This window comes from Lottia gigantea (genome assembly GCF_000327385.1).
Source record: "Lottia gigantea unplaced genomic scaffold LOTGIsca_16, whole genome shotgun sequence".
Classification (NCBI taxonomy): domain Eukaryota; kingdom Metazoa; phylum Mollusca; class Gastropoda; family Lottiidae; genus Lottia; species Lottia gigantea.
Genome location: NW_008707965.1, coordinates 1,480,361 through 1,624,539, shown reverse-complemented (window position 1 = coordinate 1,624,539; position 144,179 = coordinate 1,480,361). Strand labels below are relative to the sequence as shown.

The window sequence follows — 144,179 nt, the reverse complement described above, 5'->3', positions numbered from 1 at the left end:
ATGAATGAACAACTTCATGTGAAATTTAATATTTTCTGATGTTATTTCTGAAAGTTTAGGGTACTGGTACACAGTGACCTCGAACTTTTTACAGTTGAAAATCTATTGACCTCTAGAGGTCAAGTATGGGCAGCTGTGTACTGGCTCCCCAAAACTGATATCATATCCATCTCTGGGAAATTTTTGAAAATTTTCAAATTAAGTAAAATATGTCTTTTATCAGTATTCATTTTTTTTGTTTTCCCCTTTTTTTTCTTGTTTATAAAGTCTCAAAAATATTTTTTTTGGCTTTTTGTTTTGTTTCTTTCTGCCCGACCGATATCATCAGACCAAATATGGCATTAATTAGATTAATAATGATTTAGAGCAGTTTGCTCATAGAATATTATAACCAATCAGATCACAGGAAGATAGACAATCAGAATGTAGTAAAACCCGTCTAGCCAATCAAAATATCAGACATCTTGTCTGGATAACCAATCAGAACAGAGCAAAGCCTGTTAGGTTCGACATTGTGGCCAGTCAGAATGGGCAAAACTACACCCTGAACGGTTGACCATGGACGTGTTAGCCAATCAAAATGTAGTGTACCTTATCTGGTTTCTTATTCCTGCGATGTTATTGGTCGATATTTATCAGTAAGACAATCTGGAAGTAGAGACTACTGAATCCACCAGCCTGATTACGTTATTTTATGTCTCATTGTGTGGTAACACATGAATTTATTGTGTATTTTCAATCCAATTTAAAAATAAATGTATTACAATCCTGAAAATTTGTATCATTGTGTATTATAAAAGCCGGCCTCAAACTGCCTAAAATATATTCGTGAGAAGACGGACTCTCTCTCCCTTCTCTATAAGCTGGCACCAAATTGCAATCGACTTGATATACAAAGCAATTTCTGTGGACCTGAATGATTTCTTGACCAGGTATGACGTGAATCACAAATGATTCAAGACCCACTCCATGTTCTGTGCCAACAATCATGCAAAATTCTTTACCTCGTCTTCCCAATCAGCATCGAACTAATTCCAAAGGGTTTGCGATTTGTTTCGTCAGTCACACTCATTCAAGGTGATTTTGAATGCATTGAATGTCTGTCTACCCAACACATGCTTTTTAATTCGGGACTGTGATATGGAAAAGTAATATGTGTCATTTTCCTTCTTTTGGTCCGCTCCCCATGTCATTCTCCGTGCAGCACACTAATGAGACGACTTTAGACATCAATAACCACCAGATGGCAGATGGTTGTTTTTTGAATATGTCAGTCCATAACCAGTACTCCCTGAAACCTATAGAACATAGACTGTCAAAATAATGGATCGAACAACTCTCTGGATGGTCCAAGGGATCACTTTAGGAGACCTATGCCAGGGATATCCTGCTAGGACTTAAAGGACTTTTACAATTTTGTTTTGACGGGGTCTTGACCACCTATAGAGAAGTATTGCTCAATCATGTCTCTCTCTTGACTGTATTCTGGTCTGGTACCGGAACAATGCAGAATATCTCGAAATGTCTCGATGGATTCATTAATGGTTGAGCCTTGTATTGATATCAAAGGTTTTGCCAACTTTGTGTTTGGTAGTGTATGGTGAAAATTCCCAAAAACTAGAGGCCCCAAAATATCAATACAAATCCGTACAAGCAAGACAATTCCGTTAATCAAAATCTCGTCCAAAGCATGGCAAAATCAAGAGTAAAAATATTAAAGTAATGGACTGCCCCAAAGAGAAGTATCATCTAGTGTTTCGAAAAGTGTAAGCATGGTCTACATCGACTGATTTTAGAAACTCCAATAAAATGAATTTGACCTCATGAGTCTGGCTCTAACCGTGACGATATCATATTCGTATATCAAGTTCGAGGAACGAATTGGGTCAGGTTTTTTGAAACTGAGAAAAATATACCTATATATATAATTGCCTAGAACCTTACTCTTTTGATATTGTTCAGAATCAGATTATGGTAAACAAACCAAGTTATTACAGTTTATTCGCTTCGTTTAGTTCTTAAAATTTAGCCTTATTATGTTTTCAAAAATTGCTTATTTAGTAAAGTTATAGGCCCTATCATAAAGATAGTTGGGCAATAACTAAAACTTTTCTTCGACGTAAGTAGTTATTTAAAGTTGGATTTTCCCCGAAAAAAGTAACTTGCTTAAAGGAAGATTTCATGTTGGAGCCTAGTCCAGTGGCGTATCTTTAAAGCATTAGGTGGAGAGGGGGACACATAATCAGGGGGCAATAACACCAGGTATTTAAAAACTCGATGGTTTGGGGGAGGGGGGGAGGGGGCGCAAATACCGGGCCATGCTCCCATTCATCCCCTGTAGAAACTTCACTGGCCTAATCTTGAAATCATTTGTACGGCAAACTGATTAAAGTGTAGATCTTAATGTTTCGTTTCGTATGGTTTTTTTCTGCAGGTGACCTTTAACTCATGATTCTTAGAAACGCACTGGCTCAAATAGATGGCTGAGGGCCTGGAACTTAAACGGGTTTGCCCGTGGGAGCCCCTCCAATGAGAAAAACTTTTTAAATATGTTCTCTCCTGCATTCTGAGAGTCAATTTAATGCCTTGTAATGGAAGATTTGAAGATATTCAGTCTCTACTACCTTTTTTTTTTAAATTTGTATTTATTTTCCGGGGTGGAACATGTGGTTCAACCAGTTCGTATGGTATATAGTTAGGCCACTGTCGAATCACCACTACATTCATGATCCTCACCAGCGATTTCGTAAGAATTGATATTTTATATTATTAATACAAATTCATGCCAAATAATGCCAAGAGGTTTGGTCTAGGGCAATCGGTCAGAAACAACCGCCGAGAACCTAGAATTTGTGATCCAGAAATATGGTTGTTGCATTCTTTCCGTTATAATAGGCCTATATAATTTTGCTTATCCACGTTTTTTTTATATGCTGACGTTCCCACATTTAAATTTACGTATCATTCAATTAACATGAATGTACATTGAAATTTACTATTGAATTTTTTTAAACAAAACACTAAAGTTTTTACATAATTTGTATAGAAAATCAGATGTTATCGGTGGAATATGTTAATTTATATTTATCAGTTTTAAGATTCTGTATTAAATGAATTATTATTATTATTCACATTTGTATAGATATGGCTTTTGTGCATTAATATCGCTATTATATATGTGCAGACTGTCGGCGCCTGGGCAAATCAGTTTAAATTGTTCGAGCAATCAATGATTTGGGGCATGAAGTGATGGTTTTCATCAAGTGGAAAAACTCTATTATAGGCTTTGTGTAGAGAAAATGATATTGTTTTGTCGATGTGTGAATTGTAAACGATAGGCTGCTGAGACGATGAATAACTAAATGAATAACGTTCGAGGTATATTTGACACAAACGTTGCTTTATTGTAAAAATCGTCTTTATTTCGGTTTCTAATTTGTCAAAAAATGTAGAAATTCCGGTAGTAAAAATTAATAGACCGACGAAATCAAGGCATAGAAAAAATGAAATGATTATTATATTAATGCATGCATGACTAAATTAGCGACAACCAAATAAATTAGATTTTAAAACGAATAAATATTTGACATAAGAACTTATAAAAGCTTAGAAAGGATTAAATGAATATTTAAAAAAACTGGAATTATGTTTTTTTCCGGCACGACGATTTGGAAATTATTGGATTCTATTCCAAGGTCAAGGGGTTCAAAAAATTCATTAATTTTGAAATTATTTCACACGAATCTATCTTTTTAGAATATGTGGATTGAAACAGTAGGGATGCAGCTATAATTTGTCACATGGCTACAATAGAGCAATTTAATGTGAGTAGGAAATACTCATTATAGGTTACGAGTTATTGCCGATGTTCTGCTAACATCCCCTCATTCGTTACTATAGTAGGCTAGCCTACTAGATATCTCAAACGATACAAAAAGATAATCCTAAGACGGAATTTTGTTTTTAATTCCTATTATATATGATTAATATCAAATGAAATGAAATGAATGGAGTTTTACGTCCTACTTCTCTGCACCATACGGGCTGATGAAGACGGACAATGCCATGTATGGTGCAATGAGGGAAATTGTACTAGGACAGTGGCATTAGCCTGCTCTGTTTCGATTCCCAACTGTCGAGGGGCTTTTAACGGTCACAGCTTGTAGCACACGGGGCCTCGTTTTTTTTTCCTCAAAAATCTATCTCTAGCAATCTATACTAGCATTCTTTGGGATACGCATAATATAGACAACAGAAGGAAGTAAACTCCATATCATTTCAATAATTTAATACATTGTAAGGTAGAAATGTATAAGAAGTATTAATGAAAGAATAATAAACAGATTCTGATGGAAGCCAGATTGCCCTGACAGACAGAATACACCTTCGTTTCGTTCTGCATCTTCTACTTCTTAATTCTTCATAAATTAATAATAAAGTTTCCTGACAAACTCGACAATTACCTTCTACATGACTACAATTACAATCATTACATAAACGAACTGAACCCTAGCAACAGCGACATCTGGTGAGAGGAAGTGCGGACATTTTTCATTTTTATTGTCATTTAGAAACTAAACGTTACGGCATCTGGTTTCCGCTCTGCTTCAAATGAAGTCTTCGAGTAAAATTTTTACCCGGAAATTCTCTAATTCTATTCTGTTTCTCTAAGATATCTCCACGAGAGGTCACTGGAGGTCAACTCAAGAAACAACGTGGTGATTCGAACCCGGATGCCTTGGTTGAAATTATTTGATTGTAGCGACGTAAGCGAATGAAGATGATTGATGTTTCCAAGATATGTTTCTGGTTTTAAACAATGATCGTTATTAATTATTATGGAAGAATACATTAGGCCCATCTTTAAAAAGGCATAAACATATTGTAACGCCTATCTTGGGACTAGCCTATACTTTAAAATGTACTTTAAGAACGTCACATGATAAGAAAGGCGCGGAAAAGGATTTAAAACAGGAGGCCATTTACGACGAAGGGAGGCAACTTGTGTATGATATTGTAAAAGATGCTCAGCGGATGAAAATGTGAACTCTAAGTACTAAAAGTATGGTGTTGGTGTTCTTGTTACGTTCAGTGTGTAACTTTAGTCAGAAAACGTTAAAATGAAAAATTTGTCACTGAACGTAAGTGTTCAAGGGAGATAACTAATAACGAAACTTATTTTGCAAGCATAGGCTATAGGCAGGTGCTTTACTTAGACTTTACTCAATGGCCCATGTGTTAAGGACTCAACATGGGTCTTTTGAAAGGCCGTGGCGTTTGTATGCCACCCTCCACCCCTCCCCAAAATAATATTGACCCCCCACTCCCCACCTTGATAATTCCCTATTCGGCCCCTCCATCTATTGATTTATGGAAACGCCACTGTTGTAAAAATCCACATAATTATGCAGTTTTCGCTTTAAGAAACGAATTAGCGCCTCAATATGCTACGTGGTAAAAGATGAAATAATGGAATGTTCAAAATCAACGACATTTTACACACATATTAGTATCTGCTTGTTTGATGGACACGGTAGGCTTACTTAGCTATAACCAAAGATGGTTAAACTAATCTGCACTTTTCTCTTCCAACTTTTATGTTTGTCTCTTTAAAAGCAATTGATCAATTTCTAAATGAAATATTGCGGTGTATTTTACTAATGTTTATTGAAGTTTAATTCACTGAAGGAGTTAATATGGTGGATTGAAAGTAGAAATAAATCAGTCAAAGAATCCCACAGCGTGACATCGATATTTTTATTATTAAATGGCATTGCGGGAATAGGATGGATATTTCACTTCCTTGCCTCACCAAATATAATTTGTTTCGACTCGTTAACGCGCCTATTTATGATCACATGATGTGTAATCCGGTTAACCAGTCTCATAAATAACGTCATGACTCGATCATATTAGTCACATTTTAAAATGAACAACTATTACATTCCGCCCATTGCAATTTGAACAACTCATAAATAAAGTTTTTTTCTCTCTAAAACCATCCCTTTCTATGGTTTAATTTCTTTTATGTTCATTGCAAACATTTCTATTTCGATGGAGCCTCGTTTTAACCGCAGCAATTTGTCATTTCATGACGTGTTGAATTTAACCGCCTGATTTAATCATGTGACAGTACGTCATAAAAATAAATCGACCAATGGAATCAGAGAATGATATTTCAAATCGGAAATCTTAACGGTAAAACGTTAAAGCTTGGCATTTGATGACTTCAATCAATTCACTAAGTAAATGCGAGTTTTTGTAAAATTCTGTGTGCATTTACAAATTAGAGATGTGGCACTTTAATGCGGTTTGATTTATTTGAAAGATGGAAAGTAAAATCGAATTTTCGTTTCGTAAAATCTGTAGAGCATGAATCTGAGGGAAAAAATTAAATAAATATTTAAAGTGAGCCTTGAGAGTCATAAATCCCTTATCCTAATAATTGAAGATGAACAGAATATTTTCGAAGTTCTAATCCAATGTCGTTATTGTAAGATGGCGGTAATAAAATCACGGCTTAGAAATGAAATATTGTCAGCATGGAAAATAAACCAAATTAAATTCTTTTTTCCAATAAAGGATGATAATATGACGATAGCGAAGTCGACTGGATGACAACTATTGCAGTGCACAGAAGCAAAGTGATTTGTTCTGTGGATGAATACACACTCCTTTGCAGCTTCTGATAGTAGGCTAGAGCTGGTAGACTAACGAATTCAAAAAAGCTATAGGCAAAAAGAAAAAAACAAAATTTGAGAATTATCTTGTAACATTCGAGCTGTAGAAAATGCTCGCCAAGTTGTACATCGTAAGAGGACGCCCACATAGTTGTACGAAGAGTACATGAATTGAAAGGTATAAAGGAAAGCTAGTAGTACATCCTCCAGAAAACCACCCACATTCGGTGCAACTGGCCTTCTTGTGTACGAAGCTTCTAAGATTGTACTGGCCTAGCTTCTAGGCACCAACTTCGGTACATAGTAAATGTTCACGATTCAAATGATATACTTAATAGCAGATTTTTTTTTAGTAAGATATATCTGCCTTATTCTTTTCTCCAACGAAAATGAATGTTAAAATGCTTAATAAATCTGAAGAAGGCCAACTCTACCGAATCCAGTTTATAAGCCTATTCATTTATTCCTGGCACCTCCAGACTGTGTCAATTCTGAGTTGGAATCATTACCAGAATGCCAGGAATTTTCTTTGAAGATTATTTCTATCATTTGCTAGCACTCGCCAGTCACAGTGGGGCGCTCCTGTTTTTAAGGAGATCTTCGTTTATTACAAACATTACATAATTTCATTTCGTATTTTCTTAGAATCCTACATTTTATGAGATAATTTTTCCCGTCGTTTCCTTTGGCTTTAGTAAACGGCTACTCAGCAGGAGAAGTACACATCAAAAGAATCTGCTACATTTCATTACTGTGTTTATTTTGAAACCGTCAAATCTGTGTGATGCATGCACCATGCGTTCCTACCGTTTTCAATGTGTAGTAGGTGTTTAAGAAATCTACATTCTTAATCCCAGTACAGTTTTCTGTAATTTTCGATGCGTTTGATTCATCTCACATATGTTCAGTAACTAGAAATTACAGTAATTATTTGTAATCTACAAGTTTTCAGAAATAAAAAACACAAGGATCCCTGTCAGTTTATAGGTCGCTTTGTTCTTAGTCTATATCTTTGGTATCAATTATATTTGTAAACGTAATACCATAGTCTAGTGAAAAACATATATTTTTGCTCATACGGGTTCCGTAAAAACATAAACACAACTTGTCCAATTATTGATTTTAAGGGTATAAAATCGTATCGTAATTTAGAGGGTTTTATTAATCCTTCAATTTAATGTGCAAAACATAAAAAACCAGACGTCGAAACGTTGTTTTCGCTGTCATTGAGAAACAGGAATTGCCCCAATCTTCAGTTTATAATGTATCCGAAACGTTATACCATAATAATGATATAAGGAAAACACAAAAGCATGACTAGAAACATTGTGTTGGTTTTGGTCAATGGCGATTGTTTAAACTTATAGTTGTTGATGGTTCTAGGGATAATTGTAATTTTCAGATATATAAGCACTTTAAAAGGATGCCAAAATGGACGCACAATGTTATCGGGTGTTCCCGAGGGTAAATCATCTTGTAGCGCTTGTTGAATCACTGACAAGGGGACAGGGTTGGACTAAACGGACCAGCTACCATGCAAAGATTCAGATCAAATTTTTATGTTGCTCCTACTCTACATCTCCACCTAAAATAGATACGCAAGATGACAATATAGCGGATATGCCAATTTCGTTATTACAGCGAATGTATTATTAACATGGCGGACGATTGTGTTAGAGACTCTTACAATGTCAGTCAGTCGGTCTGTGATAATCGCCACCAGCAATTTCCATTATGACCACTAAACCTTTCATACAATATTCCCTTTTCCTTTTATTACAATTGCCTACTGCAGACAATGGTTAATTCTTCATTTCAGGAGAAAAATATCATTTCATATTGTCTTCACGAGTCTTTGATAAGTTCCTGCAGGCAGTAAATAAAAGCTTGGGAACGACTGGATGAATATACATGTATTTCCCGAATTTTTGGTTGTCGATTTAGTACATAAAAAAGGTTTTATGTACATCTTATGGTGCTCAGGTGTATCTCAGGAGCTCTTAGTATAATTCTTCTATTTATACCCCAGTGATAGTACAACGTCTGTCGTTTCCTTAAAGGCAGCAGTGTTTTTATTCACTATGTTGAAGAGCGCGGGGGGAACGTGCACTCTGGATCGTTAGTTTGTAAGTAACGAAGGAATGAAATGAAATGAAATGAATAGAGTTTTACGTCCTACTTTTCTGCACCACGTGGTCTAATGAAGACGGGCAACGCCATGCAGGGTACAAAGAGGGAAATTTTGCCAGAACAGTGTAATTAGCCTGCTCTTCTTCGATTTCCAACTGTCGATGGATCTTTAACGTGCACAGCCTGTAGCACTCGGGAATAAGGTAACGAAGGAGACAATGGAAATGGGATGAATGAATTAGTATGACCATGTACTACTCAAACATCTACAATGTCGGCAACATATTCTTGACGAGGTATGTCTGTCTCTTTCGGAAGTTACCATCAAGATTCCAGAAAATCTAATAGAGACCATGTAGCTCCGAGGTACTTTTAACAAGTTTTGGTAATCTGGCCAACATGTTATGAGTTAAAATTATTTGTTTTAAACTTCATTGAGGCGAAGAATGATTTTTACCATATTATTTAATAAGAAATAGAAAAGAGAGTTTCCAATTATCTCCCTTGTGCCAACAGCTAAATACAACTCACAACATTACTTTCGTTTTATAATGAGAAAATTTATTTGACCAGAAAATATTAAAATTGTTTTTCGAGTTATGATTTTTATTGTCAGAGCCTAGGGTGAGAATTGTCAAAACGGATTGGCCTCCAGTTTTATTCGTCTCAATAGTCAATAAAAACCAACTAGTCAATTTTAATATTTTCTGGTTTTGCTGAAATAAAAAACAATTTTGATATCGTTTGGTCATATTTAAATCAGTGATTAGCATGTCCCTTCATCTATTAATGAAGCAGCGTTGTATAGTATAGGATTTGAAGAGAATACATCTTACACTGTATTAAAATAAAAATATAAACCAACTGGTAAATTTAAATAATTTCTGGTTTGGCTGAAATAGAAAGCACTTTTTATATCTTTTGGTCATATTTGAATCAGCTGTTATAAGCAGCGGTGGGCTGATAATGATCAGTTAGATGTAAATGATCATCGTACGGTTGCTAAAGAAACATACGTTTACTGGAAAGGAGTATCTTTGTTCTGAAGGATTTCAAGGGCACACACATGTATTGAAATATATGTATTACTATTAATACTCTCGAAACTAAAAACAAGTATTTCGTGTGTCTCATGTTTTTTTATGAATCATTTTTTCATTGAAATCTCCAGACTATCGCTCTTTAATTGTGGTCTTGTAGGCTAAGGACAACCCTTGTTAGCTGTATACCACGCTAATTTTTTGTACAATATATTGCTTCTTTTTGTTATATGTTACATGTCCAACTTCAATAGGGACGCAGGCTGAAAAAGGGTCAGTTGTCCGAAGATAGCGTGAAACTCCCAGTAATAACAACATGTTTTTAAGGTTTTGTTTTTTTTTTTTCTATGATAAAATGTAAAGATTTTATTCAATAACAAACTGGTTATTTCTTTCAACAGTAGAATTTCTTCTCTTTTTAAATATTATAATTTATAATATAATCAATTTATATCTTTTTATAATTAACACAATATTTGAAATAATTCTTTTATAAACAAAATATCTTTAGATATAATAATTATAAATTCTTAACTAATATTCTAGCTCTATCTTTTGATAATTTTCCGCTTTATATAACGATATTCAGACAAGGTTTAATAAATAAACTAAGTACTAATAATCCGAACTGCAAAACGAAACCCGAAATCCAAACAGTAATTGACTTAACATTGGTATCAGCTAATGAACTTTTCACATTAGGAGTATATCAATAATAAGAGAATAAGTATTTTATTATGAAAAGTGATATCAGGTGTCTAGAAGAGTAAGCATACCCTACCTAGTGCCACAACCGTCGGTTATTTTGTGATGTTATGATTCAAAGTAAAATACCGCTAAAAATATAAATTTAAAATGTCATAGATCACTCGAAATGAGAAGTAGATGAACTGGTGGTGGTCTTCTCTCGGTGCATATTGCAAATCATTGAGGTCTTCATTACTAGTCTGTAACTAGGATTGAATTATTTTGTTATTGAATAGCTTCTCTATAAGTTATTAAAGTAGATGTTTTGTGTTTGTTTAAAGGACGGTAGTCTTCAAACCCAAGCTTGATCCTGTCCGACAATCAGGGTAAGGGTAGTGAGAGGTAGGTTTTATCAAAAAAGAGGATTTGACTCATTCAAATTTAGAAAATTTTCAAATTCAGTCAATAAACTAGCTTAATGCGACGAAAGAAAACTGTTGTCTGCTCAGAAATTGGGTCACATGAGAGAAAATTATCCCCCTTTAAGTGTATCTAAGATGTTGATTAATTGAAGTGTAATGTATCGTAAATGTAATATAAAATAACAAAAAGTCTTTAAGTTGGTCAAATGAAGTTTTAATTCTCGCTTCAACTCCTTCCTGTACTTAATGGTAGGTGCTGGTAAAGATGGATTGTCTACAAACTGCAGATACAATTAAAAGAGAATAGAAATACAGTTGCCTTTTTACACAATTTTTTACTTAAAACATAATTTTGAGTGGTGAGTAAACTAATATTCTCTTTTTCAAAATCTTGGTCGATTGGTCGTAATGGTGGAATGTTTCTAAAACTGTAGATGTAAGGCAATAGAAGTACATGTCCCGTTTTCACAGGGTTTTTTTTCAAAACAAAATTCAGATTTTAAGAAACACATCTATTTTTTGGTTAGTCATTTAATTTTCGTATTCTCTGAGCATTGCAATCGCAGAAAATGAAAAATTGCTTTTATATAATACAAAAATCTTAGACTTGGCATTTGGTATTATGCATGGAAAAATTCCTGGCAAATGTTGACCAAAATAGAATCTACTTTAGGAGATTGTCAACACGAACTTTAGAAAGTCCGTTCAAGAACAAAGTCGGCAAGAACATTAGAAAATTTGTTCAAGAACAAAGTCTGAATGACCTTTGGAAAGTTCGTTCAAGAACAAAGGCTACAAGAACATTGGAAAAATTTGTTCAAGGAAAGTATGGATGTACTATGGAAAATGTGTTCAAGAAAAAAGTCTGGAAGAACATTGGAAAGTGCGTTCAATGAAAAGTCTACAGACTTTCGAAAGTATGTAAGAGAAGTCCTATTTGTATATGTAGACGTGGAAGTGAGATATAATATAACTACCTGCAGATTTTGATAAAAGGGCGACATCCAACTTGAAAGATGTATTACACAATTTAAAAGTAAATAAAACTGGATTCGCTCCTAAGAAATTATTTTCTTTGTGTGGCTGATTTCGTTGAGAATAAATCATACGCCTCATTACATTTTCCATCAAAGTTTCGTCAGGCTGAATGGAAAGGTTTTTCTCAAATAATCGAAAGCTCAAACCATCATCGTTCGCTTCATATCAAAAGAAAAAATGAAGTTGAAATGAAGTTTAATTTCGACGATCTCTTTTGTGAAATTTTGTTATCGACGAAAGAACTCGTCTCCCGGAGGAGATTGAAAATCTTTCCGATTTGAATTATTGGACTTGATATTTTGTAATAAATGAAAACAAGTAAATTTCTCGTATATTTCCAATCGAGTTGCTGATTTTCTCAGTGAGTGCTCATGCCTATTAGATCAGAACTCCCAGCGGAGTGATACACCATGCTCTAACGAATCTAGTTCCAACAATTCCCTGTCACTAACTCTTGTAAATCCGCGATATGACAGTAGTTTGTAACCAAAACACAAATTATAGCCAGAAAACTGTCATCTTGCAGTCGTAGATAATCGCTCGAGTCAAACCTACTGGAGATTTATCACGAAAACTAAATATGCTTTCACTGGGATTTATAATAATGGCGAATTACCGATCTCATTAATTCTCGCTAATACTCGTTATTCCTCGAGATTTAGTTAAAGTTGTAATAGAGTTGAGTTGAGTTAATGTAGCGGGTTAATGAATTCTATTGAAAGGAAAAATAAAGTCCTATTATTTCATATTCCTATTATCTTTATGAGGGCGAACTGATTTATCATGAGAGAAGGGAAACTCGAGATAAAGGTTCCATGATGTACGATTGACTTTTAAAAACCAGAGGTTGTTTGTCAGAAACTTTAAGAATATTGTAAATGCTCCCAACACTGATTGGCTGATGTTATGTCGAGTGGTGGTATTCAGTATTGACCAATGTCTATGAACTATTCAAAAAGGAGATTAGGAAATTACAAGATGTCTGACAATAAGCCCATAGGTAGACCTGCATCCAGTTCCTGTGAAACAATTTGGTCAATAAACTTTAAAATCTATTTTTGTAACAAACCTATCCGACCTATTTCTGGGATTGGGATTTCTTCTAACTGGCAATGATAAAATTTGTCGTTGGAACATAACATTCAAATGGAGGATATAAGCATAAAAAAAACTCAGACTATCAAAAATCCAGACTATCAAAAGCCTAGTCCGAAACACCTGCTTCTATTCCAGCCTCTGATGGATATTTTGACAGTTGTCAGCTGCAGTAGAGTCAGAAAAAAAGACCCAGTTAAATGGGGATTTTACACACCTCCAAAGATGCGTTTTCTCTAACATGATATTGAATTACCTTTAAGATGATTGTAAATTAGTGTTGAGCATCACCGTAACTTTCGTTCTGTTAGTATCACGGGACTCTTTGACCTTTGAACTTTTGGTTGCGTTTAAATGACCGATGCTAAATCAGTTTCGCCAATAAAAACTTTGACGGAACCGGAGACTTGTCATAAATGGTGTAAGGAGAAAATGATGGTATGACTGAACTACAAAAATATTCATCTTTCCAAATATACCTGGGTTTTGCAGATTCGATGTTCCTAAATAGGTTTAAAACCCCCGCAGCTGCGGCGAAGCGGAATGTCCCCAATTAACAGGGCTTATTAATTCTGTCTCTGCACCAGCTGGCATCTGTCCAAATTGCTATATGAAAAACCCAGACTATCAAAAACTCTGACTATCAAACTATGAAAAACCCAGACTATCAAAAACTCTGACTATCAAACTATGAAAAACCCAGACTATCAAACTATGAAAAACCCAGAATATCAAAAACTCTGACTATCAAACTATGAAAAACCCAGACTATCAAATTATGAAAACCCAGACTATCAAACTCTGAAAAACCCAGACTATCAAACTATCACAAACCCATACTATCAATCTATCAAAACCCATACTATCAAACTATCAAAAACCGAGACTATCAATCTATCAAAAACCGAGACTATCAATCTATCAAAAACCGAGACTATCAAACTATCAAAAACCGAGACTATCAATAACCCAATAGAAAATATAACTGCATGAGGAGTGTCAGAATTAGTACAAATAGGTATAACACCCATAATAATATGTCCTTACAAGGAAACATGGTGTTTGAAATGGAGATTATTGGAATACAACCACATACATTGGTACCTCATTTAAATGTTAATTCACATGATACCTTTAAAAAGTACACACGAACTCAGAACCACAGAATTTTTAATAGATATATAATTATGGGTCATTACCAGTAATATTACCAGTAATTGTATTTAGAAGTTGTTTTTCTCTACATAAAGACAATCATTATGTGTCTAATTGATTCAAATGTAATCAAGGGGAGATAATAAAACCTTGTCTGCTTCTGTAGAGTTTATGAAAGCACGTGTTTAGACTAATAACTCCAATAAAGACACCAGATTTGATATGTGATTCGAATTATCACACTAACAGACAACATTTGGTTGGTCTGATTCATTCCTTGTCGCTATAAAGATGCACCGTATGACTCCCTGTGATAAATGTGCGATATTACATTGTCAGTGTCGTTTCTAGGAAACATCAAGTGAAGGAGCCAAGACGAGGCCACAAAATTTTCTAATGGACACAGAGCATTCTTCCACTATGTAAAATGATTAAAGAAAATTCAGGGGGGGAGGAGGCATGCCGGACCCGCATCATTTCTTGTGAGAGGGGGGAGAGGCATATATTTAGACAAGTAATTAGGATGCTTCAAAAAAGAGTCAAAAGTGGATTTTGTGGCATGACCATTTTTCATTACATTAAAGTTTGATTTTTGAGAAGTTGGGAAAGGGGAGGGGCAAATTTGACCATCCATCCTCCAGCCGTATTCCATTCCAAATGAAAGATACATGACAAATATAGCGGAGAAAGTGTGATATTGAATATTACAGATTACCATTGCTACTAAACATCGCTTAATTAGAGCAATAACTCTTAATATTACTGTACTGCCATTCTGGTTAATGACCACTCAGTGCTAATTACGGGGTAATTTGTCGAGAGAGGCGACGGCCGCTAACTTAATGCTCGCTGGGGAAGCTGGCAGATCGATAAAGATCACTGGATAAAAAATCACAGACGTCGGCGATTAACTATTAAATACGTTTCCTGGTGTTTTAATGCCACTGTTTAAACTTTGAGTGCTAGTACACTCTTTCGTTACTCTTGATTCCACCCTACGATTGAGTATCTTAGTACTGAACTAAAAACCACAGACATTAACTGAAAAAAAAACCGATTCGATGCCCCTATTTCAAGGAACTTAATGAAAAACGCTCCTTTTCGTAACCCTTGATTCCACCCTGTTATTGAATATCTTAATATATACGTTCTAATCTAATAAATAAATAAAAAACAGTCATTAACTGAAAAAAAAGTTTCCAAGCTAAAATTTCAATTATCACTATTTTAAGGTACTGAAGACAAGCGCAACTTGTCACTCTTGATTGCACCATGCGATTGAGTATTTCAATAAATGACCCAAAAAATCACAGAATCATCAAATATCAACTAAAAAGGCTTTTCCTTTTGTTTAAATGTCGCTGTTCAAGCGCGCCCTTTTGATTCCCTTGGTGCCACTCAGCGACAGATTTTGTCATTACATGTAAGATAAATGGAGAGAGACAACAGAAATTAACTGAAAAATGTTTCTGGTGTTTCAATGTCATTGTTTTCAGATACTGAGTCCAAAAACACCGTTTCGGATCCCTAGATTCCACCTTGCGATTGCGATTGTCAACACTGAATAATAAAATGAATACAGAAACAAGCTATTAGCCAATAGGCTTTTTCTGTTTCAATGCCACTGTTCAAGTTGCTGAGTCCATCGTGCTACTATTTGATACTTAATTAAAATAAAATCACAGACAGACATCAGCTTTTAACTTAAAAATCGTTTTCTGAATGCCAACAAATTCTCATTCTGAAACATACAAATACCAAAATACAAATACTTTAAACGGATATAGCGCGATTTAGGATATTGCATCACCACATACGCTTTAGACATTCTTTTCCAATGAGTGTAAGCCCTTCTATGTTTCCTGGTGCTACTCTGGTGCCACTTTGCGACTGAGATTGTCAACTCTATAGAGAAAAAGATTCAATTTAAATCAATTTTCATAACCATATTATAAAGTTAAATTGTTTTTAACCGGATAGATTCATGATTCGGAACTATACGTACAACCCATAAAACTCCTGTAGGTGTTGTCGCCCTGTCATTTAGATACTCTGATCCTACAGGCTCCGACATTCTTAACCCTACCTTTCTTGATCTCCTGATGCTGCTCTCTGGATTGTGGATATTGAAGACCTTGGTGTCATTAAAACATGTTTGATGCGATTTCATAGAAGGAGAATGGAAATATTCATGATCATTGTGTTTAAGGGGTGCTGGGATGACTTTTCCTCCAGTAGCCTATATAGTTGATTTTACTCTGTACAATGGATTCTGAAAATCTGACAATGCTGACAAATCTAGTGAAAGAAGTTGATTGAAGGGAGATCTGCTATCATAATAGGTTGCAGTAAAATTGATATTGTATGTACTAGTCTACTATATAGACCCATAATGTAGTCTATAATTCCATGGTAACCTATGCCAACCCTTCTGATAGACTGAAATGTTTTTAAAATGTCCCGACTGTTCACACTTAACAGAAGCACAACGATGTTCGATAATTAATGTGATTGATCTAAGGGAGGCTAATCTAGATTTCTCAATTACTATTAACACTTCAGACAACAGTTAAATCATTAAAGTGAATTGTCAGGGGATGTAACTCTATATGAAGAACTCGCGACTAATTCGGAACTCTTTAGTCAAAGAGGTAAAGAAGGTAACGTAATCTGCAAGCATTTCCTATTAATTTTTTCTTGCGAATTTGCAACATTTTGGTGAAAGAAAATAACTTTAAAGGGTAATGTATTTTTCACCTTTGAAGAAGTATTGAAGTTTGACTAAATGAAGTCGTTTTTGGAGTTTTTGAGGATCTTTCGGCTTCACATTCTTTATGCCAAAGCTTCAATTTTTTGCCTATCATCATCAACTATCGGTATCAAGCATCACCGTGACCGACATCGTTTACCACACCTGCATGACCAGTTGGTATAGTGAAAATCTGCGTGGACAATTTTCACACCTCAGAAGTTTCTGTTAATTGCCTCACAGAAGAGCATCAGTTTAATTACTTGAAAGGCCTGGAAGCAAAATTTCTTAAGATTGACTATTTGTGGTGAATGTGATTTGGTTAAAAATTTCATTTGCCACTTAGGTTAGTACCGGTACTAAGATAAAGTCTTATTGTTAACCTTAATTTAATAGATTCTTGGTCCAGAATTTAGGGGTTTTAATTTAGACTATCAGCATCAAATCTGTGACAAAGTATCAATAAGGTTTTAATTTTTTTTTTTAAATTATAAAAATTTTCAGGTATACTTGAAAACATTGAAGTTGACAAATATGGAAGGTGAAAACAGTACAGAGAATGCTTCTAACAACTCAGCTGGTGGAAGTAATGGACAGGCTGGCAATACTAGTGGTGGAACCAATACTCAATCTACTTCAGTTCTGGTCTCTACCCTTTACTTTCTGTATAATGACTGTATATTGAGTATTCCAACCATTTTATTTGGTTGGCGTAATAAATAATGGTTTACGTAATTAGGCCTTTGGAAGTTTCTCTGGCCAAAATTTAACTACTGTTTTTTAGCCCAGCCTTGCTCATACCTTCATACTTATTATCTAGTCTTCCATGACAATTTTGACGTAATAATAGCATTTATAATTCCTATGTCTTGTAAACAGTGAAGGGAAAAGTGAGAGTTATCCTAAATATCTCAATCACTGGCAAGTCTGTTAGGTGATTAGGTGCCATGGGTTTGAGTCTACCTCAATGTAATAAAATTTCTGATACCACAGCCAATGTTTTCGAAAGTTGGCCAGGTATTTGCTTTCACCTAAAGCTGATATATTACTGTATTATCTATTAAAATGATTCTGCAGTCTTTTCACCCTGTGATGTATTTTCCTGTGTTATATTTTTAGGCATTTATGATGGAGAACAAGGTGGCAGCTGGGTTATGGTTAACAAGAATTATTACTGTTATATTTACTATATTATTTATTCTACCATTCCTCGGGTAAGATTTATATCATATCTCTCCTGGTTATTTAAGATTTCAGTCTTTCAGCATCTTGTGACTTTGAATTTCTTGACTCTTTGAAATTTTAATGAAATAACCTTATAAAAGATTTGGTGGGTAAAGCTGTGTAATGGCCAAACTTTTTCTTTTCTTGTTTGCTTATGTCCTGTCTTTATTGACTCAGCCTACCTTACGTTTATTTGTTACATGCAAAATAACCTTTTTGTACATAGAATTTGAATTCAAATTTAAATTTAATTTTCATTTTTCTTCAGTCATTCAACAGTTGAATAAAGACCACGTTTTTCAAATTTTATAACAATAATATATGCTGATGCTGATAGAATATTTTCTCTTTTTTTCAGGGGTGATCCCTATAGCTTTTATCAGAGAGCCCTGATAAGTTGTGCTGCCACCAGTGCATTAAGATTACATCAGAGAATCCCCAACTTTCAGCTGAGTCGACAGTTTATCAGTATGTTATTTCTGGAAGATAGTTGTCATTATCTGATGTTTTCTATTCTGTTTATCAACATGTACCCTATTACCAGTATCCTTTTAAATACAACAGAAAATATCATCTAGATTTTTCCAGCATACTACTTTGACTCTTCAGGATCTGTTTTTTTATGTGCTCAGGGATGATCTTCCCTGGATTAAACCTTAGATTTAACAATTGTTTTGACAGGAACAGTGGGAAAAGATGAAAGATATTTTATCTTTAATGTTAGATTATGATAATCAGTTTTCTATTTTGATAATTATATGGACAATTTCAATTTCTCGAATTTAATCAAAAATAAACCTGTTTACAATATTCTAAATAGAACTATTAACTATTACATACAAATCTTCAAACTTTCTTTGCAATGATCATACCATTATCTGATTGATTTAAAATGAATTCAAATTCCTTAACCATAATTCAGTGGCTTTAATACCATGTTTCCTGTTTGCTTTACTTCATGCTTGTACCTATACCAAATCTGTATTAAATGTAAGTACAGAATATATTACAGTAATGGTTTCGTAGAATATTCTTGTTGCTGATTTTTCTCTCCTATTCACTGAGTTCACTTAATTTGTGTATTTGTGTTAAGTTCTATGTTTGAAAGTCATTCTGTATATCCAAAACTAGCTGTGCTGATGTGGATTTTATTTTCAATATATATTTATATATATCAGGATACATGAAATGAGCCCTTGTCTAAAGTAGTAACCATGGTGGCTCATAGGATTGGCTAGATGCTTGTTTTGTTTTTTGTTTGGACTCTATCTGAGCACGCTGAGGTGTTAGACACAATCTGGAGCAGAAAATAATTTGAAGCCTAAATAATACAAAAGCCAATAGGAATAAATCAAAAACATTTTGGTGTCATTCTATATGTCTTGAAGCAAATGGGGGCAGAACATATTTCGTGTATCATTCATGTTTTCCTTCTTTATTATAGGTAATGGGACCTAATTCCATGATGTTTTTAAGAAATATGATCACCAAGTTAGAATTACAACAGACTAATATTTTACGCTTTATAGCTTGTAATGAAATCTTCTTAATGCCAGCTATTATAATGTTTACATTCACGTAAGTTTCAACTTTACTGTTTTTATACTTGAAGCATGAGTGTCAGTATGACGAATGAGATGAGGTCTTGTCTTTGGAATTAGTGGCATGAGCCATCATTCTGTTTATCTGGACCTCTTGCTGCTATTCATTAAGTTTGCTAGTTTACCTTTCAATGTCAAGGTCTTGGATAGTAGTAATTATGAAAGTTGTCTGTTTTAGACTGAAATACCTGTTGCCTACGTTTGGTCATTGTTTCTCAGTCTAAATTATTCATGCCCTTGAACTCACTAACAAATTACTCCTTCAATCATCCTTCAGACAGAAGAGAAGAAGGATAACTCACTCTCCCTCACCTGAAGTTTCAATTTGCACTCAAAATATTAACTGCAAGGCCTGTAATCAATCATACTATATGTTTATTTGTTTTTATTTTTCAGAGGAAAAGCCAGTATTTTTATGCCGTTTGTTTACTACAGATTTTTATCTTTAAGATATTCTTCACGTCGAAATCCATACTGCAGGTAAATATTATATCTATTTTACATGTCAAAATAATTCCCCATTTTCCTTTGCCCTTTTTGATGAGGATATGAGGAAAAAATGTCTCAAAGAGAGCCAAATATAGACATGAAGACAATAGACCTTATTCAAGTCATGTTTAGTAAACACAGATTGTGGTTAAAAATGTCAAGGTTGTCATTTTACTGCTGTGACACGACATCACCATTTTTTATTTTCTTGAAGAACTTGATTCTGAATTAAATTTCAATATTTTCTTTTTCTTTAGAAAATATTGATCTTTAGGCCTATGATAACAAGGTTTACTTATAAAACAATCTTTAATAATGACACAATTTTGTATTTTTCAGGACTTTATTTTCAGAATTAAGAATGACAGTAGAATATTTATGTAACAAACCTCAATGTCCCCAGTTTATTCGTAATTTATTATTTCAAGGTATCTCCATTGTATCAAGACTAGCACCTGCTCCAGCTACCGCTCAATAGATCAAATTTGGATCTTCATTTCCCTGAGGCATATTTCACACAGTCTAATTAAAATTACATGTAGACCAAACTTTCGTTCTTTTATTTTTGATATAGCCACTTCAGTTAGGGACAAATTTCTGTGATGTTCTACGCTGTAATTTTGTGATAGAGTGAAGAAATTAGATTGGTTCAAGCAAAGGTCAAAAGGTTATTGGACGAATGTTCAAGAGACCTGTCACTAAAGTGACTTTATTAAAAATAAAAGCTAATAAAAAACAAAAAGGAAAGTTTGATCTAATTTAAATAAGACTGAATTCAAGAGATTTGGTTAAGATAAATTTCAAGTACCACGCAATGCAATAATAAATGGTCTGTTGTCAGAAAGTCTGTAAGTTATGGAACTTAAAATATGACTCTGATTGGTTAGAAATACAAATATTTAATATCAACCAATCAATTCTGTTGTCTGAAAATTATGATGTCCTTGTATCTTGCTGATTGGTTAATATTTCAATTACAGAGAATTCAACCAATCAAGCTTATTACTACTGTATTTGTTAGAATCTAAGTTTCTGATTAAAAAATATTTTATGTAAATTTCATCAAAAGTTATAATAATATCACTCCTAAAAAATGTCACATATTTCATTGCCAGTAATAAGCTTAAGATTTCTTGAGAAACTTGAATGAGGATTGTGGATTGTTCTCTATAGCCAGTCATGTCTGTTTGAAATTTCAATATGTTAGGTACTTATTATTGTTGGTCATTTCTATCACAAGGTTGTATTTTATCTAATAACTATATCTGAAAGTGGACAATTCTTTTAAAATTGAGAGCTAACATCTTCATTAAAGGAACATGTAAAGCAACATAATTGAGAGGGGTGGGGGAGGTGCTAGTGGGCCTCATCATTGATTGTACATTTATTTCATATATTTATATATCAATAATTTTTCTTCATTTTTTCTGAATTATAATAATTATCTTTGTCTTTTATATTTTAACTTTTTAAACACATTGTCTGCAATTATTTTTCAAAATATTTGAAATGGTTTTGTACAAAATATAACGCTGTTGGCAGTGAATATGTTTGCAATCAAATGGAAATTTTGTACAAGAATGTACTTAAAAATGAACATAAAGGATTCTTATTCTGGCATTTTCTTAAAAAAATAAGGGTTGTAGTGAACATCACTATGTTTCATAATCGCTTTTGTAAATATTTTTTTTAAAATTCAGAATCCATACTCTTCTTGCAATATTGGAATTCAGAGATAATGTTTGTTGAAAAGAAACCAGTTACTATTGACAAGCAACAAGTCACTATTCAACAGAAGGCAATAGTCACTCGGAGAATGATTTTAAATTCATGGCCAAAAGTTCATCTATAAAATATTGCTTTGAAAGTTTCATATTTTGCACTTTAGAACTCATCTTTCACTCCTTGGCATTCGTGTATAAACATCCAATTCATTTATAAGATATCATTTGAAAAATTTCTTATTTTGCACATTAAGAAATAATTTTGCACCTGAATTTGTGTATTCATGTATATATTAGTTTATTTATGTTTATTGTGTAGTTTTAATTAACTCTGGGACTTGTCCAAAATATCATAAGTTAAGAAAAGATAGTCAAGAGATATGAGCTGCATTAATAAGGTTGGCAATAATCTGGAAACCCGATTTCTGCACGCTTTTTACTGGGAACTGAATATTTACTATGTAAAATATCTGGTTTCTGGTTCTACAGGGCTGTGATTGGGAACTTCTATTTTTCTATTCTGTACATCATCTTGAGACTAACTTTGAAAAAATACTAAGTAAAAATTTGTTAAATTTGGAGATAAATTCCTCAGAAATATTCATAAAATTTGAGATTAAAAAAAATATTTGTTTATTTCCTGAAAAAATTACTTTAATTACAATACGGCAAAGAAAAATTCAAAAATACATGCATGCCTTTGGTTGAAAATATCTTATTCAAGTGATGATGTTTTGGACTAGATGTTTCAGATATAATGTAAGGGTAGAATGAAACTGATGAAAATATGATATAATATGTTTGTAAAGTTTGAAGGAATTATAGTTATAAAAGATATTAGTATGATAATTTATTACAATGTTATATTTTGTATTCTTGTATCACAGTCATTAATTATAGTATAAAAACAGCCATAATGGTAGTATAATTTGAAATAAAAACAGTTATCTTATATAAATAAAACACTATTATGGATATACTACTCCTATTTAATTTAAGTAACTTTCAATTTGCATACAGGAATCTTATCAAGCAATGAAATAAGAGACAATTGAATCGAATTGAAATGTTGCTTAAATTAAAGAGGAGTAGTATATCCATAATAGTATTTTATTTATATATTCTATCTACTTCTAAATGTCATTCAAGGATTATAGTTATTATTTTGTTTGTATGAATAAATTGATGGGTTTGTGAATTGTGAATAAATGTGATTTTATTTAATTCCTGACAAAAGTATTGTTATATTTTAAGTCATCTTTCCATAATTAGCAGAGGCCTATTTTACTTTACTTATCGTATGAATCCTTTTTATACGCCCACATGATTTGTGGACATATATTGCCGTGGCCCCTGTCCGTCGGTCTGTCCACATTTCTTGTAGGTGGTAATAAGTTATTGCCCTTGCCTTAGTAAAAACGAATCAAATTTCGATTGTAGGCACAATAGAGACTACAGTTTTTATCCAACCTAGATGAAACTAGATGTATGTATGTATTGATGAGATCTCGGTCAAGTTAAAAATTGGTAATAATCAGATCAACAGTTTCTGAGTTATTGCCCTTGTGTGTACAGCGATGAGACATTGTTCATGTTTGAATTTCATGATAACTTGATGAACTGTTTCAGGTTTTTGCCTTGACTTATGGATGATTTTAAGATTATTTGAAAATTCATTATTAAGCCACTAAAGATTTTGTTATCATTTCTGACAGCTGGTAGTGGGCGCATGTTACCTTGCCTGGCAAGCTATCTTTAAATTTACTTGCATCAGCCAATTGATGCTTTGCTTGAATTGTGGTGAATGAACTACATTTGGTTTTAGATGAGTTCAGATTTGGACAGGTTTCGTTTAGAGGTCTAAGAGTTATCTTCCCTGACATGCAATCGTATTCAATTTTGTGATAAAAAATGAAGAGCAATACATCTTGGATTGAGCTGGTCTTTATTGCTGACTTTTTGGACGGCCTATGGACTGGTATGTGAAACCCTATGGCTTTTGTCAGCAATTTACATATACCGTTGTCCTGAGTAATTCTTACTCCACTTTATTTCAACTTGAATTTAACAAATTAATCTGTACTAATCGTGAAGGATAACTGCAGGGTTCAAAGTCCTAGCCTGTTGACTCTGATAATTACAATGACAACTGACTGCGAGGTTAAATATACCCATCGGTGTTTTAACGTTTGTTGCTCGCTGATACTGCTGTCAAGTATCGACTTCAAAGGCTGGAGAGAAAGTCAAGTAGTAACCTTGCTAGTGGGAACAAGGTAACCAAATTAGCCTGCAAATATTTTAGCAATTTTGTGTTAATCGTGGGATGGGTTCACTGTCCTTTATTCGTAGCAGACGACAGTGTAGGTGTAGTGGAAATAGTTTCTGGTATACAGGAAGCATTCTAAAAATAGAATAGTCTACACCAATATCAAATTTCATCACAAAGCTTTTCTTAACTGAATTCCAAAATGGCGACCAGGTGAAGTTTTCTTGCAGACTGTGTCAAAATGGATTCGTATTTTTTGACTCTAGTTCTATTGTGTGTGTTTATTGGAGAGGTTTCCAGCAAGCCGAGGACTTCAGAGCCACCGAGTATTAAAAATATCCTTGTATTTGGTGGAAATGGTTTGCTTGGAGCCCCCACTGTGGAAGGACTAATCCAAGCTGGACACAAATGTACCTTGATCAACCGTGGTAATTGGTATTGGAATTCATACATCACCATCAAGCCCCATGTACATCATATCAAATTTGACCGTATGCAGTCACTGTCCAAGTGTGAAGCACTGGTGGCCATGTTAGACGGAGGACAACGTTTCGATTTGGTTATAGACTTTAGCGCATATCACATGTTCGCTGTAAACGAAGCCGTATCGCTTCTGAAGGGTCGTGTTGGATTGTACGTTTATATTAGTTCCGATTCCGTCTATGAAGTTTGTTTAAAGAATCATTCGAATCCATCCATTGAAACAGACGCAATTCGATCAACGGATCCAGACGAAATGCAAGAGTATGCAACGAAGGACGATTACGGCCACAGAAAACTGGAAAGTGAAGAGGCATTAGAAAAGCAGCTACAAGCCAATGGCATTCCGTACATTTCGTTGCGTCTACCGGACGTTGTCGGACCAAGAGATAACACGTATCGTTGGTGGATTTATCAAATGTGGATGCGATTGCAGAAATATTTGGACAAGCCCGTTACGATTCCTGCAAATGTGGCCAAACAACCCATGAGTTTTGTTTACTCCCAGGACGTGGCGGATCTGATCCTGGATTTGACCAACAATTCACCGGATCCAGATGTTTTAAACCAGGCTTATAATCTAGCTTTCCGAGAAACGTTCACACTACAAGAATTCTTAAACGAGATTAAAAATTTACTGAACATTTCAGATGTGGAAATAGGGGTTGATGAAAATTCAGATTCATTCCGATTGTTTCCGTCCGTGTCTCTCGGTCCAGTGGACATTAGTAAAGCAGAGAGACAATTAAAATGGAGCCCAACCCCGTGGGTGGAGGCTTTAAAGGACACTGTGCAGTTCTATGAAACCTGTTTATCAAAAGACGAGTTTGATGTGCCACGACGGGACATCATAAGGTCAATGCAAGTGTACTTTTCGGACCATCCGTTCCGAGTTTTAATCGGAGTGAAACGAGAGTATAGAGTCGACTACACTGCTTCAAAAGACGAATTATAAAGAGTATCATCGGTCTCCCTCCAAAACTTTTTTTTGTCCGTCCAGAGATAGAATTACCAGAGGTAACAATACAGTGCTAGACGTGTCCTGGTTGAGGATAGAGAGCAGGGTTTCAGATTCCGGAATTTCCGGAATTTTTATCTTCGTGTCTCTAACCCAGTCAACGCCGATGCTTTCAGTGCCTAAGATTAGGAATATAGAAATATTTCTGTTCTTACAATAATTGTTTAATATACATTTACAATAAAAACATGTTATGTCTTTGTTAGCCCCCTTTTTACTTATTCATTTAAACTGCATTTAAGATATGGGTCACCAGTATTGTCAAAGAGATAAACATGTTATTCTATATTCTGATTCAACTCTGACGGCATACAGTCCGTCTCACCTTTCCATATTTTTGAAATAAATTTTTCCACGCAGTCAAAGTTGCAGATGTAGGGTGTTCACGGTAGCGGTGGGACAACATCATTTTCTAGATGCTAGAAATAAAAGATACAAAGTTTTTTGGATCTATTAGCACCAGCGAGTTACGACCCGAGAACAGGTGCTTGTCTCATCTAGTTGTTGATCAATACTTGTTCATTATGATAGAAGGGCATAATACCAAATATAACCGCCGAGGATATGATAAGAGTCAAGGTACAAACTATAAAGAAACATCTATCCACCACCCGGGCTATTAACTTCCATTCATTTTCCAGAGCTTGTCCCAATTCATCGTCCTTTCTCGTCTGGCACACCTCGTGATACAGTTCTTTTACAGCTGCCAGAAATTCTTTCCGGGACTGAATACTGTTAGAAGAATCAAAATGAGCAATACTTTTCATTAGTTTCATGGTCGACTTGGCTGCTGCGGTCGACAAATGAGTTGTTGAAGTCGATCCTACAGAAGCAGATCCTACATCATTATGGGTGCTGCTACTGACCTTAATATCCGGGTGGATCTTTTCTTGCTCTTCCTGAGAAGGTTTCCCATGCTCTGACCGGCTTCCCGCAGTCGCCTTGTGCAATAAATTTCGAGAATCGCGCTTTCTGTCGATATCAATAGACACCTGAATTTTCTCCTGTGACTCTGATTTAGAGCTTGAAGTGTCTTCCTGCGAATTTAAAGGTACCACAGAGTTTCTCTTACTGCCCACGCAAAGCCACGGCGCCAGGTATTCCAAGCAAATCTTCCGTAACAGTCTAGGAGGGCGGTTATACTCCGTTCTGTGATGTAAATTCAATACAAAGACGGAAACTGTTACGGAAAATGTTGACGCTCCCATGAAACACAGAAGGTAGATTTCTGAAAGAAAAAGGGTTCGATATTCAAAAATGGAACCTTGTTTTAAATTTTGGTAAAAGGGGCGGACGGGATTGATGATGGTTCTTATAGCATAGTCCGTGAGAGCCGAAGATGAATGTATTTGCTGTATTGTACAAAGCAACTTTCCCTGACTATTTTCAAGGAAATATAGACAACTTCATCAAAGAACCATCGACATTCTGGTTCAAGGACAAACGAAATGTCGGGACAATGCCACTTTTTTTGTGGTCAGATGTATCCAAGGATTTTAAACGCAAACACTTACCTAATAAGGGTGTGGTGTTAGCTGAAGTTGGAATACTTTCAGCTATCATCAGTTGAAACACGGAGAAGGAAAGAAGAACAGTAACTCCCAAAGAAATCTTCTCTCCTGCATCTGGTGGTAGGTAAAAAACCATCAGGACTAGCACCGACATCATCAGGCACGGAATCATAATATTGATAAAATAGTACAAGAACTTCCGCCGGATGTACAGTCTGAAATTGATCTCCGGAAAATTCAAATCTGGACAACACACATACACGAATTCCCCACGATATACTTCGGTTTTATCGATCATCCACTCTCCGTTCGGATCGAAATTTTCAAAACTGATCACTTTAGATCGATTACTGAGTTTTACTTGGTCGTCAGTGTATTGCCAGTTGCCAATGCTGATTTCACAAGACTGCGAGTCGAAAGGGTAGTAGGTGATGTCGATTGGACACGAGGTGCTGAAAATTCCACCGGGCTCCCATACAACCTTTCCATTAAAATATACCGCTACTCTAAACATAGTCTCGAACTCTCTCCGGAATATCTGGTCTATGCTGAAACAGAAGAGGGAACACTGTGTTCAACTAACATAAATAATAATCTAAACATCGTTCAATTGCTAATTCTCGGGTTAGTCAAACTCCAAGATATCTTGGTGTGTAGTCATCTAGTACCTCTGAGCCCTCTGATCCTTAATTTGGGGTTGAAAAATCCCGTTTAACAACAGGAAACGATTAAAAAAACATTATCTTTAAACAAACTATATGGCTAGCAAATTGTGGTCAGTCTGAAGACAAAAACTTACCTGTTACCAACCGATAGATCGGGTAGCCAGACCTTGCTGGCGGGAAGAACCAAACGAGTAATGTTATCAAACTCTTCTGGATTCCATTGTAAGAAGTCGTCAATCCATTCCTGAAAGATGGTGTTTGATAAGGCAAATTTATTTGGATACTAATCTTTATCCAATAGTACCTTCGAATGTGGTTGGTTTGGGCACCCAGCAAATCTTATGCAAGAAGCTCTGATTCGCTATGATATATGAACGTGTTTTCCTCTAAAATCCCTTGAAACTTAATTACATTCTTACCGCATATAACCATCCAGTCACTGATAGGGCTTCACTTCTAATGTTCTGAAACAGAAGAATGGCTTTAACAATGGAACTCTTTTATTGAATTACTATACTGTTTTTGAGTGTGATTGTTACTTTCAAGACCATGTCATTGGGTGTAATAATTAAAGACAGATCCTTTACAATTAACAGAGAGAGGGTGCTTCACTTTGAACATTCACCTGGGCAGAGCAGTTACACAGAATATATAACTACGACCTTCGCTAACTAATGTGTACCAATATGCCTACATTGATTAGTGCTGGATATTGCCAATCATGCCACGATAAGATCCTTGTATCGCGATACGATACATATATTTCGATATTGGGTAATTTCCTATACACATATCGTGGCATGCCGTATCGCGATACATAGATTCATATATCGTGCCAGCACTAAATTAATAGATTCATAGGCCTATATGAAACTATCGTGTCTAACAGAGGGCAGATTGTGACTGGTATCGTGATCTGTAAAGAACTGGTTATAAGAGATAAAACACTGACCTACCAGTTCATCCAGTCTTGACATGTAGAAATCTAGAGTCACCGATACTGATTCTGATGCATTCATTCTAGGACGAGCATCTCGACTGTAGTTCTGGAATAGCTGGTTTATTAATACACCTTCGTGATCACAACCTGGTGTTACGAGACATAAAATTCATGCTCATTATTGAGTGATTGGTTTGGCTCGACTGTTTCTGACGAGTGGCACCGATGTAACCATGCATAGTCCAAGCATGAAGGGAATGGAAGATTTAAAATAACAACACCGCCTGATAAATTCGAAGTTCCAGCTTTACTCATGCTGAACATAGCAACAAACATACCAAGAACTCATGTGCATGGATGGACATGCCACGCCGACATGCCACTTGGTGTCCATGTTCATGTTGCATGTGATGGTCACGATTGCCTTGTCTTGTATTCTGACAATATAGTCAGTTCAGAACATATGCTTACTTGAGGGTATGATGAGATGCAGCAAGGCAGTAATCAACAATTTCAACAGGAAACTAAACACCTCCATTGGATATTGCAGCTGTTGATGCATGGTAAAAACAAAATGGCGGAAATTTACGCGTGACGTTATCCTGATGACGTCACAGTTTTTGACGTCAAAGCAAAGTGCTCTTTTTTCCCCCTTCTGGCATTTTGACCTAAACTGGTACCCTGTTGTGTTCTACGGTACGAAACTGTAGAAGGAACGGGAGTCCATTTTAAATTTGGTCAGAAGTATGGGTTTCTATGAATATAGGCTATTTTCTTGAGGATGAACCCCTCAGACGCTCGATGAAAGGCTTTCGCCCAAGACGGTTCCACAGAGCTGCGCATTTTGATTTCCAACCTTGACCATTGTTCTCCCACTTAGTCCAAGTCAGTCTGCCCCTCCCTTACACCGCAGTCTGGAGACGCTAGTGCCGCCGACTGGTAGACCTATCTATGCGCATACACCCACTTTAATGCCCTTCATACTGTTCATACTGTATTCCACTGTAAAGTAAGCGCTTCTACTTAAACTAAGCTTGACTTGTTGTTTGGTTGATTGCTAATGGAATAATCTCTGGACAAATTTATAAAGAAAGACGACTAGATCCTTAAAAATGATAATATAAATGTCTAATTCATATTCTGTGTTTTATCATATTCTGTACCATCTCTCATTTGTTTCACGTTCATAACACGCTAGAACTTGCACTGGTCCATTGTGCAAATTGGCTTCATTATGTCTTAAATAAGACAAGATGACTACATAACGTAACACGAACTGGCTGCTTATTACCGACATCAACAAACAAGCGTGGGCCGGCGTTTCATTGTTAGGTACCGTATATTTAAGTTTTTGAGCACCAAGACGCTGCGACATTTGTAGATACGAGAGAAAATGGCTTCTGAAAACCCAAAAGTTTTCTTCGATGTTGATATCGGTGGAGAAAAGGGTAAGATTATGTAAAATTTCTTACGATACATTTTTCAACTCTAGGTTTATAATGTAAGTTATTTTTGTGTACCCTGATAATGTTAGGTATTTGTGGGTGAAAGCCGACACTGGGCCAACTCTCGAAAGAACTGGTGCAGGCATCAGAATTTGTCTTACCATGAAGAGGATTCAAACTATAGTATTATAGTCAATTTGGCATCTAGCGCTGCCAAACCAAAATGGTTTCCAGTGTAAAGTTAACATAGTTTAAAATGATTAGGAAATTAGTGAACAGATTTACTTTACTCAAGAAATAAAAATGTCTTTATATTTTTATGGTTATTGATTACCATTGATCACATTGCCAAAAAACATGGGTTGGAAATTTATCATTAATCCAGAAGTTGTGTATGAATTACTTTGATTGCAGTTGGAAGAATATTATTCGAGTTATTTAAAGACATTGTTCCAAAGACAGCCGAGAATTTCCGAGCTCTGTGTACTGGAGAAAAAGGTGTTGGACAATCAGGGAAACCTCTACATTACAAAGGATGTGGCTTCCATCGAAGTAAGTGACACATCAACACTAGATATAAATACTTCAAACAACGAAAGTGGTCTTGTCCATTAGTTAGCAGATTAATAACTTATTACTGATACAGAGAATGTTCACCCTGCTAAACAATTAACGCGAGAGTGTGGTTGAAATCATTGATAGGTTAATGAAAGAGGGAGATGAAGATGGTATCCTCCAAACAAGAACTAGCCCAGGCCAGGAAGTAATAAACAAATTGTATGGATTTTAAATTAGATTCAGGAATCACAAGATACATATTATATCCTACAAATATTAATTTCCTATGGTTTTTTTCTCTAGTTATAAAAGATTTTATGATCCAAGGAGGAGATTTTACAGCTGGTGATGGAACAGGAGGGGAGAGTATTTATGGTGAAAAGTTTGAAGATGAAAATTTCAAATATAAAGTAAGATTTCGAATACTGATTGCACCATGCATATACATCTTCATGATTCAGGATTAGTGTTATAAAAACACAAAATTTTGAAAAATAAGAGCCGTTAGCCGAAGGAATTAGGCTTAGTGGCTCTGTAAGCTGGAAACTCACTCAATAATGTCACAGATACTGCTGTACCAACAAGTTTGCATATGCAGATAGGTGATAATTAGAACAGGATGATATCTATAATATAAGGTCATATTTCTGAAACGTGTTTGAGACACAATTTGTATATGAATTCATTTCTTGTCTATTAAGCTATACAGGTGAAAAACCAGATTTTACCCATCTTTCAATAACTGATTATATTTATTTTACTTAATAGATTGTAAAGCTGTTTTCTATAATAAAAAAAATGTTTATCGGGGACACTAATAGCATCAATTTGCATCAATATTCTATCAGATGTCTGTCCTGCTATTCCACTAAGTTTGATTACATCACTAAGTATGCTTTATCACTTAAGGTCCTTAGTGTTAAAATTTTTAGAAATCCTCTTTGCATTCCCTTTAAAACACTTGTGAAAGGATATCCATTCTATTAATTTCAGCATGAAAGACCAGGCCTATTAAGTATGGCCAATGCTGGACCGAATACTAATGGATCTCAGTTTTTTATAACCACTGTGACTACTCCTCATCTAGATGATAAACATGTTGTGTTTGGTAAAGTTTTAAAAGGTATTGGAATTGTTAGACAACTGGAGGCTCAGGAGACTCAAGAAGATAAACCATTACAGGTTAGAGTATTTTCATTTTAAAACAATTTCTTAGTGATTCATTAGGTGTGGGTGGGGGGTGTTTATGGGGATTAATAGGGGCCACAGTATTGTAAGAGGGGCTTGTTTCACCAGCCTATCAAGAACTTAATGACAAGAAATGTGGGGTTTACATGATAAAATATTTATAACGGACTGAAATTATAACATGTACAGGTTGGGAGGGGGTGCAAGTAGAGGCCACAAAATTGTGAAGGAGGCTCATTTCATGCATGATGAGAAATTTAAGAGAGTGGGGACTAAATCCAGGCAAGACATGATAGAATGTTTATAATGGCCTGCAAGTGACAATAAACTTTCAGATAATTTTTGATTGGTAGGGGATTTTAATTGAGAAAGCCTTATGAATAGCTGATTATAAGTTTTATCAGCTGGTAAAGCCAATGATTGATCTCTTTGGTATTTGCAGCTAGCATTAAGTATACTATAAAACATGTCATAGGTTACTAACCGATTTGAGTCTAAAATTATCACCAAACTAAATTTCAACCCACAAGTTCGAAAATCATTTAGCAATCAAGATTTTGGTAGAACTTTTTGTAGGAAGATTTATGTTTTATTTTTGTTTCTTTTTGCAGGAATGTAAGATCTTAGATTGTGGTGAAATATTACCAGGGCAACCAGACGGCGTAGAGATGGATGATGGGACAGGTGATGTGTATCCTGATTGGCCACAGGATGCCGAGGGTGTAGATTTTAAAAACGTAGGTTTCTTGCTTTGTCTTTGTAAGAAGTATAGATTGCTAATAAAAGTTGGATGGGAGACAGTCTTATTTAGTCCTACATTTAAATAGAGATTAGTAACTATGTGGACTTTTTAAAAAGTAGTTAAGCTGCTAAACTGATAGATAGATAGCTCCCAGTTATTCTGCCAATTTGGTGAATCTTCTACATTGCATTGACTGCTCAATGTAAAAAAAAAGTCTAGACTCTTAATGAAAAAATTGAAAGTACAGTGGTTCACTAAGTCATTATAACTTCATATGAAGCTGCTCGTGATAAAGAGGCGTGGATTATAATGCATGGCTTTGATATGAATATTTATAACCCAATACCTAATTTGAAATGCAATGGGCACAGTGAAACACAGTACAAATATTTTCTATTGTGTTTAAGAGACAATAACCCACAAGAAGTCAGGTGCAATTTTGCTATTTCTATTGTTTGATTATAATCCAGAAAGATGATAAAGAGAAGATAATAAAAATATCTGAAGAAATTAAAGCTATAGGAACAACATTGATTAAAAAACAAGATTATACCAGAGCTAAGAAAAAATATGATAAATCTCTAAGGTAGGTCAAGTTTCTTAAAAAATCGACAAGCTAGTTAGACATCAAACACGTTCGGTCAAATCCCAAAACTTATAATGGAATGAATACATTGATCCACTTTCTTGCTAGCTTGAGTCTCCTACATCTCATTATCTCTGTGAAAACAGACATGGCTGTACAGAAATGAATTTCTTTCTGATCTTTCCAGATTTTTATCAACAATGACAGATGAAATGAGTTTAGGTGAAGAAGAAGAAAATGAGATAGGAAGAAGCCATGTTTTATCTTTATTATTAAATATGTGAGTTCCATTTCTATAAAATTACTTAAAATGATGTTATAATATATTTCTATATTATTATCAAGTATGAGTTAACAGTCCTATTGATGGCCTGGCTATAGCCCCTCATTTTTATACGACCACATGAAATGGGGGTGGGGGGGGCATATATTGCCGTCACTCATATCCGTCCGTCAGTCCACAATTGCTCGTAAACACTCTACAAGACAAAATTCTTGACTGATTTAGACAAAACTTGGTATGAGTGTTCGTATCACCCAAGGATGAACCGAATTGAAAATCAGAAGGATCGAAAAGTATTAAGTATGAGTTTTTGCCCTTGTTCTTGAAAACGTGTGCCATTTTTAGCTTGTAAAAGTTCTAGAAAGCACAATTCTTGATGTATTTTGACTAAACTTGGCATGAGTGTTTGTTATCATCCAAGGATAAACCCAATTGAAAAAGAGGTTTCACGAGTTAAAAATTGAACACGTTTTCAAGAACAAGGGCAATAACTCATACTCAATATTATTCAGTATCGACCAAAGAGTTCAAAAGAAATGTATGACTGAAGGTCGAATATTTCATACTGGTGATTGTTACTGTACTGCTAAATATTTTTATTCAAAATCAAAGCTGCCAGTGGGTGTATTGCTTGGCAAACTATCTTCAAATTTCGTATTAATTATTAAATGCCTCCTTTAACAATTAATTGGGCCCTCACTCAGCCCCTCCACCCATTGATTCATATAAATGCCACTGTAAAAATCTATAGTTTTGAAGAAGTAGAGAGGAAGTCAATTTCTGTCAGTCCTGCGAAATAAATTTTGTTAAGAAGATATTTTTTGTGAAATTTATTATTAAAACTTTTGTCACAAAGACCATTCATTAAGTTTTAATTGATATTATGTTCTATTCTAGGTCATTATGTTGTTTAAAACTAGAGAAATACGATGAAGCTATTGAAAACTGTAATGAGGTTTGTTTGACTGGAGATTTATTTTATATTCTTTTATACACATGGGAAGATTCTAGTTCTTTTAGGATAGAAACTTTGGTTTGAGGTGAATGACATGTATCTCTGTTCTCTCACAGAGCCAGTTCCTGGACGCAGTCTTATGTATGATAAATCGTCATAGTTGGTTAAAATTGTTGATAAGTTTTTATTGGAAAGTATATTGTATGACATCAGATTAAAGAAACACAGGTGCCTTATTGGCACTGATCAGACTAATTATTTAAATTACAGGTATTCACTGTATGTTGTTCGCTGGCCGTAAGCTAAGCCACTGTCTGCCAAGCCTTCTGGTGGGTTTGATAAGATAACAACATTATACCTTGTGCAATAAATATACCAAATTAAACATTATTAGCTATGTGCACTCCCATAATCATATGCTAAGTTTACTAATCTAGTCACAGAATGACATCAGGTGTTTAAATAAGTTTAAATAATACTTTTGTTGTTATTTTAGGCCCTAGAAATTGACAGTAGCAATGCTAAAGCTTTGTTTAGAAAAGGACAAGCTACTTTTGGTTTAGGAAATTGGGATGAAGCATTGGTAAGTCTGTATTTTGGATTCTCAGTATTCTATAGTGATTATTTCTTACAGGCTTCCTGGTAAAATTCAATATGTTGTTTGGATTTTGGGTTTCGTATTGCATTTCGGATCGTTAGTACTCGGTTTGATTATTGATGAATCCATTGTAAAGGCGAGATTCTTATTCATTATTTCCTAGTGTAGTGAAGCGTTAATTGAAATAAAGAGACATTTCTACTTCCGTTTCTCCTCATCTACTATTTCAAAAACCACCACCATGATAAATCTGACTTACAGAACATGAATAATTTGTTCACATCATTTATTTTGTTTTAGGTTCATCTGAATGCAGCATTGAAATCACAGCCTGATGATGCAGGTTTGTAAACATTTGTTGATATTATCAAGAGCTTTATTGAATTTAAAGATGGGTTCCCTTATTTTAATTTATTAAAATGAAAATGCTAATACTTATATGATTAGAAAGTAGAAGTGTTCTAATGACTTGGAAAAATACCAGTTTGTCTCACATGTCCATAAATGATTTATAATTAGCTAAATTAGAAGAGAATTACCAGCAGAATTCCAATGAATGACAGATCAAGAAATGTCAAAAAGTCTTTTTGTTTATCCAGACTGTACTTACAGGACATTTATGATTGGTTAAACTCTTAAGCAATAAGAACATAATGATATGATTAAGAATACATAATATTTCATTAGAAACATCAATTAATCAAATAATTTGCTTAATTTGAAACTAAAAAATAAGGAAACCCATCTTTAAATTTATATTAATCTTGCCTTGTTATGTCTAGCAAATGATGGCCTTTAGCAAGTCATATTTCCTCATTATTCACTTGGGTATAAATTGATAAAAATCAAGGCCAACATCTTCGAGAACTTGTGTCACCCTTTAAACTTTCTCGAAATTATATTTATAAAATTATGGTAAATCACCAATACCATCTGACCCCATCGTTTTTTGACTCACATCTGGTTGTCTTCTAATAGAACTCAAGTAGGCCAAAATACATGTGCAGTTCTGGAGTTCCTCACTTTTAGACTGAGTGATGCAAAATAAAACTGTCTAAATCTTAAAATTCTTTTCCATTACAGGTATAAAGAAAGAAATTAACAGAGTTCAAACACAGAAAAAGAATTATGCAACCAAAGAAAAACAAATGTATGCCAAGATGTTCTCTAGCTAGCGTCTTCGTTATTTTTCTTAACATTCTGGTGCATTTGATGTCATATTATTCAGTAAACGGGCAAAAAAGTCAAATTTTTTTAGCTTCAAATCTTTTATTTTATATATTCTCTTTGCTATTTGACACAGTCTCGATCTAACAATGTTTACAAGAAAGGTGTGTTCTATGAAATATAAGGAGCTGAATCATGACATTATCTCTGCATTCAGACATTATTGAGATGTTTCAGTGTATTTTGAATTTCAAAATGTATATAAGGTCAAGAAAAGAAATTTGTTCATTTCAAGGTCCAAATCTTAACAATATGAGTAATCCACCTTTTTTTGGATATAATAAATTGAAATAAACAAGCTAGAAGTATTTGTCCATTACTACCTAAAATATATTAAGCTGTGACAAAATTCTGTACATGATAGACAATTCCGTCAATCAACAATCTCGCCTAAAGAATGGCAAAATCGGGAGTAAAGGTAGTATAGTAGTGGAGAAGAGAAGTACCATCAGGTGTTTTGAAAGGAGTAGTCTGCTTAGCTCGCGACTACTTCTACTTGTGGACGGTTTGTGTTTATATTTTGAATCAGACTGCAATGTGTAGAAATATCTGTGCTTGACTTTAGTATGATCTAGATGTATTTGTTTATTTAGTATAAATATATTAAAATATGAAAAACTTTGGTTTTTTTGTCAATTTTTAATTTTAAAAGGTCACTGTTTACTCTGTGGAAAGGTGGACACAGAAAAGAAATACAACTGCTCTGAGTTCTTCACATTTCACATCAGCAATTTTTTCACCACTAAATACCAGCCCAGACAGCCCTAGCACCAAATAGGGGAATTTCTGATATGTTTGGATGTCCTGAAGTCCCTTGTTCATTATTAGTCATGACCAGGTCAACCTACAGAATTCTGGTATTGCATTTATCTGTTCTCTTCACTATTCCAATAGCTTAGCTATTAAATTTATTATGTTAAAGATATACCCTCTAGCATTTTAGTGAGTTGTCTCTTGGATCCTCAATTCAACAACAGATTCATTATAAACATTGAACAAATTACTCAGAAATATGAAACAAAACAGTTTTATTCAAAATTCAAGGCTGAAAACAGGATGCCCTTGTGGTCCTTATTAATATTGAAAACATAACTTTCTTTATGTCTTAGACATAATAGTTCATAGTATACACTTTTAGTCATATTACACGCTTGAAAATATACATTATAATTACAAGATCAGTCCTTATTTAGCTTTCAGCTTTCTGGGTGCTTTACGAGCAGATGGAACAGATGCTTTCTTGTTTTTGGTGACAGAAGCTTTCTTGTTTTTGGTGACAGAATCTTTCTTGGTTTTGGTGACAGAAGCTTTCTTGGTTTTGGTGACAGAAGCTTCCTTGTTTTTAATGACAGAAGCTTTCTTGGTTTTGGTGACAGAAGCTTCCTTGTTTTTGATGACAGATGCTTTGTCATTTTTGTTGACAAACTTCCTTGGTTTGACTTTTTTAGGTTTTTTGACGACAGGCATCAATTCTGCTTTTAACTTTTCTAGATGGCTGGCTTTCCTCTTCGACGCACGCCTTTCACTTTTTTCCATATCATTATTTCCAAACAACAGTTCGTTTTGTTCCGCCACGGACAACAATTTGCCATCATTGGAGTACAGCAAAATGTCGCCTGCATCAGTGACCTGTACTTTTTGTCCGTCTGGTAGGGTCGTAATTTCTTCTGGTTCCTGCGGCTCTGGTTCCTCTTGAACACTATCAGGAACCACAATATCATTAGGCGAATCTAAGGAAATGTATAATGGAACTGCACTTGATTCTTGTGTCCGAATATATAGATTACGGATATTATGAAGCCCTCCTGGTATTTCTTCCGATATCTGCTTGACAGCAGCCATTACGTTAACAAACACATCTCGGGCTGACATTTTTCGATGTGCAATGGTGACCATACTACTGGAGCCCTTCATCGACATTACATAATTCACTCTTTTGATGGCATTAAGTATTTCTTTCTTTAATGGTTTGGCATCCATGAGCACTCGTTTAGGGATTCTTTTTCGACCATAAAAATGTTTGCCCAGAATTCTAGGTAGGACCTTCGCCACACGACTGTCTGTCAAAAAGACATCATACATATTGGAAAGGTTTCGCTTGGCTTCAAATGCTTTATATTCCAACAACAACTCTTTGATTGGGATAATATCAGGAATTTCTTTTAGTCCTGCAGACTTCAAGAGATCTTGATAATGGTATTTGGTCTTTTCAAATTCTCGGTCATCTTTGTCCAAATCTTTGACAAAGAGACAAACTGACTGATTTCCATAACTGGAAGATCTTGGTAATTTTAGTTCTATGGTTGTAGCTTTGTCTGTTTTGGGAATTTTCTTCAAAGTGACCACTAAATTTATTTTTTTTGGAACATCGACAAGATCTAGTTTCTTGTCCGTCAACACAAACAGGCCATTTACGGCCTTCATCACATCAGGTTCGTTCAATGCCAAACCAGTCGGCATTATGAAGCAGATTTGATTAAATTTTCCAGAAAAATCAAGAAATTTCCTTCTGTTTACTTCGCAAATCAACACGTGCTACGGAAGGGATTTCCCAATAATAGGAATGATGGGATTGATCTATTTTCGAATATCCAGACTGAAACCTATGTATTTTTCAATGAACCTTAAAGACCTAATAATCAAAAATAAAAGGAAATGACGCAGTTATATCTATAAATAAACCTGATAGGATTTCCTGCTTTATCATTTTACGAATATTGTCAGTGAAGATTGTGAAGTATTTTTCCAACGTCGTTGATTTAAAAGTATAATTTTTAGAAAATGGAGCTGCCAGATTTAGGGAAACATTGTTCTCAAGCCTCCTGTAAACAATTAGGTATGGAAACTTCGTTTGATTTTAGTTTAAAAGGAGGAATGAAATCAAAAAAATTGTCAAAAATCAGATGACAAAATCATAGTGATACCCGATGCTGATGTAAACAATACAATAAAATGTCAGTAAAAGCTACAATGACAAATTTTCAGTATTTAGGTAGATTTCCAAACCATAAACCACTTAAAGTGTCAATTTAACTTCACTATCTTTTGTATCAAATAGGGCATATGGAAGAATATTATTCACTAGTTCAGACTCTGCTATGCGTTCAAAACTTGTTTAGAAACTGACCTTATCCACAAGCTCCAAGAAATGAAACCTTTATCACCTTTATTTTGGTAACAATTTTCCTGAAAACCAAAACTCAAATATTCTTTACCATGAGAAAAAAACCTACCGGTATTAACTGATAACACTCTTGCTCTTCAAGAGATAATTGGGTGAACATTGTCTTAGTAAGATGTTGTTTTCTTTTCAGATTTTCTACCTATGAAATGTGATTGCTGTTTTAAAATATACTGGTAAGTTTTCTTTAGATATTTTCTTTTTTTTTTTGTGTGTGTCTTATTTTCATACCTATTTATATCAGATAGTTTGAAAACTTTAGAAATGAAAAAATAAAAAAAAAATAAAAAAAGAAGTCTTATAAGTATAACATTATTTATCTTTTCCGAATAGAGCACAACGCAATGATATTATCAGATATATAGATATCTCCAAACTTATAGAGCTTGATTTCAGCTTTCTGCCGTATCTTTAGAAAGGAAATCTGATGTTTTTCGTTTGAAGGGTGTTGATAGGTTATCCAGGTTTGTCGATGAGTTGACTGTCAACGAGTTGACTGGACACCGTTGTAATTAAAAAAAGACAGAAATGAAAACTGTGTAGTAATTATATTTATGACTAACTCTTTAAAGCAGTATTGAATTGATATTTTTTGTGTATTTTAGTGGTGATCATGTGATGTATAACAGTCACAGCTGTTCTGAATCTTATAAAAAGGTAAATTGTTATTTATAAAAGGAAAATCCTAGTTAAGACTATTTGGTCCGTATTTCACTAGCTGAATGAATTGGAATTTAGGAGCTGTGGCGGTTGAGTTTGTTGCTGACATAATTCAAGATTGTGCCACTAGATTTTTAAATTATCATGCATTAATCGTGTCCATGTGCTATATATAGCCTGTTTGGTTGCTGATTGCTGTTTCTCCTCAACACATTTCATTTCTAGATTTCTTCACTGTCTGTTCATTTAATCATACCTTAGTTTCAGAAACAGGACTTTTTTTAGCTTACATAATCAGTAATAGTGTTTACAGCTCATTGTCGAAATTTGAGCTTTCAAATCCATGTGAATCCATAATTATTCATGTTTGAAAGTTAAAATTCGACTCGAATTTAAGTGAAGCTATGCCATATATAGAAGACACATATAGTTGGTAGACATTATCGTCTGACTATTTTCAGGATAATCAGGTACCAGTATGTCCACTGTGTAATTCACCGATTCCAGTGAAGCAAGGAGAGTCAGCTGATGTAGTTGTAGGTCGACACATTGATACAGATTGTCAGTCAGACCCGGCTAAAGAGAGGAGAAAGGTTTGTTATTGTTTTGCATCCTTTAATTTTATCTTTGTTTTGAATTCAACAAGCTAATATGACTTACAAAAATATTTTATTGGTATGGGTGCATCAGTGGCGGAGTCAGGTTTATGTCCAAGGGGGAGCAAAATATCTGAAATTGCCCAAATTTTTAACCAAGTCATGAGATTTTTGCCCAAAAAACTTGCTTCCGGCTGTGAAAGTCACTGGGGTGCATTAGATATGATCTGAATTTTTTGAGAGAGCAGTGGTGGTGGCTAAGGAAGTTTCAGGAAGGTTGACACTGACAAAGGTTAGTAACCTCTAACTGATCCCTGGTCAGTGTCGAAAGATTGGAAGGTCTGACGTGGAAAGTGCATTTAATCATTCCAAGGGAGTAATAATTCAAGACCCTGTTTCCTATATGCTGTGTACGTTACTGAAGTTCCATTTACATTAAAGTAAAGTGTCATCTTTATTAACTCTGTCCTCAATAGAAAAGACTCACTTTCATTACTTGTTTTTTTTTTTATTTTATTAGGTGTATACCAACAAATGTTCAGCAAAAGGTTGTAAACACAAAGAGGTAAGTTGTTTAAATGAGATTGTTTCAAGTGATTGCCTACAATCTTGATTATGCCTAAATGATAGTGAGATAAATTATGTTTGTTTAAGTTCTGGGTAGGGATCTTTATGAATTAGCAATGGAAGCAATTCTGAGAGGACTTTTTCAACCAATTTGTAAATGAAATTAAATTTCAATTCATTTCATTGCTCATTTTTTCAGCTTGTTCCAGTAATTTGTGAGAAATGTAGAAAGAATTTTTGTTTAAAACATCGTCATGAATTAGACCATAATTGTCAGGGTTTTCAGAATTCTGGTAGATCTATAACAAGTTCAGGGTGAGTTTTAAGGAGATAATCAGAATGAGGGTGAAATTGTATCTTTATTTATTAATTTCAACATAGTGTTATTTTCATTCTTGCCATTATTCTTGTCTTTTCATGCTTACATTTTAATTTTAATTCTATTAGTCATCAGTCATCACTCTTGTCTGCTCTTCTGTAGATATTTTTGATCTAAGCTCTGAAAGCTTTGGTATATCAAATTCTGTGACATAATTTCAGACTGAGTGCCTTCATTGAATGTTCTTCCAAACTATTTTGAGAGGGTAGTGTTCATAACACTGCATATTAGTTAGATGTATTAACAGATTTGTCTTTATACTAAGTCAATTATAAGAAAGATTTTTTCCACATATTATGATAGTAAACTTACATCTAACGTATTATTTCAGTGCTGCAGCATTTTCCCGATTTACCCAATCGTCAAGTAATACCAAGAAATCTTCCAGTCAGAATAAACCACAGCAGTCTTCATTAACCAGTATAGGTTCTCAGTTAAACAGGTCAGTAGTCTTGGTCAAAAAGTACCTTGCATATCACGTGGTACTCAATTTTATTGAGATGTGGATCAGCTGTCCAGTGAATTAACGAAATTTAACCTGAATGATAAATAATTTAGAATGGTTCATTTTTTAATTCTGCTTGAGTGTTGCTGAACATAGATCCCATAGTTTATTGAAATTGTTGCAATAGAAGAGTTTTTTTTGGAATGGCCACTGAAATGAAAATAGTTTATCCTTATAATCTTTGACCTAGACATATGTCTTAAATTAGAGTTCTAATCTGAAGATTATATATTGTATAATAAAAGAAGTAAGAAGAACGGTCTTATTATACAACAACATTGATTGATACACTTTCAATTCAGAGGATTATATAAATTATATTAAACTAACTGTTTGTTTTATTTTAGAGAACGACAGTCAAGACAACAACCATCAGTGCAAAGTGTCCAGGCTGGGCTGGTAAGCATTTATTAATTTACTTTTAGTTTTGGAATGTTGAAAAATAATGTTGTAGGAACAAAGTTGAAAACAGAGGTTTAACTACTTTTTATTCTATGGTTGAGAACTTGGTCTCAGCTAATTTTAGAGTCTCATAAAAGAAGGTATGTCTCAATTTTGCTTTACACATTAGGACATGTCTCTAGCAAGGGTGGTGATTTCATCACACAGAGAGGAGCTATATGGCAAGCCATATTTCAGTAACATTCATACATGAAAATCATTTTGAAATAACTGTTAGATGTTTTACGTTAATATGAACTCTAGTAATAATGTATATATTGTAGAGTGAAGATGAGGCCTTGGCACGAGCTATACAGATGTCAATGTCAGAAACAAGACAACAGAAACCCACTACCTCTAGTACACAATCAGGGTATTTATGTCTTACAGTTATTATTTATTTTATGATATATCTTGTCATTATGGTGTGAACAGTGGCAGTGACTGAGGGTAATAATAGGGGGCAGATTGCCTCAATGGGGGTACACCTACTGAGGCTGAATTCAAAATACGGCAACTCTGTAGAGGTGTCATAGTTGCATGCCTTTCATGCAGCGTCTGAGAGAATTCTCTCAAGAAAAATTTTGAAAAATTGAATTGATTTGGTGAATTCTGACATTCTGAATTAGGACAAAAAACGTATAAAAATCATATTTCTACATTTCTTAAAAGTAAATGTGTACAAATAATCTGGGAAATATTGTCAAAAGGTTTGGCAAAGATGTCGACAGATTTTTGGTCTATGATTTAGCCTATATGCTTCAAAATTTGCATGTTACTAAGTTAAAGACAATCATTTTTACCACTGGAGGTAATAGGACAAGTTATATATTTTTTATAATAATTTTTATTTATTACAGTTCAACAGAAGATGAAGATCTAATGTTAGCTCAAGCTTTATATGAAAGTGAACAGGAGGCAGCCAGAAACCAGAGACAGGTGGGTACAGATTTAGAATTTGATTAGCCAATGTATTAAAAGGAATTGTAAAAAGGTTTTCTAAATTTGTTTATGTGTATTGGGGACTTTGATAGCATCAATTTGCATCATTCACATTTTCAATCAGACATCTGTGGTTCCTGCAATTCCACTAAAACTAAGTTGTTTGGTGACGTCATTAATCACGATATATGCTTTATCACACAAGGCCCTTCGCGATTAGGAACGTCATCAAACACTTAGTTTTATTGGAATTGCAGGAACCACAGATGTCTGACTGATATACCCTGATATACATTTAAGGCTAAATCATTACCTAACTAAGATTTGACAAAGAATTGGCCAAATGACCAAACTTGTTGTGTCCTGATAAAAATGCCCTTCATTGTACACAGCTGCATGATATTGTCTTTCATTTATCTTAAGAATTTTCATGTTGGGTATTGATTTTTTCTGAATACTCATACCTACACCCATATTTATAACTGATTGTTTATTTGTTTTATTACAGAGAAATGAAAATAAAGAGAAATCGTGTGCTATGTCGTGATAAACAGAGATTAAAGAAAAACTTGATATAAATGGCTTCCAAATTTCGCACAATTCTAAAATAGCGTCACTGAACAAAAACAGTTTCCTTTCAATGGTTCTGCATTTGGATAAGGTTAAAATAAATTTGAGGTATTTTGGGATGAAATTTATCCAAGGGAGTGTGTTTATAATAAAAACTTGCTATACTTTATGTTTATCAAAGCAAAGTCATTCTAAGACTATCAGTATTGTGTGAAGCTCACCTTCATATTCACCAAACAAAGTGAGACAGTAGTTCTCAATATCCTTACAAGACCAATATTTGGTATCTATTTTATTAATAAGCCTATTTATCATCTACCTGTTATTGCTTGTTTGTCAAATTTCTGATGTCTTCTCTATAAACTTTAAGAAATCAACTGTATTGTAATGTGATAATATCTGTGCAATTTTTATGAAAAGTTTAGAAAAAATTTTGCCTGAACTTTCCCTTTTCATCAATACCATTAAAGTTTGTATATAAAATGATATTGTCAATATCTTTTCATGTTGGATTGTATTTATTATGGTTTTATTATCTAATAAGTTTTATTATTAAATTTATTTTTGTTATAAATATAGTTGAGTCTGTATTTTTTTTATTGGGGAGCATGGATGGCTCAGTGAGTTAAAACCCTGGGTTTAATTGCAGCAATGGCAGAGAGGATACCTTTCAACCCAGCTTCCTCGAAGGTAGAAAATCTGAAAACAGTAAGCTCATGCAAGTGACCTGGCAAAAGGCTTCTCATAATAGCATTGGCATGGTATTTGGTCCTCCATTCTGTAGCAGAAAATTTGAAAAGCAAAATAACTTTTTGTTGCCCACTGAGTATGACGCTGTGACTTGCGTCTAACAGATTAATTTCTAAACAGATAAGCCCCTCGAGATGTCCAAATTCGGACCATCCATCCCAGCAAAAACCAAGTTGCAGATTTCCATGGAATACCTCGATTAATCGGTTCTTAGCTTGTCAATTGCTCACAGCAATGACAAACTGTGTAGATCTAACGAAAAGAGCAACCCCGGCCCTCGTCTAAACTAAACTACAATGATGAACAATCAGCTTCGGCTCTTCAATATCTTTGACCCAAATCAATCTGTACACTGTAAATTATTCACAACTTATTACATAATCATATACAGTAGTGTGACAATTACCAATTAACCCTTTGGCAACGTGAGTAATATTACAGAGGCTTTAAACCTAATCAAGATTAGGTGATTAACCCTATTGTTGGTTACCAATATGTCCAATGTTAGTGTTGTGATGGGCCTTGACGACAGCTCAGAATATAACTTAGGTCATTTCTCTCTCAATTCATTCAGCGATCAGTTCCCGATCTCAAACCATCTCGTCACAGACTTTCTGATTATACACTAAACCCTACTTCAACCATCAACATGAGAGAAATCGTTCATATGCAAACTGGTCAATGTGGTAACCAGATCGGAGCTAAGGTAAGAAATTTGCTTTGACATTAAACATTACCTTGTGACGACAGATGACAGAGGCGAAAACTTACCATAGAAAGCGCTGACCGTGGCATCTCAAACTGCAACAACTCAACACAGTACTTAATTGTTCAAAATTACCAATACACATTCTTTAAAAAGCCATAAAGACGCCCATGTGTCAGTAACTAAATGTTGCCACTCATGTCCTCAGATCCGCTCTATTTTGATATTTTGATACGTTTGTTTTTTCAGTTCTGGGAAGTGATCTCTGATGAACATGGTATTGACCCAACTGGAACTTACCACGGTGATTCTGATCTTCAGTTGGAGAGAATCAACGTTTATTACAATGAAGCTACTGGTGGTAAATATGTACCCAGAGCTGTTCTCGTTGACTTGGAACCTGGTACCATGGATTCTGTAAGATCAGGACCATTTGGTCAGATCTTCAGACCAGATAACTTTGTCTTCGGACAATCTGGTGCCGGTAATAACTGGGCTAAAGGTCATTATACAGAAGGTGCAGAATTGGTAGATTCAGTTCTTGATGTGGTCCGCAAGGAAGCTGAAAGTTGTGATTGCCTACAAGGATTCCAGTTGACCCATTCTCTGGGTGGTGGAACTGGTTCTGGTATGGGAACTCTCCTCATCAGTAAAATCCGAGAAGAATATCCAGATAGAATCATGAACACCTTCTCTGTCTGTCCTTCACCAAAGGTTAGTTATTATTATAACTTTTCTGAGCATAGAACCTTGTTGTTTCGATAGTATTAAAACTTTAATGAGATCACAGGGAAGGGGAAATTGAGCCTTATTGTCATTGTCGTATACGTGAAAAAGTATACGCGCAAATGCATGAAGTGAGCATTGAGGAAATTTTGTGTTGATAACAGCGCCAACAATCTTTGATATAAACATGAAAACATTATTGTTTAAATTACACATTGTTCTTATAATTCCAGGTATCTGATACAGTTGTTGAACCTTACAACGCCACCCTTTCAGTTCATCAACTGGTAGAAAATACAGACGAGACTTACTGTATTGATAATGAGGCTCTATACGATATCTGTTTCCGTACTCTCAAATTGACCACACCCACTTACGGTGACCTCAACCATCTGGTATCAGCCACCATGTCAGGAGTGACCACCTGTCTCCGATTCCCTGGTCAGCTCAACGCCGATCTCAGAAAGCTAGCGGTCAACATGGTACCTTTCCCACGTCTTCATTTCTTTATGCCAGGATTCGCTCCTCTCACCTCACGAGGTTCCCAGCAGTACCGAGCCCTCACTGTACCCGAACTCACCCAACAGATGTTTGATGCCAAGAACATGATGGCTGCCTGTGATCCTCGTCATGGTCGTTATCTGACAGTAGCTGCCATGTTCAGAGGTCGTATGTCCATGAAGGAGGTGGATGAACAGATGTTGAACGTTCAGAATAAGAACAGCAGCTACTTTGTTGAGTGGATTCCAAACAATGTTAAAACTGCTGTTTGTGACATTCCACCAAGAGGTCTGAAGATGTCTGGAACATTTATTGGTAATACGACAGCCATTCAGGAACTGTTTAAGAGAATCTCTGAACAGTTTACAGCTATGTTTAGAAGAAAGGCTTTCCTCCATTGGTATACTGGTGAAGGTATGGATGAGATGGAATTTACTGAAGCTGAATCCAACATGAATGATCTGGTATCTGAATATCAACAGTACCAGGATGCTACAACTGAAGAGGAAGGAGAATTTGATGAAGAAGAAGGGGAGCAAGATGAAGCTTAAACAAAACGCAATATTTATAGCCTAAATATTTATTAAAATTGTTATTGAAAATCCACTGCTGTGTTTATTTGAAAATGGGTAACATCCTGACAGCTAATTGAAACGTTCTGAATCGTTGTAAGGGGGATCTACGCGTACATTGTGACCTTTATATCTCGTATTATTTTGCAGATACACCACGGGTCAATATCCAAACCCATATCGTTGTAAAGCATCCATATCGCGTCTTCGCGTAATCCATTTTGAAGTCAGACAGCCATATCTTGTTGAAAGGAATGAATGGTTATCCGTTCTATAGAAAACATTCAAATTGCGATCCATATTGCAAAGCATCGCATCCACGTCGTGATCAATATTATGAGATAGCATCTACATCGTGAAGCAGATTCGGGTAAAGCATTCACATCGTGATGTACATTGCTGTTCAGCATTAACACCGTGCTTCATATTGTGGTGAAGCACCTACATCGTGATGCATATTGTGGTAAAGCATCCACACTGTGACGGAAATTCGGGTAAAGCATCTACATGGTGATGTTTATTGTGGTTAACCCTCTAAATCGTGATGTATAGAGAGGTAACGCATCCACATCTTGATCATAATGAAATAACTCCTCCAGTTCCACATCGTGATGCATATTGTGGTAAAGCATCCACACTGTGGCGGAAATTCGAGTAAAGCATCTACATGGTGATGTTTATTGTGGTTAACCCTCTAAATCGTGATGTATAGAGAGGTAACGCATCCACATCTTGATCATAACGAAATAACTCCTCCAGTTTCACATCGTGATGCAGATTCGGATAAAGCACACACATCGCGATGTTTATTGTGGTAAGGCATCCACATCGTGGTGTCTATTGTGATAAAGCATCCACATCGTGGTGTCTATTGTGATAAAGCATCCACATCGCGATGTCTATTGTGGTAAGGCATCCACATCGTGATGTCTATTGTGGTAAAGTATCCATACGATACATATTTTTGGTGTAGTATCCATACGATACATATTTTTGGTGTAGTATCCATGTAACTTATGTGACAAAGCTTCCATATTGTGACTCCATTTTAAAACCAGCCATAATATTGCAGAACATCTTCGTCGTGACAAAACACCCAAACATCTTGTTGCAAAGAACCGATATTGCGCCATATACTGGGGAGGCAGCCACATCATGACCATTTTCTAGCAAAACATCCGCATAACCCATGATGATAAACCAATATAATATCGACTCAACTATCAAGAACCCACTCAAGAAACCCTAAAAAGTTGTTCAAATCCTGAGAACTCAAGCTGTTGAATATAACACTGATTTTGGCAAACATGAGTACTCCCAGTATCTATTAGCTAGTTACTGTTTATGTTTTGCTTGTAGCAGAATAATTTCAACTTCTGACCATGTATTCTCGAAACGATCTTAGCCTTAGTATGTCCTGTATTCTATGTTAGAATATAAGAACCCAAGACATCCTTGTTCTAAGATAGTGTCGAGAATACACCGCCAGATATATTGCTAAGTAATGCATTATCTGGTCAAGGCAAACATTGCTGAACCGCAGGTCAGTTATGACTGAAGATATAATCAGCCCCGGCGTGGGGGTAGGGTCCGTGGGGGCAAGTGAGAATTAAGCCCCAGCAAAACCTTCAGTTCAGTAGAGATTGATTCATTTTCAGTATCTTTGTACAAAATCGAAAATCAAATGTTTTTGGCAGCTCAAAATTGTAAGGAATGAGTTCTCTGGGCCTTTAATTCTTCAAAATCTGAGCCACAAGCACCAATAAATTCCTGGGATGGGGCTGGATATAATCCATACAGTGATCCAGGCGGAAATGAAAAGATAAACTACAAATTTGGTTTTTTTGTTGTTTCTATTTTTTTTATATATTTTTGTGCCACTAAATAAGGTCTAATCTAGATACACACAAAAATCACAAATTATATTCAATCAAAGAGAAATTTATATTTTACAACATTTTTTACATTTTAATCATCTCCATTCTTTTTCAACTTTTTTTTTTTGCTCAGAAGTTTTCAGAATTTACTATTTATATAGACAAATTTTAGACAAATTCCAATTGATTTTGAAACCAAATAATATTTCAAATATAATTATTTTTATCAATGTTTTTTTTAAGTCTAATTTTTGAAGAAGAAAATCCAAGATCTCAATAAATCATAATCATTAGACAATAAATAATCAAAGTTTCACTAATTTTCAAATAAACGATATTTTTTGGCCATAAATTTCCAAATATTGGAAACATCAACTGAAAAACAAGAACTTAATATTTTTCTAAACTGGAAATTTTATTGGAATCTAAAACTTCTGAGCATTTTTTTTTCTTTTTTAGCTTTTTTTGTTTGAAATAACATAGATATAACCTGTTACCCAAACCCAAAACCTAATAAAAACAATAAAACATATAATCATAGAGTGGATCATTCATAGAAATATTTCATTAGAAAAGATACCAGGCATGTACTTATAGAACTTGTTGATTGACTGTTTTCAATGGCTCACTGTTAATGATTTGAAAAATTTGCCAAATTTACAAGTAAAACTGTTTGAAGGCATCAAATTATGCATATATTTTCTTTAGAATGGTATTAATTTGTAAATTTGTATATCTATATTTGATTTTTTTGTAGAAAATTTGAAGATAATTTAAAAGGCTGTGTTTTATCCACACAGAAAATATACCAAATGAAATTAGAGTAATGTCTAAATCTGAGCTCTGACTGGCTAATACTCTGATTAAACTCAGTCCTTAGAATCTGAATCCGTCAACCTCAAAATTCTAGAAATACATGCTGATAACTTTTCTTCTACCTTGGTAAAGAAATTGAGCAAATTAGAGAAAGAAATTACAACATATTTAATTGAAGAAAGAATTAAAGTCATATTGCCTATTTTTACATTTGATTTGCTCATTTTCAAGTGGTCCAAACCTCTTGGTTGAACAAACCATGCATAAACTCAACCTAAATCAACAACAAACTTAACCACAGAAGTAAGTATAAATGCCAAAGAATGGTTTATTTTTTCCTACCCTGAGATTTTAATGTTAGTTCTTAACATTCTTTTCTGTCCACTTGTATTTCATTGCAAATTGAAACAAGCTGTTCTCAAAACCACTGTCAGCCATAATAGCTCTGTATATGAGTACAATTTTAAGTTATTCCCTGTAATTTCCAGTCATGCACAAACCCTAATGTTCATTGGGCGATTTTAAGACTTGCGATTAAAAGTTTTTTTGAGAAATTGTTTGTAATTCCAAATGACCAGATTGCAAATCTAAATATGAAATATTTTCCTTCTAAAATTTATAGTAATAAACTTAAGTTCCATTTCCAAATTTTATAAAAAAAATTGTAACTTTTTTTTTTTTTAATCTTAGATGAGATTTGAATAAATGTGGAAATTCATGTGTCAAAATTCAACTTGACACCAATCAATTGTAAAAATTTTGTGCATGGGGCAACAGGTAACTATAAAAGGAACAAACCTAATAATTGTGGTTTCTTACACAGTTATAGTGGCTGAAGACAATGAGTGAGAAAACAACCTGATAATATTTCTATACTATAAAATTTCTATTTGAATAATATTGTAAGCTGGATATATAGATAATGATAAATTGCATAATTATGGTTTTGGTAAATAAGTTAAAAAGAATATATTCTTCATTTACATCATATAATCTAACTATACAACACTTTGAGACAAACCTTGGACACAAGACAAAACTTTACTGATAGACACCTTCCAGGAAAATGGCAGAATAAATGTTAGCTCTGTCTATTGACAATATCCAATATAAGGTAAACCTTTTGAATAATTTTGTGTGCTTTAATTAATTAGACGCCAAATCTTTCACATTAAAAAGAGATGTGAGAAGCTGAAAAAGGACCATCAGTCAGTCAAGTCTTAAATAAATGATGTACCTGGGTTTATTTGTCATGCTAAAAGTTTTGTAATAGTTTCAGTCTGTCTCACTCAAAGTGTATAAATCTTAACTGGAAATAAAGGACTACAATCTGAGTCCAAGTCTAAAAGGGAGTGACTTTCCCCTTATTATCTTCTTTCATTCTAAAAACTAAAATAACAAATTCCAAAACTTGGATAAAATGCTGTAAAAGACCTTATAATATAAATGTATGACAATGTATCACAAATAGCTCTGTAGAAATTCAAAACTTTTTAAATTTCTCTTTTGTCCACATTTTATTTCTGTAAAGAGCTGTTCCTGACACTGTCTCTACATGTCATGCACATAGCCAGTGCAATATCAAGAAGACCTCAATGTTCATTATCTAAATAGGAATAATATAAGGCACAAACAACAGGTTTTTAAATCCATCGAATTTAAACCCAATTTTGCCAAACATTTAGCTTATTTTCAACGATATATGAATTTATCATTCTTAATATGGTATATTATGCAATTTTCTCCATTATATTTGCGGTCTTGTAGTGACATTAGATCAATGTTAAAGGTATACTTCCATCTAAATATTGCCTTACAAGCTGATACGAGTTCAATTTCATTTGATTTACTTAAAAGAGATAAACTGTGAAAGAGAACTGCCACCTTCTGGAAAGTGATACAGTTGACTAAAATTGCTTTCATTGAACGAACATCAGTTGGTAAGGAAAATATTTAGACGATTTTATCACTTCAACAAGAGTCATTATTGGCTTCACTAGGCAAACCTTTTCCGTTCATCCACACAAAACCGTATCTAAAGTAAAGTCTCAACATATTTTTTTAACCACTGGGTCTACATATAAATCCTAATTTGAGAGATATAAAGAATTTCATTTGTATATATTCCTTTATACGTAACAATATAATAAAGGTCTGATTTTTAATTTATAATTATATTTATATACGTTATATACACTATATACAAAAACTCAACACCATATAAGGGCAAAAAAAAGCTAAACTACGATTTTTAAAGAAAAAATACATCCACAATTGTAAATAATACAAGAAAATAAACATAAGATATATCAGCATTTTCAGAAATTTAATATCTTTGACTTCGACACTTAGCACAAAATTATCGCCTTTCGAAAATTGACTTATTGTTCCAAATCTAAAGATAATCAAATCTCTAAAAAATGTCTAAAATCAGGAATATGCCTTATTTTGATTGTACACATAAATATCAAACGAATCGGATATAAACGACGAATATGTTCGAAACAAATTTCCTTTTTTCATTTTTCAAGAATAAAGAATTTGAAAGACACACTAGAGTTGAAACGAGATAAATGATAAAAAAAATACAGTTCCTATATATAGGGGACATAAAATTTGAAATTCAAATTAGACAACACTTTTAATTGGTGGATTTAATTAAGAAATGACCAATGAAAAACTTGGACTCATCTAAAATGTGTTTCCATAGAAACAAGCACTTTAAAAACAAACATAACAAAACAACAAGTTTGCACCAAAAACAAATGCAGGGAATTACACGATTCAAGAATGAAAAATAACATGGTTTTAGAATGAGAAGATGGTACAGCACTATTATAGATTTTTGGTAAAGGAATTTGATTGTTTATGTAAGAAAAATGACGTGGAATTGATACTGACTGGTCGTAGATGAAGTTAGTATATCATCAAACTAATCATTAGTTCAATTGGGATTATTTTCTTCACCATGAAAGATGAATAACATGAGATATGATTTGACCAGAAAATGCAGTCAGGTTTCCAATTAAATTTGTTTTTAGATATTCAATTGGACAACGAAATGCTTGAAAATATTTTATTAATGGTTGACCATGAACCATGAATTTTGGATTTTCTATTGGTTAATTTTTCTAGAATTAGGGCCCTAGATCCAGTTTATATTTTGAATAATACCTTGTGTGAACAAATATCATAGCTCTGCAATATTTCTACATGTATAGACTAGAATTAATAAGCCAATAATATACTGGTATAGGTCCTTACACAGGATCAATTATATATGAAAAACACACCGTTAATTCACAGGATAAATATATAGCCAGTAACAGGAGTAGTTTTAGCCATTTTAGTCTACAAATGTTTCATTCTTACTCACTTAATTTAAATTGTCTTTTACAATATTTAAATTTTTCATTTCTCATTCTTTAATTTCTATTCCAAATTTTAGATTTCTTTCTATACCATATTATTAGAAATATTTTATCTTTGTTAAGAACAATTTTCTTTAAGAATTAGAATCAGAACTTGAGCAAGTAATTTCTGACAATGTGCCATTTCACATTTGTTTTCTCACCTACATTACAACATGGGGAAAACCTTACTTCTCACAATAGTCTAATCCTACCTCACTTTCCCTTTTTGTATGTATGATAGATAAACATGTAACTTATACATAAATGTTATGTATTACAATTCTTACATTCAAATATAACATACTAAACACAATATTTTCTTATCAAATTTGAAAGAGAATTTCCATATTCTTTGAATAATTTTCACATTTTAACTTTCATTTTAATTTGCCAAATTCAAAGTTGTGCGAAATATTTAGCTATATTGGAATCTGCATCTCAATAATATAATTTGCCATATTATGCTGTCACAACACAAGATTAATCAATTATGAACACACAAAACTTAATTAGCGATTCTAAGTTTAAAACCACAAGTAAAACAAGCAGCCACCCCCTAAATTAACAGCTGTTATCTCCCCTGGTTGAAAAAAAGGGTTTTAAAAACATAAAATGAAAATCATAACCACTAAAGGAAGTATGGTAGAGTTGAAGAAAATAAAGAGTGGTCCAATGGCTATTAAACCTGTCCTACGATTGGCTGCTTGATGCCTTCGTCTTCTCTGTTGTGCCTTTTGATTGGCTATCCTGATTTGAATCCTTGCCTTGTGGTTGGTTGGCTTTTTCTGGTTTTCCAACATCTGCCTCTGGCATCTGTAATGTTACAAGTGAAATATAAAAGATAATATCTTCCAGCAAAAGTTAAAAATAGAACCTGAATTTCATCAATCAATATTCATTTAACACAACATAAATTTGTTTATCGAACATGTGTCGTTATATCTCACTTTCTTCTGTCTTCAGATTGTGTTTGGTGTATGTGAATGTTGTCATCATACTAAGTTTAAACAGAGTGGTGCATGATTCATCATTAGACAGTTCTCACTTAAACAACAACAATATGGTTTTACATTTATATAACTTTGTGCAGACCACTCTAGCAAATTGAGCACTTGCAACATGTGATACAATCTAGGACACAAAAACTTCACGAATCTGATGGTATCTAATGTGAGGATTTATATCCAACTGATCTACACCTAATTACTAATATTGTGGGCACATGAACAGTCTTTAACACCTTTTTTTGTTGCAGACGTTTATCTGAAGTATAATTTTAAGTGTGCCCACGCTTCCACATCAAGATTATTGCGTTGCCAACAGGACTTATGATATCTGCAACATACCAGATTGATACTTTTTGCCGATTGTTTTATCGCCTGCTACGGTCTGCATGAGAGAGAGTTATCATCCAATCATATTCATTTTCCTTTCAATTGCATGATCCAGTGATTAGCTGGAAAAAGATTGACTGGAGATTGTTTGTCTCCTGTGTGCCCACAATCGGTCGCTGAAACACTTGACAAGTCTAGTCAGCAACAAAAATCGCCGACCAAGACCGTTGGCGTGCCTGCACCCTAAGGAATGTCATACCAAAGATAATCAACTACATACCTCTACTCTAAAATCTGATAGTCTCTTGTATCCAGACAACCAGCCTTTTAACTTTTCATCTATTTCTACTGGACGTCGAGAATATTTTAAAAAGGCCCAGAATTTCTCCAAACCATACAATTGACCTGGAGGTAAAAATTAATCAATTCACATGTAAGTAAATTTACTACTGAAAACTGATGTTGAAAGGTGAGGATCCTTACTATCCAGTTGGCTACATCAAATATTACTTTCAAACACAGGAAACTCAAATTATAATTGTGATTTTTAATGCGTAAGATTCAATGTTTTTTATATCAATTGATATTTTCAAGCAATCTATGTCTTAAATATAAACAGCAGCTACAAATAAATCGAGAGATATGACATCTGATAGGGTACATTTATATAGAAATTATGGCCACTTCACAATATAACAAAATTTGTCTTCAGACTTGGTTTGGTTAAAATATAGTCATCATATTCTACAGATAACAGTTAGTCATCATTAGACTAGTATATATTGTAGATTAACATAATACCAGTCAAATACGAGGTTATGGCCCAAACTGGAGCATTTGAGGCATTTAGAGAAAGATTGTCTTCAGACTTGGTTTGGTTAAAATATAGTCATCATATAATACAGATAACAGTCAGTCATCATGAGACAAGATATAAAGGTAATGAATTAAGAGTTTAGGTCCTATCTTTGGTTCCTGTTTGTGCTAGTGAAATGAATTTTGGCTTGGGTTTAATTAATGAAAACATTTAATGCAACGTGTTAACATAATGCAGTGTGTTTCAGGGAAATCTTGCAAGAGTTTAGCAAATAAATATTCATTAACAATGATATGACATGTGTGCAATACAAAATTTCTGAGAGTTAAATAAATATTTACCAGATTCATAATCGCGTATCGTATCTTCCTGGAAATCTTTGAAAACTTCCAGTCGGAATCGTCTCTCTAAACCGTAACTATAGAAACGGAACATACACTCAAGTCCATATCTGAAATAATGAAAATCGTAATCATAATTAACTGTTTTATATTCTACTGTTTATAACAACTTGGGACTTTAGAATCACAGGGACCATCTCGAGCATCCTAGGCGAGCAGTAGAGACCAAGACCTTTTTTTCTCAATACTGTTCAAGTGATCTTTTGCATTCATCGGCTAAGGGGTTTAAAGAAATTCTGTCTTCAGATTGGTGTTTGGTGTATGTGAATGTTGTCATCATACTAAGTTAAAACAGAGTGGTGCATGATTCATCATTAGACAGACATTTTGGTTTATCTGAAGGTTTAGACATAATATCTATGTCCAACCAGCATCAGTGACAGAAGAAAGGTGACCTTGCTTAGCCATCACAGCTCCCATACTAAAGAAGAAAATATTTGATCAAAAAGTATCCAACACCTACCTATAGCCAGCTTGAGAATCTTCCCAGGCCAAAGTGCGAAATTCTTGGAATATTTTTCGGTTGTAGCGTTGCCGTAAGAAGAAAGACCAGAAACGGAATAAAGTATTCATCTCTTGTGACACTCCAACTCCTAACTTCTTTCGTTCTGGAAAATTAAAAAAAAACAAATGAAATGGAATAATTTTCGACAGTCCTACCCCTTTTCTTTCCCCCCTGTACCTATTCGCGTTTTTAAAATAATAGAAAGAGTGGTACAATCTTCTTTTCTGCATTTCATTAAAATAAGCAGTGTGCAACAAGGTAAACTTAATAACAGAAGACCTCATTTCTGCAGGATATATCAATATACCAAAAAATAAATTGTCTTCAGACTTGGTTTGGTTAAAATATAGTCATCATATTATACAGATAACAGTCAGTCATCATTAGACTAGTATAGAGTAGACTAACATAATACAAATACAAGATAGTGGCCATCTTGGATCATTCAAGTTATTGTAGATTATAATTTTGTCTTCAGACTTGGTTTGGTTAAAATATAGTCATCATATAATACAGATAACAGTCAGTCATCATTAGACAAAAAATTTTCAAGAGCAAACAACGCTTTTAACATTTTCTCCAGGTGGATTGATTTTATATCGTGCATAATATCTATGCGAAATTAATGGGCTTTATATGTATCTTTAATAAATAAAGGGTTGATAATAAGATAACTTTTAAGACATAGAGATTTCAACAACCCACATTATTTCGACCATCCCCAACCTTCCACCTCCAAATAAGAAAGAAGTTATTGAACCGGACCTACCTTTGAGACATTTAGCGTGATATTTTTGGTAAACGTGCCACACAAAGCCATTTTCTTTTAACAGCTGATGTGAAGGATGTTCGAAATGAGGGAATGACTGAGGAGTGCTGCCATAGCTTGACGACAGAGGAGCATCACTGAAAAAACAATTTCCACCATTAAATTTCTGGCATTATGGGAGTCTGGCTCAATTTCACACACACTTTCAAAACATTGGGTCCTGTTTTCATACACTTTTTTCAGAAGTGGGGTATTTCCCCAATACAAGTTCCCCAATAATTGGGTTGAAGCTATGTCCGGGTCAAACCCAAGATCCAAAAGATTTGATTGTTGAAAAAGCAGAGATTTTTAAGTGTTGACAATCTTTTTTAATTTCTGTCTTCAGATTGGTGTTTGGTGTATGTGAATGTTGTCATCATACTAAGTTAAAACAGAGTGGTGCATGATTCATCATTAGACAGAAATTTCCTTCAAAACAAAGACCTAAGATATCCTAGTCCTATAGTCATCAAAGGGCCCAAAAAATCAAGAGGACTAAAGAGAACTGTCTTCAGATTGGTGTTTGGTGTATGTGAATGTTGTCATCATACTAAGTTAAAACAGAGTGGTGCATGATTCATCATTAGACAGAAATTTCCTTCAAAACAAAGACCTAAGATATCCTAGTCCTATAGTCATCAAAGGGCCCAAAAAATCAAAAGGACTAAAAAGAACTGTCTTCAGATTGGTGTTTGGTGTATGTGAATGTTGTCATCATACTAAGTTAAAACAGAGTGGTGCATGATTCATCATTAGACAGTTTTTGACGTAGACTTATATACAGTCTATAATTGAACAATTTGACAAGTCAAGAACATTGCTTTGAAAACAGCCATTGTGCTATAGATTACAGATGAAATTTGAACTTTGACCTACCTTGAAGAAGAGTTATGTCTAGAACGAGCTTTATGTTCTTTAGAGTCCATCACCCATCCAACATGTCCCTCATACGGTGGGTTGCTGCTGTGTCGTGTCTTCTTCTTTCTTGGCGTCTAAAATACAGAATTCACCGATTAAATTTCAAAATTTAATTTAATCTCAATACCAAATCAATAAAGACAAAAGTTGTACTACTTGTCAAGGCCTTTTTGAGTTATCTAAAGCACAGCCATGCAGTGTGCAATGAAGGAAATATTGGTAAATAGCTCTTCATAAGGTTCTATAGCACAGTCGGTTAGAGTATTGGTTCTTTACATGACGTCAATCAAATGGCAGACTTGGGTTCCTATCTCGATAGGAACGTGAAAGTCACAATTCCAGTCGACCAATCTGTAAATGGGTAGGGATAATCCATGAAAGATCAATGCCAAGAGGTTTGGCCACTGGTAGAAAGGATCCTTAACTGTGAACCCAAGTTGTTATCCTTGTAAAATATAGATAGTTGTTTCTTCTTTTTTTTTTTTTTTTTTTTTTTTTCCATTTCTAATATACACTCTTAGGTTAAGGTCAAGATATTTAGAGTAACTTCTAATCAAGATCCTAAAACAAAGGTGGTAAAGATCCAAGGATGTCTTGAAGGATTTAGGGGTAATGTTCAATCACAGCAGCAGGAAAGCAGATTAGAAGTGGAAAAATAAGCGAACATGACTATTTTATGATTATGTACAAATCTCGAGAAGGCAATTTGAAAACAATAGAATTTCGAGAGTTAACAAGATATTTGAACTGACGGATAGACAGACTGACTAAACACATCAACATACAGAGATGAGATGTGGAGTATAAAAAGGAAGATGGAATCGTACCTGAGGATCTTGAGGTCTTGATGCATCTTTTATCACTGGGAAAAATCGTGGAGCTTGATTGGAATCTTTTCGACTGTGTGGTGTCCTAGGTCCTTCACGTCTACCAGGCGTATCGGGAACACGAGCAGGTAACGATTGAGCCTGGCTCTGACCTTGACCTGAGCCTGGGGAAGACGGTACATTCTTTGGTTCTGAAAAAAATATAATTTAAATTGTTAATCTATTATCAGTTTTATTTTGGTGCTGGGGTGTGATTGTGGTTGTGTTACAATAAAGCCTGTTCCACAATGCACTATCTCAAGTCATATCTTTATATCTTGATTGATAAACGACAGATTCGCCATTGGAATCATTTCACTGTTTTTAAGGTTTTAAATTTAAGTTTTGACAAGCGAGGATATTCTTTTTTCTGATAGCACCCTGAATGAGTTATCAAAAAAATACCAGCATGGAGAGACTCTAATGCTAGAAATTATAAGAAAGGGCAAAGTTGTCTTCAGACTTGGTTTGGTTAAAATATAGTCATCATTATTATACAGATAACAGTTAGTCATCATCAGACTAGTATAGAGCAGACTAACATAATACAAATACAAGATAGTGGCCATCTTGGATCATTCAAGTTATCATAGATTATAATTTTGTCTTCAGACTTGGTTTGGTTAAAATATAGTCATCATTATTATACAGATAACAGTTAGTCATCATGAGACTAGTATAAAGCAGACTAACATAATACAAATACAAGATAGTGGCCATCTTGGATCATTCAAGTTATTATAGATTATAATTTTGTCTTCAGACTTGGTTTGGTTAAAATATAGTCATCATTATTATACAGATAACAGTTAGTCATCATGAGACAAAATTTTATATAATTTAATATAACAAGGGTATACAAAGCTATGATCCTACAGGTATCTCTTTTGCTACATACAAATAAGAAGAGACAAAGAAGAAATTGATTCATATATCAAATTGACCGACCTCGTATACCATGCCCTTTATAAGCAAGAAGTTGTATAAACAGAGCCTTTGCTGTTGAATAGTTTCTTTGAACTAGTTGATAACTTAATTTCAATTTTAATAGGCTTATTGATGCTCAATTTCAAATGAATAGATATAGATGTATACATGCTGTGTATAACCATGCGATTCAATACATTATTTTACAATTCACAGTAAATGTAATTTCTAGTATTAATTAATCAGTGGATTATGCAGATTGACTGCATGACATGTTAACAGCAATACCTTCATGCCACATTATTAATATCCTAGTATTTAAGACTGTCACCACTCTCTCTGTACACAAGATTCCAACTCACCTGTTGTTTGGACTACACATGGTGGTGGAGGGGGCACTTCCTGTTGTATTGTTTCTTTCTGTGGGGTGATAGTTTTAAATTCTTCTTCACTGATAATATTCACATTCTTATACTCATTGGGGTCATTCTGGAAGGAAAATATGACAGAGTTTTAGCATACATGGCCTGGATTTACTGTCCTTTCCAATTACCTATTCCTGCATAACCAGTCAGGCAGCTCAACTGTCTGATAATCATAGGCCATGAAGTATATGTTGGCCATAACATGTCATTCAGTGTTCACGAATTTTTAGGCCTGTGTACAACATGCAAGGAAGAGTTCAATAGAAGAATGAGGGATGTCAAATAGATGATTAGCTTATCATGGGACAAAGAAGTAAAACTATTTTATTATCTTAGAACAAGTAAATGGATAGAATAATGAAAGGAATAACTTTCTGTCTTCAGATTGGTGTTTGGTGTATGTGAATGTTGTCATCATACTAAGTTTAAACAGAGTGGTGCATGATTCATCATTAGACAGAAATTTCCTAACCCTCTTAAACCAAGTCAAAAACAGATTTCTAATTTTCAATTGCAGAGACATTGAAAAGCTTTGTGTTCTAATTTATAATGTTATGTTGTAAATTAATGACACCTTTCAAATTATTGATTATGAAAACTAAAATTCATGCCTACTCTGCAAACATTCCAAGAAAAAATACCATAACATTTTGTCACAAAGTCAATCAAAAATGCAAGAAAGCCCGTTCATATTTGTACTTTCATTTGTAGTGAACACAAGACTTTGTGTTCATTATAAACCCTGGCCTATTATCACCACCTGTCCTGAAAAATTAATTCAATGACAGTTGTTTACTTACCTTATATGATCCATCCCATAAATCTTGCTCATAGTAATACAATCCATCGTTAATTATTTTACCGAAAGTTGTCGTTAATTTTGACCTTGATGTATGATCCCCGGTTCTGTCACCCTGGGGATGGCGCCGTAATGCAGGTGGTGTCTGGGTAACAATTAAAATCTTCGAGATGTCACTGTCAGCTAGCTCATCATCAGAATTATCTGACCTGAAATAGAGTAGGATAGAAACATCAGTAAAGATAACTTGCCAGGCAACGTAATATATGCCCACTGGCAGCTTTGATTTTGAGCTAATGTATACATTTGGACAGATCGACAATGGTGTCATTATACATCCCCCATTTCATGTGGGCTTTTAAAAGTATGACCTGGAATAGTGAGCTCATTGCATGGGTCACTGAACAGCATGCTTCAATCGAGAACATCTAATAAATCTTATACTAACATACATTGTATACATAAAACAATTATTCATTTTGAGAGTATGAAAAAGACTGTTAATAATAATAAACTAAACAGTGCTGTCCTGGCTTTCAGAAGCTATGAATTATATCGTTGAAAATCTTTGGTGCAAAATTTAACAAGGTAAACCTTTGGTGTAAATAATGACCAGAGAAATATTTAGTGTCAAAAATGCGTATGACTAAACTTAGGTTTCATTTAAAACCTTCTCTGGAAGTGCAAATAGATAGAGTTATGAAAGGAATAAATTTCTGTCTTCAGATTGGTGTTTGGTGTATGTGAATGTTGTCATCATACTAAGTTTAAACAGAGTGGTGCATGATTCATCATTAGACAGAAATTTCCTTCAAAACAAAGATCTTAAATATCCTAGTCCCATAGTCATCAAGTCATCAAAGGACCTAAAACATCATAACTACTATCAAGAACTGTCTTCAGATTGGTGTTTGGTGTATGTGAATGTTGTCATCATACTAAGTATAAACAGAGTGGTGCATGATTCATCATTAGACAGAAATTTACTTAAAAACAAAGACCTTAAATATTCTAGTTCCATAGTCATGAAGTCATCAAAGGACCTAAAAAATCATAACTACTATCAAGAACTGTCTTCAGATTGGTGTTTGGTGTATGTGAATGTTGTCATCATACTAAGTTTAAACAGAGTGGTGCATGATTCATCATTAGACAGTTATTTTAAAGAGATTTCTATATTTTATTTAAGATATGTGAAGATCAAGCTCCAATACTTACCAGTCTGTAAAGTTATTTTTTCTACCAACTTCTAGTTGATCCAACTCCTCATCAAACATAAAATCCAGTTCTTCTTGCTCTGGTTCTTCATCATCTTTATCATCCTGCAATATTTACAGGAATTGGAATTAAATGAAATGAATGGAGTTTAACGTCCTACTTTTCAGCACCATGTGACCTAATGATGACAGGTAATGTAATGCAGGGTGAAATGAGGGAAATTTTGCCAGGACTGTCAACAAGCTGATGCACACTGGACCTTGATTAATTATCTAGACTAGACGCTTTTTCAGGCCCTCTTACCTGCATTGCTAACAAAGGGAAACTGGGTTGAAAAATCTGGAGGTATTATATGCTGGGATAAAGATATCATGACATGATGGTATAAATGTAAAGACTAATATAGTCATATTGAAACACATAATGTAATGATATCAATTCTAAATTCATAGTTTTCTACCATATTTGGTATCATATTAGGAGAGTTTTGATAATACAGTAACAATACAATTACTAAATCTTTAATTTCCAATTTCAAATTTTCACAGCCTGTTAGAATCACGTTCTTTTGTTTAATCTGACATATCATTTCTGTCAGTCCATTTGAACAACATCACCGACTGAGAAAGCCAGGTAGAGAGTTCTGAGGGTAAAGTTATTGAATAGACACAGCTTTATGGAACAATAATCACAGGTTAAAATATATCCAAGAATAGTTTAATCAAAGGTTTTAAGAAAACCAGAAATTTTACCTTGGATTTAGGTTTATCTTTAATGTCTTTAGATTTTTTCTTTTTCTGTTTGACCTCCATCCATTCCCCCTGTAACTCTGGGGCAGAAGATGAAAGTACTGGAGGGATGTCTGCTAGCAATTCATTAGTATTTTCTCTGTTATTATTATTCCAATTACTGTCTTCTGTTGAAGTGTGGGTATCTACAATTAAAATGGTATATGAAGATATGGATGATTATTGCTACCTAATCTGGTCTAGCTATAATGAGTTTTTCTCTGAAGGTTACAACATTTTTTTATTGATGATCTGATGGGTTTCCCTTTTACATAATGTTTTCTGCGAAATTTTCACCCACTAGCAAAAAAAGTTTGTGCATACCAATCAAAAGCAGTATAGAAAATTTCTCAAGGTCATTAAAATAGATGTCTAGAAAATTTCTTCGTTTCAACTTCAATCTTTAATGTAAACACATGGCCTCAATTTTTGCCCCTGTCCAATCCAAAGGTATCATCTCAACCAAAACAAATAAGAACCCCTGACTATCAGGATAGCTTGAAAGCTGAGAAGACCTCTCATTAATAGAAATGTAGCTCTCGCTTACTTACCAGGATTTGGGAATTGATATGCTTGACCAGGTACAAATTCAGGAACATCTGCATGTAAATTAGATGATATAACTGGCATGCCATCTATTGGCCATTTAGTAGGTTCTATTGTCCCCCTTATTCTTGTTTCATCCTCGTTTAACTCTACTTTGTCACTTTCTCTCATTGCCTGAAAATATTTCAATATCGTATTTCACAGAGTTTTCACAAGAGATTTTCTATCGTCTTTACGGGTAAAGTTTATATTTAAAGCATTTGGTTTCTAGTCACAAACTCTTGCATCAATTGGATTGAATGTCATTAACCCTTTCAGCCCTAGAAGCCGGTTTACCGGCCACACACTAATGCAATATAATACCGAGCAGCCAGTATACCGATCATAACTAAATGACGTCATCATACGTTAACGTCATACACTTTTAATTTTATTACTTGGAGTTCAGGGTATATGACGTTATTTTTCATTTACACTCAGGGTTTAAAGGGTTAAACCAACACACCAAATTACAAGACAATGAACAAATTCCACAACTAAGTATTACATCGGGTGGTTATATTTTATGGTACATGCATTGCGCCAAACCAAGAAATTGAGCCTTTAAGTATGTATTAAGGTGTAACCTGCTGCAGAAATTAAATGAAATGAATGGAGTTTTACGTCTTACTCGTCTTGTGCACCATGTGGGCTAATGAATACCAACAAAGCCATGCAGGGTGCAATGAGAGAAATTTTGGAAGGGACAGCAGCATTAGCCTGCTCTTTTTCGATTTCCAACTGTCAAGGGATCTTTAACGTGCACAGCCTGTAGCACACAGGACCTCGGTTTATTGTCCCATCCGAAGGACAAGACGCATGTCAGCCCCTCTTACCTGTATCACTGACAGGGGGAAACTATATACATCGCAACTGATTTAAAATTTACCTCTAATATAAACTCTTGATTTTGTGATAAAGCCTGAACTCTGTGGAAATTACCAATTAATGAAACAGGTAACCAGCCTTCTTTGTCCATTCGACGGCGGAGGAAAAAATCTCGTTCTAGATTCTCTTCACTAAAATAATATTCACTGAAACAGAAAGAAGGAAATTAAAATGGACAATTTATTTAGCTGTCAACATACAATATTATATATATAAGAGCACCTGTTAATTGTCCTATTCCATGACTAAAGAATTAAAACATAATTCTCATTTTCAAATCTGGATGTCCATGTTGCTGTTATAGTAAATTGTTCTTCTAATTTTCCAAATTATCTTTGATTTTTATATTTATTTGAATGTTGTTGCCAACAAAGAGTCAGACCTCCTCACTGCACCTGTCAAGACTTGAGGCATGCAATATTTACCCACAGGAATGTCTTGTGCTCTAAATTTTTTTTTTTAAACAATATTTTATTCATATAATAATGATAAGGATTGGGGAACAGGCTTTCGCCTATATACCCCTCTCCTGTGCTCTAAATAATGTGCTCAGTCTGCTCTTACAAAGTTGTAGCAGTTGATATGAAAGTAAAATGTACTTACATCTGTTTTTTAATGAAATCTTTAAGAACATTATCTTCTACAGCTGGTGGTGTAAAATATACAGTTTGATATGGTACATAGTTAGGGTCTACATAGAAACCTTCTGATCCTATTTCACCTCCTATAATAATAACATCACATTAACTATAAACTCTACCCTTGGATTTCAAAATAATGAGCAACCTTTAGGTCTGAATATCAATTAGCCTGCAGTAAACGCCAATCAATAAAGTGGTTTGAAATTTCCTTGCACTTGTACTGACGGCCAAAATTGTCACATCAGCGTACTTGTTTGTCTAAACCTTCACTTATATCTTGAACAAATTTATAAATAAATAATGAACATATTGACTATTACGTATTGCTTTATATATAGCACTTGGTGTTAGATGGTGATGAGAACATAGTCTCAAGTAAAGATTTATGATAAAACAAGGTGCAAGTTAAAGGTTAAGATAATTAGATATGTTAACTATGGATGTCTCTGTATTACTATCTGTGGTAGTTTCACTTGGTTTCATTCAATTTTCATTATTGAGCATCAAAAGCCCCTCTGCCGTCCCTTCTCAAAACATTCACAATGACTGAGCATGTGACCTTCTCATAATCCTATTCAGTGAATGTGATTGCAATAAATCAAATTGTTGGTAGCAGACAACATACACCAACCAGAAACAAGCTGCTCAACAAATTGGACAACTGAAAGAGATAGTGCAAAACAAACTCTAATGTTTAGAAATGCATGTGCAAAGAAGAGTGTGTGGTATCTTACCAGCAAAATCAGCACCAGTATCTCCTGCCCCAGGGACTCCTCGTCCTCTGCCCCTACCACGTCCACCTCTGCCCCTTCCTCTACCTCTACCACGTGGGAAAAATCCTCCACGCCCTTCACCAGACTGGGAACCTGCTATATCTGCTCTCCAATCCTTACTGTCTGAACCTAGGAAAATATCACAAACAGTTTTAATACTCATCAGAGAGAGCTCTTTCTTAGCTCTTTCTTTTCAGAATGGAAATTTAATGTACAGTTCTCCTACAAGTTAACAATATCCAACCACATCAATTCTGACTTTATTTCTGAAAAGGACTATGTATAGCTTAAATCAAGCTCTGTCTCTGAAAAAGTTATTACATGTTCTTACAGAAATACATATGGGAAAGTCACAGAATAACTGACTGCATTTTTCGATTTTTTTGCAAACATGGCTTAGGAGGATTTTGAAATTCTGTCTTCAGATTGGTGTTTGGTGTATGTGAATGTTGTCATCATACTAAGTATAAACAGAGTGGTGCATGATTCATCATTAGACAGAAATATTTCACAATAAACGTTGTTGCCCTCAGGCAAAAATATTATTAAAATTAGGTCATGTTAGGCCTATTTTAAATCCATTACTAACTTGAAAGAACATAAAAATCTTTGAAATTACAGGAAAATCCCCAAAAAGTTACAAACCCTTGTTTAGCTGACTCCTAATGACCTACCTAATCTTTCTCTTTCTCCAGTGCGTCTGCGTGGGTCACCACGTCTGTTGGGTGGTGGTGACCTTCGACCCTGTGAGCGACTTCTTTTAGGGGGTTCTATATCTAATGGTACCCATCTTTGTCTTGAGCCTGGAAGATACGAATAATGTCAGTCAAATGTAAGTTATATCAAAAGTAAATTTATTCAAATTTCCGGAACACCAAAATCTGTAGTGAACAGACTTATTTTAGTATGAAACAAACCCCAATAAGACTTTTATCACGTTTGAAGTACTGGGTATTGCCAATCATGCCACAAAACAATATGCATAGTGATACAAGGGTCTATATCGCAATATGGGGTAATGCATTAAAAATTAACACTTTATCAAAGTTTCAATATTTAGCATGTATTTAATATACAATATTTAGTAGTTTATAGGAGGGGCTAATGTCCACTGTCTTATGTTACCAAGAATTTCAGTCCAGTCAGTGAGAAACACTTGTGATTCCAATTGACGACGAAAACATCCCACTTTAATGGAACAAGACAGGTACCGGGTATCGTCAAGTGACATTACAGGTCGTATGACAATACATGTACTGTCATCAAAACTGTAGCATGATGCATATTAATTTGTGGACACAAATGATGTGTCAGGCCTTAATAGTTATTCAAAATTCTATCTTTTTATTTCATATTTTGTCCTGTTCATCGTTTCGGCTAACTGCCCTCTTCGTTAACAAGACGATAATAATTCTAATTGTTTTCCCCTTTTCTGGGAATTGTGATATAATTTAAGAATTTTACCCTTAGCTCCTCTTTTAGATCCTTTTGGAGTTCTCTGTGCAGGTTCAACTCCATTTCCATTTTCTTTATTCTCTTTAGCAGAGTCATCTCCCCCTGAATCACTCTGTCCCTGGTTACCATTTTGACCTTGGTTACCATTTTGTCCTTGGTTACCACCATTCTGTCCTGGTTTACCATTAGTTGATTTCTTCACTGTATTTTGCGTCTGCTGTAAAAGTAAAATACTGTGTAATAGAAATCTTTTCTTTTAAGAGTTTTCGTGAGAAAATTTACTGCAGCATGCCCTACGTTTCTCTGAAAGTCTAGTTAAACTATTAATATTCAACATGGTAATGCAGTATAGACATTAGTCAAGTGTCGGCCATATTGAATCCAGAAAGAGGCTCTAAACACAAACAATGAAAAGGTAATGTTGTATCACTGCATAAATTTCCACCTTGACAGCTATATCGCCTCCAATCCCACAATATCATCTGATCAACTGTGAATGGCAAAATGGTGGATACAATCTAAGATATTTATTGTTACCGGTGCTATAAAATGTTTATTAAAAAGAGATAAATTTATTCATGAGTTACTTACCTCCGAAACTTCACTTAAAGCAGGCCAACTTTCTTCATTTAGCGAACTCTATAAAATACAAATGAAATGTTGTTTTACATATCAATTTAATGTTCCTGATTGAGCTAAAGAGAAATGAAAATGAAATGAATGGAGTTTTAGGTCCTACTTTTCTGCACCATGTGGGCTAATGAAGACAGGCAATGCCATGCATACAATGCGGCATTAGACTGATCTTTTTTGATTTCTAGCTGTTGAGGGACCTACAACAGAATGTAGCACACAGGGCCTTGGTTATTTGTCCCTTCCGGATTACTAGCACTTTTCCAATGTCAGTCCCTATGACCTGCATCACTGACCGTGAAACTGGGTAGAAAAATCTGAATGTATTATCGTGACCTTGGCCCTTCAGGTTAGCTAGCAAGCGTCTAATTCACTGAGCCATCGCCAGTCCCTAAATATGCAATGAGAGATAATAGCATTGGTTTATTGTCCATTTTGATCACCAAAACACATTTTCATGTTAGCCTTTCCCAACCTGCATCTCCTGACAGGAAGAAATCGTCTGTGCTCTGCTAGACATTCTGTGTTTTTTTATTTAGCAAGAGTTATCCCTGCCTGTCAGTCAGTCAGTCATAAGAGATAACCGAGATTTTAACACTTAGTTTAGGTCCTGGACACCATTTCTAAAAAATTCGTACGTCTGTACTTGCACCCTAAGTGAAGAAAAAACGTTAATTTATAATGTTTTAGCTCGTACATCAAACTACGCTTTTTTTTGGAAACGAGGTATATGGTATATAATTCTTTTTTACCTTTTTATTTGAAGATTTCTCTACATTGTTTGTTACTGGTTGTACTTCTGGTTCAACTTCCACTGAAAAACAGAAAATAATTTTATTAACGTACACCATAAATAATATGATAAAGGAATACTGTAATTAAAGAGCTAGTCTATGGATGCGGAAATAAAATAGCATTATCTCTATATCATATATAATAATATAAAACACATTATTTATATAGAATATCATATTTCTTATATCGAATATATTTTTAAATGATATAAAATATGAATATGAAAAAAAAAACGTTATGTTTTTTTATTGACTTGGCGAGACTGATGATGTTACCTGTATAAATAGATATTCTACTGGTATTGATTGTCACATATTACAACCCATTTACTAATATAGCAAGTTAGCTTTCCTTCCATTCATGACTGATTACATATTAAATGCACATTTGCATATTTGTTTAAGGATAGAGCCTGATAGACTTGGTTCAACCAGTCCATATGGCAGTTGGGCCACTGCATCTCTATTGAAAATCCGCATATGATTCTACACTTCCTTATCACTTCACTTCAAGGACTTCACACCTAGATTTCTCAACTACACATACTTATACATAAATTGACATAACAAATATTTATATCATTAGATCAATTTAACAATGTTGTAGGACATTAGATAAGAGGGACCAGGGGGGCTTAAGAAAGTTTTGTCCCCTCCCCCACCCCCCTGAAAAATTCAGATGACTTAAACGACTGTTGTGTCGTTTAAGTCGAGCCCCACTTCAAAATATTTACCCCCCCTGAGACCCTGAGTTAGTTATGGGCCTGTTGCAGTATCAAAATATTTACATTAGAATTAAACTTAAAGAAACACACCATAGGCATATGCAACTTGCATTCAACTTCTGTTAAAAAAATCTTAATAAAATTATTTATGAATGACAATATTATTGAAGATACCTATCTTCAAGCCATCCCTTACTAACCTGTGTTGACCTAGTTACAAGATATATAAATATATCATTATAAATCAGGATATATGTCACTGTCATATTATGACGTCAATTACATATTTACCTTCAGTTTTTTTTCTTTTTTTTCAATAGTTGGTTCCTGTTGGATATGCTTCAAACCCATTTGCAAATTAACTTTCCTGACAATATATTTGTATTCCAAAAATTTGTCCAATATGCGCATAATTTGCATATCTTGCATCATACATTGGGTAACTCAAAAACCTCTGCTTTTGCACATCAATCTGTAATTTGCATATCAATCACAAGAGAAATAATTTGACTGACAGTTAAATTCACATCTGATTCCAAAAATTAGCTTTTCTAATTATACATATTGGTATGTAGGTCGTTTGGCTGAATCTAAGCATGAGCAGAATAGTTGAATATTAATGGTTCAGGGTTTCCCTGGCACAATATAAAGGCGAATCGTAAGATGTCTTGCAAATGCGTATTGTATGGCCAGGTCGTGTTATAAATTAATATATTAAAATATTAAGTTTTATCCCATTACCCCATATCACGATACCTATAGTATCCTGACTTTGTATTACAATAGTATAGTATTGCTATGTGATTACTTGGGTACCCAGCACTATTCAGGTGTATCAAATGCTTGACTAGCATTCTTATTCCCTACATTGTTCTCTTATAATTTTCTTCTTTTCATTTTCAAATGAAATAGTCTTAAGTAAACTTTGAAATCATAATTTACAATCCAAACTCATTAAAATGAAATATTACATATACTTCAATAAATTTCAATTTTTTAAATAACTTAAAGGGACAGATGCGCCATTTTGGGGTTTTGATTTGAGTCTTGAATATTTGTAAATAGTCTTCAGAAATACTATAATATACGAAAATCGCAAAATTCCTTCGAACATATCCAAACCATGGAATTTCTTGTCCTATTTCTATATATGTCTTCTATATGTTGCAGTGTCTCAAGAAAAGAAAACTCTTCTTTTTAACTTTCAAACGAGGATAATTCTGGAGCACATGGATTTGAAGGCTAAAATTTTGATGGTGAGCTGTGAACACTATAACTGATTGGATTAGCTAAAAAAATTTCTGAGACTAAGGTATGATAAATGGCGCACCTGTTCCTTTAAATGAAAAATATCCAATAAAAAAATGCATAAAAAGTGAATGAATTTAGAAACAGGTTTATTGGTGGGTGTGAAATATATATATTTAAATCATTGTATAATCAATATTTCTCTCATTTCAAATAAAATATACTCAAGTAGAAATTTAAAAGTTTTTGAATAATTTAACTTAATGTTAATAAAACTTTGACAATATTTATTCACCTGACAAGAAAATCAATATTTAAAATAAAAATTGTCAATATATTGTATTTAATCAGTTTCCAAACCCATCAACACTCTTCCAAGCCCACCCACACTCTACAAAACCCACCCACACTCTTCTAAACCCACCCACAGAGTGTTTTTGTAACTAGGGCTTGTCACCAGAAAGTAACAATATCAGTAAATGTAATGAATACGATCAGCACAAATAGATATAGCCTTTTACAGATTAGAATGAAAGAAAGGCTAAAAGCAGTGCCATATTTAGAGGGAGGGTCATTGGAAATGTACGATAATCACATAATCCCCTGTGAACTAGAAATTTTACTTTCTATTTCTAAACATGTCTTTTCTATGTATGGAGGAGTCTTCAAAAGTTAATTCTAGACACATGTGAATTTGAAGGGGGATATTTCGACACTGATTCGTGATAAGCTAGCTAAAAATTTTGTTGCCGAGACTTGGGTACGATTGTTGAAATGGATGGCATACTGCAGCATTTCTGTCCCTTTAAGACATGTCACTAAGTTAATAAGTTTCAATGATAATATCAGTGTAATTTCAACATTTCTGATTGGTTAATTATATACTATTACCACCCACAATATGTTACAATAACTGGGACCTATCATCACAAAGCTATTACCAATGAATTACATTATCCTACTCTGACAGGACATTTCTGTGCCCTACACTATATATTTAACCTCAAGCTAAATAATTCAAATAACCTATGCTCAAAATACTTAGCTTCAACCTCAAATAAAAGTTTTTTTACGATTCCCTCCCCTACCCCACCCTAAACCTGTATCCTCAAAAGTTTTTTTTAATACCCTACCCCACTCTAACCCTGTACCCTCAAAAGTTTCTTTTAATACCCTACCCCACCTAACCCTGTACCTTCCAAAGTTTCTCTTAATACCCTACCCCACCCTAACCCTGTACCTTCCAAAGTTTCTTTTACTACCCTACCCCACACTAACCCTGTACCCTCAAAAGTTTCTCTTAATACCCTACCCCACCCTAACCCTGTACCTTCCAAGTTTCTTTTACTACCCTACCCTAAGAAGACTTTTCTCTGCTCTAACAATGACATAGTCAAAGTGACAATAAAGTTATAATAAGCTTATGTCAGTTACTATTGGTGTTTAACTTAGTACAAACTAATGTCATGCCATCTAAAGATAAAACTAAAAGTTTAAAATAAGGTCACACTTACTTATACTTCTTAAAACATATGGTGGCTTAAAACTCTCCTGGTTTTATTAGCAAATACATAGAAATAATGCCAAATGGTCCATAATTATGCACCTATAGTCACTCCACGATTGAGATCTCATTAATCTTGTTAACAATCATTAATCCCACGAAGGTGTTAAAGGTAAACAAATTATGTACGAAGTGGTATAGGTAGAACACATGCTATATTCACAGGTATAGTCAATCGAAGGCCTACTTTCTAACAATTCCCCCAGGCTACTGTATATTTAGTTTCTTTTTTATCTTTAAAATTTCATCATGGATTCCCCCAAAATATATCTCTTCTTTGGACAGGGATTGAAAATTGCTTTTTCTAACTTTTGTATGTGTACCAGGGCCATTTATGACTTCTATTAGTGTCATTCCAAGTTTCTGCTGTAAATTAGAAATGCTTGACTGAATATGAAGTCATTAATTTACTGGAAGCTTTTGTAATTTAATCGTCTCATAAATGTTTAGTTTTAGTGCAATTTGTGGACTCACTGACGTCTGATTGAAAGTTGGAATGGAACAAATCATTACCATCAGTATCCGCGATACACATACAAAGTTTGGAAAAACTCTATTCAATCACTTTAATATGCTGTTTTTTCAAAAACTAACTCATGGAGTACACTCTTGCTAACTAACTGGAGGTCCAAGGTTCCAATATAGCATAGGCTGAGATAATACCTTCGGATTTTTCAACCCGGTTTCCCCATGTCAGTGATGAATGGACTGACATGGGACAAGTGTCTAGTCATTCGGATGGGACAATACACAAGAGGCCTCGCCCAATGCGCTACAGGCTGTGCACATTAAAGATCGCAACACTTGGAAATTGAAAAAGAGTGAGTTAATGCCGCTGACCTGGCAAAATTTCCCTCATTGCATGCTGCATGACATTGCCTAATTAGGACCAGAAGAGTAGGACATAAATTCATTTGACCTTTTCCTGTTCACATCTGTTACATGAGTTTTGTTGATCTGGACTATGGATATGGCAGTTAAATGTTCCAATATTTAAACATCTATACCTTAACTGATAGTTCTATCTGGTTATTTGTTTACAAAGTAACAAAAATATCATTCACATGTCATTTTGGATTCGATTTCTCTCCAGTGTCCATAATATTTTATATATAATAGGTCAATTCCTTTTATCAATCAGTGAAATCTGTTACTTGTTGTTTTCAAGCAGGAATGTTGATTTGGCTGATTTGCATTTCATGTATGGTTGGATCTTGAAAAAATGCACAGGCATGGAGTCATACATATTTCACATCTTCAGACTTCTTTTTATACCTTGACTGCAATAACCACCTTTCGTGTATCACTGAATGCAGCCCTTTGATTGGATTGTATGCCAGTGAATACAGCCAATAATAGCCTTCAACATAGCCTTTCTGTCAAGGACTCTCATTGGCTGTATTTGCTAATTTAAGATCCAACAAATTCGCTGTATTTCCAAACTGCCATGAAACAAGCAAGAATAGTGGCTATCAGTTATAGTCAAGGTTTAAGTATGAAGTTCTTCGAAGACTAACAATCGGCATTATAGCATTTTTTTATATCAAGAAAGCAATTTCAATGAATCTTTAATTTACTAAAAGTTATCCAAATAAATCAGTCATGCTTTTTAATGTTTGTCAACTAACTGTATTTTTCAACTAAAATATCCTAATGAAATGCAATAAAAAAAGCAAGTTCAAAATAATTTTTCACCCCAAAAATGACAATAAATTATGAGTACTTGATATTTTTTAGTGTTGACATTTTTTTCAATATAGGCCACTGATTTATTGAATTACACCACTGAATAATGTTTAAATATAACACTATAGGTGTATAGGACTTTTTGACAGCACATGGCCATTATCACCATTAAGGTAATCACTTAGTGTGTGCATACACAAATTACATTTGTCCATCCTACTATTTTGCACCATGTGCAATAAGAAATTTTCAAGGACACATCAACCATTGCCCTTGTCAAGCATAATAAGAATAAGCTATGGATTTCATTCTATCAACAAGATGCTTTTTTCTATGCTAGTTTCTACAATCATGTTCCTGCATCACTGACAAGGTGAAACTGGTATTAAAAAACCTACATCTAATTTTGATCTGATTTTGGACATTCTAGACAATCATTAGGAAGACAAATGTCAGCAAATAATAATTTCTGAATTTAAAATGTACACAAGGACAATCTAACTTGAAAGACTAGCCTCTAGGTCTAACATTTACATATAATATGACATAAAATGTAATAAACCATATATATTATCATTCTTATTGTCAATCTTAAAATATCTCTTTAACTTCCTTAAATTTTTTATACAAACAAGGGCAATAAGTCAGTTTGAAAAATTCAAATCTATTTTAAAAGGGTAGTTCAACTTTAATTGCCAAAATCTCGTCCATTTAAATGGTCAAAATTCAAATATCCAACAAGGGCATTAACTCTGCATTACATTTTTTTTGTTATCAATTCTGGAAATTTCTAGGCAGCTGACCTCATTTCTACCAGAATACATTGTTGTTAATATTGATAATCTTTAAGGTACAGTTTGACCAATCATACTTTAGTCTCAGAAACAGGAATTTTTTAGCTAAGCCAATAAGTAATAGTGTTCACGTCACCGTAAAAAATTTGAGCCTTTAAATCGATGTCCAGAATTATCCGTGTAATTGTCAAATTTTAAGATATATTATTGAAAAGACATATATAGTAATAGTGAGTAAAATTCCTAGTTTGAAGTATTCTTAAAGGTATTATGTTATTTTCTAACACTTCTAGTACTTCTGAAGACTATTTACACGTATTCAAGATTAAAATCAACCCCCCAAGGTGGCTCACCTGTCCCTTTAAGACTTGTTAAATGCAGTACACTTATATATCCCTTATATAAACCAGATAAAAACTTGTATAAAATCTACATCCAAATCCATTCCATTCTGGAATATCATGTACATTTCTAAATTTGGCAGGAAATTCACAGATAAATTTAATCAAAGGAAATAATGGATTGCAAAAGGGGTCAATTTGACTCCGAAAATATGATGCCATACAGTTCAAATTAAACCCTGTATACACTGCACTAAAGACCTGTATCCCATCTATTTAAACCTGAACCAGGTGGCGCAATGTTCTCAATGTTCTCAATGGGACGTCTGAAAATTTAGAACTACATTGCAGTTTTACTTCATGTGTTTTACCATGTTTAACACAGATACATGTAAAAATTATTACTCATGAGCAAATGCAGAGATAGCTATCTAAAATTAGGAAGTGGTGCATTACAAACGTTTTTGAATAATTAGTATAATAAATTGATCTATATTATAAAATAGTAAAAATTGTTTTAAAAAAATGATATTAATGAAGGAACAGATGTTTTTGTATACACCCAAGTACATTATTCATTTTCATCCTGAATAATCCACGATTGCTATTTCACTAATTTCACTTTTACCCAATTGATTTTATTTGTCTTGATTTCTGGATTACCATTAACTACAGGTAACTAAATGTTGTTGATTTGCTATTTGAATTGGGGCAAAATACACAAAATAATTCCAATTTTCAATCAGACATCTGTGGTCCTTGCATTCTATGTCAACATCAAAAGCTGCTATGACATCATCTAATATCTAGATATTGGAATGTTATCAGTGTTTCAAAAACACATAAACGTTTAGAGTCTGTTAACTTTCAATATCAGTAACAGAATTTATATCGTTAGTAATATTGCCTGATTAAAAAATATCAAAATATTGTAATATATAGTAGGTATCATGATATATCTAAATCATAATTTTTGTCCAGATAAGATCATCTACACAATTTTAACAAGTTGAAACAGATGTTTTTGCATAATATTAAACACTGGGTTGGTACTTTTTTTTAGATCTATATTGTTTTTTGTTAAATCTAAAAAAAATTTATCATAAAAAAACCATTTTGTTTCAAAAACCAGTAAAAACGACACTAAAGAAATATTACCATATATACCCATATTGTAATATGTTAATGCTGGATATTGTGATATCCACTTAAACCAATTTTACCCAGTCCTAGTACAGGAATCCCCCCACTAATGCACTAAAAAGTGACTTCTGATCCAGCATCAGCCATTTAAAACTGTCTTCTCAGCAAAAAAATCAAAGGTCACAGAGTCACATGATACTAACAAGATGAAAGTTAGGATGATGCATGGCACTATTTACAGTCATTGTAAAGGTATTTTAATATTATGTTAGAGAAAACACATCTTTGGAGGTGTGCAAAATTCCCATTTCTGACTATACTCCAGCTGATAACTGTCAAAATATCCATCAGAGGCTGGAATAGAGGCAGATGTTTCCGACTAGGTGATGCCCAACACTAATGTAATTTAAGATTGTGTCAGAAAAAACACATCTTCCGAGGTGTAGAAAACCATTTAACAGGACTGTTTTTTCCTGACTCTACTCCGGCCGACAACTGTCAAAATATCCATCAGAGGCTAGAATAGAGGCAAATGTTTCGGACTACCAAAAACAATGAATGGAAAATAGGTAGGCTGCAGAAGCTAAGGGTGTCCCATGGGGCATGTAGTGGTTTGCCCATTTACAAGTTCCTCCCTAGTGGTTTCCACCTCTATTTTAAGTAGAAAATGTGATACAGGTGTATTAATAGTTATTTATTTCATATACTTTGAACTTAACAACAAAATTGATTCTTTTCATTAAATTGTTTAATTCATCACAGTCTACTCTCAAATAATTTCTGTCATTTTATAAATATCTAAAATATAATTTTCAATTGCATGACATTTGTCTGAGAATGTCTTCTGGTTCAAACGCTTTAGAAAAATAGATATGATTTGACATTGGAATTTCCCTGACTGAAAATTATCTTCTATAAATTCAAATTTCCAAGTGATTATTTGCTTTCTTTGGCTGGCATTGTTATTAACCCTTGTGATTCAGTTAACATTGTAATGGTCTGGCAATAAAATCACACTTTTGAAATCCTTTATAAAGGTGTTTAAAGGGCAATATGCCAGTTCCAAACTGGGCTTATGTGTACATGTGCAGCACACTCATTTTTCTACTCCTGTCTCCAGATAAACACATCAGGCCATAGACTGCCATAGTAGCCTAAGTCCTAATCGTTTATCCCAAGATGCTAGTAGGGAATGAGTGTGCATGCAGACATAGACCAATAGCCCTACATTTACTTTGGAACTGGCTTATTGCACAATTTAATAGTACCAGTACTTACCTTTTTTCACTGCAACTGGTGGAGGTGGGGTATTTGGTGTGCCCTTTTTCCAGGGGTTGGTCTTTGGTGGTGGAGCTTCCACATACAATTTATTGTCAAATTTTTTCACATTAGCTTTATCCTCTTTGGGATTTTTGTCACTTTGTTTGGGTTTAGGTTTCTCAGTTTCATTTCCATTCACTTTAGGTTTAACACTTTCTTTAGAAGTCTCTGAAAAACGTTCTTTCTCTGGGTTAGTTTTGGTCACAGAGGAATCTGGCTGATTCGAGGGCCCAGGAGAAGAACTGACTGCTGTGGCCATATTGTTTGTTTGTTTGTTTACTCTAATTCACTATCTAGTTGAGGCTAAAAATAAAAATCAACAGGCATGAAAATCTTAGAATTACTTATATGATTCAAGACATTAGATTTCCATCTGCTGATGCAACAGCTGCTTAAGCCACAGACATCAAGTATGGCAACAATTCTATGCTTCGTTTCACCACTCAGATGGCTTCATGCCAATTTTGCTTTCGTTTTCAATTTGATTGGGGCAAATTTCATAGAAATAAACACCCTTCTCGTGCCAAAATTGTGACAATGAAACATTAAAATAGTAGTCTAACATGTTTAAAACCAGAAAACTAAGTTGTCATATCAAAATTATACAAAAATCTGGAAGAATTTGTCGCCAGAAAATGGAGAATTTGCAATGTTATCATATGTCCCCGTTGTTTCTAAATATGGCCACGTTGGAATTGTTGGCCAAGATTTCTCCTCATTACCGAGCATCTAACGGTTAATTACCGCTTAATTTCTGATTAAAACATTTCAAAATGTTGACTGACCGTAAAAGCGAGACAATCATAATTCTTAACTGTGCTAACACGGCGACAAGGCGAAAAAAGTTCACTAAAATCTGCTAGAGCACATGTCGCCATCAGCACTAAATGAAAAGGCGCATGCGTATTGACCCGGATGTTAATATTTGACCCCGTTACACACGTGATTTGATGATCTGCACGAGATATTTGGTGTTTTGTTGTGAAACAGCCAAATACACCAAATAAACGAACTATTATTCATTACATCATTTCAATGAATTCAATATTTGCCGGTCTTGGTTGTGCACATACTGGTGATTGAATTAAAGTGATTAAGTCTGTTGTTTTTATTTGTCAATAAAGGGGAAAGACTTGTGCCTAGTAGCCCTAGAGGCTTCCTGCTAATTCAATTATTTGGTTGTAACTGATGATTAAGCCTATAAGTTTCCCAAATATAATGCCCGCCTTTTTTATTGGCTTAGCATCGGCCCTTTTAAATTCAATTGTCAGCCAGACCAGACCAAACCGTAACCACATTTGATTGTTCAATCAAAGACGAAAAGCTGGCGATGGGTGGATTTTCCATTAGGCCAGTGGTTCCCAACTCATAGTATTTCAGCTTCCACACCCCTGGAGCAATCACGTGGACCTTTCACACCCCAAAAATTTGTTTCATCCCTATTTTAAGCATGTGATGATGTGAGATGCTCTCTCACCCCTGACACCCTAGGGGTGTGAAAACATCCCGGATGGGAACCAGGGCATTAGGCCTACTGCAAAACAACCGGGGGTTTATTTGGAAAGAAGACAAGAACCAAACGTCCCTATGTGGACCTTTAATTTGATTTGTGTACCGGTAGCTGTTATTCCACCATTGTGACAATTTCTTACCCAATATTCATAATATATCATTAAGGATCTAAAGATTATCGGTAATCTTAATCTTAATAGGCCTATAGTTAAAGTGTAACTAGATACGCCTAGGCCCTTAGATAGTTTTTAATTTTGAACATAATGAAATCATTCGTAATAGCCAGTGGCGTAGCTTGCAGGATTTAACTGACGGGGGGAGGGGGGCATCCTTTCGGATTTAAAAGGGCACTAGCCACTGGTAATAGCATTGTGAACTATGATATGCAATGTGCATACAAAACTAAACTCTTTAAAAGTAAATACCACGACTTAGGATGACCAAAAAATTATATTTTTTCAATTTAGCCAAAATGAGTCTTTGTTCATCAGCGGACTTACCTGGTGCCATAACTATACAATCCAATAAATCTATAAATCAACTAACAATTCATAAAACTAAGTAATTTTGAAACAGGCTTAGAAATAATTATTTAGTTTAATGGATAAACTGGTAAATCCAACTGATGAATATATATACACTTATTGACCAAGTTTGGGACTATAAATTTATGTCCATTCTAAGAGGTAGTATTCCTTTAATATAGAATAAGGATTATGGATTATAACTTGGGATTAGGGATTAACTCTAAGACAATTAAGACAACTGTAAAGTCGAAGATTATCGAATTAACGGATTAACGCAGCTATCTTGCCAACTATATACTAAATTTTTTTTCTTTGTGTAGTGTTTGTATACAAAGGCAACATGAAACAAAAACTCTTTTTCGACAAACTTTCAAAGTTTAACAGCTTTAGCTATGTATTGAATGCTGAATACTTATGGATAAATTGAGGTTATTCATAGGATAAATCTAATTCAGAGGTAAAAATACGTTTTATTTTAAAAAAAGTTATCGACTTAGTTCGCAGTTTAATATACCTATGCTCCCAAATAAAACACTGATGTAAATCCCCCCCTTTTCAAGTATTTTTATCTTTGGATTCAGTATATCTACATCTGTAACGTGCATTTTTTGTGGACACTTTCTTTATATATTCATAATCTAAAGCATTCTGTGTTGTGTGAAATTCATCAAATTTGGAAATAATATTCATTGTTCAATAAGGTAACTTTATTTCCTTAGAGCTGAAACAGAGGCTATTAAATAAAGAAAAGACACCACGAGTCTGCTTTCAATGTTTATACAGATATTAATGCATTATTGAAAATTTAATTTAGCCTTAGGGTAAATATAAAATATAATTTAGAATAATGTCGTATTTCTAAACAAAATTATTTCTTGTAAAGGGAAGTAATTACTTTACACAAAAAGAGTTATCTCCCATTGACTATCTATCCTTTACAAAAGACTGTGGAAGACAAGAAGGTATTAGATTTCCCGATCTTTTTAAACCCAACGATCCCTTGTATAGGACAAGATATATTGAAAATATCCCTTTTAACTATTTAGTTTGAAAAAAAATTACGACTCCTACCTAGCAGTAACTTTAATCATAACCCTGTCTTAATGCACACGATGCCTGAAATCAGCACCCTGTCTCCAATCCTTTAAATATCAAGTTGTTGTTTTCTTTTTCAGAAACTTTGTATAGAGAATGGGTTTCAACATGGCCAACGGTAAAGAAAAACGAGCAAATGGATTGGAACTGCTGCGGCTCAGCGCCGGGAAAATTATACAAAGTATTGCAATGGAAAAGGAAAAAGACTTGAATTTAAACAATAAGAGCGATAAGCTGTTTCATCTTACTGCCCACTTAATGAGAGAACGAAACAGTGTCTTTCTTCCCAAATTTGGAATTTTCGCTAACTTGGAGGAAAGATTGAGACCAGCACGAGATGAAACTGGAAGGGACTTGCAGCCAGTCGACTTAAAAGTTTTAAGACGCAAACGATCTCGTGATAATGTTGCTCAACGCAGAGATTCTGTGGGCAGCCGCAGTCGAAAGATGTCGGGAGATACATCAGGTGATGAAGGCATCGTTGATATTTTCCGAGAAGTTGATGGTAATAAACGTTCATTGCGATCTCGAGCGGCCAAGATCGTCCATGCTGCCTTGTGGACTAATAACAGACGGGATTCGAGTACATCTCTCCATAGCGAGCAATCTAAACCCAGTTTAAAGCGGCGTCCTAGTGTAAGCCAAATACCCGAAAACATGAACAGTATTGATAAGATAGCTTTTCTTAGAAAAAACGTACATTTTATAGAAAAGAAATTTAAAGCAATTGCTCAAAAGCAACGACACGTAAGCGGAAACGGAGACGACAATGTACCGAATAATGGAATGGATCTGATGCCAGATATTGCTGAATACCGTCCTTCCAGATTCGAAGAACCAGGTTCGGTAAGAATCAACATGTTTATGAGATTCTGTTTTTTAACCTGTAATCTAGCCTTCACACAATATAGATATATAAGTTAAGAATGGTTGAGAATAAGAACGGCGACCATAAGTTTTGAACGCAACTCGCACAGCGTCTCAACAAGATGTAGTTCTCAGTTCTACCAGAAGTGGTTGCCCCTATCCTTTTGTCATCTGGGACTAGCCTTACACAATATTCCAGCTATTCCACTAAAACTAAACCTCTTTACTGTATGCAATATCTATAATAAATTGCAGGCAACCAAGTTGTTCAAGAAATACGCCTCCATTATCATCATCATTCACCAGTGGTTCCAGTTATTATTAAAGTAAGTAAGACTCTTTTTTAATCCTTTAAACCAATCTTGCCTGTAGCATACCAGAAGGTCAAAGTGAAGCCACTTAACGCTGATTGGTAGATGATAAGTTAACGTTCGCTTCCAGCGGAAGCTGATATCGCAAACTAGGTAGTTGTTGGTAGTCGTAGTAGTTGGTAGTAGACGACTATCGATCCAGTACGGTTCAGGATGCGATGGGAACAGGGTTTTCTTCTTCTATTTCTACTATATTGATAATCAGCACCTAGTCTATTCTCACCTGAAAATGATAGAGAACAAAAACATATATGGGCGGAGTGTATTGGTTCAAGGTGTTAAATTATCTTGGTCTAATCAAATCAAATCAAGGAGAAATGAAATTTATGACGTCACTAACCCTACTGCTCAATTTCGGTCATGTAGGACGTCATTATTTTTAAGAATCTTTTAAAATCATATTTATCTTTTTCTTATAGCAATAATAAATGTAACTGGGAAAAAGAATTAAAAACGTTTGTGGATCTGGCAGTAAATATTGAGGAAAATAGTACACCAGAACTGATGAAGAAATCGGGCTTGTCATTTGATAAATCATATTTCAAAACCAATAAAGAGGTAATATATTAAACTTATTACTACTTTGAACTTCAATGGCAGCGGTGACGTCACTGATTATGTAAGTAAGATTAAACGTAAAAACAACACCAAGTTTGGCTCCTATTCCTATTCCAAACCCTAGTTACAATGGTTCCAAACCTTGTCCTTGCGGATCCAAACCTAACATAGTCCCAACAGGTCAAGCGGGCTCAAAGAATATCCTAATATTGATAAAAAGACACAAATAAAAGTGTGGTTTGGGCCTGTGTGAACATTTCTTGCGCAAGTCACTAGCAAGGCACTAAATGTAATCATGCACTCTCTCTATATCCCTGGTTCCCAACCCCCTGGGGGTGTTGGACTAGGGTGTCATGGGTGTGGCCAAATGGTGTAGAAGAAGAATTTGTTTTGAATTGAGAAAGCACCTCACATTATCACATGCTTTGAGGAGAAATTTATTCATATTTCAGATTTCACTCAGTGCGGAAGTAAGAAAGACGCTGACGACTCGACCATCAGCTCGTAACCCCGACATGTTGAAACAGGTCCTCCTCGGCTTGCAGAGTCTTCATTCCCTAGGAGAATACCCCGTCAAAACACAGGAGAACATATGCCAAGTTGCATGGTACCAAAAGTAAGTTGATTTTCTTCGGTGTCGACTCAACGTGTCAGTCTTACTTCAGTAGAGTGGAGGTTTCATGTCCGTTGTCTTATAGCTCAACACTTTCTTGGAAATTACCAACCAGTGATTGCAGGAAGGAGGTGTTTAAAAAGAGTTTCATTCGAATGGAACAGCCTTATATTTTACCTACTTTACACACAAACTTCATAAGTGATATAAACAAATTAAACGACTGATTGGCTTCTTGCATTCTGGCAGATTATTGGGTCAGGCATGAATTGATCTGATTGTAACGGTTAACGTTCGATCCCAGCAAACTAGCTGATTGTATGATGTTGACCTATATAGTAGTAATTGCGGGTGTCTCGCGCGAAGCAGATCCTGCTTACTCTTTTTGAAACACTTTGTGGTATTCCTTTTTGAGGAGTCAATTACAATTATTACTCCCGATTTTGTCATCCTTTTGGAGAGGTTTTCAGTTTAATAAAGATCCTCTACTTTTTTTATCACGGATATTTTATCTTTCAGAGTTCCATCAAAGAAAGCTATAATTCGCCAAGGTCACATATCAGAGAACTTCTATTTTGTACTGAGTGGAACTGGTAAGCATATTTGTTCACAATCTTAACCTACACCTACACCTGGGGATTTTTCCTCGGACAACAGGGTCAGTACAGACCCTTCTTCCTCATTCGTAAAAGAGGTGGGGAAAGGGGGCTATAGATACATCTTTATTTGGTATACTGCTCCTTTCTGTAGACGATTCCCCACATTTAAATGCTTCCAACTATAATGACCAGAGATAGTTTAGATTCCATAAGAAATAGGCCCTTCAGTCCAAGGCATACACGGAATTTGTTTTCTTGCAATAATAAAGTATAAAGTTATTTTTCAGCCTTTGTAAAGAAAATAGTAGAAGACCCTGGCAATGGCGACCCAGTGTCAACTACCGTGGCTAAACTAGTTAAAGGACAAAGTTTTGGGGTAAGACTTTTAGAATTGTTATAGCCCTGTTCTTAATACAATCTTCACAATGTCAAGATATTACGAACTCTGCAGTGTCATAGTCTGCAATTCAGGTCTGATGTATACAGTTTGGAGGGGCAATGGTTTGATTGCATTAAGGGAATGGGTCGGTTGTTAGAATCCCCCCCCCCACCCCCCCAAAAAATCAGGTTTTGGGAATGTGGTCGACAGCTCGCTCGAGGCATTGCAAACCTCTATATTTTTCTATGTATAAAGAAAAGAGAAAAAATTCCTTCATAAGCACCAGGCCATATAACTGTATCTCGTAGGATTTGTGTGTGCGAAAGTAATGAATACTTGTCATTTGATCTCCATTTCAGGAAGTGGGTTTGATTTTTAACTCAAAAAGAACCGCTACAGTCGAGACGGCTACAGAGATGGAAATGCTTGTCATAGAAAAATCTGATTTTTACCAAATTTTTATGAACATGGATAACCCAGAAGGAGAACCAAGTCACATCAGTTTCTTGAGGTAGATTTTCACCTATTGAGGTCAATGTTTAAAATGCACGTACATCGTGCGTGGATTGATATGGCTTCAAAATAACGTTACCGTTTATATTTTGGGAAAATTCTTATCATTTCACACGCATCAATTTGTAAAAACCTTCATTATCCTTATTTATGGATGATGCAAATTTGCTTTAACGGCAATATACACGGGCCTTCTACTGGGTGTAGCCATTTTGATCCTCCTTTTTCAGACAACAACCATTGATGAAATACTGGCCGATTGATATTCTGAGAGAAGAACCAAGTGCCTGTTTTCTTCATTATTTCAAGTAAGTTAAAAAAAAAAAGAAAAGAAAACAATACAAAAGCCTAATTTCCCCCAAAAATGAAACAGTTATTTACTCCTGTTGGTTAATGGATTAAAAAGGGGGTTAGGGCTTCACACCTTTCTTAAATTGAATCAATAGCTTCCATGACTTTGATCGTCATGAGCCAAGAGCCAGACCCTATACCTTATTATTACTTATGACGAGTAGTAGAGGAACGTAAAGCCCCTCCCCTTTTAGCCTTAATAGTTTCTCAGAGTGATACGGGTGGATGTGGTCACGGTTGAGAGCTTGATAAGCCAAATTTGCCGGGAAACTTCCATTTATGAGCTCTAAAAGGTGCAGAAAAGAGAAAAATATCTTTGCCTGTAATATCTCGTGGTTTGTCAAAGTATATAAGTCGGCTATATCGCATAGTTTGACTCACGCTAACCCTTTATCCCTTGTTTGTTCTTCAGACGGGGAGCTTTGGTATCAGAAAATGGTAAAACCAGCGATTGGATTTATTTCATAAAATCGGTAGGTGTATCTCGTTTTTCTTCCTTCTTCATGGTGGATTATATGTAAGTCCAAAATGCTTTCCCTTACGGCTCGGTAAGGGAAGAAAAATATACAGTCTAGATTTTGAGATGAAAAAGATCGATAAACGTTGGCATGAAGGTGGGATCGGACATTTAAAAGCTTCTTATCTGATCGCAGATTCCGAACGCACAGGTCAGTTATAAGATCCAAAACAAGCGGCAAGAAGCATCAACTATCATCGGTAAGTTACGCCCAGATCGACCACATCGACCAAATCTAGCGATTGGCTAGATTCTCTCAGTAAGAGTCGTTGTTATTCTAGTTGGCCCCAGCTTCCGAGCCACTTTTACAAACCAAGTGTTAAACACCTCCGTAAACTCAAAAAGGTGCATTCATAAAATCAGAACCTTGCAGAATTTAGAAAACGAACTTTTCTGGCTTTAATTAAAGGGATTGTAAAGAGGTTTTATACAAAAATCTATGTATATCGGGGACACTGATAGCTTCAATTTGCACCATTTTAATTTTCGTTCCGACGTCTGTGGTTCTTGCAATTCCACTAAAACTAACGCATTTTATGATGTCACTAGAGTGATATCTATGCAGTTATCCTCTAGTGACGTCATAAAACGCGAATTGCAAGAACCACTGACGTCGGAATGAAAATTGGAATGGGGCAAATTAATGCTATCAGTGTCCATGATACACATAAAAAGTTTAGAAAACCTCTTTACAATCTCTTTAATTTGTTACCTTTGCTCCAGAACAACCACCATCTTCTCCTTTAACACCAACGTTATTGACATGCCTTTTGTGGCAAATTGACCTTCAATGGCAGTATGGCATGATGTATGTTTTCAGGGAACGTGCGAAGTGATAAAAAGTTTGCGAGCGGTGAAACCTCAAGTGAAAAAAGACAAGAAAGCTGATATTATGTTACCTGAGTTCTTGGCTGGAAGATCAAGTAAGTTAATACCATAAGACAATGTTAAATGAATCTCGGAAAAAAATCTTACCCAGATTATCAGTACCAATTTACAATTGGGTCGACTGAATATCGGACTCTATGAAGTATTCAAGGTAACGACCCTGTTTATCGTGTTTGATGGTGGGGTGGATTTTTAGAAATGTAAAATTGTCGGACATTTTTCTAATGAGACTCTGTGGAAATGTTAATGCGATGCCATAGCACTCAGTTTGGGAGATGGGGCACATTGACAAAATGTATCGTTTGCAATGTGTTATAATTCAGCATTAAAGATGGGTTACCTTATTTTCATTTATGACAATGAAAATGCTAATACCTATCTGAATAGAAAGTAGAGGTGTGCTAATGATGTGGAAAAATACCAGTTTAGCTAAATTAGAAGAGAATTACTAGCAGAATTCCAATTTCAAGAAAGGTCAAAAAGTCTTTTTTGTTGTTAATCCAGACTGCACATACATGGACATTTATGGTTTGTTAAACCTAATTATATGCAATAATGACATAATGATATGATTAAGAATGCATGACAATTCATTAGAAACACCAATTAATCAAATAGTTTGCTTGATTTGACAATAAAAAAATAAGTAAACTCATCTTTAACTGATTCATTTTCAGTGCCGATGATAGATTCCGGCGTAAGGAGGTCCAGGAGGTCTACAGTGGATTCTGAAGTGTTTGATGCTATGGAAAATTATTATAGTGATGTACATAACGTAAGTTGTAGTCGTGAATAGCATAGCTATAGTGATGTACATAACGTAAGTTGTAGTCGTGAATAGCATTGCTTAGTTGTTAACGAGTTGCATTACTATAATCTTCATGGCTTAGTGCTATAAGTTTCGGATTTCAAGCCTTTCCATCAAACATATCTGTCAAAAAATCCCAATGATTTTGATAAAACAGTGTCGCATAGTCAGTTTACTTGAAACATGTGTTTTCCATATCTCACCCATCCGACCATATCTGAAGATATCTCATCTACCATTGGTCCTGATTCAATTACTGTGAATTAACAAACTACCTATAGTCTAAGGAAGTGGATCTTAACTTGTTATTTTCCATGGCCGAGTTAAATTTGAGAGGCAATGCGTTTCTACAAGGTTGTTTGGTGAAGGCATATCAAGTAAACGTCCGCTGCCAGTTAAATGAAATTGCAGATTTAGTAGTTGTAGTAGTTGGTAGTAATATTAGGATTAATTGGATGGTTTGGTAGTATGTTGGTGGTATTGCGAGAGTTATATGTCTCATCATCTCATGTATAGGCTACCATGTAGATGACTATATATAGTATTCAATGATTATATTTTCAGCAAGTAGTATCAGTGAAGACCTTGCATCTTCCCAACATCAACAATAACAAACAGGTTCAGATAATGATCACTTCCCCTAGAGACCAGAACGAGAAAGAAGAAGAGAACATGGCGGTGTTTCATCTTCCGGTTGCTAAACCAACCAGATTGTCTGGATCTGCTGGCGTTTCCAGAAGTAAATTTGACTCTAAGTACAGCAGAGTGTCAGAAAGTCACAGTGTAAGTCTTTTTCAAATGAGCAGCTGTCTGATCAGAGCTTAGAGCTGTCCATGAGCGTTCGATTATCAGTCCACATAAGGCCAGTTAGTTTGAATCCCCAAGGATATTCAAATTGACTGCTAAAAAGGAATGGATTTGATATGACCTTTAAGAACAGATACGACAATCTGAACTTCTTTAATAGAATTCAATGGTGTCAGAGGCGGGGCAGGAATTTCATCGTCTAGAGAAGAGAAGAGAAAATAAGTTCTGCTATCGTGCTTCCTAGGAAAAGCCAATCTACTTCACAACGTGGCTCTGGTGAACATGACTACAGCTCTTTCCTTTGCCGTTTCAGCAAATTCCGAGACCGTCATCTCTGAAAAAAACTATCAGACCGAAGTCAACACCAGCTGTTCTGAAATCAGAGAGGTCAGAAGAAGAAAATATCTTCGTAAAGGTTGAACTGCTTCAAGCCAAAGATGTCTTCGTAAGTTTTATTTCAAACTATGACTTGTTAGCTCCTCGCCATAGATAAGGATAAGGCTCAGATTCACTGGCTGTTTACAGCTTTTAACCTCAGGCTTTCAAAAATTGTTAAACTAAGCACTGGAGATAAACTGGTGGTAACTCGTAGCAACTAACAGAAACTGCGATTTTCAGATATCGGTGCAACATTTTTGCAACAACATTTTTGGTAAATCCGATTAAATTTCTTGCGGATCTTTCACTGTGGGGCCAGTGCAATCAGATTCTCTCGGATGCCACCAGTTTCATTGAAAATCAGGTTGCTCTCATACTCGTTACTTTCAAAGTCGACCGAGATCACCCACTTTTGGTAAATTGCATGAGCAACATATTTTTCCATGTTTCCCATTCAGTAATATTTAATACTTAATATATACATGTGCTTGTTCAATTTTCAGGGGGCGAACACATTGAAATTTGTGGACCACGAAGAATCGAATATTCCCTCAGTGTCTTTAGTAAGTGCATGTAACTCTATTATTTATAGGCTATTAATAATTTAAGTCCGAAAAATGCATCGCTTTCACGGCAAGACTGGTTTATCGTCTGCAAGATTATTCACATAGTTGAAAACGACCGACTGGAAAATTCGTTGTCTCCTCGTACACTTGCCCACAGCCTGTCGGCGACTGTGTAACCGTGCCATAAATTAGGTCGTGTGAATGTGGTATATCGGCCACTTTACACCTTCAACTCCTTAGATTAAGTAAAGTTCCTATTCAAGGCATTATGATACACGCGAAGAACATGGTGACCTGTCAAAGTTCCGGTCTTGGTCGGAGATTTTTGTCACGAGTCTCGCCGACTGGTACGGGCACACAAAAGGAAACAAGGAGGAAACTAAAATCTCCAGCCGGTCGTTTTCATGTGCGAAGCATGCACTTGAAAGGAAAATGAATCTGATGAGATAAAGCACGGGCACACGCGAGATTTTACTCAAGACTCTCCGATCAGGGCCGCTCGTGTGTCCGCACCTTTAAGAATCCAAATATCCCAATTATATCCAGCTTTTGAACGCCGTGCAAGTTCGCTATGCTATACGAGTTATTAATCTAATTTCCCTTCGTTTCAGGTGAGCAAGGGGGCAGAAATAGTCATGTTGTCAAAGAGAATGTTTTTAAAATACGCAGACGAACAGGTCCGAAATCACGTGCAAACAAAGATTCGTTATTATCCAATGGACGCAACTCTACAAGAAAATTTACAGACCAAAGTAAATTGGGAGCAATATAGACAAACTGTACTTCAGGACACCTTACATAATCATCGTAAATTAAGGTTTATGTCAGGATACGTTTAACTGTGAACATATTTCACTTTTGTTCGTGAGTCATTTCGTGCACTTATTGTTAGTCCTAACTAAGGACTCCCAAGAATCAGAAATTGCACAAACCTGGTCTGAGACAGTGGCGGCGCCAGCCTGCCGAGACTAGGGGTACAAATAGGGGTAGACTGACTCAACGGAGGACAACTGCAAAAGCAGAATTCAAATTTTGGTTACTCTGTGGTGGTGTCATAGTCGCAAGCCTCACATAGAGCGTCTTAAAGGGTTCTCTCAAGAAAATTTTAGAAAAAATGAATTGATATTGTGCATTCTGACACATATTTTGGAGAAAAAAGGTAGACATTTAGATTTGTTCAAAATAAAGTGGGGGTACAATTGGGGGTGGGGGTGCCTCCCCTGTACCCCCACTGGCGCCGCCACCTCTCCGAGACCTCCGTAATTTAAAATATTGATGTCTGGTGGAAAGGTATCAAAATTGGGCAATTTCGAGAATAAAGATTCGTCAGTATTGTGTGATTCGATATATTGATGAACGCATTTTTAGGACGTCAAAATATTTCAAACTATGTGTAATATGTTTCTTGTTAGTGAATATCGGACCATTAGTGTATTGTGATGTTTATTTTTCTAATAAAAAGTGTTTAAAAAAAAAACTTATTTATCTGTCATAACCAATCCAGTAACTTATTTAGGGGATGAGCGACCCCTTTCAGTCGCGGAGCCACGTTGACGTCCGAGGGGGGCGGGGGCGAAATATCTGAGGTTGCCCGAATTTCTTACCTAGTTATGAGGGTAATGCCCGAAAAAATTGCGGCTCCGCCACTTTCCCTTTCACCCCAAGATCTGCGAGAATAAGGTGAATTATGCACTATTAATGCTGAACATTCACCTCTCAAGTCAGATGGCTTCTGAGGAAGATACCTTTCATCTTTAAAAGGGATTTCCCAGATACGCCCATGAACCAATCTGTTTGCTAGATTCGGCTAGATTCGGCTAGAGCTCCTTAAAGCTAAAAGTCTGGGGGCTACCAAAGCTACCCAGTAGACAACAGATTTTAGATGGCCAATGGCCAATTGTCCAGTAGCCCCCCCCCCACACCCCCCCCCCCCCCCCCCAACCCCCTTAAACACTGCACTGCAGAAGTCAGATTTAAATTCTTGTTTGTGATTCGGATACGTAAAAAAAATTAAGATTACTACAAGTTTGAAAAATGTAACCATGGCCTTTAAATACTAGACCATTCAGATATTAAAATTCACTTTGAAAATTTTCCTGTTGACCCAAACAAAGAAAATGAATCAAACGTCGGTAGTGATTATCTTAAAACGACGGAATAAAATCACCAGAATTAGACAAAGAAACGACATTTTTCTACCATGACATCACCACTGTCTCGTCATTTTCATTTCTGTCTTGTCTCAATGATGATTGTTAGTCAGGCACTTCTAGTTTCTTTAATTTCAAATTACATGACATTAAAGGGAATGACTAGTGAAGTTTTTATTTACTTTTCTTTATGGAGGGGGGGGGGGGGGGGGGTTGTTGTTGGAGTGAACGTGTGAATGTTAACAACAATCTGATCTGTCTTATAAGAATATATATCATGGATGTTTCGTTTCGAAATTATTTCTGAAATTTACTAGCCTATTCTTGTCATCCATGATCCGGCGATTTTCTTCTGAAATCGTGTTCAGTGGAATTTGGCTTAATAATCTTAAAAATTGACATAAGTGATCTTCACCTAACACTGAGTGTCTTTGCTCGTATCCATCAGCTCAGAGCAGCGATCTTTATTTCCATTCAATTCGCATTTTCCATTCAATATGATCACAATCGCTGCTGTACACAATCTACCAAGATCGAGAAGATTCCGGAAGAAAGGTGACTCAGAGTTCCGACCGTGTTGGTCACGTGACACTCTAGTCATCTGCAGACAAAGAAAAACGATGGCATCAATAATTTAACATTTAATCAAATGACTTTTAATTTAAAACACAAGTTGGCTGATTAATTTCAAAACACAATGGAGGGAAATTTCTTTATCAGGGTTAGAATCTTACTTGTAAAGTTTATTAGTTGGCACTAATGTCGCTTTCACACGGGTTAGAGTGACCATATCATGATAAATAAAGAAAAGCGCCTGTGGCAGACTTGTTTTGCCGAAATTGTGCTGTTGAAGTATATGTAATATAGCCTATATGTCATAATTTGATCCTCTGTTAGGATCCATTTAAACCTGCAAACTGTTACTTGACATCTATCAGAAATTTAGGCTTCCCGTTAACGACTAAATCCCTACCCCTTGTGTTCCAGCGAATAACAAAGAGGCCTATATTAGCAGTGGATTCAGACATTTGTCGACCTTTCATGACTGTCAGTTTGCTCATACTGATTACGTAGAAAAGAGGTACAAAGAGCCAAAAATGTCGAGAACCAGGGAGCTGCACCCAGTGGCGTTTAGATCTATCCACTTTAAAAAGGCCCCCCCCCCCCCACACTTCCAAATGTTTAATCGTTTTACATAACGAAAGGATAACCTGCCCCCTCCTCCCCTCCCCACCTTGAATTATTTTGTAGCCCCTGATAGGCCCCTGACCTTGGTCTAATGTTTCCCACTGGCTAGGCCTGTGTGGTTTTCGTAGGTAGCTGAACTTTCAATGGGGATCGTTTGTAAGTCAACAATTTGGATTAGAGCGGATGATACCATAACGATTGGTAGATTATATAAATAAGAGAACGGATAAGCATATCAATTATATTTAGTGATTTAATGAACGATAACTAATATAGTGTAATATAAGTAATATGATTCATAATTTGCTTTCGTGTAGGTCTAATTATATAGACTATCTAAGTAACGTTATACAATCTTCTAACTATCTTATAAGGCATATAGGCGTCTAAAAATGACAAACTCTGTATATTTTGTATTCTGGGCAATATGATTAAAATTCTTTTTACGGTGTACGACGTTTTTGATGGGATTAAAATGTAATCTAGGCATTCCTGTTCGTGTTTTTCCTAAGTTGGACACAGAAAAAAGAGAAACAGCATCTATAGATCTGCATCCTAATTAGGCTGGAATGATTCGATTGTAGATGAACCGAGCGCCAGATTTTGTAGGATATCTGACCTACCTCCCCCCCCCCCAGTTACCCCCAGGCTAAAAACGTCTGGGTAGCAAACCAACACAAAGTCAACCCTTGAAAACACTGCCAATGACACCAGAATTTTCTAATCCTGATGAGAATCCGAATCTATGGAACATAATATAGCAGACGAAAATCGCTACCATCCGAGTTTTTCATCTAATAAGCATGCCCTTACCAGGAGATGATTGGCACATGAGTCTTATTAAGTTTTATTTTCTAATATTACGTCTACTTCTAAATGTCATTGAAAGATAATAATGTAACATTTGTATTAAGAGGAAAGGAGGTCATAAAAACTGCTACGAAAAGCACTGGCCGAGGTCACAAATAAAGAGATCTGCTAGATAAAAAAAAGAAATAAGGTGTAGTTTGTCTAGTATTGCAAGATCAGATCATTTGTAATGTTATATACTGATAAGCATGCCGTGCCTTGAGGCCAGTTAGTCAGTCATTATTGTAGCTCTTTGTTAAACATCCTTTGCAGTTAATTCTATTCATACTGCAAATGTGCAAATGTCAGCGATTGATAAAAAGTATAGTTATAACTATGCACAAATTCTACCTTTTTTAATCAAGCTAGTCGCCAATTAGTCTTTTAATGATCACCTTGACTTTATTTATTTATGATGTAAAAGAATGCCTTGCCTTGGGGATGAATTAGTCAGAAATTACGGTAGCTCTTTATTAAATTACCCCCTTACTCTATCTTATTTACAGTGTGCAAATGTATAATTGAGAAAAATTCGATATGTCTTTTTCCAAAAATCGCCCACCCCTCCTGTCTCAAAGATACTTCAGCATGCTCCATCATGTTAGGAGAGCAATATTGTGGGCATGTTTTCAAAGCCAAATTTAAAATCTGTAAACAAAATCACTGAAAAATGTAGAGCGTGCTTGCATAATGTTGTTCTTTTAACTCTTATGTTTTATTTTGTTTGACAGATTTCTGTTTTGCTAGACAGATGTGAATGACTCATCTTCAATGATGAATCGAACAGGCTCAAGTTTAGGATAGGTTTAAACAAAGCAATACTTATCACAACATGAAATTTCACGAATCAAACAGACCCAATCTTACATAAAATATTTCATTAGTGCCGAAAAATTAATTTTGAAATCTTTGGAAATTTAAAAGTGATTGATTTTGTCTAATTTATTGATAATAATCGATATTGAAAGTAACGAAGGGTACGGTTAAGATGTTGAATTCGCCACTAGAGGGCGATAGAGAGCTAATTATGTAGGTGAAGTCGGGGTTGAGGCTGGAATCTTTTGTCACAATGGCGGGATACTAAAGGCGCACATGTCTTCGTTACAACATTTCCAAGTTCCACAAAACTAAGTAAGTCGAGTTTTTCTTTCTTAGGGGGGAAGAAATTGATTTAGAGTATTGGGAAGAGCTCATGTAGAAAATTCAAAGGTCATTTCTTGACATTTAGTCGAGTTTTGAAAGGATTTTGTGATTCTTTGTGTGTCGGGTGTCGATCATGGCCGAGTTATTTCTATCCTAGACAATGGATTGCCGAATAGATGTGTCATTCTCGTTAAATTAAACATATTTGAATGGTGATTTTCAATGGAATAAATCGATATCTGATTTTTAGAATCGTAGATGTGAATTTGATGGGTGAGTAGTGTCAAATCAGGAATTTTTCGTTTGTTTTCTTTTGTTGTCCGAGAAAAGTTCGTTGTCTGCTTGTATAATTGGACTTCATTTTAGGACAAGTTACTACTTGGTGCAACAATGTTGCATTTGTGACATTTATTTAGTTGTTTGCTTTTGTCGTCAGGCAAGAAGTTTGCAGTGTTTAAACTCGGTAAAGTTTTGCAGATAGCATGTGAATCTCGCTCGAATATGGGGCTGTGAATCACGCACTTTGCTCTAACAATGGATCCCGATGTTTCTTAAAATAGCATCAAGAGTTAGCTGTCGTCAGAGTGAGAAAACTCAAACAATGGAAATCTCCGCTGCTCTTGTTTGACTGGGGTTCGACAAAGTTCACTCTTCAAGTCAAGGTGGTAATTGGTTCAATAATGGGAAGAAGGGAAATAAAAGGCTGTGTGAGAAAAAACCTTGAAGTTTCTCGTCAGTTTAGTAAGGTGTTATGTCATTTAAAAAGTATGTCAAGTTTTTATTATACTGGCTTTATCAGCTGATTACCACATATTTAGTAAGTAATTATATAGGCTTGGTTATTCAACTGGTATATAACTTATGTCATGGTTGTCATCATGGCTTCTGTTTATTACTGATTTGAAATTACATTGGCTAGGTGACCAATATGAGTGTTTAGTATGCAATGATAAAGGCATGGATAACAAGATATTTCCTCTGTTATGATACATCAGTTGTAGGCATTTATTTACGACATAAATCATGGCTTCTGTTTATTATAGCTGATCATATATAAGCAGTCAACAATGATATAGGCTACGTTGAACAATTTAATTCATGAATCCTATATATAATTACTGATTATCAAAATTATATTTGATTGAAATGAGTATTTAATAAGCAGGCTTGGTTCTACACCTTTCTTGCAATAGACTAGTCACTCTAATTTTTTTTATTGAACAATTTGAACTTTTGAAAGAAGACTGGCTTTGGCATCTAAAATCTATATACACTGGTTGTTTCATAACTCTAATATAGCTATTGCTTCTGATTTTGTCTGGGCTAATTCGACAGTATGACATAAAGTGGCATTGTACAAATCAATGTGATGACATCTCTTAGAATTTTCTTCTCAGCTTTGGGCCTTTTCTGATAAAAATTCTAATTGCAAATTGTATGGCGATGCAATGCTCAGAATTAGAGCCTTTGTACTGATCAATAGGATGGGAAATTGGGTTCAATTCACCAGCTCAGAGGCTTTAAGAACAGGAGGGTTGTTCATGTAAATCATCAATTTCATACCACTTTCTTTTATCAGCTTGATTTCCAATATTATGTAACTTGCTGTGTATTAGCTTATACCATGTATTCTATTGCATACTATAGGCTAGGATATTCCTGAGAAAATATTGACTTATAGTGAGAACTGTCTAATGATGAATCATGCACCACTCTGTTTAAACTTAGTATGATGACAACATTCACATACACCAAACACCAATCTGAAGACAGTTCTTGTTAGTCATTTTGATTTTTTGGACCCTTTGATGACTTAATGACTATAGGACTAGGATAATTTAGGTCTTTGTTAGGAAGAAAATGTCTGTCTAATGATGAATCATGCACCACTTCGTTTAAACTAAGTATGATGACAACATTCACATACACCAAACACCAATCTAAAGACAGAATTTCTTTGTTTTTTGCTGTGGGTTTGATTCCTTTTCCAAGTTGGTATTATACGGTTTTATAAGAGAAACTCTGTTATAGAAGCACTGGCCTAGGTCACAAGTAAGGACTGTGGATTTCAGTAAGTTGGTATAGTTTGTTATTTCGTGCATCATTTTATGTCGATCTGTTGCGTTTATACCTTTTAACTTTTCATTTTGACTTGTGGTTTTTATTTTTATCGTATCCAGGTGCTATATAGTGCATGTGGTGCTGATGCACCATAATATATTTCATTTCAATCTCAGTCTCTTTGTGTGTTGTGTCAAGAGAATATTTGTGTTTAGTGGCTTCTGGATTTTGGCCAGAGGAATTCAAGACTTCTTTGTTTTTGTTCAAGAGATGAAAGCCCGTTCCATCCAGTGTCTGTTTCAAGGCTTCTGTTTGTGGACTCGGCACATGTGTAATTAAAATATATTGTTGATCTTACAAGATATATTAACTGTGTTTCCATTGAGGGAAAAACCTGACTTTAAGCTAGCTTTCGTGTGTTTCCATTGGGCAAATTACTGAACCGTTATCGTTTTGGAACGGAAAACTTCTCTTTTTGCTTTCAGCAATTTATTGATAGCCAACTGAAAGCTTAAAGCCGGCTTTCACCTAGCCAGTGGTAACGCAAAAAGCCAGCTTTATCTCGTTCAGCATATTGGGCATACTGGTCTTTCCAGTCTATTGCATTTCTTACTGGTCTAGACAATGGTCTTGTACATCATGAGTTGTCAATAATGTGCGACTTTGTGATCAAGGCTAAAGTCGTTCGGGAACCAGTTAAACTCTGTGCATACAACACTTTGAGCAATGAAGCTGGCTCTAAGCTAGCTTTACTTTACAAATCTCAGTGGAAACATGGTTATTGAATCATCATTGAACATAGAGTCTGATGGAAAATTATTTTTCTACCAGATCTTTCTAGCAAGTTATCTTAATACTATATAGAAGGTCAAAGGTGAAATCTCTGAACTCTAAATTCTTCTGTTGTCAATTTGAGAGCTTGATAAATAGTATTTGAAATGGACTTCTTTAAAGGGATGCACTACTTCAATTGAATTAGTTTAAGCAGATCTTAAAGTGGCATTCCGTTTTTTTTTCAATCATTGAAATTAAATTGGAATATCCATTTAAGCATGACACATGTTTCTGTGAGATTTTAAAAGGTGTTCTGTTCTGATTTCTATTTGCTATGTCAGCTGATTGCATGCTATCTCAGTTGAAAAGGTAAAATACTGCTGAAATGCATCTCTAAGCCAATTTAGGACAATCATATCCTTAAAGGGATTGTAACGAGGTTTTATATATTTTATGTGTATTGCAGACACAGATAGCATCATTTTGCACCATTCCAATCTTCACTCAAATGACAATAGGTTATGTACTTTATTATTAAAGAAGTGTGTTATACTGTAATATATTCCCTTGTGTTATATGAGCTCTCAGCTTCTAAATATCTTAAAATCTTATGTGAATTTATAAATTGAATTAAGAAAGGATACTTTGAGGAGTCATGGTAACAAAGGTATACATTGTGTTAATGTTAGCCTCTATAATTTGATAAATGAATTAAAATTTGAATCATTGCCTTTGATGTGCGTGATATACTGGGGCCTAATTATCACCCCCTGTGGAGTTATTGCCCTTGCTTGACATACCCTGAAATTGGAAAATAAAATTGCAGGTTTTTGTTTATTTAGCAGGATTATTTGTTGATAACAGAATAGATTTAAGTGTTCTGCTTCACTAATCCTGAATAGATTTTAGACTCCTACTAATTTACTCACCATCCTTTGTATTTTAATTTCTCTATAACTAGATAATGATTGGAGCTTTATTGTTATTATTGTTGTGGCCCAACCCCAATTTCTTTTGACATTGATCTCACAGTCAGAATATTTTGTATTGATTCAGATTTGATTTCTATTTTTGCCACATTGTATGTTTGTAGTTTCTGGTCCTCACATGTCTCAATGAGATTTGATTTCTTAGATTTATTTGTTAAATGTTATTGGATGAATATCATTATTTTATGATAGTTATCGGTGATACATGTGACAATTTAGCCAAATTTTAACTCATTGTCACTATCCTAACCATATGTTTTTGCAGAAAAAAACACCTCAGAATTTAACAAATTTTGTGTTATTGTTTTGTGTGAATGATATTCATTAGAGCACACTTTACTTACATACAAAATTATGCCTTATCTTGCTTGGAATTAACACACATTTGAAAGTAGTTACTATTCATTTTGAATCCTTTAGCCATTGAAGCCATTTCTAAACCTTTATTAAATGGTAATTGTATGGCTTATGAGTGTTATTTCTAATGAAAGAACAATAGGCCTAGATAGTTTAGTATGAGTGTTATTTCTATAGAACTAAGCATAGTTTAGTATGAGGACACTCATTCATAATATTTCTCATCTTGCTCTTTGCCTTAAATTTGTAAAGCAACTTTGAGTTGTTGCGTATTTGCTGAAAATACCACTTTTGGGTGTTTTAATCAAGTTTTTGTGGGTCAGTAATGTACGTTGGAAAGGAAAGTGTGATGAAATACCCCATTCTATTCCATTGCCTTGTTGCCATTTCACCTATATTATTGTGGTTTGCATGTAAATTTTGAACTCATGATGAAAATGTAGACTAAAAGAATAGTCATCAGTTTAAAATAGATTTAACATATGGACAGTGCACATAAGTCATCTGCAATATATATATATATATATATAAGATGCAGAAAAGTGGAGAAAAGAAATATGAATTGAATGTCCTTGTTTATGTCCCTTATTGTGCCCATTGTACAGTCTGGATAAACAAAAAAAGACTCTCTGACCTTTCTTGATCGGTCACTCATTGGAATTTTACTGGTAATTCTCTTCAAATTTAGCTAATTATGAATTAATTATGGACATGTGAGACAAACTGATATTTTTCCCAGTCATTAGAGCACCTCTACTTTCTATTCATATAAGTATTAACATTTTCATTTTCATAAATAAAAATAAGGGAACACATCTTTAAATAAATTTTGCAAAGTCTATTGGATCTTATATCATTGCATCTTATAGCTTCCAAACCACAATAATCTTTTATACTGTTTAATCTGACTTTAATCAAGATATACAGTCATCAGGAAGGTGTACAGTGATACAGAAGATTTATATTGATATAGTTGCCATTTTCTGGTGATGATTTAAGTCTTGAATCTATGTAAACAGTCTCCAGAAGCACTAGAACTGCACCAAAATTGCATAAATTTCAAAAATATTTAAAACTAGGAATTTCTTTATCTATTTCTATAGATGTCTTTTCTTTTTACATCAGAGTTTCAAGAATAAAAGAGTCGTCATTTTAACTTTCTAACACAGATAATTCTAGACACACGTGGATTTAAAGGCTTAAATTGGACAGTGAGCTGTGAACACTATTACTGATTAGATTAGCTAAAAAACTTCCTTTTCTGGTCAAACAGATGATGAAGCTCTCCTTTTAAGCTTACCTTCATTTTAAAAAAGACACAAGCACTGATTTAAGAAAGTCATCTTTAAATGACAATACCTAGTATAAAATTGAGAAAAATGGAAAAAGACTACTGAAAAGCCTAGACAAAACCATTATGACTGACATGTAGATGGTTTGGTAATCTAAAGATTTAATTATGTTTATTACCTAAATCACGAAACTTATTAAATATGATAGTTTAAGTTTTCAGCCATTTTTATTATTTATCACGATATTTACTGATCTTGTATCATAACCAGGTAATCTTATATATATTCTCAATCCTTGTCATCATGTCATCTAACCTAGTAACGTTAAATAAAACATTATTATTTGCCGATATTTGATCACCTTTTAGCACAGAATGAAATTATACCAGTATAAACTATTAATTATTATATGCATTTAGCAGATATTTGAGAATATTTTAGCAAAGATTCGACACTGATATATCCAAGTCAGCCATGCTTTGAGTCAGTGATAGATTGACCGATTTGTGAACTATATTGACTACAGGTTGATTTTAAATACACAGTACTGTATCAACCTACTTTACCTAGTCAGTCTCGTCTTTGTTTAGTTTGGATACAAGCCAACTTGTCTCTCTACTAAAGGTGAAGGACATGTGACTAGTGGCCTTCACCTTCCTAGACAAAGGCTGTGCTTGATTTGCTCAGGGTGGTAATTATTTGATGGATACCGTGTATAGTTTGTGGTTAATTAGTTTGCAGTGGGATACATTTAGCAGTTTGTTAATAATACAAGATTAAACCAACATGGCTGCCATCCTCACTGATCTAAAATGCAGAAATCTATTTGTTTAAATTTGCTACAATGAAAAATAAGTGTTATGTAATACATGTGTTTCTTTCTGAACTAAAAGAAGTAAATAAATGAATTATAGGCCTACCTATAATCACATCCAGAAACCATTGAAATACTAAAGAATGAAAGGTCACTTGACTATGATCTGTTCAACAAGCCCAATATAAAATGGCAGTATTTGTTTTGAAATTGTCTATAATTGTATACTGGAATGTTGCAAAAGGGCTAAGCCAATGAGTCTCTGCTAAAGCAAGTTCAACAACTAAAAATGGTTATATTTGTTTTGAAATTGTCTATATAATTATATACTGGAATGTTGCAATAGGGCTACTAGTAAGCCAATGAGTCTCAGTTTAAACCAATCCAACAAGCCCCTCTATTGAAAAGGTGTATTTGTATAGAGATGTTTACAGTACTAGTATGTGATTGATGGATGACCCTGGGTCAATATACAGGCAGTATTTATTTATTCATGTTGACTATCTACCTGTTTTCATTCAACTTCATTACTTCTCTTTCTTATTATACCTCTCATAGCCTTAGTGTTGAAATGCCCTAGAAGTATCTATATAAGAATATTGGGCTCTAAAGCCTGCCTATTTGATTTATCCTCATTTCTCCTTTCTAATCTCATGTAGTCTTGAAGACCGTCGTGAGAATAGGTGCTTTGTTTTCTATGGTATTGAACTAACTATGTTATATACATGTATTTCACCTGATGATGAAGTTGTAAATTGTTGAAACATGGTGTTCAATGATAACTTGGGAGAAGTAAGCGGAATATGTTCCATTTTCAAGACCAGTCTTTTTCAGCCAATCAGTGATAATGTTCACAGCTCACATCAAAATTTGAACCTTCAAATCCATGTGTATGCAAAATTATCCGCGTTTGAAAGTTAAAAGACAAGTTGCATTATCTTTGCCACTGCCATATATAAAAAATAAATTCCTAGTTTGATATATTTTTAAGGTAATAATGCTGGTTTTGTACATTATTAGTACTTCTGGAGACTATTTACATATATTCAAGATTTAAATCAGACCCCAAAATGGTGCATCTGTGCCTTTTAATTTATTTAATTAATACAATGATATCAATGGATAATAGATGTTAATATCTGGTTGGTATTTATCATTGAACCATGAAATACTGATTATTAATTACAATATCTCCTACATCATTAATTATCTTAAATAATCGTTAGATTTATTGATAAGATTTCATTGATGAATTGATATGAATTTATTGACTTTAATTTTAAATTTTACATCTTCAGTTTCTTTGTTATAATTACTGTTAGTTTTCAATGGTTAAATGTTGATTTTAGAAATAATACTTGCCTGTGGATTTGTTCTATTTTTGAGGCAATGTAGGCTTAATTTCCTGAACATTTCATGCCACTCTGTGTCTAGTATAAATCAGTGTTAGGTCGAAAGCACTAGCACAGGCATAAGAAATTTTTTACTTTGAGTGTGATAGGGTGATCTTATTTTGTCGTGTATATAGTTGTATTTTTTATGGCAGTAGTCGAAATGGAACCTTTCAATTTTTTGGTCCGATTCCCCGTCAGTTATGCAGCTTGATGGAAGTGACATGGAAAAGGTGTCTTGTCGTTCAGATGAGATAAGAAGTTTCCCAGAATATGACAAGCTGTGCATGATAATGATTCTTCAAAAGTCACAAATGCAGTTATACTTGGAAAAATTCTGTTATACACTGCACAGGGCTGCCCACTGTCAATTGCCCAATCTGAAACAGAAATAATTTGCAAAACTCCATTCCATTTCAATTAAGTGCAGAATAAAATGATTGGTGTTATATTACAGTGTAAATGGAGAATTGACTATCTTTAATTTATTTGATATTCAACACATGTTCTGTCTAACTACTTCAACAGATGTATAGTTCTAAATACTGCTGACTAGCCTCAAATTTATTTAGGCCTTGAAATCTTATTTAATATTCTATTCAATTAAAATATCTAGTCTGAGAGAGAGTGAAACTTTGAATTGCCTTGAGTCAAATATCAAATTTTTTGGGCCTTATAGGCCTACTCTTTTATATATATATCTGCAGTGCATTTAAGATATCATTTTGAGTAAGTTAGACTTTGAATTGCCTTGAGATTTACAATGGATAGTTCATTCAAGCTTTATCAAATTAAATCAGGTTTAAAATTATTCAGGCCATGTACCTGTATTTATTTGATTTTCTATGCATTTAAAATATCTTGTCCTGAGTGGCACTTAGTATTACCTGGAGTTTTATATGGATCAGTTAAGCTTGCTAATGAGAACTGTATATCTAAAACTCATGTCAGCATGAGATGAGGTCTTACTAAATTGAATCAGTTTTCTTATATATATATTCAGGTCTTGCAAGTGACCCAGATTTCTTTTTTTTTTTTCAATTCAATACTTTTCCAGGGAGTTACATTACCTGTATGCAATATTGGAAAGTTAGCCTCAATTTATGAAACATAGTTTGGTAGTTGAATTTTATATTAAGAGTACCTGTCTGTGCATGAAATGAGTATATCAAATGTCACCTGTCAAAGTACTGTATTTCAGTAGGCCAATTCCCTGTGGTATATCTAAAATGAAAACATTTCTTATATTTTACCTTCTAATTAAGATGACTTTGAAAAAATTCAATAAACTTTCAAGTCAGACTGTACGGATTTTGACCCCAATCTTGTAAATTGACAATCAGAATATTTACATCTATTTGTCTGTCTGGACCAAATTAGATATCTCTCAACAATCTTGTTGAATTTAACACAAAAAAATACTCACTTGAAATTTCACTATGCTGAATTGTTACACAACTGGTTTTATATGTAAAACTGTAATTTTGTCTACACATAAATTATGAACAAATCGAAAATAGAATGTACATTTCGGTGAAGTGAATTTTCGTCAATTTAACTCATTTACTCACATAACTTACCAAAATAATCAGTTACATTAATGATAATAGATAAACTCTATGAAAGATGCTGGGTTCTAATGGCGATAGTAATAGTGATGCTAGGTTGTGAAAGTACAAACTTTAAGCATATACTTTGCAGAAATGGGAATTCATCTGCTGACGACACATGTAAATTGTGTTAACATTTTATGTGATTAAAGAAGTGTGTTTTTACCATAATATATTCCCTTTTTTTTCTGTAAATGTGCTTTCAGCTTGTTGTTCAAATCTTATGATTGCACATTGCTCAGTTTTGGTGGAATTCCAGGGACCACAGACAACTGATTAAAAATTGGAAGGGTGCATACAAGTTTTAGAAAATCTCTTAACAATCACTTTAATTTGGCTATGTCATCTTATTTTACATGGCTGAATTATTTTGATTAAATGAATTTTTTTGGAAAAGGATTACTGATTGATTTGGGAATGTAACTCCATGTTCAAAACTTAATTATAAAAGAATTGAAATCAGAACAGCTCATGTGTTTAGCTTAGTCATTGGTCGAGGTGACATCAAGTTTACTCGTAGTACAGTGTTACTGATTGGTTCATTGATAAAACTTGATATTTTCTAACATCATCTCTGATTGGCTAATACAGTTTACTCATTGATTAAATCAGAATCATTGATTGGTCTTATTGATATATCTTGGTATTTTGTAATATCACCTCTGTTATTAAAGGTTATTCACAATTGCCTTCTGTATCATTGCTTGGCTTATAGATTAGACCTGGTATTTCAAAATTGTTCTTTGATTGGCTCTGAGGATTTTACTGATTGGCTTATTGATATTTCCTTACATTGGTTTCGATTGGCTCTGAGGATTTTACTCATGATACACTAATTGGCTTTGGTATTTTCTCACCTCATCCATGCTTGACCCTTTAAATTTTGCTCATGTAACATACTGATTGGTCTTCTGATATTTTGTTACATCGTCTCTTATTGGCTTTTGGAAATTTTACTCATAGAACACCACTTGTAATTGGTTGCTCAGTAACTCAATAACTTGGTTCACAACAAAGTGAAAGTGTTTGCCAGTGGATTAATAAAAATTAGTCTTTATGTTTGTATGGTGTACTTCTTTTTAAAGTCACTGCAAGTAACAGAAGTTGATGGATTTGATTAAGATCTATTTCAACATTCATACCATTCTTTGCTACCTGTAGTGGATGACTGACTGCAGTGGAGAAAATGTATCTTTGACATTTAATCGTTTATGAAATTTGATAATCAATGACTTAAATTTAAAATTCATAGCGATGATAATTGATTATTTCAAATATTTAATCAAGTCCTATCAAGTCAGTTAACAAATTAGGTTTCAGTTATTGCCATCATGAAGACATCTTGTTTGGAAATAAGAATTTTATTTTCGATGTTGGAATATTTAAGCTACAAAGCAAACTGCCTGAACAAGATTGTATTCTTTCATTGATAAAGATTTTTATTGTGTCTGTGCGCTGATTTCATAATTTTCTTTGTTCTTAATTTCTTTACTTTTGTATTTTTCAGGTGCAATTTTAATAAGTGGTAAAATAAAGAAAGAAATTCAAGATGGCCTCCCCCACTCCTTCCCAGAGTGATACCCTAACGACGGCATCTAATTCTTCAGATAGTGAAATGGAGTCTGCTAACATGAATACAAGATGCAACTTATGTACCGAGACTTTTACGATACCAAAGGTTCTCAGCTGTTTCCACACATATTGTCAGCCATGTTTAGAGAAATCTCAAGAATGCACAGAGAAAATAACGTGCCCCGATTGCCAGTTTGATACGATATTGGGTGCAGATGGATTAATGGGTCTGAAACCAGATTACGCAGTAAGCAACATATTAGAGTCCAACGCTTTAGAAAGTAGTGCCTTAAATTGTACTGGATGTAAAAGCAAAGAAACAAATGCCGTGGCTCGTTGCTTCGATTGTGCCAATTTTTTATGTGCAAATTGTGTAATGGCACATCAGTTTATGCACTGTTTCGAGGGTCACAGAGTGCTAAGTTTGGGCGACCTTCAAATGAACAAAGACGAACCAAAATCAGACAAACAGGTTAACTGTCCACGCCATAGAAATGATATCCTGAAATTTTTCTGCAAAACCTGCTCACAGCCAATTTGCAAAGAATGTACAGTTTTCGATCACGGAAGAGGTCATGAATGTCAATTTTTGATGGATGTTGCTCATCGTCAGGTGGATATGATGCGCCATCTAGAAGCGGAAGCAAGGTCTAAAATCAACGATTTACGACTATCAGCTAAAGGGATTGAAATGTTATCCACCACATTACAATCTCAATATACAAAGGCTCAAGATGATATCAATGACACCTATAACTTCTACAGGGCCATGTTAGAAGAACGCAAACAAGATTCACTGAAAGAGCTCGATCAAGCTTTCAACACAAAGCAGGTTGGAATCAGCACCTTGGCTCAGAAGATCACAGAATCAGTAGAGAAGTTGTACCTTGGCAGTGAATTCGTGGACAAACTGATCAAACATGCCTCGCTTACTGAAGCACTCTTGTTGAAAAACTTTATCGAACAACGCTTTCAGAATATGTTCAACTATCTACCAGATCTGAACAAAGAGAATTATTTTGAATTGGAATTTGTATCAAACTTCCAAGCTATTCAAACTGGTGTCAGAAACACATTTGGTTACATTCGTCAGGGTAACGAGATTCAAAATGGTGGCGGACCCAAACCACAACCAATCGCACGACCAAATGGTTACGTATCAACTTCCAACTTATCCAATGGTCACATCTTTGATCCTAATTGCCTTACTAAAGATTTCGGATCTTCCAGTTTGATATTTCCACCAAATGACACCAATCAGTATGAGAAATGGTCCAGTGGTTTGGATATTCTGCAGAATGGAATTGATGTCTTCTCTCCTCCACCAGATGCTATGGGAGATTTGACTTCAAAATTAATCAGCTCCAGCCTATATCCACCGAAGTCTCAAATACGGCGCCAAAAGATGATCTACCATTGCCGATTTGGAGAGTTTGGCGTTCTTGAAGGACAGTTCACAGAGCCCAGTGGAGTTGCTGTTAATGCCCAAAATGACATCATAGTTGCTGACACCAATAATCATCGAATTCAGATCTTTGATAAAGAAGGTAGATTTAAATTCCAATTCGGAGAATGCGGAAAGAGAGATGGACAACTTTTGTATCCAAATCGAGTCTCTGTTGTCAAAGCGTCAGGTGATATTATTGTCACGGAGAGAAGTCCAACACACCAAATACAGATCTACAACCAATATGGTCAGTTTGTCAGAAAATTTGGTGCCAATGTCTTGCAGCATCCTCGAGGAGTAACTGTTGACAACAAGGGAAGAATTATCATTGTGGAATGTAAAGTCATGAGAGTGATCATATTTGATCAATATGGTAACGTCCTAAACAAGTTTGGCTGCTCAAAACATCTTCAATTCCCTAACAGCGTGGTGGTCAACGATAAGGAAGAAATCTTTATTAGTGATAATAGAGCTCACTGCGTCAAAGTCTTCAACTATCAGGGTCTGTACCTTCGACAGATTGGTGGAGAGGGTGTGACTAATTACCCAATTGGGGTCGGTATAAACAGCGCAGGAGAAGTGCTTGTAGCAGATAACCACAACAATTTTAACTTGACCAATTTTACTCAAGATGGACAATTAATTAATGCCCTTGAAAGTAAAGTTAAACATGCCCAGTGTTTTGATGTGGCTTTGATGGATGATGGTTCCGTAGTTCTGGCCAGTAAAGATTACAAACTTTATATTTATAAATATATGTAAGATGTACAGAAAGAAAAGAGGTCTGCAAGGTTTTCGCCAAAATTCATCAACCTGGACAAATCATTTTGAATTTTGTTCATTTCAGAAGAAAGGTTATCTAGTGAGATTTTATTTATCATAATAAGTAGACTGGTAGCTAGGATTAACCCAGTCACAAATTCACCCTGTTATTTAATTATTGTTAACCAATGGAAAGCCTCCTAATATAACTAGTCATTCTAGAGTTGTCTCCATAAAGGAGATTACTTCCCTTTGTTATGGTCACAATGGCTTCTATTGACCGACCAGATGCCAGTTTGGTTTTCATTGGTCAATTTGATCGTGACTTTCCATGAAGATATTTTTGCAAAATATTTTGAATTAAATCATAAAGTTTGACACCCAAACTCTGTTTTTAGTTTTAAAATCCATGAAATCATTTATATATAGCCCTGTTGATCATAGTGTGTTTTTTTCTCATTATTACGTGTGTTATAATTTCCTTACTGTTATTATTTTTTTGTGATAACTGCCGCTGTATTTGATGGTGGCTTCTAGCATAACGTCTTTCTGTTAATTACTTCCCTTTGTTCATGTTGTTTATCACAAGTCTTGAACATACAAGTCTTTTATGTCCGAAGTAATATTGTTCATATTTGACAGTGCATTAACCAGTATAAATTTTAAATGAAATGTAGATTCAGGCAACATTGCTTGACATTGTTAAACTGGCATTCTTAAATGAATAATCTGTAACTTTTGGAAGTTCCACGAAGCATTATCATATTCTGCTTAACCATACATAAAAGACCTGTACGATCAACACTTGTAGGCCTATGCATGCATTAAATTCCAACTTATTTCCGTTCCCACATGTCCCTGTGGACACTTCATTTGTTAAATTCCCTAATCATTATTTTATTATTGTAACCTCAGACTTTTCATTTAATTCTTTTACTTGCATTTTAATGATCAATTCATCATTTCTGCACATTCGGATAAAATTTCGATCAAATTTAGAAGACCGCAGTTGCAGAAAATAACAAATTTTAAGAAACTAAATTTTAGAAAATCTTTCAAACTAAGAAAGAAAAATTGTCAGCTTATCAAATCTGATCATTAATATTTCCTTATTATTTTAAGCGTATTAACAATTTTTAAATTGAATTAGAAAAGAGTGAAGAATTATCAAATCTGGAATAAGATTACTGATAATATTTTGATACCTTTATTGCAGGCATTCATTTCTAATTTATCTCTAAAGATAACTCTTAAAAGAAAATGCTGATGTGTGAATCCAATAAGCAAGTGTTGAAATAATCTTGGTCAGCTGACTTATGTCTATCGCTTTTAGCAACAATAATCCCATGGCACAGCATATTGGTTCAGTTGCATTATTTAACCTATGACCTTTCTATGCGATTTAAATATTGTTAATCGTGAGTTTTATTGCATTGTATAGATTCTGTTGGTCGAGGCTTATTCTACCTCAGTTAGTTGCAATAGTCAAATGAAAAACCATTGTTGTGTCCCTTTACTTGAGCTCATTGTTTTCTGCAAAAAATTTTTAAAATTTTAATTACCTTGATCATTCCATTGGAGAATAATACAATTTTGACAATTTCCAAAACAACAATTTTGTATTAAAATTAAAATTATCAAAAATCTGAATTATTGGCATTGAAATATAATTAGAGTGGAAGCTTACTGATTTATTAAATTTTTCTCAAATATGAAAATTCCAAATAAGATTTTAAGACAGAATTCAAAATTTTGATCCATGCATTCGAATGCTGGCTATAAACAGTGATCACAAGTAATGACTATTTATCCCTATAATTACTATTATTAATATTGATTAATTATTGCGTGGTAAATTTATAATTATCGTGGTAAATTAATTATTATTATCGTGGTATATGTTTTTTGTTGAATTTTGGTTTAAATCTTAACTTATTTAAAGTCATTATATTCACTGGTCGAACAGATAACTTAGTTTTCGTGGAGACGAGACTTCAGTTTTCTTTTTGTTAACAAATTGTTTTGATATTATCCCTTACCCCCTAAATATAACCCCACCCCCTACACCCACCCATGTACTAATCAGTGTCGTTTTACTCATTTAATTAAATTTTCGTGTTTTTTTTTTGTAAAAACGTTTGATATGTTAGAATTAGTGCTAAAATGTTATTGCTGCGCGAAGAATTAAAACAAACTTTGACAGTTTTTTTTTTTTTAATACACTGTTTCTTAGAAGTTGAAATTTTGATACATTCACTGTTTTTTTATAGAATTAATTTTGAAATATTTGTATGAAAATTTGATCGTTACTTCGTCCGCTTTTGATGTCGTGATGACGATTCTGTGAATGCAAAAAACCAAACATTGTTTTCTCTCAGAGAATATCTTCAGTATTTTTTTATGCCATAACGTAGGTTGAAAATTAGCCCATCACTGGTAGTTTTACTCATCCGAGATACTGCTGGTGTTCTTGTTTATAAACTGATTTGTTATTGGACGTTTTCTCAGCCAATGAGTGCAATTATCCAATCAGAATGCTTCTATTTAAATGTTATATGTCTCGTTATAATAGTCAAAATGGTTGTCACGAAATAGAAATTATGAAAGCATTTATTATTGTTATAAAAATTTATAAAAAAAAACAAAAAAAATTAAATGTTGAGTGAAAAATATATTATGCATGTTGTCTTTAAAATTGTAGCTTAATCAACAGAATTATATATAGTTAGAACTGTGTTTGGTATTTCGTAATATTGTTATAAAACTTGTAGATTACATATCAGATGTCTGTCTATTCCCAATCTCTGCCTTCAATGTTTGTTAATAACAATAAGTTACTTGTATATATTACTTAGCAATAGTTACCTGTCATTGTTTCAAATATTATCTATTCGTTATACAACCAAAGATAAATGTCAATTTTCAATTTCCGATATTTTCATCAAAAAAATCTGAAATTCAAACTAAGATTATGTCAAATTTTTAAACTATTTGAAAATCAAATTTTGTGAAATGTAGTTTAAGTATATTTTCAACCTAATTTGATAGAATTCACCTTATATACATTTGAAAATTGATGCGTAGAGCATTATGATATATCAGAATTCAATTTCAATTGTTAAACAGTTCTCATAGATTTCAAAAAGAGTGATTTTCAAAAGTTAAGAACAAACTATGATTACAAACTTGTGATTTAATTTATATCATGACAAATTCTAATATCCATCTCAATTGCTCATTTTAAAAATTGTTAAATTTTTTGAGGCGCTAAAAATATGACCCCCCGTTTGTTAATATATCTTGCTTGTTGATTTACAATATTAATAAGGTTGTGCTAAATGTTAGTTTCTCAATATAGATGGCAGTATGGATGGTCTTCCGTAGGTTCGCTTCTTGTCACGTTATGTGCGATTGCAATTTGAGTTTCCTATCATTAAATTTGTAGATAAAATATAATGTTAAATGTTTAAATGACTGAAGTTTCTTATTCGTATATTTTGAAATAATCTCAAGTTTTCATTTGAAAAAAACAAAAAAATCTAAAAAATATGAATGGTTACAGCATTGGTGCTTTTTTAAATGTTGTCATAGTTACAAGATTCTATTTTGCCTCCTTTATAAAAGAGTCAAAATTCGTTAATATGCAATTCATCATCATGGTTTAATATGCATCGAGTTCAAACAAACTTTGTGCATTTTCTGTTAATTCCTCCTCATTTTCATATTTTTTCATAACTCAAAAAATAGCCTTGCTTAGATACATTGTTGTCAAAACATCTTCATGAAAATTGCAAAAGTTTTTGTACTTGACGAAAAGTTGAACGTTTGTCGGAGGATTGTTTTATAGTCGTGGACCAATTTTCATGAAGATGATAATTGTTAAAATATTTGATAGACTATTTTTGCATGTTTTCCTATTTCACATTTCATAAAAAACTTTTACAAAAATATATTTCATAAAAAAATTTGTTTTCCTAAAAATTTGAAATGGTGCTTACGTAAATGAACTTTGACGGATGTAGCAAAACTGCATGCAAACTGTTATTTTAAAAACTTGTTGATTTTTTTTTTTTTAATAGTGAATGCTTCCTATATATGTGTTAAAAATGTCACCTTTCGCAGAGTTATCAGCTCTGTATTTACAGTGACAACGAAGATTTTTCTAAATGCAAACCGCTTGATTTTCTTAAAATAATTTTTGTACGAAAAAAAATAAAAATTGTTGATTTTCTTGCCGTTAAGTTATGAATATGCCAAAAACTCTCATTTTACACCAAAAGTCGTATCATTCACCTATTTTTTTTGTTAATTTTTGATGAAATTTGCTTCCGTACATTTTGTCATTAGTCATCAGTTGTTGATTTTTAAAAACTTCACCAAACTGTTGAGTCAATATTGTTGAGTCAAATTTAAGAAAATATATTCAAAGTTTATAATACTGAGCGAAATTTCTCAAAATCTGAAAGTACGCTTTCTTCATCCTTTAAGATCTATTTCTGAAAATCTGATTGGTTGATATCTTATCTCTCCATTGAGTTAAGAATATAAGTCATTTCATGAAAATTTTGGGTTATATAAAATTTATTATATCAGTGCTCAAAATTTTGCAAAAATTTAATTTTGATACTAATAAGGACAGAGTTTGGTTTATGCAATTTTTCTGAAAAAAGCCTCTTCAACCAAAAATTTTAGGAATAAGGATGTAAAATTGCAGTGAAGCAAATTTTACGAAACAGGCACAGGGATGTAGGTTTAACCCTAGAGAGATGATGCCATTATACCTGGCAAGGATTTTCAAATACTCGGCTATGCATGTGCGCTATGCAAGTAGAAGAGCGACTACCTTACTTAATAGATCTTGGTTTCGGGTTTTGAGAAATTTCGTTCAGTTTTCTTATTGTTAATATCACATTCCAAGTTTCACATAGTACAATATAGTTCAGAGAATCTTTATATCATTGTTACAATTACCCCAAAAAACACTGCCTTTTATAGTTTAAAACATGTTGTGAACCTGACAAAATAACCCATTAACATCTGGCTTTATTCTTTAAAAACTTAAACGCATTAAAATAAAGATTTCAGCAAATACCGGCATGTGATTGGCCAAAACTTCAAAATCTGTTTAAGATATTGACCTATCAGAGAGCTTAAATCTTGAATTCTAAATTTTTGTGTTTGTACAAATCACATGAATACAATGATTTGAACTCTATTTATGTGGTTTCTAAAATTATTAGACAACTTTTCACGAAAGGGTCCCTGCGATTTGATTTCTGAAAAACGCATCTTTAAAAATCATTTATCAGAAATGTTATAGGTTAATTGCGTCCATGACTACCGTTACTTAATATTTTACAACATATCAAAAGTTTTAGTTCCCAGTTTATCATCACAGCAAACTCTCTAGGTTGACCATTTTGCATCATTTTGTTAAGTTTTTAGAAAATATTTAAATTTTGCATTTACAGGAGAAAATGAAACAAAAAAATTCTCATAAGCAATAAGTATTGAGTTTATCTCTTGATTTAGTTTTTGTACCTTCATAATCCATTTAAAAATCTTAACCAATCAAAGGCCTTATAAGCATTATTAATATTCATATTTTAATTATGCAAATTTATTCCCAGCTGCATTTTCTAATCACTAATTATTCATAATTTTTTATCGTCATTTTGGCCATGAGAGACTTGACCGGTTTTGAAATATTTTGAATTTCAACAGAAGGGTATTTGGATCAAACTAAATGTGACTAAAATATGAAATTCAGATTCGGTTCAAAACTGCTCTAGTTCATTGTTATTTCAATAAGTTGTTTTTATTTTTATTAAGTGCCAAGCGGTACAAGAATTACCCACCTACCCACCACTAATAGCTTTAGTCTAATATAGTCATCATATAAGATTTTAACAATGTTTATAAGCTGAGAGCACATATAAACACAAGGGAATATATCATGATATAGCAGACTTCTTTAATAACAAGTACATAACGTTTCAACACAATTTACTCGTATCATCATTTCATCTGATGACGACACATGTAAATTGTGTTGAAACGTTATGTATTGAAGTGTATAAAACCATAATATATTCCCTTGTGAAACACTTATCATTCAATAGATAATTGTCTTACTGTCAGATTAACTTGATGTCATGTTATAGAAATTTGTCATTTTCATTTAAAATTGATAAGCATTAATATTGATTGATTAAAAATGTGGTGGATTGTCTCTAAACATGGAAATATAGATAATAATTGCAATTCATCTGCCAACACTTCTTAGGGCTTGAATAAATTTTTGAATTAGGCGATCCTTTAGACAGTCAGGCTAAAATATTTTTAAAAACTTTTGTGTAGTGAAAGGATATTTTACTCATGATTTAATATATTCTTCTATCTTGTTAAAATCAAGTTAAAAATATTTAATTGAAGTAAAGAAAGCCAGTAGAATTAGGGTTGATCGGCAAATATCTAATGTAAATTTATAATACAAATGACCCAGAGTGTTTGTTACTATTTTTTAGCTTCATTCCAAGTCCATGCATTTTTGTAAAAACATCATGGATGATATTTGCTATGTTGTTGGCACAATTCTCCTGCTTTTGGTATTGTAACGATATTTTTGCAAGATATTTTCTAAAATTTGATTGTACTTTTAATTTTTTTTTGCATTTAGACTAAAGTAGACATGTAAAAAGTGAGCTATTTTATATCTTACAACTTGATACTATTGTATGTTTGAAGAGGAATATTAGTAGATATCTTGCAAACTAATTAGCAAAGAGGAAATGTTCTATTTCTAGTTGAATTTTATATAACTTTTATCCGAAACTAAGATTGCTTGTTTAAAGTGAATTTGCTCGTGAAAAATTACCGTAAAATTTTATACTGATAATAATGATATAATATAATGATCGTTATTATGCTAATTACATGAAAAATAATGAAGGTTGGAATGAAGTTTCGTAAAATTATAATTTATGCAAAGTTATGCTCAGTTATTTATTATAAGCATTTTGAAATCAAGTTTTGAGCATGGACTGATTTTTTTTTTTATCTAAATATTTAATTTTTTACCAGTGAATGAGATCTGAAGAATATTGTCTAATAGTGACAGTGACTGAACATTTTTGTCGCTTCTAGTTCGAGTTAGGGAAAAGTTTGTAAAATGTTACCTTGTGACTAATGTTTTGATGGTATTGAGACAACTTGTGACAAAGTTTGATCAATTTGTCGTAAATGACAGAGCTTGTAAAAGTCTAGATATATAGTGACGCCATAGAAACCTAAAATAAGCTTGTAACTCGTGTTCGTGTATCAAATGTTGAATTATTTGCAATGTTAAGTTTTTAAATTTGTAACTTCAGTTGAATCCGATTTATGTTATTATCTAGTTGTTGTTTTTACATGTATATATGTTATTATTATTCTTATGTTTATTTTTCTTCTTCCTTGAATATATTCTATGAATTATCTGCCCCTTTTCTTTATAATACTGTCAACATGGCACAGATGAGGCTAGCAAGGGTCGACAGACTGATGCATTTCTGAATTATCGTTATGGAAATGAAAAGATGTTAATTGTGGGAGAATTTTGCATCATAAAATTCAGACATGGAAGTTTCAGTTAAAAATTTTCAGAATGTGTTAATCTGTCTGCCCTGGTGAACTCAGAAAATCTGCTTGTAAAATTTATGATTATTATTGTCTATAATTTAATTTATCAAATGCAGTATTGTGATGCTTCAATCATGAGATCATGTGACATTTGACAACCAATCAGATTAGAGTAAACAGTTGACTTCAGTACCGTAATTGGTTGCTCTGGTATTAGTACGGGTCTTTAAATGTTAAGATAGATAAGGCATTGATCTATCCAATCAAATTGCAAAGTTCAAATACTCAATGGTTGTCAAGGGTTGCTATGGTTTCATGATTATTTTTGACTTTTGTCCCAATCTCATCCTAATGTTTGAATCTGGGATAAAATTTAAAAATTGATTAACTTCCTTAATTAGTCACATGACCTGCTTAAGTCTTAGTGGAGTGGCATAAAGAGTTAAGAGGCTACCCTAAAAAGCTGAAAGAATTTTAAACCGTCTAGTAAAATATCTTTGAGATCTGATCTTTATTGTTTATACTTTTTCTGTTAAAATTTAAAATTTTGTTGTTTTTAAATACATTATCATCACAATTTCATTCATTTTCATCTCAGCACAAAATTGTTCAGGAAAAAAATGACCGTTGTCTTGGAAATAGTAAAAAAAATTGGCACATGTAAAATAAGTTATTTGAATTGGTTACCCATGTCATCTGTTGCCATGTTATTTTGGTTGCTACGGCAACTCAGCTACTGTGTCATCCTGCTGATAACGGCCATGTTTGATTGCCTCCAATCCTCAAATTGTGACTTGTCGTAAATCAAACTGGCCCATTTTTAAGTGACTTATGCCTCAACAAACATCCAGTAGAGGACTGTCAGTTTTTGTGCCTTCTTTCTGAATTTCAACGAAAAGCGAAAACGCAAAATTATTGAATTAGATGACCTTATAATTGTTGATATGAAAAATCTTATTTTAATTTATTTCAATTGAATCTCTGATTTTTTTCCCCTCATCTCATATATTTTTATCTTGCCTTGAGTTTCACTCGTATGGGAAATGAAGTCATTTCAAATTGGATTTATCGATCTTTGGAATGAAACCAAAATAAATTTTAGCAACATGAAATCAAAAGTCGTAATGTAATTCAAGGAAACACCCAACTTGGCTTCATTCTGAATTTTAATCAAAAATTTCACAAAATTATGATTCCTATTGCAAATTGCAGAAAAAGATCAAAGGTCAAAATTCCATGTCATTACAACTAAAGACAGAAGTGTTGATTCTTTAAATTTTGATGATTCTTTTCAAAATTTTTGTGTGAAAATAAAAAATAGACTTCATTTCTGAGCCCTGGCCATTCCACTAGTTTAATTTCTTGTTAATTTATTTTAAACCATATATCCTGCATAATAACCATGTTTTAACCAGTTTACTCAAGGCTTTTGTTCAATCGAAATTATGTTTTCTGTACATTCGAACAATTTGTGAAGTATGCTTCTAAATAAGGTAATATCTGAAATTTTGAAATTCCATTAAATTTCAGATACTTTGATTCACTTGCCAAATTTTTAAAAAAGATGCCTCATGAAATTCTGAATTTTTCAAAGCTGGAGCAATTAAATTTGGTTTGGTTTGTTTGGGGCTTTAGTTACAACTGTCAGTTTTACTGAATACAACTGGTGGACATCCACCAATTTCACTCCTAAATCATATTTCACAAAATTGTTTGATTTTTATTTAGTTATCTGCATTTTGTTTTCATTCTGTTGAGTTTTTGGACCAGTCTCTAGTTTTTCTATAAAAAAAAACATTCCGCAAAAGTTAGATCTACATTTCTGAATTTGTAAAAATTCAAGATATTTCTGAAAATTCAAGATAAATCTAAATTTTAAATATTTCCAAGGTGTTTACGTCTTCAGATTTTTAAGTATCAAAATAAGATTAGGCATTTTATAGCAATGAATACATGAATTTCATTTTGTTGGGCAGATAATGCCCAGCCATATATAAATATTTATAAAGATACTGAATATTTGAATCAGAAGAATGTTAATATAATATAATTTTGCTGTGACTTTCTTATCCTCGGATTGAAATATAATTATAACGAATTTATTCATAACGAATAAAATAAAGAAAAAGATAATTTAATTCTGTCTCTTCAAAAGATTATGTCAATTTTGCTGAAATTCGTTGTATTCTTCGAGTTTAATTAAATGAATTTTATTTGTCTGCTGTTTTGTTTTTCATTTGAAAGCCAGTCAGGCCTAGTACTTGGGTTATTACTAAAGGCATATTTCACTCATTCTGTGCAACTTTTCATGCCAAAATTTCATTATAGACTCTTATTTGTATGTCTCTACCACATAAATTTTGGCTAATTTGGTTGTGGATTATTGGAATATGCCTCTAGAAATTAATTAATTATTATTATTATTATTATTATTAGATGTATTTGATGTATGTGTAGATTAGAATTTAAATTTGAATATTATTATTATTATTATCTTTATCTTTGTTGCTAATTTTTATATGGTTTGTTGTCCATTTTAAATGCCAAAATTATGATTTGAATATTTTTGTTAGGTTGTTTTATCAATGATGAATGTTGTATGCTAGAGTGAAGTCAGTAGATTTTAACATATTTTGTATAGGAGTATTTTCAATGTGATACATCCAGTGCCATCCCAATAAATTTTGGGTATGATTGCATCTTAAGATGACCTGAGTTGCTGATGTACAAAGATCACTGGATATTCCAGACTGATTGTTAACATCATCCAGACACTTACTCATTGAGAAATATGTTAAAATTTGATCCAAGACTGAAAAGAGGTTTGAATAAGAATTATAATTTTGGTACCAAATGTTCCTTAACCCTTTTATGCCTCAAATCAAGAACAAAAAAGGTGTTGAAAGGGTTAATGAATGTGAATTGTTTGCTTATATTTGATTGGTCAATTTGAAATGACTTGATCTCTGGAAACCAATCAATGGACAGAAATTAAGTCACGTCAAAGCGTTGACTATAATAGATTGATATTGTGTCCATTGAAATCATTTGAGGATAATTTATACCAAACCAGGTTTTTTTTCTGTTAATTTTGAGTGTAACTGAACGGTATTCAATAAAGTATTTTGTTTGCTTAATTTCCTTGTTCTATTTGTATCTAGTCATTCGGATGGGACAATAAATCAAGACCCTGTGTGCTACAGGCTGTGCACGTTAAAGATCCATCGACAGATGGAAATCGAAGAAGAGCAGGCTAATGCCGCTGTCCTTGCAAAGTTTCCCTCATTGCACCCTGCATGGCTCCCGTCTTCATTAGCCCACATGGTGCAGAAAAGTAGGACTCCATTCATTTCATTTGTTCTATGTGTAGTTATTGTGACTACAGCTTCCAGTTGCTTGAACAATGAATGAAATGAGGTTTTACGTCTGCTATGAAGTTTTTTCTGCAACTGATTGGGCTTATGAAGTAGGGAAAATGTCTGGACAGCGACATTAGCAAACTTCAGATTTTCAACTGAATTTCTGTTAGTCCCAAGTCTTGATCAGTATAAATCTGAAGGCTTAACTTTACCATGACGATGGTTAATGACTGACAATAATGACGAAAATTTTGCGAAGACAGCAGCATAATTCTAGTCTTTGTTTCGTTTTCCAGGTCCTCCATTTTTGGACACTATCTGAGCCTAATCGAAAATAGTGAATAAGCATCCCTTTGAATAAACAAACTAGAATGTTAAAAAGTCTATTTATTGCTAGCATATAGAGAATATAAATTTTTACAAAATGTATGAACAGGAAAACCTGCAACATTAAAAAAATCTCCATTTATTCCTTTCACTAACGACCCACCAAGAGATTGTATTCCGTAACCACCTGCCTTGTCCCTGAAATAATATCACAGTTGTTAGAACAAATGAAAAGATTTTATGTAACCTTCAAACATGGTGGGGCACATACAGACAATACAACAAATAAATGTTGGAAAGCACCCTGGCCGCCTCATCAGGTAGCCATTGAATAGAGGTGAAATTGCATTGATGGGATTTAGATCACACTGATTATGGGCAATCATTAATACAAATTTGATTGTACACACCGACATAAAGAGACATTGACATAAATATACATTACTTTGTGTCCTTCAACCCATTATTTACAACAAATTTGAAACTATTTATCGATAAATAAGTGTGGATTAAAACAACAATTGTACTTACATAGGCTCTCCCGTATCTACATACTGTTCTATAACATTATCTGGTATTTCACTCATAATTACTTCTGTACATTCATGAAATATATTATATCTATAATCATTTATTACTTCACCAAATGTTACATCTGAAAAATAAACCGAAATGAAATATGAATAATAAAAAAACAAATATGAACCAGTATGAGAAATGAACCAGTATGAAATATGAACCAGTATGAGAAATGAACCAGTATGAAAGATGAACCAGTATGAGAAATGAACCAGTATGAAACATGAACCAGTATGAGAAATGAACCAGTATGAAATATGAACCAGTATGAGAAATGACACAGTATGAAAGATGAACCAGTATGAGAAATGAACCAGTATGAAAGATGAACCAGTATGTAATATGAACCAGTATGAAATATGAACCAGCATGAAAAATGAACCAGTTTGAACCAGCTGCCATGGACAATTTGTCATATGAACCGAAAGAATGTACGAATATGAAAGAATGCATAACGGGCAAATCACACTAAACGTACACACAAAATGGTCAACAACTAGAAGTACCTACATTTAGAAGATTTGGGTGTGGCAAGAACAACTCCTGTATAAACAGAATGACTTCGATTGTTGAAACTGGAATGGAATATGGAATACATATATACCAATCACTATCTATCAGGTTAATCTGTTTAGTTGAGTCTAGTAACTTTCAACTCTCCAGTCTATAACTCAAGGTTCTACTTTACAGAAATTCTACATTCTACAGAAATTCCATACTTGATCAAAGATTGATCCTAATTTTGTTTGTGAAATGTGACTCAAGGTTCTTAAATGTTCTTACAAGTTTTGAGTCAACATTTCTACAAAATTTCCTTTTTAAATTGCACACTATAGACATATTTTGATTATAAGTTCTTCAAGAAATGAAAGTGTGGTCTCTTGTGGTTGTGAATGCCAACGATAGTGACAATAAATAAGCCAACTTTAAAAGAATTCTGCAACTGGAATAGTATAACCCCACCTTTTTAACATGTTAATAGCATCTTGTCTGTCTTTGGGTTTTTCGTAAATTTTATCATCCATAGCTACCACTGTATCAGCTCCTATTACTAAATCTGGTATTCGCTGAAAAAAAGGGGAATTAATGTTCTCTTACAAAGGTTAGGGCATCCACTATCCAATGCATTTAATGATCAACATCGTCAACACAAAAGAAAGAAAAGAGTCAACCATTTTTACAAGGATACTATTCAGGTTCATGGGAATTCTTTCTACCAGCTGGTATCTGTATATGTAACTGTAAGTGTTTATTGTTTGTTAAGTCAGTATTACCTGATCAGTTTTCAGTCTGTCAACAACTTCTATTGTTTTTAAACGAGCTGTTTCTTTTACATAATCAGAGGGTTGCTTGAATAATGATTTATCTAGATTTTCTTCAAATGAGGATGGAATAACTTCAAATGATAAACCCTGCAAAAGATAAATAAATAGGCCCTATATAAAAAAAATATAAAGTAAAAAATCAAAATAATGCAAGTGAAAAGATATTCATAAGACTGATGATGGTAATTATGACATCGATAGTAACTCAGAGCTCCAACAGAATTGAATTTTTAGTGTCATTTTTCTTTATATATGCCCTATTCAAAATAAATTTTTTCAATTGCATTAGTGGTAAAGCAGACTTTCATGATCAAATAAACTGCTTTGTTTACATTATTTTGTGCCTGTTGTCCCAGTCAGAGCCTTCTTTCTTTTATGACATTATTTTAATTTTGACAGAAAGCCAAGAGCAGTTTTGATATTGATAGTACAAGGATTTATAAGAGATACTCTCTTATAGAAGAACTGGCCAAGGTAACAATTAGAAACTATGGATGTCAGCATCCGAATACATCAATTTGTTAAGAGGTTATCTAAAGATTTACAAATAATTCCGAAATGCAAAGCGATTGTTTCAGGGAGTTAATGAAAGGGGATCTAATCTACCATGGACAAGAACATCACTCATCATATTTCCAATTTTTACTCATTTTGTAAGCAGTCACCAAACGTTTGGTATAGATGTTAGCGAATTTGTCCTGGAGTTCTTTATAAAAGCGTTTGACAGTCAGAGAGGCATTTTTAGTTGTAGGTGGCAACGAAATGATTAATTTGATTGTCATGGATATTTAAGTCGTTAGGTACAACTGTTTGTAATTATTCAATCATTTCATAGTGTAATTGTAAAGAGTTTTTGTCTGTTTGATGAATGAATAAATAAGAGCATATACCACAATCTGTCCAAGAAACTGTTTTCTTCTTGGAGATCCAGATGCTAAAACAATTCTCTGAGTATTCAGAACGTTTAGAATTGGTTGTAACATGCTGACAAATTTTTCTAAAACTCCTAATTACAAATTATTGCACAAAAACACACGTGGAGTTGCAATCATAATATTGATATCACGTGATGTCAACTTCCGGAATTGAATGAAATCTCGCCTCAGTCACATGACCTTGAACATATAGTACGAAAATGATTCGTCCTCATCAACATTTTACATTTCGAGATAAAAAAACATAATGAAAGCATTTGCCCATTTCGCTTTAATACTGCTTTTATTTCTAATTACAGCACAATGAAGCCAAAAGAGTAGAATCTAAAACGAGAATTTACGAGATTAACCGTTGGACTACTTTCGCTTCACAAAATGGCTGACTTTGGAAATTAAAAAAATCTTCAAGGGCGAAAGTTGAACCTTATGCAGAATTTTCAGGTTTGGTGAAGTGTTTGCGCATAATATTTTGCAGATTTCGAATTCAGCTATTTATGAAACCAGAAGATGTACGAAATCTTGAAATATTCTGATTTGAACGTGCATTTAGCTTACATCTTACAAACTGCAGTTACGAAGACGGTTACGTAACGTAACATAATTAGATTTGTCTTTAGTTTTGATTTACATATATATCATATGAAATTGATATGATCAGTTCATAGCAATGTTTAGCTATACAGTGAAAGTGGGAAGGGGCTAGTCTATGCCCAAAACTCCAATCAACGCCCCTAAATGGAGCCACTTTCACTTTGATAAGAACTTGTATGCCTTAAATATGTCGTAGTCATAAATGACAGGAATCGGAAAGAGGACCGACAATTTTGAAACTGATTGATATTCATGATGCAAGTATTTAAGCTTATATTGTAGACAATGGTTTATTACAATCCTTCCAGTCCTTGTGAATTCTGATTGTGAAAGACCAAGATGAGTCAATTTGATAAAATATACAGGAGCTTGCTCTTTACTAAATTCTTTGCTAAAGGTTTAGGCAAGCCTGAAGATATTAAGAGGTAAAGATTGAAAATTTAGTCATAGAAATCCATGGGAAATATAGCGTTAGAAACCAAATTGATACAATTATATTGTGTGTAAGAGTGGGATTAATAAGGCACTGGCCTAGGTCATGAAGTAAGAAATAAAACAATGGGTTTGAGATGATTAACTAGCATAAAAAGTAGTTAGTAATAGTTAGTTAAAAAAAAAACTTATAATGAAATGCCAAATTTGCTTCTTCATCTTATTTTATGTGCTTATAATTCTATAAAATTTTATTCCATTTTAGGGTTTTGGATTTTAGAAAAATTGTTTCAAATCGTGAAACTTGTAAAGATTTAGTTGAAAGAGATTATCCAATACATATTGACAAGGTAATACTGTGAGCTAGGGCTGGGAGATATATCGATATCACGATAAATACGGGTATGGGAATTTATATTGTTAATAATATCTCCTGCTTAAAATATACCGAAATATCGCCATATTGTGATATATGGTAGTTATGATATACCGTAAAATTTTTGTCGAGATAAGATCTTCAACATAATTTTAACAAGTAACTTGATATTTGAAACAGATGTTTTTTTCATGATATTCAAAACTGGGGTGTTTGTAGAGATATTTATTGTTTTGTTACATTTAAAATTTCTAGATCATAATTTTCTTTCAAAGACCAGTAAAAAAACAAAAGCGTATAGAGATTGTAGAGAGATTTTTAAACTCCTTATTATTAACCTGTACATTTATTAAAATATTTCTAGGATGTAGCGTATAAAGATTGCCGTATAATGGAAGGTCATTTCACTTCACCATTTGTTAAATATTTGCCTGGTATAGCACCTAAAGAAGTAGAAACTGCTCAGTAAGATACATTGTAATAATATTTTGATCTTTTTGAATGGTTATTGTATAAGTCAATAGAAATGAGAATATGGGATTAATGGAATCAGGGTTAGGTGTTATCGGCACATTAACCCTTTAGAACTAATATGCACTGGTAAGTCAAATATGATAAAAAATATATTGTTTAACAATATTACTAAATATTTTAAGCTGACACAAGTTTAGTAATCTGAATAAAATCAGATTAAAATTGCTACAACAGAAAGTATAGCATTACTCACACAGAGAAAACCTCTTTTTTGATCCTTGTCAATTTAGTTTTCAGATGGTGGTACCTCTACATTGGAAGAAATCAGTTGGATTAAAACCAGTTTGTTTGCAACTAGCTGGCACTGGAGATCATGTAAGTTGTAAACATAGAGTTAAACTTGTATTGAGCAAGCGATCAGGAATATGTTCAAACTGGTTGTTTACTGCAGGTGGTTGTTAAGTGAATAGCCAGGCTGACATCCTGTCAAACTTACCTCCCAAACAAAGTTGTTAATCCAATCAATTTAATCCTATGATTCCCAAGAATTAATTAAAGGATTAGAAAACCTTTTTGAAAAGTTAATCATATCTCAATTTCAGTATTATGGTTTAAGAAGAACATTGATGGCAAAACCACTAATCAATGAAAGTGGAATAGGTTCTATTATATTACAAAATCCCTACTGTATCCTTATAAGTCAGAGATAGATTTTAAAGGGAGGCATAGCTTAAGGCTATGTCAAAAGAACTATCATGGTGGAACAGTGATGGCTTAAGAATCATACGTGAAAAACAATGCTGTTCACTTGAAACAATAAACTAAAGCTACATGTACGGCTACAGCTATGCATGAGGCTGCCCTCTCTCATTCCCTTGAAGTTGTCAGATTTGGATATGCCAATCAAATCTCACCTTCACTAGATTAGAAGCGAAAATTATTTAAAATCTTTAACTGTTAAAAGATGGTCAAAGGAAACCAAGTGAGCAGATGTAAGTACTTTAATGGTTTGATTAGCAGTCTCAAAAGTTACTAAAAAAATAGCATAATATTATACTAAAAACAGAAGGTTTTTCTTACTTGGAGTTTCACCCATGAAATTTACGTTTTTCGCATTTTTCCATTTGAACTATACTATATACATACAGGGTTGGCATATAAACCCTATCCCATTGTTTAATATATAAAAACTGGATTGTTATTTCAGGCGTTCTAGTCTACTCTATGTTAATGATTTATTTATTATGGGGCTAGGGTTAATATTAGAATGTTTAGCATTACTACATTGGTGTGAGAGAGAAGGTTATGGACCACTTGGTATTCATGGTATATCACTTGGAGGTCATGTAAGTTTCAAAAACATTTTATGCAATTTGGACACAAAATTGCTTAACTCCATTGGTTGAATGTTATAGAGCCTCAGGTTCATATGTTATAAAAAAGAAATGGACTAATTTTTACCCATGATAAACTAAGAGTGTGTTTTACCCCATTTGTTGAATGTTAGACAGGACTATGTGCAATGGACCTTATTCAACACATGTAAGATACAGATTTAGTATTATTATAAAGTCATATCTATTGCAGTTTTTTCTACTTTTGTAAAAGCAATAAAGCACATTTCTTTCAGTGAATATTTTACCCAATTTCTTACATTTGAATCTGATCTTCATATAGTAGTACTCTAACAATATCAACAAATTTGGTTTGAATTTAAATGCTACTCAATATTGAAATTTGAAAATCATCTTTGGCTTCCAACTTTTGAACTAGTATTCTTAAAATATCCACAAACATTTTTTCAATTTTACTGCTCACTTGAGTTAAATTCTGTTTTGTTTGTCTCTGAAATCATTGCCAAATCATTATATACCTAAATCATTTTGTAGATGGCGTCACTGGCAGCTACTAATTGGAATAAACCCATTAGTTTAATACCGTGCCTGTCTTGGAGCACTGGTTCTTGTGCCTTTACTCATGTAAGTTATCTTTCAACCCTGTCTGGTTTGTGAGGAACGAAAAGTGAGCAAAAATAGTTATTAAATGAATACCTCCATGCACAAGTGATCAAGAAAAGAGTTCAATTATTCTAAAAAGTATAACAGAAAAATCGTTTGTACATCTAGGCAGTGTCATTTTTTATGAACTGAGTCAAGTAGGACCATAGAATTTTCTAAGGGTGCTCACACGTAAATCTATATATCTGTGTTTGTAAAGTGTCATTGAATGCTCACATTAGAGCAGTAATGAGTGCTATACTAAGTTCAATAATCTTAATCTTATGTAAAATGATGAAGAATTTGAAATGAGTGGACCAGCCTCTTTTCTTGGGAAGCCATGATAGCCTATGATGTTAGCAAGATTGCTTACAAATTCTCACACAAAACTTCTGTATTCCAGGGAGTATTAAGTGGTGCTGTCAACTGGAATGTCCTACAGTCACAGTATTACGAAGACAGCGATTATCAGGAAATACAGAATCGTATTATAACGCCAGATTTAAACAAGGGAGCCTATCCACTAGGTAAACAATTTGTGAAAGATTATCCAGACAGTTTAAAGGTTGTTGAATCATTGAGTCAGGAGTCAAAAGGACTCGAACACAGTGAGAAAGATTCCTTTGCTAAGGAAGTGAATATGAATTTATCAGCAGATGCAATGCCAATTTCTGCCGATGCTGTGCCTGTTGTGAATTCTTACGGTTCTCGATTAAAATCAATACCACAAACATTGAAATATGCAGCTTCAAAGTCAAAACTTTCCGTTCCAAAAATGGCAGCAGATGCAACAAAAAAACTGAAATTAAATGGCAAAAAAGGATTTAGTCCTGAATCCATGGCATTTCTGCAAGGTGTCATGGACGAGTGTACTCATTTAGCTAACTATTCTGTTCCTGTAGACCCTCGGCTGATTATAGTGGTTGCTGCTGAAAAAGATGCCTATATTCCACGGGATGGTCTAGTCAGTCTGGATCAGTTATGGCCAGGTGCTGAAATTCGATACATCAATACAGGACATGTTACTTCCATAATCTTTAACCAAAGTGTCTTCCGGTGAGTGGCTACTATTTTAAAGGGACAGGTGTGCCATTTCAAGGGGTTGATTTGAGTCTTGAATATTTGTAAATAGCACTAGAAATGTACGAATTCCTTTAAAAATATATCAAACTAGGAATTTGTATTCCTAGTTCTATAGAGGTCTTTTCCAATGTGGCAGTGTCTCAAGAAAAGACAAAAAGGTAAAAAAAAAAAGACATCTGTCCCTTTAGATAATAATGATAGTGATAAAAATGCAATTTATATTTCTTAAGGGTAAAAAATACCAAGATTAGATCCCCAGTACCCAATGATAAGTGTGCCTTCCATTCTGCCACTGATAGACAATATGCCTGCTGTCTTTGAGCATATGATATGCTCTTGTCAGTTAGATTGGAGTTGAGAATCTTCGTACTGTAAAATATTCTTGTTGATTGCTCACTCCTGTTTAGCAAGACAGCTTTATATATCCATCTTAAAATTTGGTCCTGTATTTCATTGCTTTAATCCCCCTCATTTTCTTTATTGGGCTAGATATGTCAAACCAAATAATCTTATCCTTATTACTATATTTCAGAAAAGCAATACAAGACTCGTTTCAACGGCAAATCAAGTTATATTACAGCTGATATGAATTGTCATTTCCATGCTGAGGCCAAAGATAATTTTAGTTAACTGCTGCAATTGATTTTAAGTTTTCTATCAGAAAGCTATAATTCAGGATCTTTATATTTACCCTGGCACAAATTTTTGCTCTTCAAAACTAAACAAGAATAATTTGGTAAAGCTCATTTTCAGGAACATCTGATGGCTCTTTGTGACTCTGTTTGCCAAGGTGACAAGAGACTATCTAAAAGCCACATATCTAATATTGTTTACTAAGTGTATTATTCATGTTTATTGATAATCATATCAAAATGGTAAAGAAAACTTATTGAATGTGACCACGATATAATGAACTAATCATGGACCATACACTGTACTTGTTATCACTCGGAAGTAAAAAGTTTCCTTTTGGAGTTGGAAAGTAGTAATTATCATTTGGTCAGTATTCAGTAAACATCTCTGAATATAAATATACTTTATTCGCATAATAATTATATCACGTGTTTATGATTGGCTGCCTTACAGTCTTACATCACAACTTGGAAAATTGAGTTTCTCACTTGGAAATGTGAAATCCCACAAAGTTTAATTGATTTTGAATATTTTCTTCTGGGAAGCTTTCCCAATTTTCCGAGAGGTACTATATACAGCATTAATCCTATCATGCACTGTTTTGTGATACATTATAGTATCTTAGCTCATTGATTCAAGGCTTAATGATAACCTCAATACTGCTGATTTATTATCTGGGCATTATGATTGTTTAATCACACAGTTGACTCACATTTATTAGATAATATGTTAATCAGGGATTTCATTTGAGTATTTTGGTTTCCTCTCTAAGGCTGATTTGTAACTGCTAAACACTCAAGCTCAACGAAATTGCTGTTCGTTTGGAATTTTCTCAAAACTCCATTGTGTTTTCCAGTAATCTTGTAATTTGGCTACTCTTGATATTTTAAGTTAAGCTTACTTTACCTCAGTAATCCTTATGTCTGCTGTCTTCACTTTGAAGGTTTACCAATGTCTGCTATCGTTACTTTGAAGTTTTACCAATGTCTGCTATCTTCACTTTGAAGTTTTACCAATGTCTGCTATCTCTACTTTGAAGTTTTACCAATGTCTGCTATCTCTACTTTGAAGTTTTACCAATGCCTGCTATCTCTACTTTGAAGGTTTACCAATGCCTGCTATCTCTACTTTGAAGTTTTACCAATGTCTGCTATCTTCACTTTGAAGGTTTACCAATGTCTGCTATCTTCTCTTTGAAGTTTTACCAATGTCTGCTATCTTCTCTTTGAAGTTTTACCAATGTCTGCTATCTTCTCTTTGAAGTTTTACCAATGTCTGCTATCTTCTCTTTGAAGTTTTACCAATGTCTGCTATCTTCTCTTTGAAGTTTTACCAATGTCTGCTGTCTTCACTTTGAAGTTTTACCAATGTTTTGTCATGTGATTGTGATATTGTGGCCTGGCCTGCATTATACACCCAATACTATGTTATGATTATCTGTTAACAAATTATGCATTTGATTACCAGACCAACCTTATAATCATTATATTTCTGATTTTGTATTTGGTCTAATGCCGGAATTGGACCTTCAGTTTAGTGAGCTAGAGTCTAACCGTGGCTCTCAGTCATGTGACTAATTTTGTATTTGTTTTATGTTTGATTTAGTCAGTATGCAATGCAATTCAGTATTTTATTTTTATTAAATCATGTGTTTTGAAATTATTGTTATTTTAGAAGAAGGTATAATTTGTAATTAATATATGTTTTGTTCTTGGTTAGTGAGAGGTCAAGGTTGTAAGACTGAGTGCTGTAATAATGACGACCCTCAGAAATAAATCAAGCTTAACATCTTTTTTTTGCCAGGACAGCAGTATAGGCCTCCTTGACTTCAATTTACAACTGTCCAGTGATCTTAAACATGCCTAACATTATTCTCAAAGATACCTTAATTGGTTTATAAACTAAATTTAAAATCAATTTTAATGACCAACCAATCAGAAGAATACAATACTCAAATTGAACAAAACACAAGGTTGGGCACATACCTTATTAAAGAAGTGTGTTATATTCTATAATATTGTCTTTTGTTTTGTCATATGTGCTCCTTGCTTCTATATGTCGTTCAAATCTAATACTCAAATCATTAGAAGGTTTCCTGAGCTATGTCCATGATCTATATTCTTGTAAGATTTTGAGAATCAAGTTCACTCAGGTTAAGAAATGTCAGATAACATGAAAATAACATTTTTTTTATAATAGATATCACTAGAATAAAATACAAATTGAAACAAACACTAACATATTATGAAGTAGAAATGAAAAAAATAAACAATGAAAAAATAAAACAGTAAGTAATACAAAAGTAAGTAAGTTTTAACCAACAAAAGTAAGTTTTGACAAAAAACATGAATATCAACATAAGGAAAACTAAACTGGCTTGACAAAAAATTTGAAGACTATTCTGGAGTCGATATGAATAAAAAACAAACAAGTACAGTCAAGAAAATATATTTATGCATAACTTGTCCTTTCCTAAAAATAAACAACATTAGCCTGTCTATTCCAGACAGAATAAGTGGTGCTTGGTGCTCATATTTGGAATCCATCCAAGATGTGCAAGAATATTTTTGAATTGGACTAGCTGGACAAGATCACTAAATCAGTTGACTAGCTACTAAAAATAATGAATATTTACAGGATCTTGCACCAATCTTGTCTTTTGTTTGAGCTGATTGCTGTTACAACATATTCCAATAGCACCTAAGAAAGCATGTTATTCTTGATCAAAAAAAAAAATCTAGTTGCAGCATAGCAATATTCTCTCATATGTTAATGAATAGAATAAGAAAAGACATAAATATAAATCAGCCAAGATCAAGCCCACAATGTTCATGCACATACAATAAATATAAAAACTCTATATGTCTAACAGAGGAATGTGAAAATATAGATCTATAGAATATAATAATATCAATATTTAAATCATAAATCTTTACTTTGTGACCCAGGCCAGTGCTTTTAGGAGACTGTGTTCTCATCACCATCTAACACCATATAACAAATATTATGATTAAATAACATATTTATGAACAAGATTTGATCTTTAATAATATTTGCAATAATTTCAATTTGCCTAAACAGGTGTGAAATAAAAGTAGGTAATAAACTCATTGAAATTCAACAATTGACCATTTGTAAAACTGGGTCTATAATATAGAACATATTGTGTTCACAACAAATTTAATTTATATGCATTTTTTGTAATTAAAATAATCTTGAGTCGCATAATATAACTATTTTCATTGAAAACAACATCCAGTTCACCACCAAGGTGGGATATTTCAGAGCTCTAGACAGATATGGCTTGCAAATGAAATCAGCAGCATGACTAGCAAGTACAGCCAAATCTACAATATAGAACTCTATTAAGACATGACTTGCAGATACGGTCTCAAGTTTTAGTCAGTTATGACTAGCAAATACAGCCAAATGAGCAATTTAGAGATTCAGTAAACAGCTCTAGTTCTACATCAATTATCTAGTCAGACACGAAAATCAACAACCATAGATCTGTAGTCAGACATTATTGGCAAATATTCAAATCATCATCAATAGAACTCTAGTCAGACTTTATTGGCAAATATTCAAATCATCATCAATAGAACTCTAGTCAGACATTCTTGGCAAATATTCAAATCATCATCAATAGAACTCTAGTCAGACATTATTGGCAAATATTCAAATCATCATCAATAGAACTCTAGTCAGACATTATTAGCAAATATTCAAATCATCATCAATAGAACTCTAGTCAGACATTATTGGCAAATATTCAAATCATCATCAATAGAACTCTAGTCAGACATTATTAGCAAATATTCAAATCATCATCAATAGAACGCTAGTCAGACATTATTGGCAATTATTCAAATCATCATCAATAGAACGATAGTCAGACATTATTGGCAAATATTCAAATCATCAACAATAGAACTCTAGTCAGACATTATTAGCAAATATTCAAATCATCATCAATAGAACTTTAGTCAGACATTATTGGCAAATATTCAAATCATCATCAATAGAACGATAGACATTATTGGCAAATATTCAAATCATCATCAATAGAACTCTAGTCAGACATTATTAGCAAATATTCAAATCATCATCAATAGAACTCTAGTCAGACATTATTGGCAAATATTCAAATCATCAACAATAGAACTCTAGTCAGACATTATTAGCAAATATTCAAATCATCATCAATAGAACTCTAGTCAGACATTATTGGCAAATATTCAAATCATCATCAATAGAACTCTAGTCAGACATTATTAGCAAATATTCAAATCATCATCAATAGAACGCTAGTCAGACATTATTGGCAAATATTCAAATCATCATCAATAGAACTCTAGTCAGACATTATTAGCAAATATTCAAATCATCATCAATAGAACACTAGTCAGACATTATTGGCAAATATTCAAATCATCATCAATAGAACTCTAGTCAGACATTATTGGCAAATATTCAAATCATCATCAATAGAACGATAGTCAGACATTATTGGCAAATATTCAAATCATCATCAATAGAACGATAGTCAGACATTATTGGCAAATATTCAAATCATCATCAATAGAACGATAGGCTGACAAATACGTCCAATAGTCAAAACTTCCATTCAAATATATCTGACAAATCAACAGTCTAGAACTTAAATCAAACATGAATGGCATAATCAACAGCAAATCAATAGACTAAAACATCAGTCATACATGAATGGCAAATAAAATTTTTGTGCTTTACAGTAAAATCAACATTTTGATCTTTAGTCAGACATGGCTGGCAAATACAGTGAGATGATCGATCCTGACTTGTAGCATATTATGCTTCTCCAAGTTTATGACTAGCCTAAGTATATGAGGCACTAAAACAATACAATTTGGACTAAGAATTAAGTAGTTTCGCTTCATACATTTTTCTAGCTAGGTAGAAATTAGCTGCAGCTTTAATCCCATGATGTAAAGCTCGATCTGTTCCAAGTACCATATCTTTTACCTGAATTATATAATGAATAAATTACATTTAGTTTTAAGCTCTTGATATTAAGTGTGAACCTTAAATGAACAGTTAGAAAGAAATAAACAAGTAACTATATTTTACAAGGATAACAACTTAGGTTCACAGTTATGGATCCTTTCTACCAACTGATCCTTGGCCATTGATCTTTCCCGGATTACCTGTTCCCATTTACAGCTGGGTCTACTGGAATTACGAGTGAAGATGACTAATTTAATAAGTATTGCTACAACTTTCACTACAGAGGCTAACTCTTCTTTTGTTTTCAATAGTTAATCTGAACTGAGCTATATGTAACACTACTGATATAGTGAATTAGGTAGTGAATTAGGTAGTAATAAGGAGGTTTTTTTCTTTTGTGACAAACATATCAACCAGATGGGCTTATATTCCTGTTGGAACCAGTATTCCTCTTATATATTTCAGATTCGGAAGATAATGGATTTGCATTTCAAATATTCTATATCATTCTTTTAAACTTATTTCACAAACATTGCTCTATCACTAGAGGTTACGCCTACATGCCTGTGCTTTCGTGTGCTTAATCGCAATGTTACAACCTAAAATTCCTAACGATTTGGTAATAGCATATAAATGGAACAAAATTTAAATGACATTCTTGTCCATGGTAGATTGCCAAAATTAACAGCAAATTTACCCAGAATCATTTTAAAACCTTATATTTATTTACTATTCTTTGTCTTTATTTTGAAATATACAATGATATGAATAATTCTTTGTATTCAAAATACCTTTTTACTTCTGTTATTTTTCTCCCCAGTTTTAAAAAGTTTATATGCTTTTCAATTGATTCCAATCTATGATCCCAAAAGGGGATACTTCTCTTATTTCAGATTATCTACAGTTGAGATAATAACAGATATGAATGTATTACTTATTAACACACGATCTTGTTTCTTTTCTCGAACTATAAACTTTTACATTGTGTGTAATGTACTCATGCTCAGAGAGTGGATAACATGCTCTCCCTAATCTTATAGTTCTCAGATGTTTACCTACTTGATAAGAGTCTGCTATAACTACACCTTTCTTAATTAAACTTTGTTTCATCTGATTGATACCATCCATTGAAACACCTTTACTGGCATTGTCTATTAGAGTAGTTCTAAAACCATGCTCTGTAGAATGTGTTGCTGTATAACCTGTTATAAATAAACACATACTTATCATTAGCCTGACCAGGTGTGTCAGATGTGTGCCCAGGTGGAACCCTTACGGCTTGGGACTGAGGGCTGCCAGAGGCCCCAAGAAGCCTACGGATATCAGATGACTTGAGATGAATTTGGAGCATAGCCTGAAGGGAAGGGAAGGGGGCAGGGTGGCCTGATGACCCTACTGGGCCACTATTTGAAAAAGTAAACCTTCCTTACCTACACAAATATCATAAGCCAAACCACAAACATAGACATCAGTGACACTATGTTTTACCAGTATATCACACAGTTCAGTCTGTGAAAGCTTGTTATTGTCCCAGAAAGCTGAATAACTATCTATTTCTGGATTAGTTCCTTTATATACCTGATATCCTTTCTCTAATATCTGTAATTAATGACAAACACATTTCAATTACTGTAATAACAACCTTGTAATGGTACATTTTCTTACTTTGCACATATATACATCAAGAACATTGTATTGCAGTGCGTTATGCTTACTCTTACTTGACATCTGATATCACTTTTCATTATGAAATACTTACTCACTTCTGACTGATATACTTCCTCATGTGAAAAGTTCATTAGTTGCTACCAATGTTTTTCCAAAATATTTTGGAATTTTGGTTTCGTTTTCCTGTTTGGATCGTTAGTATTTTGTTTATTAAATTTTAATTCCTCAATAAATCTAATTAGTGTAAAATAAGGTATTTACTACTCATGTGCAAGAATTGCTTCAGTTCAATATCCTTCTTCACTAAATGGCTTCAGTAAAAAAAATAAAGCCTCTCCTTATTTCTCTCTTTATTCATTCAGTATTGCTTTATGTGACAACATATTGAACCTATGTTCTGAACTTTATAAATGATACATAAATAAACACCAAATAACTCAATTTTTGTAATGACATCAAAAATGGGTTTCACAGAAATGCTTTATAAGGGCATCTGCACTGTAATGCACTCCCAAACTATCTCTGACATGATAATTTTTCAAAAACAAACATATTCTCACATCATTTTGTAATGATGTGACCTGTGAAGGACTTAATTTGATTTATTTTAGAATGCACCCAATTCACACTAATATTCTATCTGTAATATATACTATATTTATAGTGTTTGATATATGATATAATAGTGATATGACAAAAAGGTTATTAATTACAAACATAGGTCTCATATTCACAAAACATATCTTGGATGAAATCCAAATTTTCAAAATTCAACAAAATGACTGGTTCAAAATCAATTTTATTGATTGTCCAATCAGATGAAAAGATGCTAAGAATTTTTCAGGTTTTTGGTAATTAGACCCATGGACCTTGTTCCAGAAAAAATTTTACGATCAATTTTGTTGAAGTTTGGTTTTGAATGTAATATTCTACACTTACAACAAATTCTTCTTTTTTATTTCATTGATATGGTTCACAGAATAAAGTTTTGAATTTGCCATATACAAACTTTCCATAGTGTATTCTTAAATCTAAATATATAGAGTATAAAATAATTTCCTTCTCTTTTTTCCGCCCTTTGACTGCCTACCTTTAAATCAGGATGAAGCTGAGCACCATGAGATTCTTGGACACAATGTCGGGGCCATAACACTTGTTTCGTTTGTGGTGGACCATCAAATATCACTGTATCAAACAGGTCTACATCTTCTTTACATTCCTAGTAGTTGATAACAATATGGTGGAATGTAATCATTGTAAGACATTTAGAAGTATCACAGCACATTAAGAAACAACGGTTTTATGGATATAAACTTCTCTTTAAAGATGGGTTCCCTTATTTTCATTTATGAAAATGAAAATGCTAATAGTTATATGAATAGAAAGTAGGGGTGTTCTAATGACTTGGAAAAATACCAGTTTGTCTCACATATCCATAATTAATTCATAATTAGCTAAATTAGAAGAGAATTACCAGCAGAATTCCAATGAGTGATCGATCAAGAAAGGTCAAGAAGTCTTTTTGGTTTATCCAGACTGTACATACATGGTAAAATCCCTTAATTATATGCAATAAGAACATAATGATATGATTAAAAATACATGATAATTCATTAGAAACATAAAATATTTTGCTTAATTTTTGTCACGAAAAAAAAAGGAAATCCATCTTTAATATTTAAATATGTAATCTATCTTTTAATCCCTAATAATATGAGAGTTAATTTTGTATTTTTTTATCTGTTAAGTTTTTTCTGTTATTACAAAGGATTTTTTTTTATGGTTAATTATCACTTGAGAACGTTACCTGTATGTGTGATGAAACATTGTGTTTAAATAATAAATAGAAGTTTATATCCATAAAAACTGTTGTTTCTTAATATGGTGGAATTCACCATAGATTTAAATGAGGTTGTCTGTTCCCTGTGTATCACGAACAATAATAACTTCCATTTCCCCAAGTTTGATTGAATGGCATTGATGTCATAATCTGGTTAGGTTTTTCAAGAATTGCTGGTATAAGAACCACATGACAGATGGTAATGAAACAATAATAGCATTAAAGCCTGGTGTTCTAAAATATTTTTATATTCTAATGAATTTATTTTTTTCTATCAAAAATTTGTAAGGACCTTATATCAAGAAGTCTACTTTCCACATAAATCAAATATGCTAAATTTTTAAATTTTAAACAATGTTGGAAAGATCAATGCCACATATTGAGTCTGCAGTAAGTTTTTATATATATTTCATTTTTAACTTTATGGAACAAAAATTCTCCGAACTGACCTGAGATTCAAGGTGAAAAGGTCGTAATGTCCTGTTATCATGGAAAGAAATATGATTTGAAGGATGCCAGTCAATAGAATATATCACTACATCGAAGGGAACCTCTGTTAACATGTTATTAATAGGTGAAATAACACAGTCACCATCCTGGCCTGCAGGACAATGTTTCAGAGCCAGACTGCCATTGATAAAATCATTCTGGACATCCACTATTATCAGAGCTGTCACTGGCTTTAATATCTGAAATAATTGAAGAAGAAAATTTCTAAGGAACTTTTCAATATACTGAATGGTTTTGGGAACCAAATAAGCTTATCTGAGCTTTTTTAACGTCAGGTAGGAAGAGATGATAATGCTGGGTATTGTCCATCAAGCCACGATACTATACATGTCACGATACATGTACTTCAATTCACCGATATATCATGCAAGCACTAAAAGCTGTTTGGACAATAAAAGAAAGACCTGTGAAACATTGTTTCAATATCATATAAGCTTACTTTATAACATAAATTATAAACTCATTTATTTACAAACCTGTTTCAACCAATATTTCCATAATTTTGAAAATTCTCCAAAATTAATTTTTCCATCCTGAAAGACAAACAATAAACTTATTTAATGAACTGATGCATTGATGCTTGGGATGTCTTGCAACATAACTTATAAAAATAAGCTCTATTCTCTTCATCACCTTTGGAATTGCAGAAAATATTGCACTATATTTATTGTGTGGTGCCATGCAGCGTATGCTTGTAGACACCTGATACCATTATGTCATTATGAAATAAATACTCACTTATGATTGATATATTTCCTCATTTGAAAAATTCATTAGCTGTTACCAATGTTTTGCCAAAATGTTGTTTTGATTTTGGGCTTCATTTTGCAGTTCGGATCGTTAATACTTGATTTTTTTATTATCAACATATTGAACAATAGCTATAAAAGATAAGTTTATGGGTATTTAACTATGTAAAATTAACAAGTGAGAATAGATTTACCTACCTTATCTTCATCAAAGACTTTCAGTAAGGAATCAACCAGGTTATTGGACATTGAAGATTGAGTGCCATTATATTTGGCATGTGTAAAGACATCATGTAATAATGTCTCAAACTCTTTATGGTCTATATAACCATCACTGCAATAAAATTTTAAATAATACTAGTATTTATCCCAGCTATCCTGCACTCATTGATAAAAAATAATGACTAATAAGGGATGAAATTAAGAAATTTTAGGGCTAATTTGGGGCTCAAATAAAGAATTTAAGGCATTTAAATGGATTTTTATTGCACATTTGACACTAAAGAAAAATAGAGCGCCTTGTTTTGAGTTGAGGGGTGGGGAGAATTCGCTCTATGAAAATTAAAAAAACAGGTTTGATTTGCTAGGACTCTTTTTCTTAGTTGTTAACTGTCATTTTTCTTGTAGAAATAATTTTGTGAATAACATTGTCAAAGGTATATCCAACCCTTTATTTATTTAATGTTCAGCTTTGACAGTGTAAGACTGTAGGCCCTAAGTCAAACTTTCAATCTTAAGACCTCCGGCGTGTGTAGGCCTGTGAAAGAATGGTCTTATTCTGAAGTAAGAATTCATTATATAATGCTCAAAATTCATCTGATTCAGTTAGTGCGTTGGCTTCAACCCTTCGGCTTCAGGCATTTTCTAGATACACTCCTGCTTGAAAGTTATATGGCCATGGGTTGCTGGAATAAAGCTGGTAAAATGAAATATTTTAATATTGAACTAGGCCTATCAGTTCAGTTGACTAAAATGACTAAATTCAACAATCAACAGGCCTAACGACTTGACCGAATTGAGTGAATAGAATGTCACCTTTACAATAACTACAACAAAGGTTGACAATCTGGCCTGGCTGTATACTGATCTTTCTACTAGGTTATTATTATAGACTCTCACTGTGGTTTTCACTGTTTATCCGCCGCGTCGCATTACTTTGTACATTGTACAACACTGTACCAAATTCAAAGATCGTTGCACCTACCCATTCTTGTCAAACGCTTGAAAAACCTCTCTGATTGTCCCCGAGTCATCTTTGAAATTATTCTTCAGATATTTTTCAATCATTTCCGTCAGAAGAAATGATAACTAGACGTAAAATTTCAATGTTGTTTTCCTGGTACAGATGTCCAAAGTCGGAGCTAAATATAGGCTGACATAGTTTTGTTGTTGACACAGAAACGGAAGTCGATTACTGTCAGCTGAGCAGAAACTACTCACGATCGTCCAGACGAATTCACAATCTTGTTTGAATAAATCGGTCTATACATTTCTCGGATTTGCCAAAACGTTTTATAAGCTGAAAGATGGGGTGTACATACTTACAGTCTGTTGAATTCTGAGGAAAATCTTCTGAAATTTTACAAATTCGGGAAGATTTTCGTTGTGCAACTTTTCATGGCATTTTATTAAGAGTTATCTGTCCCATTGCAGCATGTGGTAGATCTGATTGTCAAGACGTTATATCTCCGCTGTAAGTAACAATATGACAATCAAGACTATCGATATTATCACATGATGTATCACATGACGTATCACATGAAAAGAGTGTAAACAATCTTGGTAAGAAAAAAGGCAATTTATTCAGGTGAGCGGATTAAGTTTAATCTTTTATCTCATTGCATAATCGGTCGAGTAATTTTAAATCTGTCAAGGACAATTAATCTGGTAGTGAGCCAGTGCAGGGGCTAGCACATAAAAAAAGCTACACCCTGGCTCACGTTAAAAAAAACCCCAGATTGCTTCAATTTATAATGGAATGCCATTGATTGGCGTGGGCTAATGTCAACGCAAATCATGCAATACATAAATCAACAGCATGTTTATCATAGCAAGTGTCAACTGATGTTCTCACTTTTGATTTTAAACTGTCATATGTTAATAATAAAAAGATAATGAATATGGCAGTTAGTTTTATGTTAAGCTAGCTTGAAAACTTGATTAATTGTGGATTTGAAAATCGTCATTATTTCTAATTCTTTCTTTCAAGACGATGCAGTGAAATCGGTTTTAAACTAGATTACCTTAAAATGTATTAGAATGAACATAAAATTCAAGATTTTTAAACTTAGTCAATAAAAAGATATATTCATCAGTAGATATACCTGGTGTCATAAAAAACATAACAGGACCCTTATATAATCTGATAAATCCAAAAAATTTAGTAAGTTTCCATACCTATGCAATTAACTATTGAAAAACACTTAACATCAAGATTAAGCATTTTTCAATAATTACTTAGTTGTATGAATTTTCCAATTTTCCAAGTTTTACAAGGATTCTGTTGTAACTTTATGACACTAAGCTAACTGATGAATATATACTCATATTGACCATTCTTGAGACTTAGATTTTATATTCATTCTAACACGTAGTATCACTTTAAATATGAGATTTATCACAAATATTTCATGTTATAAAATCATGAAAAATAATCTCAGAAGAAGCTTTTATGGATTAGTTATATTTAAGTTAACACAAATTTGCCAAATCATAAGGCCAAAAAGAAAAGTTAATAATGTTTAAAAGAAAGAATGGCCATGGTCTTTAACTGTGCATTAAACATAACAATTGGTCACCAGATGTTGGAGGCTAACTATTATAAATTAGTCATGATTAATAACAAATCATACCTACATCTGCTACCTGATTTATTATTAGTATTCGACCAGTCCAATAACTATATTCAATGTATTGGAATTTAAGCGCAACAACAGTAAGTTAGTGGCAGGTGATTGCTCACTCTTCTGGATCAAGACAAATAATTTGATTCCTCATGGCATCATATTGATAGGAAAAGTAAATGTTTAGGGCTAAGGAGAGTGCATTAAAGGTTGAGAGGTGTCAAAGGGATGATTGGCACAAAGTTTACACTTATTTAATGAACAAGTTTACATTTAGTAAGCCTGTAGGCAAGGCTGATAATATGGCGTAAGTCCTATTCTTGTTTCTACAGGTATTAGTGTGGCCAGGATGCAAGGGCTGGTTATAATTTTCAGCCTGTTTCTAACGGTTTCTGTGAAAGGTCTAGATAATGGCTTAGTGAGAACTCCACCAATGGGTTGGTTGTCATGGGAACGGTTCCGATGTAATACAGACTGTAAAAATGATCCAGATAACTGCATCAGGTGAATATTTTCATTCAAAATTTCATAGAATTTATGAGCATGCATTTTTTTTTGTTTTCACCCAATCAGTGAACCAAATTTTTATTTCAATACATTGTCTACATAAATCCTTAGAAGTAATGATAATGAATTTTGAATCCATTCTTCAACTGGGTTTATCAACTTGTCATCCATTTTGGGGGATGTAATACAATGGTATTATATATGTGGCATATTGGTATTTAAATTTCAGTGAGAAGCTATATAACTTTTATTTGACTCTTTTGGAAAATTTACATATCTGATCTTGTATATTTAGTATGATTATGCCATGATTTCAGTGAGTGGAAGGTCTACATATCTGATTTTTAATATTGATTTGATGTTTTCAGTGAGAAGCTATATAAAACAATGGCCGATTTATTGGTGTCAGAGGGTTATAAAGATGTAGGATATGAGTATATCAATATTGATGACTGCTGGATGGCGAAGGAGAGAGACTCACAGGGCAAACTTGTTCCTGATCCTGAACGATTTCCCAGTGGCATTAAAGCACTGGCTGATTATGTAAGTATTTAATTATATACTTGTATCAATGAATAAATAATTGGTGTAGGGTCTTATGAGAGATACTCTCCTATAGAAACACTGACCTAGGGCATATAGAGACATACATATGGTTAAGTCGAGCAAAGATATTTATACCTGGGTGTGATTTGAAACATAAATACCAGCAGTCCATTGTTTTTTTGAAGATTAAAGAGTACAGAAACAATACAGACTTAATAAAAGTTGAATTTGTTCATTATTTCTGGCCTTTAAACACCATGGAATTCATTATACAGAATACTATTTTGCAGAATTACATTTCTTCAAACTGTATTTGTTATTTCAGATGCATTCCAAAGGGTTAAAACTAGGAATCTATGAAGATTTTGGCAGTAAGACTTGTGGTGGATTTCCTGGAAGTGAGTTCTATATGATGTCAGATGCCAACACATTTGCAGAATGGAACGTGGACATGTTGAAGTTTGATGGATGTTATTCTGATCCTAAACAAATGGAAGCTGGTATGACTTTTTGAGTTATTTAGTGATATGATGACTCAGGGCATGATTTCTCTTCATCATGTTAAAAACTATTATATTATATAACTACCTTGTTTCACTTTAGCAGTTAAACCTCTAATCTAAACAAAATTCATGATGTCACATGACTTTCAAACCAGCCAATCTAAACACCCGCACATAGCCATTTTGTTTAGTAAGAATGAATACACATGCAAAATTTGTGTATGTATATTATTTAAGTATTAGAACCCCTCTGTTATAGCTTCAGATTAAGTGGAACTTTGATGTTGAAATATTTTATTGAAAGATCAATGTCAATGTATATTTTTTCGATGACTACTGGTTACAAATACTGTTTATATAAACTGTGGAATTCTAAGATCTACTTATCATTGTTTCTATTAGGTTTCAAGGCAATGGGTCAGTTTTTAAACAACACAGGTCATCCTATGGTCTATTCCTGTGAGTGGCCCCTGTATCAAATAGGAGATAAAATTAAGGTACTCTACCCAATTTTTCTGTTCTTTCTGTTACTGCAGCAGATCTTTGAAGATCAGTTTCTTCCGTATAGATAATGAATATTCATGATGTAAATAATTGGCTAGTGAAGCAGGACTTGCTCATCCTATTTGATGCTATTCTGTTTGGGCAACCCTTTTAAATAGTCTGCATAGTTGATAAAGATATTTCTATTGAAAAATATAAAAATAACATTTAATCTTAACTTCCACAGCCTGACTATGGTGCCATTAGAGAAACTTGTAACTTGTGGAGAAATTTTGGTGATGTTCAAGATTCATGGACAAGTATTTTAAGTATTATTGATTTTTATGGTAAAGATGATGGTAATTTCAGTAGTTATAATGGACCTGGAGGCTGGAATGATCCAGATATGGTGAGTATCAATTAATATAATAATATAGTTATTTTCCATAGAATAACTTGCAAATAGCGGTCAGATATGTGAGTCATTTTATTACAACTGTTTATATAATAATAACAAATTTCAAAATATAATTTAATCCCAACATATATAATGTGATATCTCTGATATAATGGGGGACCTGTCCCTTTAGGTCAAATGACTGCACCCATTTTGTATTTAAAGTGGAGAGTGTATCCTTTGAATGGAACTACATTCACCTGGTCATTTGTCCTGTCACATGATAAAGCAGTGTTGAATGCCCCATAATGATAACAAAACCTACACTCATTCCTATACTATTTCTCTTAAAAAAATTTCAGTTAGTGGCTGGTGATTTTGGACTGAGCTATGAAGAAGAGAAAACCCAGTTTGTGATGTGGTCCATGTGGTCCTCTCCATTATTTATGTCAAATGATCTTAGAAAAATATCAAATCATACCAAACAACTGTTACAACATAAAGGGATATTGGCTATTAACCAGGATCCTCTCGGAGCTCAAGCTGTCAGACAGTGGCAGGTTAGTAGGTTAAAACTGACATCAAAATGAAATACAGGTTGATGTCTTACTGTCTGCTGTGGATAGGGCTAATGAAGACGGGCAAGGACATGTAATGGGGAAAATTTTGCTATGACAGTGTCATAATTCTTCTCCTCTACTATTCCAACTGTTGAGGAATCTTTAATGTGCCATGCCACAGGACCTTGGTTTATTGTTCCATCCATGCATGTCAGCCCTCAAACCTAAAATTAGGCATTAAGATGTAGTTGTATACTTCAAATTGTATCGTGTCTGAATGCTTTATTTTCTTTCAACCATTTGTATATTTCCATATATTCTAGATAAGTAGTGTTGGATTATGGTTAAAGCCGTTAGCTAAGAATGGAAGTTACGCAGTTGCAATAGTGAATCGAGATGATCAGGGAATGCCCCATAAGATCAGCGTGCAGGTCAATCAACTAGGATTATCAGGCCCTGCGTATAATTTCACCGAAGTTTTTGACAATAAATTCTACGGACATTATAAATCTTCAGATCAGTTTACTGTTGAGATTAATCCATTAGGTGCTTTTCTTGCCATTGCCACACCCACTGATAGCTAGTGGGTGGTAGCGAAATGAAATTATTTATATTTAATACTTTCATGTGGTCGTACAATGGCCTGGCCCACAGATAGCGGGTGCAATATTCTTTCTTTACTTACATATTTTTGTATTCTTTCCAAATGTGGTAGACACCACATTGTTGCAATACTTAATTTTTTTTTAATGTACTAATACTAGTTGTTTTCAGGAAGAAAAGCAGTTATTAGCTTGAATAATGGCTAAATTATTCTGTTATCAGGGAGTTCATTATTCATAAACCTTGTAACAAAACATTTCTAACATCTGATTGGTAAAAATGTCACTAAAATAGACCGACCAATCAGATTTTTATGTATATGTTGATATTAAAGTTATCACGTTTTTTTACAACAGGACTTTGGTTTTATTTAAAAAAATTTACAGTACCTGTTTTTTGTTATCTCTACCT

At 33.8% G+C, this 144,179-nt stretch overlaps 15 protein-coding genes across 15 annotated transcripts; 9 read left to right on the top strand and 6 right to left on the bottom strand.

Moving 5' to 3' along the window:
• The first annotated feature begins 16,913 nt into the window (after positions 1-16,913).
• LOTGIDRAFT_186614 (hypothetical protein) lies at positions 16,914-21,348 on the top strand. Its single transcript, XM_009050968.1, has 8 exons — positions 16,914-16,988; positions 17,501-17,641; positions 18,116-18,210; positions 18,579-18,763; positions 19,143-19,210; positions 19,665-19,798; positions 20,218-20,301; positions 20,650-21,348. The coding sequence occupies exons 2-8, from the start codon at positions 17,531-17,533 to the stop codon at positions 20,786-20,788; spliced, it is 816 nt and encodes a 271-aa protein (XP_009049216.1). The 5' UTR covers positions 16,914-16,988; positions 17,501-17,530; the 3' UTR covers positions 20,789-21,348.
• A 3,193-nt stretch (positions 21,349-24,541) lies between these two features.
• On the top strand, positions 24,542-25,735 carry LOTGIDRAFT_158251 (hypothetical protein; the record flags this gene model as incomplete). The annotated part of the gene is made up of 1 exon (XM_009050967.1): positions 24,542-25,735. One exon carries the CDS (start codon positions 24,542-24,544, stop codon positions 25,733-25,735), a length of 1,194 nt encoding a protein of 397 aa, XP_009049215.1.
• A 1,178-nt stretch (positions 25,736-26,913) lies between these two features.
• On the bottom strand, positions 26,914-29,062 carry LOTGIDRAFT_53687 (hypothetical protein; the record flags this gene model as incomplete). The annotated part of the gene is made up of 4 exons (XM_009050966.1): positions 26,914-27,026; positions 27,313-27,857; positions 28,109-28,257; positions 28,931-29,062. Coding segments are annotated over 4 exons (939 nt in total), but the record flags the coding sequence as incomplete, so codon positions are not given.
• Positions 29,063-30,307: 1,245 nt separating this feature from the next.
• LOTGIDRAFT_112989 (hypothetical protein) lies at positions 30,308-36,444 on the top strand (the record flags this gene model as incomplete). Its single annotated transcript, XM_009050965.1, has 11 exons — positions 30,308-30,362; positions 30,774-30,911; positions 31,221-31,327; positions 31,911-32,099; positions 32,717-32,846; positions 33,331-33,433; positions 33,621-33,713; positions 34,614-34,671; positions 35,168-35,254; positions 35,570-35,612; positions 36,353-36,444. The coding sequence occupies 11 exons, from the start codon at positions 30,308-30,310 to the stop codon at positions 36,442-36,444; spliced, it is 1,095 nt and encodes a 364-aa protein (XP_009049213.1).
• A 1,786-nt stretch (positions 36,445-38,230) lies between these two features.
• Positions 38,231-38,920, bottom strand: LOTGIDRAFT_113219 (hypothetical protein; the record flags this gene model as incomplete). Its single annotated transcript, XM_009050964.1, has 1 exon — positions 38,231-38,920. A coding segment is annotated over one exon (690 nt), but the record flags the coding sequence as incomplete, so codon positions are not given.
• Positions 38,921-39,277: 357 nt separating this feature from the next.
• LOTGIDRAFT_113088 (hypothetical protein) lies at positions 39,278-43,791 on the top strand (the record flags this gene model as incomplete). Its single annotated transcript, XM_009050963.1, has 10 exons — positions 39,278-39,332; positions 39,811-39,853; positions 40,283-40,334; positions 40,799-40,930; positions 41,454-41,498; positions 41,700-41,778; positions 42,183-42,328; positions 42,742-42,783; positions 43,110-43,185; positions 43,694-43,791. 10 exons carry the CDS (start codon positions 39,278-39,280, stop codon positions 43,789-43,791), a joined length of 768 nt encoding a protein of 255 aa, XP_009049211.1.
• A 1,814-nt stretch (positions 43,792-45,605) lies between these two features.
• On the top strand, positions 45,606-47,626 carry LOTGIDRAFT_213227 (hypothetical protein). The gene is made up of 3 exons (XM_009050962.1): positions 45,606-45,793; positions 46,043-46,507; positions 46,753-47,626. The coding sequence occupies exons 1-3, from the start codon at positions 45,737-45,739 to the stop codon at positions 47,569-47,571; spliced, it is 1,341 nt and encodes a 446-aa protein (XP_009049210.1). The 5' UTR covers positions 45,606-45,736; the 3' UTR covers positions 47,572-47,626.
• A 6,762-nt stretch (positions 47,627-54,388) lies between these two features.
• LOTGIDRAFT_158241 (hypothetical protein) lies at positions 54,389-70,349 on the bottom strand (the record flags this gene model as incomplete). Its single annotated transcript, XM_009050961.1, has 21 exons — positions 54,389-54,511; positions 55,313-55,437; positions 56,191-56,300; positions 56,714-56,858; positions 57,525-57,661; positions 58,440-58,555; positions 59,309-59,499; positions 60,637-60,763; positions 61,500-61,707; positions 62,717-62,820; positions 63,469-63,650; positions 64,056-64,224; positions 64,979-65,123; positions 65,581-65,701; positions 66,353-66,520; positions 67,066-67,194; positions 67,856-68,063; positions 68,438-68,485; positions 69,232-69,293; positions 70,199-70,208; positions 70,290-70,349. The coding sequence occupies 21 exons, from the start codon at positions 70,347-70,349 to the stop codon at positions 54,389-54,391; spliced, it is 2,688 nt and encodes an 895-aa protein (XP_009049209.1).
• Positions 70,350-77,543: 7,194 nt separating this feature from the next.
• Positions 77,544-78,353, bottom strand: LOTGIDRAFT_158240 (hypothetical protein; the record flags this gene model as incomplete). The annotated part of the gene is made up of 2 exons (XM_009050960.1): positions 77,544-77,572; positions 78,053-78,353. 2 exons carry the CDS (start codon positions 78,351-78,353, stop codon positions 77,544-77,546), a joined length of 330 nt encoding a protein of 109 aa, XP_009049208.1.
• A 2,983-nt stretch (positions 78,354-81,336) lies between these two features.
• LOTGIDRAFT_230973 (hypothetical protein) lies at positions 81,337-90,910 on the top strand (the record flags this gene model as incomplete). The annotated part of the gene is made up of 15 exons (XM_009050959.1): positions 81,337-82,074; positions 82,351-82,421; positions 82,886-83,024; positions 83,477-83,640; positions 84,157-84,230; positions 84,524-84,612; positions 84,975-85,126; positions 85,359-85,436; positions 85,892-85,952; positions 86,817-86,919; positions 87,562-87,659; positions 88,257-88,475; positions 88,813-88,944; positions 89,381-89,440; positions 90,055-90,910. 15 exons carry the CDS (start codon positions 81,337-81,339, stop codon positions 90,280-90,282), a joined length of 2,406 nt encoding a protein of 801 aa, XP_009049207.1. The 3' UTR covers positions 90,283-90,910.
• Positions 90,911-105,610: 14,700 nt separating this feature from the next.
• Positions 105,611-107,842, top strand: LOTGIDRAFT_178023 (hypothetical protein; the record flags this gene model as incomplete). Its single annotated transcript, XM_009050958.1, has 1 exon — positions 105,611-107,842. The coding sequence occupies one exon, from the start codon at positions 105,611-105,613 to the stop codon at positions 107,840-107,842; it is 2,232 nt and encodes a 743-aa protein (XP_009049206.1).
• Positions 107,843-119,204: 11,362 nt separating this feature from the next.
• On the bottom strand, positions 119,205-122,035 carry LOTGIDRAFT_178022 (hypothetical protein; the record flags this gene model as incomplete). Its single annotated transcript, XM_009050957.1, has 6 exons — positions 119,205-119,346; positions 119,680-119,803; positions 120,238-120,302; positions 120,691-120,794; positions 121,002-121,139; positions 121,943-122,035. The coding sequence occupies 6 exons, from the start codon at positions 122,033-122,035 to the stop codon at positions 119,205-119,207; spliced, it is 666 nt and encodes a 221-aa protein (XP_009049205.1).
• A 332-nt stretch (positions 122,036-122,367) lies between these two features.
• Positions 122,368-129,268, top strand: LOTGIDRAFT_213219 (hypothetical protein). The gene is made up of 12 exons (XM_009050956.1): positions 122,368-122,428; positions 122,861-123,003; positions 123,276-123,360; positions 123,751-123,851; positions 124,151-124,235; positions 124,463-124,547; positions 124,825-124,852; positions 125,068-125,206; positions 125,750-125,839; positions 126,261-126,913; positions 127,473-128,718; positions 128,943-129,268. Exons 2-11 carry the CDS (start codon positions 122,918-122,920, stop codon positions 127,522-127,524), a joined length of 1,404 nt encoding a protein of 467 aa, XP_009049204.1. The 5' UTR covers positions 122,368-122,428; positions 122,861-122,917; the 3' UTR covers positions 127,525-128,718; positions 128,943-129,268.
• Positions 129,269-132,466: 3,198 nt separating this feature from the next.
• On the bottom strand, positions 132,467-138,613 carry LOTGIDRAFT_158235 (hypothetical protein; the record flags this gene model as incomplete). Its single annotated transcript, XM_009050955.1, has 8 exons — positions 132,467-132,577; positions 133,619-133,761; positions 133,990-134,158; positions 135,318-135,446; positions 136,517-136,756; positions 137,054-137,110; positions 137,525-137,660; positions 138,531-138,613. 8 exons carry the CDS (start codon positions 138,611-138,613, stop codon positions 132,467-132,469), a joined length of 1,068 nt encoding a protein of 355 aa, XP_009049203.1.
• Positions 138,614-140,471: 1,858 nt separating this feature from the next.
• LOTGIDRAFT_158234 (hypothetical protein) lies at positions 140,472-143,749 on the top strand (the record flags this gene model as incomplete). Its single annotated transcript, XM_009050954.1, has 8 exons — positions 140,472-140,476; positions 140,545-140,673; positions 141,045-141,219; positions 141,548-141,722; positions 142,128-142,222; positions 142,456-142,617; positions 142,968-143,165; positions 143,489-143,749. 8 exons carry the CDS (start codon positions 140,472-140,474, stop codon positions 143,747-143,749), a joined length of 1,200 nt encoding a protein of 399 aa, XP_009049202.1.
• Between the last annotated feature and the right edge of the window lie 430 nt (positions 143,750-144,179).

Coding starts and splice junctions, on each gene's coding strand:
- LOTGIDRAFT_186614 (XM_009050968.1), top strand. CDS start 17,531: ATGGAAGGTGAAAACAGTACAGAGAATGCTTCTAACAACTCAGCTGGT. Junction 19,799..20,217: donor ATTATAATGTTTACATTCAC/GTAAGTTTCAAC, acceptor TTTATTTTTCAG/AGGAAAAGCCAGTATTTTTA. Junction 20,302..20,649: donor CGTCGAAATCCATACTGCAG/GTAAATATTATA, acceptor TGTATTTTTCAG/GACTTTATTTTCAGAATTAA.
- LOTGIDRAFT_213227 (XM_009050962.1), top strand. CDS start 45,737: ATGAGAGAAATCGTTCATATGCAAACTGGTCAATGTGGTAACCAGATC. Junction 45,794..46,042: donor GTAACCAGATCGGAGCTAAG/GTAAGAAATTTG, acceptor TTGTTTTTTCAG/TTCTGGGAAGTGATCTCTGA. Junction 46,508..46,752: donor CTGTCTGTCCTTCACCAAAG/GTTAGTTATTAT, acceptor TTATAATTCCAG/GTATCTGATACAGTTGTTGA.
- LOTGIDRAFT_213219 (XM_009050956.1), top strand. CDS start 122,918: ATGAGTCAATTTGATAAAATATACAGGAGCTTGCTCTTTACTAAATTC. Junction 123,004..123,275: donor AAGCCTGAAGATATTAAGAG/GTAAAGATTGAA, acceptor ATTCCATTTTAG/GGTTTTGGATTTTAGAAAAA. Junction 125,207..125,749: donor GTATATCACTTGGAGGTCAT/GTAAGTTTCAAA, acceptor ATCATTTTGTAG/ATGGCGTCACTGGCAGCTAC.